At 40.2% G+C, this 116,918-nt stretch overlaps 9 protein-coding genes and 2 gene segments (V, D, J or C); 7 read left to right on the forward strand and 4 right to left on the reverse strand.

Annotated features, from left to right (window-relative positions):
* Nucleotides 1–19,882: 19,882 nt before the first annotated feature.
* LOC119890456 (dual specificity mitogen-activated protein kinase kinase 6-like) lies at nucleotides 19,883–36,294 on the reverse strand. The gene is made up of 12 exons (XM_038701749.1): nucleotides 35,978–36,294; nucleotides 31,478–31,547; nucleotides 30,750–30,798; nucleotides 30,534–30,647; nucleotides 29,343–29,462; nucleotides 29,122–29,238; nucleotides 24,527–24,578; nucleotides 24,288–24,415; nucleotides 23,844–23,921; nucleotides 22,691–22,830; nucleotides 22,378–22,423; nucleotides 19,883–22,123 (listed from the first exon to the last, which is right to left on the reverse strand). The coding sequence occupies exons 1-12, from the start codon at nucleotides 35,994–35,996 to the stop codon at nucleotides 22,046–22,048; spliced, it is 1,011 nt and encodes a 336-aa protein (XP_038557677.1). The 5' UTR covers nucleotides 35,997–36,294; the 3' UTR covers nucleotides 19,883–22,045.
* Nucleotides 36,295–36,476: 182 nt separating this feature from the next.
* btbd17b (BTB (POZ) domain containing 17b) lies at nucleotides 36,477–40,565 on the reverse strand. Its single transcript, XM_038701760.1, has 3 exons — nucleotides 40,293–40,565; nucleotides 38,567–38,852; nucleotides 36,477–38,203 (listed from the first exon to the last, which is right to left on the reverse strand). Exons 1-3 carry the CDS (start codon nucleotides 40,378–40,380, stop codon nucleotides 37,129–37,131), a joined length of 1,449 nt encoding a protein of 482 aa, XP_038557688.1. The 5' UTR covers nucleotides 40,381–40,565; the 3' UTR covers nucleotides 36,477–37,128.
* Nucleotides 40,566–44,413: 3,848 nt separating this feature from the next.
* LOC119890473 (G-protein coupled receptor family C group 5 member C-like) lies at nucleotides 44,414–49,737 on the forward strand. The gene is made up of 4 exons (XM_038701772.1): nucleotides 44,414–45,113; nucleotides 45,987–46,993; nucleotides 48,705–48,808; nucleotides 48,889–49,737. The coding sequence occupies exons 2-4, from the start codon at nucleotides 46,015–46,017 to the stop codon at nucleotides 48,985–48,987; spliced, it is 1,182 nt and encodes a 393-aa protein (XP_038557700.1). The 5' UTR covers nucleotides 44,414–45,113; nucleotides 45,987–46,014; the 3' UTR covers nucleotides 48,988–49,737.
* Nucleotides 49,738–52,584: 2,847 nt separating this feature from the next.
* On the reverse strand, nucleotides 52,585–55,507 carry ccdc137 (coiled-coil domain containing 137). Its single transcript, XM_038701783.1, has 6 exons — nucleotides 55,326–55,507; nucleotides 54,977–55,119; nucleotides 54,665–54,890; nucleotides 54,126–54,208; nucleotides 53,361–53,440; nucleotides 52,585–53,254 (listed from the first exon to the last, which is right to left on the reverse strand). The coding sequence occupies exons 1-6, from the start codon at nucleotides 55,394–55,396 to the stop codon at nucleotides 53,054–53,056; spliced, it is 804 nt and encodes a 267-aa protein (XP_038557711.1). The 5' UTR covers nucleotides 55,397–55,507; the 3' UTR covers nucleotides 52,585–53,053.
* A 1,378-nt stretch (nucleotides 55,508–56,885) lies between these two features.
* LOC119890499 (retinal cone rhodopsin-sensitive cGMP 3',5'-cyclic phosphodiesterase subunit gamma-like) lies at nucleotides 56,886–59,021 on the forward strand. The gene is made up of 5 exons (XM_038701802.1): nucleotides 56,886–57,117; nucleotides 57,259–57,395; nucleotides 58,536–58,697; nucleotides 58,803–58,843; nucleotides 58,945–59,021. The coding sequence occupies exons 2-5, from the start codon at nucleotides 57,367–57,369 to the stop codon at nucleotides 59,019–59,021; spliced, it is 309 nt and encodes a 102-aa protein (XP_038557730.1). The 5' UTR covers nucleotides 56,886–57,117; nucleotides 57,259–57,366.
* A 963-nt stretch (nucleotides 59,022–59,984) lies between these two features.
* LOC119890492 (tetraspanin-10) lies at nucleotides 59,985–61,711 on the reverse strand. The gene is made up of 3 exons (XM_038701794.1): nucleotides 61,615–61,711; nucleotides 60,888–61,471; nucleotides 59,985–60,792 (listed from the first exon to the last, which is right to left on the reverse strand). Exons 1-3 carry the CDS (start codon nucleotides 61,702–61,704, stop codon nucleotides 60,486–60,488), a joined length of 981 nt encoding a protein of 326 aa, XP_038557722.1. The 5' UTR covers nucleotides 61,705–61,711; the 3' UTR covers nucleotides 59,985–60,485.
* A 5,411-nt stretch (nucleotides 61,712–67,122) lies between these two features.
* si:dkey-282h22.5 (uncharacterized protein LOC107988040 homolog) lies at nucleotides 67,123–69,405 on the forward strand. Of its 4 annotated transcripts, none has more exons than XM_038737557.1 (4): nucleotides 67,123–67,367; nucleotides 67,542–67,639; nucleotides 67,788–67,917; nucleotides 68,678–69,405. In XM_038737557.1, exons 2-4 carry the CDS (start codon nucleotides 67,546–67,548, stop codon nucleotides 68,955–68,957), a joined length of 504 nt encoding a protein of 167 aa, XP_038593485.1. In that variant the 5' UTR covers nucleotides 67,123–67,367; nucleotides 67,542–67,545; the 3' UTR covers nucleotides 68,958–69,405. The 4 variants fall into 4 exon arrangements, with proteins under 4 accessions (XP_038593485.1, XP_038593502.1, XP_038593475.1 ...); XM_038737574.1 differs by having other exon boundaries at nucleotides 67,124–67,367; nucleotides 67,791–67,917; XM_038737547.1 differs by having other exon boundaries at nucleotides 67,127–67,367; nucleotides 67,538–67,639.
* A 710-nt stretch (nucleotides 69,406–70,115) lies between these two features.
* Nucleotides 70,116–102,448, forward strand: LOC119890508 (immunoglobulin lambda-1 light chain-like). Of its 3 annotated transcripts, none has more exons than XM_038701822.1 (4): nucleotides 70,116–70,219; nucleotides 70,312–70,637; nucleotides 101,131–101,164; nucleotides 101,925–102,448. In XM_038701822.1, exons 1-4 carry the CDS (start codon nucleotides 70,180–70,182, stop codon nucleotides 102,248–102,250), a joined length of 726 nt encoding a protein of 241 aa, XP_038557750.1. In that variant the 5' UTR covers nucleotides 70,116–70,179; the 3' UTR covers nucleotides 102,251–102,448. The 3 variants fall into 3 exon arrangements, with proteins under 3 accessions (XP_038557750.1, XP_038557759.1, XP_038557742.1); XM_038701831.1 differs by lacking the exons at nucleotides 70,116–70,219; nucleotides 70,312–70,637 and adding exons at nucleotides 78,184–78,300; nucleotides 78,387–78,712; XM_038701814.1 differs by lacking the exons at nucleotides 70,116–70,219; nucleotides 70,312–70,637 and adding exons at nucleotides 80,217–80,361; nucleotides 80,454–80,779.
* LOC119890536 lies at nucleotides 72,818–73,363 on the forward strand. The segment is given in 2 exon segments: nucleotides 72,818–72,962; nucleotides 73,055–73,363. Coding segments are annotated over 2 exon segments (288 nt in total).
* LOC119890525 lies at nucleotides 75,592–77,233 on the forward strand. The segment is given in 2 exon segments: nucleotides 75,592–75,714; nucleotides 75,805–77,233. Coding segments are annotated over 2 exon segments (378 nt in total).
* A 3,727-nt stretch (nucleotides 102,449–106,175) lies between the features above and the next one.
* LOC119890540 (immunoglobulin lambda-1 light chain-like) lies at nucleotides 106,176–116,698 on the forward strand. 2 transcript variants are annotated; one of them, XM_038701864.1, is made up of 4 exons: nucleotides 106,176–106,319; nucleotides 106,412–106,739; nucleotides 115,346–115,377; nucleotides 116,176–116,698. In XM_038701864.1, exons 1-4 carry the CDS (start codon nucleotides 106,280–106,282, stop codon nucleotides 116,499–116,501), a joined length of 726 nt encoding a protein of 241 aa, XP_038557792.1. In that variant the 5' UTR covers nucleotides 106,176–106,279; the 3' UTR covers nucleotides 116,502–116,698. The 2 variants fall into 2 exon arrangements, with proteins under 2 accessions (XP_038557792.1, XP_038557785.1); XM_038701857.1 differs by lacking the exons at nucleotides 106,176–106,319; nucleotides 106,412–106,739 and adding exons at nucleotides 114,456–114,599; nucleotides 114,692–115,017 and having other exon boundaries at nucleotides 115,344–115,377.
* Nucleotides 116,699–116,918: the final 220 nt, after the last annotated feature.

Consider the following 116,918-nt stretch of genomic DNA (forward strand, 5'->3'; position numbering starts at 1 on the left):
TATGGTGGAGAGAACAGAAATCTTGGCCAAAAATAAACTGTGTCAAGAAGTTGTTAAAGATACTTATTTGGTGCTGCTCGTTTTTGGGTCATTTTAAACCTTGTTGTTTTTTTTTTTAGCTTATGTTATGTTTTTGGACAATGCAGATTTGTTTCTTCTATATTTTAATTGCACTGCATGTTGTCTTAATGTATAAATAAACCTTTCTGAAAGCATTTTCATTTGTTATTTTGACGGCAAGCTATATTTCACACTGTTTTAAACAAATTATGCTTTTAAAAAGTGGTGGGGACAAAATCAGCCATTTCAAAAAGTGGTGGGGACATGTCCCCAGCGTCCCCAATGTAAATGACACCTATGGTTCTGTGCTACATATGGTTTCAGCATTTTGGACGGATGAACACCTGTAGTGGAATGGACATATTCCACACCCCAGACCTCAGTATGAACCTATAAAACATAAACATATGATCAGTGGAAATGAAGCATTTGTCTTCTTGGTACCCCTTGTGAAAGCTCACTGCTGGCTTATCTCAGTGACTGTCACTTAGAGACAGTTTATACGCATAATTTTAGAGAGTGTTAAAATCACAGGCATATCTACCGCTCAAGAGGAAGTGTGTGTAGTCTGGACAAAGTCTTTCCTGAACATATTTAGAAAAGCTATTATTTTCAAAAAATGATCTGACTCTGATCTTGTATGGGGTACATCCACAGCCTACTGCTTTATAAATAGCTGTAGCTGCATGTGTTTGGCCTAAATTCATGTCTTATGAGTGCCGCTGAGGTCAAAGAAAGCTGGACTTGGGTTGCTGTCTTGATAACATGATATATATGATTATAAGGGAGGTGTTCAGTGTTGACGATGCTCTGTCTGCAGTGCCAAACATCAAAAGACATAATCGCAGTTCAGTGCTTGACTGAACTGAAGCATACACAGTTTCCATACATCTGATAGATGTGTGAAAGATGTGACGTCTCTGTTACACTCAGCTACTCCATTTTGGGACGTACAATAATCTTGACAGTGTGACAAAGTAAAGCTGTAGTAGAGGTGACACTCACAAATTGTGACCATTTATTTGAAAATGGCTCATTGCCTCAACAACTCTGGAAGTGGGACAGAACATGCACAGGACGAACTCTTCTCTGAGGACGAAAGTAAATACAAGTCGAAGGGATGCGCATGAAGGGAGCTTTGACCTTGTTTTTGACAAGCATAATAACTAATGGAAGATGTTGTCTTCATAGCGAGTAATTAACGGCCTGCTGAAGCCTGTGATCTGATACAGTCAGGTCACTTAGACTGGGACTATAAGAGCTTATAATGCAATTATAAGTCATATTTTGATTTTCAGCATTGAAATCTGTAGCCTCTTTTTAAACCGTCTAGGCCAGGCCTAGAATACTGCAAAATAAATCATTTTAACTTTTCATACAATGTTTCATACTGATGGGTCCGAACCACTGAGTTTTGCCATATGTATAGCTTGAAGTCTGGCCAGAAGGATTCTTGTGTGATCTCGCAAATCCAACCGCCTCGCAAGGAAAAGTTGCGTAAGGCCTCTGGTGGGTCTAACAGCGTAGAATAGACCTGCTGCCTCTTGCAGCCAGCTAGTCAGTCTATGCTTAACTGATGGGGAGTGGTGGGATAAGAGGCAATACTGATACGCAACTGTTGTCTTCAAACTGCAACTTGGAGGGTGATTATGTTACCATTTATCCTATGTGACTGTCTGCTGCAGAGAATGCTAACCTAATCAGCAAAGAAACGCAATCTGAATTCAGCAGTGGTGTGTCAGCTAACATGCTCCAAGAAGTGGTAGTGGTCGTGGATGTAAGCACACAAAGGTGTAGGGGTTAATGTGGTCAGGGTACATTCAAATTTTATGTTTTTGATGAGAATTTGTAAAAAAATTAAATAAAAAAAGACACATCCAACTGCCTTCAGCTGTAAACCTATATCATTCTGGCCATTTCCTACATTCAGCAAATTAAAATGACCTGATGGAGCATGATTTGAGTGTGTGAGATATTAGCATACGCCAACACAGTAGACCCGTAAGGTTTTACTGTTAACTTTAAACAGGACTGGAGTGTCAGATCACAGATAAATGTGTGTCACCCAACAGCCAACAGCTGACACACTTGCCAGAACCTTCTATTGCTGTGTGTTAGTGTGTGTGAAGAGGTTTCCGGGCTAGTGATAGTGAAACTGCTGTTGTTTTGCATGCTTGCTTTCCCCACTTACATTTAATTATAGTTTAATTTTGGATTTTTGAACTACAATAACCTCAAACATGTACACAAACACACACCTGTTGACACTCATTTTGTCTCTATTTTTGACAGCTGAGTGTCTCATGACAGGGGGTAGTGAGGAGGGTGGGGGGAGGAGAATCCAGCAGGTACAATATGTTGGACAAGATTCAGGCTTTTTGCATTCCCTGAGCCTGCTGAAAGATAATATGTATATTTGTTCACATGGTTGTGTCTGGTCACACAAGCAGCAACAAAAAGGCACTCGGCACACAGCAGCTTACAATGCAAACGTGTGCTTGGTCATCTGTGAGTTGTTTAAATTGTTTTACTTTTCATGTAATATATATTCTACATTTGTGTCATTGTTTGAGATTATGTTTTTCACATACAGTCGTCGGGGAAGAATAAATTTACAACAATCACATTGCTGTACCTCTGTCAGTAACTGCTTTTCTATTCATGCCGCTGACCTTTATCCTTCTGGCACAGGCTCCTCTGACCTTGACCAATACATCCACAGCCAGGAAACAAAAGTGATATCTACTTAATGCTCATTGTTGGCTCTTGACCAACATCACCTTGTACTGAGAGGACTTGGCTCGGTGTGGTTTTGCACTTTGTTGCCTATAATGGAGGCATATCATTGAGTAAACCTCCCTGACCTCCATCATAACAAGTCGTGCTGGCGGTGTGGGAGTTAAAAGCGACGTATGTAAGCAGCAACACACTCTCTCTGAGTGTGAAAACTTTTATGTTTCTCTCTTCCATTTCCTTCTGAGATTTGTTATTTTATTCTTGTCCTGTCTGTGGTTATCCTGCCAGGGTCTCTGCCAAGTCTCCCCTCAAAATAAAAAACTCAGTGAGAAACTTAGTGAGTGAAGCCTGGAAAGTAACAATGAATGGAAATAAAATAAAAAGTATTACAAAAACATGGTTGATTTCTAGAAAGGAGAATTTAAAGGACAAGAGATACTTGAGACAGGCTTGTTTACGAGGACAGCTGAGGAGAGATGCATACCTCTGAACTGTGTCCAGCCTTTCAGTGACAAAAGTTACCACCAAACCGGTAATGTCAGCCAGCTACCATGTCCATACACACGGACCACCAAATACATTGCATATTTATATCTGTTGATGTCTGCCAAACAACCATCTGTTGGCTGTAGCATAATCAAAGAATATTGTCTTATTTACCACAAAGGTTACCTTCTTTAAATGTATGTATACTCAGGTAAAGTCAACTTGAATATACATGCTCTTCTCCAGGAATACCATGCTTTCATTCATACAGTTACACACATTCACACTGATGGGATAATTGGCAGGCGAGAGGAGGGATACTCATTGACTCTTCCTACCCACATATTCCCAGCATTCCCTGGGGATTCACTTTGACCACAAGCCTGTTTCCGTAACTTACGCCGCTACTGGCTCCATGTTCAAAGAACCAAACTGTTCACTCGCTATTGTAAAGCTGTTTTTGTAAATGGAGCTGATGTCTTTCCAGGGAATGAGTGGCGCACCGGCCCCCTCAGGACGAAGCAGCTTCCGCACCTAAAAGAGCCAAGAAAGGCCTATAGCCATGTTTACTATATTGATATCTGGGCAACCATTAACATCAGCTCCAAATGAAATGAAATGATGATCGCATGACATGTTTGAATAATTTTACGGCTTAAGATTGAAATGCACAACCTTCATGATTAAATATTTGCCCCTTAATATAAGTCTGTTAGTCCCTTTATGTAACTGTGACTGGGAAAGGGTTCCAGCTAAACTCTAAGTACACTTTTTTATTTTAGCCATGCTAGCGGCTCTAAGAATAGCGATGTTGATCAGTCAGTTGGTTGGTCCACCACTTTAGTCCAGACTGAAATATTTCAACAACGATTAAATGGCTTGCCATTAAATTTCACTCAAGTCCACGGTCCCCAAAGGATAACAATGACTCCCTCACATTTTATCTCGGGCCATCATAACTCAAAAATGTACTTATGACCAAAGACCTGCAAAATTACATTCTGTAGCCCTCGGCTGCACGTTTTGTGCTCGCTAGCGAATGTTTGCACGCTAAAACACTAAACTAAGATGGAATATGCATTGTATCTGCTAAAGATGCTAGAATTTTCATCGTGAGCATGTTAGCATAGTCATGCTAGCATGTAGTAATAAACACAGCTGTTCCACGGTACAGCCTCAGAAGAACCATTAGCATGGCTGCAGTGTCACAAATCCACCAACTTATATAAGAAGTGCCTGCACAGACCATCTACGTGACCATCACTTTCCATTAACATTCATTTTGAATTTGTTTGAAGATACCCACCTATGTTTGAGTTAACCTTGAATTGATACATTTCTTTTCTTGTAAAAACATAGGTTACTGCTAGACCGTAAAACTGACATTAAAACTCCTATGTAATTTGTTCTATATCCAGGGTCTTCAGTGTCAATTTATGCACGTTCTGCCTTGATACATACTATAATGTTATAAAAGTTGGATCTTTGATGCTGCTTGGGAGTTGCATTTCCAAATTAGACCACTCTGGACACCTGTTTGTCAGGTAGAAACAATGTCAGACATACAGATCCCTGTGCAGAGCGAGCTGTCTCATACTGTAGTTGTTAATCATGGGAGAGAGGAAGTATGAGTTACAGCAACACACACACGCACTCACACACGCAAAGGGAATCGGGGCACAAGGCAAAGTGAATGCGATCTTCGTCCTCACCACTTTAGATTTAATTCACACAGAACAAGATTAGAGGATCCAATCAGTGGTGACATTGAGCCGGGCACCAGTGGAATGAGACACCAGGGAGGCCTAATCATCCTCACTACTCCACTCTGCTGCGGCAAGCCAATAAAATCCGCTCCAGACGAAGCAGATGGTCAATATCATCTTCTCTCTTTTCTAAGTGAGATTATCTCCTCAGCTTCAGAACTCACTGGTGGATGTTTACTGAGACAGTAGCCTTTCTGCCAATCGGCTACGTGACGCTGATGCTGAGTTTCCCATGGTGAAGCTACCTGAGACCCAAAATGTACAGGCAGGGATGGGGTCCATGATGTTCCCCGGTGTGTTGCAGTGAACGTCACATCCTGTGCTGTATATATGACCTTCAAAACCATGACATCATGACAAGGGGCAAGGACTTTTTATTTCAAAATGTAATATCACGAGTTGAAAAAGTGTTATTTTGGCAACAAAAAAAAACACATAAAAAGTGGGACGTCTGATACATTGTCCTGTATTTTCGGTATTTTTCTGTATCATTGTAATAAGCAAACAGCTACTCCATTCTAAAAATAACAAGTGGTTTCTTCATTCTGCCCCCAAATGCAATTTCTCCCAACAAGAAGATTATTCCTTACGTCACACAATTTTCTCTCCTGTCCTGAGATTACAGAGGTGGCTTATGCTTGGTTTAAGCAGGTCTGTCATAAGAAAACTCTGCAGCAGAAGCTTTGCAGGAGATGACACGTGACCTCTGATTAGAAACTCCTCATGGGAAAGAGAGAGAGAGAGAGAGAGAGAGAGAGAGAGAGAGAACAGGCAAAGGTTGACATGATGGACAATTTTCCTCCATGGGCAATGATCAAAATCAAACATCGGTTATATCACAAATGTTTTATTATCAGCCATATCAGCTTAAAGACAAAGTGATGGATCAGCAATATACAACTAAATATGTACCTAGAATAGCTACTATTGTAAAACAAGTGTAGTATACAAGACTGGCACATGTTTGTGTACTTTGGGAACAGCAAACACATGCAGCTTATACCTGGCATGGTGCAAAAGAGAGGGCCAATTCTCCAATGGGGTCTAATTAATGCAATGCACACGAACCACAAGTGTAATGGAAGCCTTTTCTACTTTAGTAGAGCGCTGAAAAAAGGGCAAGTTTTCCGTGTCCACTGAAAGGAACAGGTAACAGGAGAAGAGTGGCACGCCACTTAAGGACATCCTCGCACCAGAGAAAGGGCTCATTGTTACACCTGTGGGTAATCAATGTCGTGCACTGATCTCTTGACTTCCCTCGTTGCTTACAACACCAGATGAGCCGGACGAGGACCCGGTGATTAAAAGTCAAGCTGCTGATATCAAGACAGGAAGAATTACAAAAGTGACGTTGCAATTAAAATCATGCTCTTGTCACACCGTGGCTCTGTGTGCGTGTGCATGCATGTGATCCTCTGCGCTGTTTTGCCAACTTGAAAGATTACTTTGAAAAGGAGACGCAGCATTCGACAACATCATCCCTTTCCCAGAAGCCAGGATTATTTGTGTCATTTAAATATTGGCAGACTTGGAAATAATCTGGACAAAAGTCAAACACTTTGCCAAGTCTATTTCAGGAATAATACATCATCTCATTCATGAGGGACGATTACTTTCCATCGCTAATAAAAAAAAAGTGAATGGGGCATGTTTGGGGATATGGACTCTAATTACTCCCTAGGGGATCATATAAGGCCTCGGGAGCAAGACCGGCTGGCTGGCTTTGTTCCTGCATGTGAATCATATGATTAGAAAGATAGACCTTTCACTTTTCCAGCGTGGAACTTAATCCTCAACATACTGTATTCGTATACAGTATACAGCCCCCGTCACTGCAGCAATCTATAGTCCACCTTAGAAACAAGCGTTCTTTTTATTTTTTTAATTGTGGTTCCTCACTCTAGTGCTGACGTCTGTATCCCACCTGGTCAATTGAAAATGTCTAAAAGCTTTACAACAGAAACTTTCCTCTATCAATGGATTTTGTCATTGAATACAAAGTAGCTGAACCATCTAACCTGACTGCACTTTTTCAGCATCTCTTGCTAAAGTAATGATGCAATGGTAAGTATGGTAAGAGTGGCTGTATAAAAAGACAATCCTCTGCGTCATGATCAGATCAGGCTTAATCACATTCAGAAGATTAGAGGGGGTTTATATATAAAATAAAGTCTCAGTGGTCTGGTGCTTTTCTTGTCCTGGTTGTTTTGCATTAACAGGCACAGACTTGCAGCGAGGCCTTGATGAGAAGCATCTCTCTACGCTCACTCTCACTGGGGAGAAGGATTTTTCCATTAGACCAGCTGGGCTCTAAACGCATCGGCTCTCCTTCAGGAAAGCATCCCGGGTTAGGGAGAGTCCCGCTCTCTGCTTCTAGCTTCATTCCCCACCGTGAGATACCAGGAGCCGTGTGATGGCAACACAGAAAACACTCATTTGATGTTGACCTCACTCCAGTGTCAACTGTAACAGGTGTAAAGAGGCTGAAGAAATACTGTTTAGTCAGTAATCTCTCCTGGGGAGGGATCCTTTCATTTGAATTTGAAGTTAGCCAACTGCAGGCAATTAGAGCAGATCCATTACAGCATAATCTGTGGCTGAAACCAATTTCCAGAAATCTGAGCATCTGTATGTTTTGGCCTCTGCAGGATTGGTTTGATCCCAACATTAGTCTGGTTGATGGTTTGTTTTTTTGTACAAATATGGAAACTAAGCTTGAGGTTCAAAGTGTCTCAGTTGATGACAAACACTGAACAGGTCAGCAGGAGTCTCTTTTACTAGAGCAAAATGTCACTCATAACAAGTGATGCAAAGATAAAAAATTAAACAACAGTCTGTGGCTACTTAGGCACATTTAGCTTCGAGCCAAATGCTATGTGCTCGATGCTAAAACACTGATGTTTTTGTGATGGATATAATGTTGGTCATGGTTTGTTAGCCCCCCAAAAAATGCCAGCATGTTGATGTTTTGCAGGTATATTGTTTATCATCTGGTCACCATCTTAGTTTAAACACAAAGTACAGCTGAGGCTGATTGGAATGTCAGGTAGGTAAAGGTACTTGGTCTTATTGGACTAATTAAAAATTTGACTTACAATGGCATTAGGGGATCATAATTCATTAAAATGCAACGTAAGGTGGACACGTCTGCACCAAATTTCATGGGAATCTATCTAATAGTTGAAATCCTTCAATCTAAACTTAAGAGGACTGACTGACAGACTGACATTATTGTGTGTGTATGCGTGTGTGTGAGTGAGTGTGCAGGCCACACACATGGCACAGGCTCCAAAAACTTGAGTTGTTAGACAATATTGTAACAGTTTGAATACTAGTCTAAGTGGTTTGAGCAGTCTCTCTGCTTTGCATTTGCCGGGCTGCCTATACAACAAAACTGGTAGATCAATAGATGCTTGTCAGTAATGCTGGAGGTCATTTATGTAATCAGGCAAATGGGAGAGGTGAGGTCAAAAAAAAAAAAATTTTCTCCTTTGTTTGAACTGGCTGAAAACAAGACCCAGGAGCATAAAATAGGTGGGAATAAAAATCCAGCGGGTAAGCAACAAACTCAGAGACTTTTCCTGAGTTCAATTTTGTCAATGACAATATTTGACACAACTTGGATGGTGAGGACTCTCCCTTCAGCTGTGGACTGACAGGAGAGGGTGCCTTGCTGCAGCTGTTCCACTTGTTGACATCGGCCCACGGCTCTCTTTCTCCTGCAGTGAATGTGGAGATATTACATTTCACCTTCTTTGGCTGTCCCACGTTTTAAAATAGTCCAAATGTTCCGAATCATGCAGTAAACAACGCACACCCTCCTTGTTCAGCCTGGAGTATCTTCTGAATGTTGAAACTATAATCCTTCATAGCAGCAATCATCCTGGCCATTACAGACAGATATCTATTTATGGCCTCTATTAATGTTTCACACTGTATATGGTGGCTTATGTATGTATATTTCTTACGGGGAGTCATCCCTTGATCACTCGACTAAACACAACTAAAGTCAGGAGGGCAGACTGCTGCCACTCATTCACCTGCTTTGGATCTTGGGAGTCGGTTAATTCACTGTAGCCATAAACTGGCACAATAATCCAAATAGAGTTGAAATATGATTGTAGAAAGCCTGTCTTTTCAACAGTGTCCTCTGTGTCAGGAAAGAACACACACAACGTCTCTTACATTTGCCAGTTTGATTAAATATGCCCTCAACTGCCTTTTATGAGGAACGCTGATCACAAATATTTGTTTTAGTATGGTGACGTCCTCACACACACACACACTTAATCGGTCTGCACATGAAACAACACAGGGGCAGACGGATCTCCCCTGAGGCTTTGCTTCTGCATTGTGATTTGTGATGGATGCTTGCCACCGGTGCTTTGGGGTTATGACACAGTTTGATCCAGGCTCGACTACCAAATCTGGCCAGGTACATGGACGCTGTAAGTACCCCCTAAATCATATATAATTAAAATGATCAAGTAACTTTTAATGACTTTCTCATTTTTTTACTGGGATTTATTTGCCTAGTAGACTAGTATTTGTGGTAGGAAAGAGGTTGGACTTTGTTTTAGTTTGCATTAGTTTATAAGACAGGAAGAAAAAAAATTATTTTCCAGCCCCTTGCCTTAAAGTAAGACAAGGCAGATCAGATCTATCAAATGCAAACACAATGAGGTGTTTGTGAGTTTAAAGTGTCCCACTGAATCAAAGGAACAAAGACGTCAGGGCACATGGACAGACCCAGAGAGAGCCAGCTAAAGCTAGTATACATAAGGTAACTGCAATGATTACCACTGTACATTGACACATAAAGGCCATTAGTACAACAGGATGCGTGATTTGGTTATAGATCTAGATTACGAAATATGTCTGGTAACTAGAGCTTGCTCTAATGTTATGTTAGTCAGAGTACTAATTTAATAATGTTTAAACATACTGTACTGGCCCAGGGGGAGGGAGGGAGAGAAAGGGAGAAAGAGAGAGAGAGAGAGAGAAAGAGAGCTGATCATTTGATCATGAACAGGGACATGCAGACATTTTGGTACTCTAATGAAAGGGCGCTTCTCATAATTATTTATGAGAATTATTTATTAAAAAAACATTAAATATATTAACACAACTCTGACTTCCTTACCAATTTATTTTAATTTCCTCACACTCACGCAATTGTTTAATACATACAACATTTTTAATTTTCTACAAAATAATCAGTTCATACAGAGACCTTCTTTAGTATTCACTAGGTTTATCACAGGAGCAGGCAACAGCAAAAGAAACTATGCCACAATGTGTGTGCAATGAGTATATATTTAGAATAAATGATGACCAAGGAGAAGGACATAGTTTCACTAATGATTTGTTCATTTTTCACAAAGCAATAAATCATTTTAATTCTTTTGGTGTTATTGGAATACACATCACTTCAAACTCAACAAAATTCTCCACACTAAACTTTGGCATTGTGCTTCAGGCATGATTAAAAGAAATTTTATTGATATACTTTTTGTTTCACAAGCAAGATAACCTTCAGCTTCACTGAATTGCCTGAATACAATAATGTATTGATCAAATACATTATTATTGTTGCTATTATGTTACACTTACCACACACACACACACACACACACACACACACACACACACACACACACACACACACACACACACACACACACACAGACACACACGATAACTAATGTTGACAAGGACTTCACATTTGAGGAAGGGCTGTCTGTATCATGTAAATATCTTTCAGCATACAACAAACTCATAGAATGCTATACTTGAGAGATGAGGAGCCAATGAAGTTGCTGTTTAAGAGGTAAATTTTGAGATTTTGGTCTATTTTGCTTGTGTGTCTTCTTTTACTCTAATGGAAAGAAAACTTCAAGAATGCAACTTCAGATGGAGTTTGTTTTAAGCCTACTACCCTCTGTCTGTTTGCATTTGTAGATTTCTTCAAAATTAACCACAACAAAGCTTATCTGCATATTTAAACAACATTTCAGGGGAAAAGACACTTGATGTAAGTCAATAACTGGGGAAGTTCTGTGGTGATATGCTTTAGTTATTTTGTTTATCCTATTTACCTGCATCAATTTATTAATTTACCTATCAATGTAGCGATTGTGCACTGGTAGTTTAGTCTTTGGTTCATCACCACTCACCTCCACACAAGCCAAGAAAAACACTGCTGGGCGAGGAGCTGGGTGGGGCTGCTGCCTGCCTGTCTGTGTGTGTGCTGCCCTGCTGCAGGGAGAGGCGGAGCGAGAGAGAGAGAGAGAGAGAGAGAGAGAGAGGGCATCAGAGATCATCTGCCGACCTGATATTTAGATTTTAAATATTAAATATTTGTTTGACTGTCAATTGAAAATTATCTATAAAAATAAAAAAAAATTTAAAAAGCAAAAAAGGGCATTTTCTCTTGTGGAAGACAAAGGTCAGGTACTGAAGCACCTTTAGATGTCTGTGTGCACGTGCCTGATCCAGGCTCGCCTGATCATGAAGCCTGATGTTACTGTATTGCTGTTTTGCTGCAAAGTAAGAATGCTTTCAAAAATAGACATTAATAGATAATATTTTTCAGTTAACAAAATGTATAGTGCATGAACAGTAGGGTTGGGCTGATAGACGACAGACATCACAATGTTGAGCAGGCACTGTGACTCTCTGTCTCTCCCTGCCCACTCCCCTGACTTTCTACATTAGCAGGATGGTTTTATAAAGTTGGCCAAAAGGCACTTGAAGTAGTCTTTTTCCGGAGTTTTCCAACCACAATCTGTTATCACAGCAGCAGGTGAACGACCTGCAGATTGTTAATGACGTAGCCTATCAAACAACCAGACCAACATCTGCACTCTGTGTCTTCACTGTTGCGTGAAAAATATCCACCGTGTCCGTGATTTGTAATGTAACCGTTTCTTTGTGCTTCTTCAAAAGAGCTTGGACAGCACATCTGGCAACCCATGTCTGAATTGAAGTGGTTGCCTAGGAGAGATGATGCAGTATAACTACACCAAGTCTTGTTGCTGTGCATGCTGTATGACTTTTGACAATAAACTTCCTTCAGCAACCTCACCTTGTTAGTTGAGTTTGGCTGTTCCTCACCGAGTGGTATTCCTCCTACAAAGCTATTAATTATGTTTCAACCTATATATTGAATTGGTGATCATTAGCTCCTTTTTGGTACACCTGATGATTTGCCTACAAAATCCCTGACTTTGTGCAAGTGTACCTAGAAGAATTTATGATGTTTTTAAGGCAAAGTGACCACACCCAATATTGATTTAATTTACATGTCTCTTCTGTTCACTCATTTTGCATTTTGTTAATTGAGAAATGTAATCTATTAACATTCAAAGCATTCTTACTTTACAGTATTTTTTTCCACACCAAAACTCTTGCGTAGCACTGCATATATAAAGATATAAATGATGAGGAATGTTGCACATCATATCGTCATTAAACCCCCAACTCTGAATGATTTCCATTGTCCCTGTGCAGGTATCACCTTTAACACAAGACTAGAGAGTTTACAAAAAGCAGACTTTTGAGATGTCATCATCATCTCAAGTTCCCAAGGTGAAGAAATATTTCTCAAGCAGGTGCTACTCATGATCCAAGATGCTCTTTACTATTTCTGTTCAATGCTTAATCCAGCTTTGGCCTTATTTTTGAAACGCTGAGCTGTGACTTCATATCTGACGCTATGTAAGAGCTGTATCATATCTGTAGTCCTCACTGCCAACTGGGTTAAGAAGTCTGAAAGAAATACAGCATCTGACATTCCCAAGCCACTGGCCCTTTTTATTCTCAAAGGTCTCACCAGAATGTAATTATGTAATTGCAAATCCTGTGAGTCCCTCAGACATTTTCTTTCTGCAGATTTATTCATGGACTAGCATCTGCTTTGTCACCCAATCCTTTGAATCCAGAGAGCACAGCACTGTCCTGAAGGCTTTTGATAGAAAGAGGGAAGTGTACATCCAACACTGCAGAAGTGCACTTTAAATTTAGCAATAGCATTGTAGCCCTAGTATTGTATTTAAACATGTTTATATTAAAACCTGTTATGTTAACTGGCTGCAGCAGACATAGGGAATCACTTATACGCTGAGGGGACTGATAAACTTATGTGCCCCTTTATTTAAGACTGATGCTACTTTATTATTTTCAGTTTCATTTTATGTCAAGTTCAGCCAAATGTTTCATATCAGATCAGGAGAATCTACTAAGTACAGTACAGTATTCAAAAATGTACTTAATAGCAAAACGGTAGTGCTATAATGACTTTTAAACTTCTTGTAATAGAAACAAAACTAACTTTTCTCTAGATTCCCTTACAAACATGTTGCCAATGTCATGATGTAACGTAATCTCAGGATGCTCTCTCAAGTGACAAAAATGTAATCAAAACTTTTGGTGATCGTTGAGCCACGTTAGGCAAACTCATTTTGGGGTGCACTATATAACCTAGTAGGCCTATAATGTCATGGCAACTCACAAATTCCTACATTTTCTGAGATATTTTCTCTTGTGCAGATAGAATATGTGCATGTTTGCGTGTATGTGTATGTGTGTAAGAGATCAGAAATTTGACTGTATAAGGCTACTCAACCTGTCATGTCTCTCCAAGTCCATGTCAACAACTCACTACCCCTCCCTCTATCCCTCTCAGACCTAGACTCAAGGTGCAATAGGAGCCCATCTACAGTACAGCATGTTGCATAAGGTTGTGCAGTGTCAGCCCAGGGCCTAAGAAGATCTTGTTCCATAAATGCTTTTTTACACTCCTAAGAAAAGGGACCCAATTCCAACTTTCCACCACAGGCCACTCTATGTCTTGACTGCTAAAGAGAAACTTATACAACGTGGTCTGACACTTGTAGGTCTGCCATCGAAAGGCACGATGATGGCCACGTTTTCTTTGGCAATGAATAGAGAGAGAGACAGAGGCAGGGATGCAGATTCATGGAGGGTTGCTGAGGATTGATGCTCCCCCAACTCCCATTTGTCTTTTTAAAAATCACAATGCATAATAACTATAAATGGCACATCGCAGTCATCAGCAGGATGACTGTATGGAAAATTGTGTGTGCATGTGTGGCACAGGTGGTGTGCCCACGCTGCAACTGGATTTCCATCTGCAGGGCAGGTCAGGAGATCGTGAGATCTGGCATAAGATTAGGGAAATAATTCCAAAATGGAGTGCACATACATACCATGTCTTGTCTCGCAGTCCTCTCTCCATCTGTATGTCCCTTGGGGGCAACAGCAGAGTTCCCAAACTTAACTTCAACAAGTAAAAAATAGGCACAAATTTAATCACTTGTTCCCATTTGTTCGATCAGACATGCCTGAGAAAAAAAATAGCACAGAGGCATGCTTTACTAGCTACTTAAATCATGGGAGCTGCTAAAAGTCAAAAGTGTGTGATAACTAGCCACAGTATCATCTCTCGGTCACTCATGCACCTGTTTAACAATGGAAAAAGAGTAGAAACAGCTGTCATGCTGGTTTTGCACTGCACTTAATAAACTTAATAAATGATTGTCTGCTGGGATTCAAGCGAAATTTTTTATTTATTATTTATTTTTAAATAGTATTTTGAGTGTTGAAAAGATGAAATACATAACTGTAACACCAATCAATAAAATGACAGCTTTACTCAAAAATGTATTAGCACAGCACTTCTAATATCTACCATAAAATTACATAAGTTTCAGTGGGGGTAAGGTTTTGAGGAAACTAGTTCTCATTGCTCTGTAGCACATTATATTACTATGTACATTGTATTACACTGAATTTGAATACAGATACAATGTCTTAATATTAAACGTCACACTTTTCAACTCTGTTGACGATTTACATTATTTAATTTTACTTGCTGAACCTAATTGAGCTGTTAGCAGTCAGTACTTAGGCTACTGTTGCAGCAGTTCAGCAGCAGTGAGTCCTTTAAAGAGACACCAGCATGCTACAAAAGCTATACACTTTATGGCCATTTCTTTTTAATGGTAGTATATTTAAAATAAATAATAGACCAATTATATGGCTGTTGCAGCAGGTCTGTGGAGCAAATTTTAACTATATTGACACTGTTGGGGAGTTTAACCTGTAATAGTGCATCACATTTTGTAAGCTCATTATGTTTTATATGTACACTCTTAAAGGCGCAGTGTGATTAAGAGATTAATGAGTTCACAGTTAACAGAGTTAACATTAATTATCACAATGCGAAAACGTAATAGTTCAGATTTTATGTAGCTGCAGTACCAGAGGCTGCAGTTTCAGGACCGCACTCCTGGGACCGGAACTGCATTTCTAGGACCCTTGTTTACTTTGATACTGCCAGCTAGCTAGCTATGCTACTCTCGACAGCCCCCCGAAAACTTAAGTTATTTATTATATGCATGTAGACCTGTTAACCCTACAGCTGCGCACGTGCTAGCAGACAGGGTTAACCTCCTCCGTGTTGTTGTGCATTACCACCACAACTCCACTAGGTGGCGCTGTCTTAATACTGCGGTGCCAGGATTGGAGGGGTCCTGAAACTGCAGCCTCCGGTGCTGCAGCTACATAATATTGGATTTTATTGCAAAAACCTCTATGTATTGAGTTGCAGAGATCAACTGAAGTTAGCATGCTGACCAGCTAACCCTGGCCCATCCTGTGTTGTAATGCACAGTTGTGCCTCTATATGTTCCAATAGCTCAGGTCTCACCAAACCATAGTGGTTAGTCTTTCCACTGTTCCGACAATTACCATCTGTCATTTAATCGAAACATACCCTTAATTATTATTATTATTATGAGTTATACGTGATCATATTCTGGCTCTACATGCTGTGGCTGCCTCTCTGATACCCGACCTGCTTCTCGCTCCTCCCGCTGAGCCCAGTTGCTGCTTGCCGGCTCCAGTTCGGGTGCCTATTCCAGACTCAGTCAGCTAATAGGACCGCTAAGTTAGGCGAACGGCTCACTGAGCTAACTAGCCAGTTAGCAGCAGTGATGATATGTGATAATGCTGCCCCCTATCTACTGTATAGGAATTCGACAGGTCGGGCATTAACTAATAAATACAGCTATTGAAATAGCTGTTTTGTATTTTGAAAAAAAAAAATCAAGAAAAGTAGCTGTACGTTTGATTACTTTATATTCATGTAATAAATATACAAATCTCAATTAGATGACAATTACTCAGCCATTCACTGCCACTGTTACCCTGCAGAGTTCCTTAAATGCCCATTAGAGATGTTGTTATGCACTTCTGCATCACAGTCCACATTGAATCGAGCTCGGACAGTAATTGAACTGGATGTTGCCTATTTTCCTCTCACATGACAGTCTTTTGAGTGGCGTTATGTAAGTCCTCATCAAAGGCCTTCTTTCCTAAAAAGAGTGTCTTCGGTTTAGCTGGCAAACCACTCTCTGCACAACGCTGGGCCACTGCCTGCAGTCTACTGGCATTGAGTTTTCTCATCCTGGCATGAAGTCATCAGTCTTTGACACTCAGAGCAAAGTAGTCTGCTCAAAGTGAGCTTTTGTCAACCTCCGTTAACATTCACAGCAAAAAAGCACTAAGCCATCAAAATGAGATTCTTCTTTCTATTCATCACGCATCCTGAAGAGTCACGACTTGCCAAGAAGTGTGTGTTCACTTCTGTGCACTTACATAAGGATGTTTACACAAATAAAAACTATGATATCACTGGCAACAGGCATTTTGTCACAGAACAAGTTAATTAATTGGATTTGAAAACTGACTGCACTGTAAACTGTTAGACCTTTAACCCATGTTGATTATAATTTGCAGACCATAGTCTCAAACGGAATTGGAGGTAATGGGATTACTCATGTTCAGGCTTATAACTGCAGAAGTTGTGGTTAAGTTTCTGTGCTGAGGTGTACAATTTCCATCTCTTGCTTCAATCATGCTTTGATCACATTATACATTCTCTACAGTATCACATGGGTGATACTGTAGAGAAGGATGAAAAACACAGTCTCTCAGGTGTGCAAGGAGAACAGTGAGAGTTGGAAACCGCTGCGGGTGGAAACCCAAAGACTTTGGCTTCCTTTTATCAGCTGGATCAGTCAGCTCCAGTATCTCTCGTCTTGATTAGAGTGCGCGGTTGCAGGAATAAGAGTCTTAAGTGGAACTGTTAGTGACATGGAAGTAGGAATTAAGTGGGTTGAGAAGCAGCCTGAAATGCAATTTGACCATATGTAGTTAAGGCGCATGTAGAAACTGACTAATTACAGTCCCCTCAACGGTAAGGCAAATTCCTTTGTTGTGCACTGAAGACATTTGGGTTTAAGATCAAAAGATGAGTATGAGACAAGAGTTCAGAATTTAAACTTAGGACATATCACCGTTTGTAGTAGACCACAGCATTCCTAGGTGAGCAAAAGTAATGGAACAAATAATCTTAAAGTAAATAACATTTAATATTTAGTGGCATAACCCTTGCTTGCAATAACTGCATCAAGCCTGCAACCCATCGACATCACCAAACTGTTGCATTCTTAATTTGTAATGCTATTACAGGCTTTTACCACAGCTTCTTTCAGTTCTTGTTTGTTTCGGGGTGTATCTCCCTTCAGTCCTCTCTTAAGGAGGTGAAATACATGCTCTATAGGGTTAAGGTCAGGTGACTGACTTGGCAAGTCTAAAACCTTCCACTTTTTCCCCTGATGAAGTCCTTTGTTTTGTTGGCAGTGTGCTTTGGCTCATTGTCCTTCGATGCATTTCTCTGTAAATTGGCAGACAAAATGTTTCTGTACACTTCTGAATTCATTCTGCTGCTACCATCATCAGTTACATCATCAATAAATATTAATGAGCCTGTTCCAGGAGCAGCCATGCACGCCCAAGCCATAACATCACCTCCACCATGCTTCACAGAGGAGCTTGTATGCTTCGGATCATAAGCAGTTCCTTTCTTTCTCCACACTTTGGCCTTTCCTTCACCTTGGTAGAGATTCATCTTGGTCTCATCAGTCCATAAGATTGTGTTTCAGAACTTTTGCGGCTCATCTCTGTACTTTGCAAATTTCAATCTGGCCTTCTGATTCTTCCTGCTGATGAATGGTTTGCATCTTGTGGTGTGGCCTCATATTTCTGCTCTAAGTCTTCTTCCAACAGTGGATTGTGATATCTTCACCCCTGCACTGTGGAGGTCGTTGGTGATGTCACTGATGTTTTGGGTGGTTTTCTTCAATGCACCATCAAATTTAAGTGAAAACTTTTTACATAGGAGGACAATTTATTTTGCTTGAAACAAGCAAATTTGGCAGACATGTTTATTACCATTGAACCACCATGGTAACGGACTACTGGTGCTGTGGCTCTAGCCTTGGCGATGTCGATCAGTGGGTCCACCACTTTGGTCTATTGGATTGCAACCAATGTTTGTAAATAAAGTCATGTTCCCCAGATGATGTGATTCCCAGGTGGAGTTTCCCCTAGTCCCACCATAAGGTTGACCTTCTTTTGGTTTATGCCCTCCTCAAATTTTGCACCCTTTGGACACCTTTGTGGCAAAAATGCACACCCACAAATAAACTGCTATAAAATCATTATACATCAACATTTTTGTGCTCCCCCCCCCCCATAATTCACTTAAACAACTTCTACCCTGCTAAAAACTACCAAACATTTAGTAATTTAGGATTTTAACGCTTTAAATGCCAATTTATTTATCTGAATTATTTCATTATTTATTGCAACAACAAAAAAAAATATTATTTTGCATAGAATAAATAGTAGTGGAATGGGGCTTTGGTGGTAATTATATTAGTATTGGATGTGTCAAAGATAACCAGCAAAATTTATTTGATTGCATTAGTATTTTTTGTCTTTTCACCTATGAAATGATCAGTGCGTGCTTACAGATTCACACACACACACACACACACACACACACACACAGCCCCGTGGTGGTCACATTGCTCCATAATATATCTGGCAAAAATAAAAGAATTTCATGCATTGGCCTACAATGGGAAAAAGGTTGAATCTGGTAGAACACAGTAAAAAATGTCAAATATAACTATTTTCCTTCTAAATGAAATGCTTACATTATAGAATGCATGGTTTTATAATGTAATCACAGTGAGATTAAAGTGTGGTTACAATGGAAGTCAAGGAGGCATTTTTTTGCCATGAAGGTGTCAAGAGTATTTTGCTATTCTTTCAAATAATTCAACTGGCATTTAAAGGGTTAAAACCTTATAAATGTTAATATTTGGTATATTTAAGCTGGAAATAAGTTTAAGTGATTCATGAAAAAAGGCAAAAAAAAAAAAAAGTATTTTATGTATGATGATTTAACAGCAGTTTTTTTGTTCATGTACATTTTTGCCACAAAAGGTGTCCAGAGGGTACAAAATGCATAGAGTATAAATGACATTTGAGAGTAAAAGACACTGTAATTCAAAAACAATTGCTAAAAAGAAGCATTCCTGCAAAAATTCATGCCACAAGCTGCAAAACAGCCAAAATGACCACCAAATCAACAACAACAGAAAAAAGGTTTAAATGTTTTGCAAACTATTAGATAAATTGCCATGACATTTGATAAACATATTAATTGTTTTCACTTATCCACTGAAAAGTGTCAACATCTACTGTATAGATTGTGACAAAATTTGGTACAGATATTCAGTAGCAGAATGATGTATATGGGATTGAAACTAAGTGTGTGCCAATGTTTGATTAATTGTACAATTAATTGTTGGTTGTGGTCATGGCAGCTATATGCTTTAAACTTGAACAGTGTTGTTCTAAACCTGCAGCAGCCATGAGAGGAAATAAAACGGACATACTGAACAATAAAGCCTTTATTTTTTTGTCTTTCCATAGTTCAAGTTTGTCAGTTCCACCCAAAAGGTGGCAAATAGAGTGAAGGAGTAAGAGGTAGAGAAAGTGTTCCGTTCTCATTGTGATCAGCGTAAATACTTCCTTTTACACACCAAGGGAATGGCCATCCAAAGAAGGCAGACTAAAAAAATGTAAGGAAAAAAAATATATATATCAGCAGCTTCTTTGTGGTGTTGCTAGCTTTCCCTTATTTTTCACAATCATAAATACTCCTAACCCGCTGACTTTTGATAAAGGTTGCACTACAGTGTTAACCAGAGGGGCGATGAGCCACAAACACAGCATGGCAGTCATCATCACTATCATCATCGCCATCAACACCACCACCACCACCACCATTATCGTCACAGTCTCTGAACACTTGGAGTGGGGAAACTGCCACATGGCAAGGGCCTCCTGCTGTGTGTCCAAGGCAAAGGGGCTCTGCATAGTATGGTCAGACAGAAGAATTGATGGCTGCCCACCATGGACTGAAAAAGAGGCTCTCTGCCCAGCACTCAAGTAGAGTACGACCTAGGGAAAAATAAATGGGGCCGTCTCCGCATGAAGGACAGCACAGAAACCTGAGCGGTGGAGCCTGACAGCACATCACTTCAAAGTAGGTGAATGATAGTCAGCTGGCACTGTGAGTACGAGTGTCTGTTTGTGTGTCACACTGCAATAAAACTAACTATTGCCAACCACTCTACCACTCATCAGCATTGCCAGGTTAGGACAGTGCCATGTTACATTAAAAAAGGAGGAGATAGTATTTACATCTTCAACACATAAATTATTTCTGTAACATACTGTCTGTGTAATGCATAATAAAGGTCTCTGGGGGGGAAAAAAATAAACACAAGTGCCTCGTATGAAAAGACTATGCTGACTCCAAAATTGAGAAAAGTAGACCAAGGGAGAAAAAAAATACATTTAAATGCAGCCAAAAGAAAATCATAATGTAGAAGACAGAGAGAGAGAGAGAGAGAGAGAGAGAGAGAGAGAGAGAGAGAGAGAGAGAGAGAGAGAGAGAGAGAGAGAGAGAGAGAGAGAGAGAGAGAGAGAGAGAGAGAGAGAGAGAGAGAGAGAGAGAGAGAGAGAGAGAGAGAGAGAGAGAGAGAGAGAGAAACACAATTAATGCAGGAGTTTATGAGAACAACTTGCAACATGGCACACAGAAAGATAAAGCTGTGAGCTTGATGAGGCAACCCCTGAAAACTTTTAAGGTAGTAACAATGGCAGCACTGAAACCAGCTCGTTAATACCCGAGAAAGAAGAGTACGGAGGGGTCACTTCATGAAGGGCTACAGCTCGGATCAATTTCGGTTCAGATGAAACTGGACACTTTCCATTCTTGCCTCACACCACCACAAGATCTAGGAATGACTTGCATCTCCTTCCATCCAAAATGTGTCCTTTTGATATTTCTTGCATGTTTTGTCTTAGCTCTGGAGCCTCCCATGGCCTGCAACAACAGCAGCAGCCCTGCACTGACCACTTGCCTCAGGACAGAACCAGGTCAAACTGTTCACCTGATGTGATCTGACAAATAAGGCCCTAGTCCGGTAAAATTCACACTTGTCGACAATACACAGTATCAAAACTCTGTATAATGAGTAAACTAACACATATGCAAATATAGCTTTCAATACACAACAACATACACATTAACTGTTGGTTTTGCAGATGAAATTCAAAGTAATCATACAATATATGTCACAAAGAAATAATGGCTGGCTCTGTCCGCTCTCTGAAGAGAGAGATAAAAGGGGCAGTGGGGCAACAACATTTTTTTTTAAAAGAACAAGACAAAAAACAGCAAATCCGGTTCAGTTCATATTTTGCCATGTTGAATAACTGCGCACACACAGGAAGCATGGAGTGAATTAAACCTCTCCAGTTGGTTTTTGACCCCACAAGTTCATATTACAACCACTCTCCCACTCCAGTGCTGCTGGGCTGTTGTCAGTCTTTGGGTCACCCCCCTGTTGTGTGTGGGGGTGCATGAGAGTCTGTCATTCCAGTGAACTTATAAAAAAAAAAAAAGAAAAAAAAAGGTAGGCCATTGGTTTGTTTTGCGGAGAGGTCCCGCCTACCCTGACGGGGTGGTGCCCAGAGGGAGGCCATCAGTCATCCAGGATGACCTTGACAAAACTGGCCACGTCTGTCTCTTTGGAGTCATGCAGGGTGAAAAACGGATGTTGCTGCGGCAAAAAGAAGGAGAGAAAAAAAAAAAACAGGGTTAGAAATACGTTATTTAATGACAAACTACTATTTATAAAAGGATGCCGATCTGTTTTTTTTTACTGTGAAATACACATAATCATCAGTCTTGATGGGTTAAGGCTGGCCAGAGCACACTGATATTACAGCAGGGATTGTTGATAGTGGCAAAGTAGATAAAGTAGCACAAAAATATTTGTTAGTGTTTCTTGGAAAGAGAATACAAACTACTAACCATTAATTCTGTATAAGCTGGTCTCTCATTTGGCTTCTTTCTTAAGCTGTAAAATAAAAGATAAATGCAAAAGTGAGAAAAAAAAGCACATACCAACATTTTATTGAGTTATTAAATAATATAAGACCACATCTATAAATAGTCACGCAACATAAACATCATCTCAAGTCAAGTTGGAGCTCCACAGATACTGCGCTTGTGCCACCTCTCTCAGTAAACAAAGATCAAACACTGACCCCTGCTGGCCCTTTCTTTTACAGGACGGGGAATGTTGAGCAAAGTCTACACATTTGTCATTGAATGCGAGACTCACCACTGGGAGATGAAGTCTACAAACTCTGAGGAGAAACGGTCGGCCGGCAACTGTGGAGACGGCTCGTCCACCACCTGCTTGAGCTGCTGGAACGGGGTGCCCCATGACTCGTAGGGGAATTTCAAAATGGCCAGCTCGATCTAGGACACAGAGAAAGGTTGATGTTTGAGCTTACGTCCATGACGGCATGTTACGATACAATCTGCAAACTATTCCCACAATTCAGAAATCCTTTTCTCTTCTCTAAAAAAGGTCTACAATGAGCTTGAATTCTGTACTATTGAACATTTCATGCCAAATTGTATTTGAATTTTTGGGGAATTCAGAGCTTTCGCAGTTTTCTCTAGATTCAAAAGTGTCAAAGCAAATAGAAGCAAAGACATCGAATCAGATTCTTTAACACATCCTGGTTGAATCATTTGATTTCAGAAGACTCACTTTCCAGAACACCATAAAGGTAAAATTAATAAATATACATTCTGTCAATCTCAGCCTTGTTGTATAATAACTAATGGCAGCACGGACTACTAATTATCTGCCATCCACATGGCGCAGGTATCACACAGTGTCTAAGGCCACCATAACTCAGCATTAGTACTGGGTTGTGCTTGGAAATTACCTTTAATGGCATCTCCTTTGACACTGTTTAGTAAATGCCAAGTGTACCATCAGACAAAATATACTTTTTTAAGGAGAGCAGACTGACAGAGAGTCGTATATTACTGGAGTATTATGAATGTCAAACAAAACAAGGTGCTCATCACAGTTGAAGCTGAGATCGACAGAATGGAGGAAGCTCAAGTTTCACTGATTCTTATTCCTTGTAACGCACTTTGAAGCCTTGTCAAGAAACTTCAATAAAAATTTGAGTTCATTATTTTATTATCATAATAATAACAATATATAGTAGAAAAAGTGATTACATCAGACAAAGCTAACTATTAGCCATTTACATTTTCATGTTTGCCATCAGTGTTAATAATATCTGAAATGAGCTCACAGTAGACAGTAGGACAGTGAATACACAATGAGTCATTTCTTATCTAGAAGGAAAACTTAGTTGTGAGCCACATTTAATCTCAATAAAAGAACAGTAGCATTATCCCAACTGTGTAGAACAAAGAGCCACATTTTAATATCCAACCCAACTCACCATCGTGATACCAAGACTCCATATGTCTGACTTGACACTGTAGCCTTTCTGGCTGAGGTCAGGGTTGATCCGCTCAGGCTGGAATGGAAATTATTAGAAACCGATTAAGTACCACCACTATCTGAAAACATAATAACTTGAACAATAATTTGAAACTATACTAGTAATGTATATTTTAGAATGAATGTTGGCTTTACTGTTCACAAACAGACATAATAATTAATGCAAACTGATAAAAAGCTGTTTCAGTCAGACATGAGAATAAATCTGTTGGCGAGAGAGGATATAAAATAATGTGAGGGGTTCCTGGCCTGGGGATTTCTAGCTTTAAACTGATGAGGGCCTGGTGGACCTCAGACACAGGCAATCCTTCAGTGAATCTCAAAAAGAATCTTAAATCTCAGCTAGCCGGTACCAGGATTCTCTTCTCCGGTCCCAACTCACCGCCATGTAGGGCTTGCAGCCTGCATCTATTGTTTTGGCCACGGAGTCCACCAGGTGGCCACTGATGCCAAAGTCACACATTTTCACTTGGCCCTCGGTGTTGATCAGAACATTGGAGGGCTTCACATCTGTAGAGGGACATTGTTGAGGAAAATGAAGCAAAGAGGACAAAGCAAACCAACAATGAGGAAACAAACAGGCAGGAAACTGAAAACAGTATACACAGATCTTTTGATTACCTCTGTGTATCACTGACAGGTTACTGTGCAGATGCTCTAATGCCTTGACAATCTGTGGAGTGAAGAGATAAAATAAAAGGGTAAATTCAGCAGATGAGAATTATATTTGAGAAATATTACAACCAAACCAGAGATGGTCTTTGTTGGAACAGTGGAAAGACTAACCACAACAGTTTGGTTTGTTTCTGTTGAGTATGAATGAAGTGTGTTTTACGATCAACAAGTCAATTAGTTTAGTGACAAAAGAGAAACTTAAATTCAGAGAGTGTAGGTACGGTTGTATTTTCTGTTTGTAACAATATTACCTCTCTTGACAATTTGTGAGTTTATTTATTATATAAATGCTAAGAGAACCAACTGTAACGAAGCAAACTCGCCGCTTGCACACATCTTCCAGCAGGGTTGGAAGGATTACTTTAAAAATGCAAACCAGTACAATTACTAATTACTTGTTAAAAAACGTGATCAGTAACGTAATCCAAGTACTACAAAATAAACGTAATGCAACCTGATTACTTTTATTTACATTTGGATTACTTCAATACCAAATATGTAAATAAGACAACAGTGTATTAAAGATGCGTTGTCTGCTCGGTGGGTTTTTTCAGGAACATACAATTATATACAGCGGGTGATTAAAACTGCTCAGAATCCACAGCCTGTTCACCCTGCTGCATTCCGGGAAGAAACATAAAAGTTTCAGCTCCTGCACCACCAGGCTGCAGAGCAGCTTTTTCCCCCCAAGCTATCAGACTTTTAAACTATAATTCATCTTCAGCATGCTGTAGCAGAGGGGAGTTACAAACTCAATTTCACTCCATAACCTATTGTATTGTGACATAATAAATCTACCTAGGCCTACCTACATATAAAATATCCCATTCCCATGAAATCAAAATCGATGTTTAAATGTTTTTATATGTTAGGCTATACCTTGCACTGGGCCTGTCATATGGCAGGATCTGTCCAATCAATGACAAACTATGTTGTTTTGTATGTATTCTTGATGATATTTTAGAGCGCGTCATTTCCTGAAAAACTATTTTAAAATGTTGATGAATCCTCCTGCACTGAGGGGCCTGCAATGATTTAGTGACCAATGAAAAGCTTTCTTAATTTTTATGAAGCTGCTGAAAAATAGTGTTTCTGGGGACGGGCACTGCTGTAACTGGATCACATTGGATGGAAAATATTATCTGGTATTCTCTCTGATGTTCCCAGGCTGCTCTGCGGAGTTCTCTGATGGACGGGACCGCGTTACTTGTTGCTGTAACAAGTCAGCTAACTGCTGCTAACTAGCTGCCATTACCGAATTAGCTCAGTTAGCCTGCAGCTACTGGTCAAATTGGCTCACTCTGCCCATACTGGGAAGTCGGAGCACCGGAGTGCGTGTTTAGGTTTACACCTTTACTTAAGCACTGCAGGTTCTCCGGCCAGGAATTGTATGAATGATTGCAGGGAGTGGCACCGGGCTAGCGGGCGAGGAAACCGCACTCAGCAGCTTACCATGAGCAGGACAGAACACAGTCACATTAACGTTCGTTGACTCAGCACTGGGGCGACAACAGCCAAACCGGCAAGAAAATCCCCTTCATACTGTATTCCCAGTGGTCAGACTGGCCTCTGTCGGTCTCCAAGGCTGTGCCGGGTCCGGCAGCAGGAGTCTGCATGAATGGGCGGGGGTGTAACCACATTCAACTACTGGCTACACGCCAATCAATATCTGTGACAAATTCCTCCCTAGCTTTGTGTTTTTACAGAAAACACAAATAGCACACCGCTTTCCGTTTCATGGGAAATAAATTGTGCTTAAAGTAATCCCTATGTGTAATTCCCGTTTTTACAAAATGTACCTGAAATCTGATTATGTCTTTTTTCTGTAACGGAATACGGTTACATTATTTTGTATCCTGATTACGAAACGCCGTTACATGTAATCGTTACTCCCCAAACCTGTGTCCTAGCCACAAAGTGGTTGAGACAGTACAGGCCGTGGCTTGCTCATTAGCATGCTAACTTTAGTAGATATCTCTGCAACTCAATGTACGTATAAACATGCACACATTGCAACTTTAATCCATGCACAAACAGAAGTTAAGAATGTCAAGTTTTGGTTTTGGGAGAAGTTAAAAAATAAGGCATCCATCTGAATCTAGAAAGTCACTAGCCATTTTTATACAGCCATCCGCAATAAACGCGGAAATGAGGCAAAACTGCGGCATAATCCCACAACAGGCATGCGGGCTATGGCTTTCACACAGACATTGCTCTCGCTCTGTTACCACCAACATTGCGGGCTCAGAGGTGGATCAATGTCAGCAGATTGGCACTACCCTCCTGGAAAATAAGGCAGGATGAAAGCGCCTACTGACGCCAAGAAATAATTGCAACATGTTAACCGGGCAATAAAACAATAATGACAATTATCGAATATAATTTTCCTCAATAACAACATAACAAATTGTCAATAAATGTTTCATTTAATTCATTTGAATCAGAAACGAATAAGTACTTATTTTTTCCTATTTATATATTTTGTTGAGGTAAAGGAACTGAAAAAAATATTTTACTTAATTTTACTCATGCATATTTGTTGAAAAAAAGATTTTATCATAATTGTTATGAATGTTCTACCTCAGATTTGTTAAGTGATCCACTGTTTGGCATCAAGTGTTTGTCATGTTCTGTCCGTAAAGAAAAGTTTAAAACCACAATTAACCATCTGGGTTCTTCAACATTTACTCAGGAGCAAAAATCTGAATTTAAACTTAAAAGAACTAATGATTTGACATTCATTGTGATAATTATCAATATCAAATTTTTCAATGTGATAACATTGCAAGTTAACCCCCCCACAAATTGAGGTTCTTCTCATCCTGCTCTTGGACACAAAGTGATTAAGTGCATTTTTCCTAAATGTTGAAGTGTTCCTTTAATGTACAGTCCCCTCCAAAAGTATTGAAACAGGCAAATTCCTTTGTTTTTGTTGTTCACTGAAGACATTTGGGTTTAAGATCAAAAGATGAGTATGAGACAAGAGTTCAGAATTTCAGCTTTCATTTCCTGGTATTCACATCTAGATGTGTCAAACATCTCAGGACATACCACCCTTTGTTTGAACCCACCCATTCTTCAAGTGAGCAAAACTATTGGAACGTGTGACTGACAGATGTTTCTTGTTGCCCAGGTGTTGCCTTTTAGGTTGATAGTCCAAACACTAAATAGCTCTGCAGGACTAGACTAAGTTTTCATCCTTGGTTCGCACCTATAAAGACTGCATTTCCTGTTAAAGAGGATAAACCAACATGAAGACCAGAGAGCTGTCTATGGGAGAAAAGCAAGCCACTGTCAAGCTGCGAAAAGAAGGAAAATCGACCAGAGCCATTGGACAAACATTGGGCAAAGCAAGCATAACAATTTGGAAAGTCCTGAAAAAGAAAGAAACTACTGGTGTACTGAGCAACAGATGTCGAACAGGTCGGCCAAGGAAAACAACAGTAGTTGATGACAGAAATATCATGAGAGCTGTGAATAAAACCACCAAAACATCAGTAAGTGACATCACCAACGACCTCTACAGTGCAGGGTGAAGGTATCACAATCCACTGTTGGAAGAAGACTCAGAGAGCAGAAATATGAGGCCACACCACAAGATGCAAACCACTCATCAGCAGGAAGAATCGGAAGGCCAGATTGAAATTTGCAAAAAAGAGAGCTGCAAAAGTTCTGAAACACGATCTTATGGACTGATGAGACCAAGATGAATCTCAACCAAAGTGAAGGAAAGGCCAAAGTGTGGAGAAAGAAAGGAACTGCTTATGATCCGAAGCATACAAGCTCCTCTGTGAAGCCTGGTGGAGGTGATGTTATGGCTTGGGCGTGCATGGCTGCTCCTGGAACAGGCTCATTAATATTTATTGATGATGTAACTGATGATGGTAGCAGCAGAATGAATTCAGAAGTGTACAGAAACATTTTGTCTGCCAATTTACAGAGAAATGCATCGAAGGACAATGAGCCAAAGCACACTGCCAACAAAACAAAGGACTTCATCAGGGGAAAAAGTGGAAGGTTTTAGACTTGCCAAGTCAATCACCTGACCTTAACCCTATAGAGCATGTATTTCACCTCCTTAAGAGAGGACTGAAGGGAGAAACACCCCGAAACATACAACTGAAAGAAGCTGTGGTAAAAGCCTGGAATAGCATCACAAATTAAGAATGCAACAGTTTGGTGATGTCGATGGGTTGCAGGCTTGATGCAGTTATTGCAAGCAAGGGTTATGCCACCAAATATTAAATGTTATTTACTATGTTATTTATTTGTTCCATTACTTTTGCTCACTTGAAGAATGCTGTGGTCTAATGCAGGGTGGTATGTCCTGAGTTGTTTAACACATCTAGATGTGAATACCAGGAGATGAGAGCTGAAATTCTGAACTCTTGTCTCATACTCATCTTTTGATCTAAAACCCAAATGTCTTCAGTGAACAACAAAAACAAAGGAATTTGCCTTACCGTTCCAATACTTTGAAGGGACTGTACATGTAAGCACACTGATAACTCAGTATAATAGTGTAATGGGACAGGACGTACCGCTACTGTGATCTTGCCCAAGATGTCTTCGGGGATTTCTTTGCCTTTCTCAATAACCTTCTTATAGAACTTATCCAGAGACGTGTCCATCAGCTCCATACAGATCCAAACATCTCCCTGAAAAAAAGATGTCACCCAAAAATATGAAATGACATGATCACACACTCAACACCAACTCAGGCCCGAGATCATGCCAGTCATTAATGTCGTATTTTATTCACCTCTCTGAAGAGGGCGCCATAGAAGGTCACAGTGAAGAAGCAATCCACCGTCCTCATGGAAATGTCCAGGTCCATCAGAAGCCTCTTCTGCTCCAGAGTGTTGACTGTGGCACGAATCCTCTGGGGACACAAACATCACAGATTGGGCTGCCAGTAGAGATGGATTTTCAGCTTGATCGGCTATGACCGCTTACCGGCCGATCAGTCTCACATGTCCAATTCTATCCAGGTAAATTTACACACATGCGGCGCTGCACGATGATTTACGTCATGCGCATTGACTTTACTTGGGCGGAAAAATTCAAAAGACGAGTTCTGTGTCTTTTTTTGAAGCGACTTTCTAAAAACGTACTGCTGAGGGAGGACGTCAGCAGAGCAGACGCATGAAGGGAAGAGAAACAAAGAGAGGTGGAGCAAGCCGGTGCAGTAAGAGACCAGAGCTGCAGGTGCGTGAGTGTGGGGGGCAAAAAAGAGAACTAAAGGGAGTGGAGTAGTAAAAAAATAAATACAAAAACGCAGAAATAAAATTGTGAAATGAAAAATAACATAGTAGAAATTGACAGCACCCTGTCATTCTGTGGGAAACACAGATAGGGTAATGTATTCTGTGGGAAACTGTAAGCCGTATTGTACTGCAATTTAATTTCAGTATCAGTAATTATTTGTGCAAAAAAGCTCTAGCCAGCAGCCTAACCTGGAGAACTTTTTTATTCTGAGTGATGTGTTTGACCCATGTGAGAGAAGATCCTGTAACCTGGTGCAGTTAATGAGAAAATTTTAAAGTTATTAAATAGTCAATGTTGTATTACAAACATACTATTGAATAGACCGTAGGAAGACTAAACAACACTGACTGGTGTAAATGGGGTTCTAATAAAGAAAGAATTCTCATCATCTAAAAGTTACAAAAATGTTTGTGAAAGCTGTCCAATAAAGAAGAAAAATCAGAATCGGCAGGTCAGAAAATTGCCATCAGTGCACGTCTGGCTGTCGGTGTAATCAGCAGGCAGATATAGCTTAAATGGTGTCCTATTACCCACCTCTATATAACATGTCATATATCCGATAGATCCCGTGCAAATGTTTACAAGCTGAGCTCATCTGCTGAATACATCTATGAGTAATGGTTCTATTTTAAAAGCACGGTGCATTTACAGAGATGCCAAAAATGTAACCCGAGTAGCTGCCTACCTTGACAGCCATAATAACACCACTGGGCACATGTTTCATCTTGTCCACCACGCCATACGCTCCCCTCCCCAGCTCTTCAATCTGCTCCAAGTCATCTGCCTTCACCACAAAGTTCTGGACAGAGAAAGCAGACATTAAAAGTAATGCATTTATTCAGCTCAGCAAAAAAAACAAAACAAAACAGCATGTTTCAGAGGAATACAGAGCCAACTTTACCTGATCTCCAATTGTGACGCAAGCCTTCGAGTCAAGATCTCGAGGTGGCCTGTGGTGAGAGTTTTAATCAGTTTTAATGCCACAATGCTCAGTAATGGAATTTTCATAAAGAGAAGTTGGGAATGTTTATTAGAGCAATTTATAAGATTCATCTGAAGCAAACATTGATTAAAGTCAGCGCTAAAACCAATTATGAATTCAAGTGATCCATTCGAGGACTCACTCTCTTAAACCATATAACTCTGGTGCATGTAATTAACAATTGCAGCAAGCAGTGGAGCTCTAAATGGAGTGCAGAGGCTGTGCCCCAGAATTATATCTTCTAAAAATCTGTGTGCCTCCAGATCTTTGGTCACTTCGTCACAAGAAAACATTTCTGATTAGGATCCCATCATTTCTCCCCCCCTTATAAGCGTTTGTGGCCAAGATAAGTACAGTGCAGAACATTTTACAGTTGAAAACAATAAACTTGTCAGTGCTCTTTGTTAGACTCAGCTTCTAAAACGCCTCAAACACATCTGTGGCATTTCTGTGTTACTTACTGGCCAACATATACACCCGATACAGATAATTCTGCAACAAGCCAATAATGGGACAATGTATTGGCCCAGTATTGGCTTTTTGCAGAGCCATTTTAGCAGCCTGGCTCTAATTTGGAGACCCTCTTAGGGTGCAATGGCTTCCGTCACTACCCCATGAAGTATACCCCAGTTTAAAAGGAGCCTTACGCTGCTGCTGCTGGTTGTGGCGGCAGAAACACTTCTTTGGCCAGCTTCAGCCCAGGGTTCTTCTTCTTCCCTTAGAGACAAGAAATAAGACAACCATTACCATCTCAGCCCAGTGATAGATATGCAGTGATCAATAAAGGTGGCTTTAGAAACAATAACACGCTAGTAGGATTACAGACCATTAAGTGCAAACTAAATGGACTTTGCTTTGTTTTCATATATTTGCATCGGGCCTATAGATAGGGGGATTTTATTCTATTCTGGTAGTAAGGGATGTTTTCAAGGTTGCGTCTAACACAAGCTATAAAAAATGATCTGTTATCTAAGTGGAGATTAGGTGTAGGCCTACTTAAAACAGTGGTCCCGCAATACAGAGTAGGTGGACTACATGACTAATCGACACTGGTATGATGACTCAAATAGAGAAAAGGGGGTGGGAGTGGAAGAGGGGGGTGTTTTTACAATCAGTGCTATCAAATCAAAGCTATCAGTGTGTGTTTTTTTCTGTTTGACCCCCCCCAACCTCATGTCTAGGATCCTTTACAAGTTTTTTTTTATATCTGGAGCATGGTGCGGTAAACTTTGCAGCTCTGGGACCTTTTCTGTGTTAAATCACTGACAGTCCATTCATAAACATAGTTTACCAGCAGCCTCTGGGACTTCCCACAAGGGGCTGCGAGTCCCTGCCAGAATGACACAGCCTGCGAGCAACAACACAGGAAAAACAACTCAACATTTCTCGGCATGGACACTCATGTTCAGCGTGTTCGCTCTTGTTGCAAGGCCGACAGGAAAAACAGAACACTTTTCTTGACCTTAATCTCTGTGTGTGCTAGGCCTTGGCCAACAATTTCACCCACTGGGATATGATGAGAAACAGTTAAGAACTGGCTGGTTATTTCCGGTTCTTGTCCTGCTGCACACATGCTCGGGGTCAGGCTGTGTAATTATTCTACCACAGTTCAGAGAAACTGTCTTAATGCATAAGGAAGTCACCTTAACTTCCAACAAATGCAACAGCTGTTAATAAAAAGGTAGCAAAAGTTGGCAGTGTGACAATTTATTGGTATGATTTTAACCAGAAATGGGAATTACAGCTCACTGAATGGAGCCGGATCTTAGGCTCTGTTCCTTTCCGATAGCTGTTCTTTTGAATGGTTCACTAGAGTTTACGCCCGACACTCACTTTAACTGTGATTAAAACTGTGGGCTTGTATTTGCCATTGAGTGACTCACACCACTCCAGTGTAGCGGAAGTATGATTGTGTAAACCCCTCCTTGCTACAGTAGATCAGGCTGGAGGGGAAGTGAAGTTTTACCAAGGGTTTAGATTCTATGGTCTACCACTGTAACGTCAGACAGGTCCATTTTGTGCTGCAGCCCTAAAATAGGCCCACAGTGGCTGGACAGACTACAGCAGTCTCATGTGGTGTGAGACTGAAGTGTGATTTACTCACACATGCTCAGTCAAAAATAGATTTTGTGTTTCCTCTGTGTGGGATAAAATACTTAAAGCCTTCCGATAACCTGACAAATAAGACAGCCGTTTTGTTTGTGCAACAAAAAATTGGGTAGCACACGAATATGATGGTGTAATACAAAACCATCCGAACCGCCAAAGCTGTTTTTAAGCGGAGATGTCTAATAATACTGCTGCCTCATGAAAACTACCAATATGATGCTATACTCTGCAGTTTATAACACTGCACATTATAGTTTTAATCAAGTCTGAGTTACATATTTACTAGGGCAGCAGCTAATGATTATTATTATTTCATAATGATTAGTCGACTAGTCACGATTATTTTTGTCACACCCAAACCCTAATTAAACCATTTAAGCCTAACTAGCTAACATTACCATTAAGTGAACGAGGTTTACTATTCAGAATGAACACCAGTATCAATGCCAGGGGGGACCAGGGAAGAAGACAAGACAGCGTAGGCTACTCTTATAAGTCACTGATTTATACAAAGTTTAAAACTTTTAACTGTTTAACAAAGATTTTTGCTTTGGAACTATATAAAATAAAAGCAAATTAAAAGCAAGTACTACAACAACAATTGTACACTAACAATGTTATGTAAAGCAACAGCCCCCTTTCACACTACGTCTGTAGTTTATTGTTCAAAAGTGCTTGTAATTTTTAGGCTATAACTTAGTGGAGAATGTTCTGTAGGCTACATCACGAGCCAAATGTTCCTTGATTTACTTTAAACCATTACTCATTACTAATAACTTATTTAAAGCTGGGTCTTTAACGTTGACAGCATTGTTTTGGACAGATTTGTGCAGCGGTGTTCATGAGAGCGAGAGGAAGTGCTGCATTGTGGAGCTTCTCAACCCCTAAAACTTTGTTCTTAATGAGAAGATTATTGCTATCTTTCCCTTAATCGGCATCTTTGTAACGATGCGTCGACATTGAAATTTCACATTGACAAATTTTTATAGTCGAGGTTGCCAATTATGTCGAGTAATCGTTGAAGCCCTAATATTTACTGTGAAGTATTATTGGACTTTAACTACCATCCCCTCTCAGGTAGCAGTGTGTGGTGTGTATCCCTGTAGCTGGGACCATGGGACATGATTCACAGTCAGCCAGACTGGACACATCCGCTTAAACCACAACAACTGTCAGGGACCATTTGGAAATATGATTCAATTCCCTCCACTAGCTGCTCGCTGTCCCGTTAGGGCCAACTGAGGCCAGCTTCACAGCAGCTTGCTGCTGCAGGACCGGCCTGCCTGGTCCTCAAACTGAGCCTGATAGGACACAATAGTGCCATGACATCAGCCTCAGCTGCACAGGAAAAATACATCTGCACAGATACCATTTTCTCAGAAAGGATCTGAGTAAGTAAGTGAGAGAAGTGGGTGGTGCAGAGTAGAAATCCCAGAGCTTCCTGTACTTCAAATCATGCCACTGCGAGTGGTTTATCATGAAATTAAACATTTCTATGAATGTGTGCACTGAAATCTTGTTTTATGTCCAAAAGATGGCACAAACTGCATTCTGCAATCTCTAGACTGCAGACAGTCCCTCATACAGAGAAAGGTTTATTAACCTAAAGCATAAAGTACTGATCATGGTCCCTTAATTAAAGTATTACTACTACAGGCAGTAGCAGTGAATTGGTGCACTTCTACAGGAAACGCAGCAAATTCTTCGAAAAACCAAAGGTGCTCAGTGGAAAATAGTCAGTGTTTGCAGTAATACATACGTAGTGTGTACAAAAATTTCTGGATTGTGCATGGGATCAAAGTGTCAATAGCTATGTGGCGAGTCACCATCAGGAAGATCCAGCCTCTGAGTGGGTCCATATACAGAAAAAAGGATGACTCATGCACAGATAATCTTCCACACCACCCTATCTTGCAGAGAGGGAGAACCCTATCTCCAAACATGCCTCAGCAATACCATGAGCAGCACTGCAAGGCCCACTCCACCCTTTGAAAGGAGGCACAACTCCTTATGGTGGCCAGAAAAACAAACCCTCTCACAAAAGACATCTCATGCCTGCTCCGTTGCGCACAATAATTACAGCACAGAACCTGTGTAGCAGCTATAGAGTATCTGTTTGCAGCCAGTGAACTGTCAACAAAGGGAGGCTGCACTAGGTATTGGTGCTGCAAGTCAAAACATGCCATGGTAGGCCAAAAGCTGTGATTGCCTGAGCAGCACCCAGCCAATCTACACAGCCCTCTGACACACTGTGTACTCCCGACCATGGTAACGCTAGTATGATTGTGTAACAACACAAGCGGTGAACTTGAAATGTAAATTGACATCATCATCATGTTGTGTGTGACGCAGAGGAAGGACCTTGATTTTTCCAAGCTGTGTGTGTTTTATTCAACAGTGTGCAGTAATTACATAGCAGACTGACTGGCGGAAGCTTAGCGCCCTGGTTCCTTGGCATCGCCGCCTTGTTTTAAAAATAAGGAATTTCCAGAACGGAAAAAAAAAAAACAAGATTTTTCACAGACGCGGGCTAAAAATATGTTTGCGCTAACACACTGGCCAATCCAAAAGGACCCAACACAATCGATCAGTCATGAGGCCGAAAAACACTTGAACACCTGTGGTGTTACCGAAACTAATCCCAGCGCGCTGATATGCAGTTGGTTCACAATTACAGCTCGGCAAAAGTCCTTTATTGTCGTGGAAAATAATGTTAGCTAACCACAAGACGGGAACTAAAACGAAGCCGTGCGAGTGTACCATTTAGCTGAAATATTAACTATAAAAACTATTTAGCACACTATCAGCAGGTCTGTGATGAATACCTTCAGACACCAGGGTGTCTGCAGACTTAATGATAGAACGCAGCAAAGACATGCTGGCTAGCTTTTTTAACTCCTCTCATACATGCAGCTTTCCACCTGGCAAGGTTTCTCAAACGTAGCAAGCAAAATTACCTCAGCAAACTGCACCTCGTTTTTTAACACATATGCAAGACTGTTTTAAAAAATGAGTGGAATAAAAAAAAAATCACTTACCTCCTTTAGACAGAGACATTTCCCCTTTACTTTGATGAGGGGGAAGGGAAGCACAAAGACTTTTTTTACTCCCTCCCTCCCTGCATCAAGCCTTAACGTTACACCCGCTCAGGCTTGTGCAAAAACTAGCTGCGGTTAAAACTAAATGGTTCGTCTTCATGCAATTATAGCGCTTCAATCACCAGCTCACACGTTCAAAGATCGATCAGTAGATGAATGCACAACTTTTAATAAAGTCGACGCGGGTTGTGGAGTTCGCGTTACTTTGCTAACAAAACCTGCACTTTTAGATGGCAATGGCCAAAGTCTGACAGCTGAAGATCCAACGACGTATTGACGTATTTCCTGCCTCGTGCTAAGCGTCATGGGATGTGTAGTTTGCATTTTTTTTTCTGTAAAGATTCTTTTCCAACAAAAACTGAAACGAATAAATAACACGAAACTACACTACGATCATACAGTAATTTCGCCACCACAGACATGTTTTGTTATCATCTTTTATTATTATTTCAGGATGAAAATTACACACTGGTGTAGTTTCTATAAACGCTTTATAAAAAGCGTGTCTAACAATAAATAAGAAACTAAAACAAAATACCAAAAGTCTTGCAATTCAACTACAGTATACAGAGGAACACAGACAATGGGATTGCACTTTAATTCACACATTTTGGTATGCAAACAACAAGGATACAAGTGTATGGATACCATGAGCTAAAAATCTATATTTTACTGCTGAATAGCCAAATGCATAAAATGAATAATATTTTATTTCAAAGCAAAACATATATAATAGGCTACCTATGCAAACAACTTTAACCATAGATTTAATAAAGTCAAAGAACAAACTGCTAAAACTATAAAATACCCAAACAAATACAGTACAGTGAAGTGTTTTTTCTCTTAGTATGAGTGAAATACTGAAAGACTGTTATAATCAACGCTGAGCCGTTAAATTGTCTGTCCTTTATTGTACCAAACGCCTCCTTACTAAATAGTTGGAAGACAACAAAATGCTCAAACTACTCAACAATGGAGATGTCACAGACCTGACGCATGTACATGTGCTGCGATATGAGTTTACTTTGGAATATGTGCATGTGATTGTGTGGGTGGATGACCAATGGTGAGGCCACACCTAATTCCTGTATTTACTTCCTGGCAACAAGGAGGGTATGGTAGAGAGGTTTTATTATAATGTGCAGATAGAGGGAGCTTTCAATAAGGTACTCAGATGCACGGCGCTGCAGGTCGGCATCTGTAAGGAAATCCCCGGCCTCCTCCGTGCTTTGGTGGAAGTTGTAGACGTGGCGAACCACCACCTTTCCTTGCTGTCTTGCCATCACAATCACCGTCTTCTGGAAACTCACACCGGCAAAGTCCGGGCTTGAAGTGGCCGGTGTGACAATGATGCGGGGTCGACCTCCATCTGTACGCGTAGGCTGCATGGCACCCAGCTCAGCGTAGGTCGACCTGGCAGTGAGAGGGAACCAGCGAGGGGAGAACAGGGCGTTCCAGGTCACTCTCTTACTAGAGTCGTGGCCGCTGGGCCCGAGCTGGGTCTGAAAGCTGAAACTGCGGTCATCACGGGTGGGGTTGTTGATGACCCAAGGGGAACCCCAGGAGGAGGACAGGTAGTTACGGGGAGTGAAAATACTGCAGTTGACATCAAAGTACTTGGCCAGTTGGATAGGTGAGGCAGAGTGAAATTGGAAAGCTAGATAGAGTAGATCACGGATAGACTCGTAATACTTCTGCATGAGGGGCGATTGCTTCTGAAGACGAAAGAGGTGCTGAGGGGGGATCATGCCGTATCGAACAGCCTTTAGGGCGCTTTCCACTGTGGCACTGACAGGCTGGTTCTGGTTAATCCAGGCCTCCAGGGCCTCGAAGAGCTCCAGCTCACTCTGCAGAATGAGATCAGAGCGCTGGAGCAAGGAGAGGAGCAGGTCTTCACTGATGGAGACCCATTCTCCACTCTGCAGCACAGAAGACAAGTTCCAGGACAGGTACTGCAGGCAGCTGTCCCGCAGGGCCATGTCCCCATTTTGTAGTGCATAGTTGTACCAGCCAACTACATGGCCTGTGGGCGAATCACTAGACAGATGTTGGGTCATATATTGGGTCAGACCCTGTTGCAAGCCCCACACATGGTACTTGCTGGCAAGCTTATGAAGGGAAATGGCCTGATCGAGCCGTACGGAGATGTCACCGCAGTACAGATACCTGCAAGAGAAAAAAAGGGCAGAATAGTCATCTAAAGAAATTAACATACATATTGTTGAAGCAATGTTTCAGTAAAGCTTACTACACTGTACTTTGAAGCTTGTTTTCCCTCCTAACATCTGAGTCACTGAATAAACCCACACTGTTTGATTTTTCTACTGTGAGCCTCAAACAGCAAATGTAATTTTAGAATATTTCACAAGATGGAGCATCTCACCTCTCCAAAGGAGAGAAGCAAAATGGTGAGTGAAGCTCTTTAATTTTACGCTTGTGAAAAATAGCATCTACAAATAGCTCCACAGTTTCTTGAATGACTGAACCTGATTAACTCTAAATAAAAAATTACCCCGCAGTCAGCCTCACCTGACAAACTTGTCAAAGACAGCCGCGCAGTCGGGCGTCTCCCTCAAAACCACAGCACTGTTATTGCGGCTGAGTAGCAGTTCCTCAAACACGTCGCTCTGCATTGTGAGAACAAGGCTGTGGGCCTGGATCACCTTCACCTCGTCCGTGTTGATGGTCTGCACCCGGAGAGTGACATCACTGCCGTTCCCCAAGGCCAGCAGGGTCTCCATACGGTGCACCAAACTCATGGAGTGATTCAGCACCGTGGCCCCATTGTCCAATGCTGCCTCCTGCTTCAGGGCAGCTGTGGATGACATAGTGCAACGTGGCAGCACTTCACAGAAACTCAACCATCAATATTTTAATGCCAAAGAAATTTGCCTTGGAATTGCACATGACCACAGTATCAGCTTCTGAATTCAGACAGTAGCTAACATTCTTTCTTATTTTCTACTCCTGACTGTGCTTTCCAAGAAGAAGAGAAGGAGCAGAATTCATGTGCAACAACTTAAATAATATTTGATACAGCAAGAACTGGAAACACACTCCTTAGCTCTTTCGGCTAAAACCACAACTGATTATATGTGTCAGGGGGAAAAGCAGACTTGCACACTTTCTTCTATTCTTCCAGTTTCAATTAAACAAGAAAGAGAGCAACAAGCCAGGTGGCTGACTAAGAAAACCCCCGTTACCAGATGCACACAAAAGAATCCTGAGTTTGCAGCGCCATTGCAGATGGCTGCTTCTATGGGCCCTCTTGTGCGTAAGTACAAGAGGCACATACTGGAGAATTGCACATGAAAGACTCAGCGTGACAAGCTACTGCTCTGCCACAGCCATCAGCAGCCTTGTTGGCCTATTACTGGGTGTTTAATGAGACACAGGGGGAGCACACTTGGCTCCCTGGAATGTCTCACAGTCTTCATATCGCTACCACAATCAAGCGCCCCCCACTTCAAAGTAACCTTTTTCCAATTAGCCAGCCAGCACCCTGAGCCAGCTGAGCATGGTGGCATGCGTGTTTGTGTGTAGGGGGTGTTTTGTCAAATGATTCTGGCACAGTGTAGCAAATTGAAAAATCACCTAATTCATTATAACTGAGGAAACAGTACTATTTGTTACATAATTTACTTTTTTTCTGATTCTGTAAGAAAAATAAACATCCAAGAGATTCAATTCAAAGTAGGCAAAAAAGTAAGGAATAAAGAATGTTTCAGTGTCTCTCCCATTTAAGCTGAGAAGAGCTGAAGACATTAAATAAAACATTTTATACACAGTCACTAAATATAGGATTAGATGAGTCTGCACTCAGGAGGAATTTCAGATGAAATTTAATCTGACAGCACAGGAATGTGGCCTTCAATAGCTTTGGTCAAAATCAGTCAAAGTCAGATCTTCTTTAAGGAGTAAGAAAATCTTTTCCTCGGCGCTTGTACTGTATTACTGAGCCGGCACAAAGCCAGTCAGCAAATGGACTTGCCTGTCTTTCTCTGCATCCAGCAGACAGATAGATGAGGACAGGATGAGTAGAATAGATAAATAGCCATCCCCTGCCCTGAGGCTGAGCGTGAGCCACGGATTCATGCTGTGCCCTACTACCCACCGACAGTATGGGGGAAGCTGGACTGAAATAGAACAATACAGCTTCTCTTCCAATGTAGGGTATTAAAAAAAAAAGAAGCACAAGTGATATAAGTCTTTAGAAGCAAACAATTTAAAGTACTGATGCCATTTGTCATCTTACCTCCTCTAATTGAGTGGAAGTGGATTAAGAGGAGCAGGGTGCCCACACAGACCCAGGCAGGGCTCCCTTGTTCACATGAGCGTGCCATATCTTCTCAGTTATTCCCTGCCTCTCTTCCTTTGTCCTTTCCCCCCTCTCTTCCTTACTCTGTGCCACTCTTCTCCTGACTCTTCTTCTTGCTGCTGTGCCTTTGGCCGCGTGTGTGTGCGGAAAGGTGTGTTGCCCCGTGTGTGCCGCCCGGCTCCCTGTCCCGCACTCTTTATGTAGGACGCTGGCCTTTCCCTGGCGCATCTTGCAACCCCACGGACTCCATTGATTGGTGGAATCTGGCAGGGGCGTTGCTATAGCGACAGCTTTGATTTTGAATTTCTCCCTTTTGGATGTAACATGGCATTGATCAGTAGCACCGGGCCAGCCAAGGACTCTGCTTAATGGTTTTTGGGGGGTGGGTCAGGGGGGGTTAGGCACTATTAACAATCAATATTAGCACACTTTCATGTTTTAATGGTACTCAGCATGCAACCAATCTCTGGACTGCAACATTTTTTTAGGATATCTGAGTTAAGTAGAATCAGTGGCATATAATTAGTCAATTAATTACAGGAGGTTGCCACTGAGACTATCTGCCAGTAGTAATTGTGGTTCTAAAATGTGTGACCAACTGCAGTCAATCAAATTTCATAATCCATTTTGTAAGACCGCTTTTTCATCTGAGAGCAATTATTTCTCTTATGGCAAGTTAATCTCACTAATGGGAGGATAATTTCATTTCTAATTTCATTGTTACTGGGTCTGCTCATCAATTTAGGGCAAGCTCTATTAATCAAATTTAACTGCCAATCAGGATTTTATTATATTGTCACATTACTGATTCTGAAATAAATAGATTTTTTTCTGTTAATGTCACTGTGAATGATCAAGTAGGCTACATGTCCCTGCAACTATTTTCCAGGTGCATCTGTTGCATCACAGACCATACAGAGGGCAGCGGGTTCAATTAATGTGTGTGATACAAATGCCAGCTGGATTTGGAGTTAATAGTCATGCCACATTCAGGGAACATACTAACCTCCAGGCTCTATACGACACTTCAACAAACGACTCATCAGCCACATGACATAACATGAGACAATCACACATCCTAGAATAAGATACAGGAACTGAGGTCCAAGACAACAGTGTTTCAGTGTAAAATGGCAGCAGTGACAACTGATATATAGCGCCTCTGGTCATGACCTCAGGGCTCAAAGAGATGTTTACAGTGCCATTTATATGAGCTTTTATTCAGCCCACACTGAGCACTGATCTGACAGAGTTGGGTTAGTCAATATTGAGATCCCAGTTAAAAACTCAAAAAAGATAAGCTCAGTATGAATCTCAATTTAGTTTTTTTATTTAATAGTCCAATAACAGTATTTACACTAACATGGTGCAACGTGAAAAATGTGTTTAAAATAGCTCCAAATGTACCATGCCCACTCCCGAGAGACAGTCTAGGAGAGACATCATTTCACAGGGAATTGGGTTGTGGTGAAGCCCTGAGAGCTGCCAGGCTGCAGTAAAAATGCAGGTGAAGAGAGACATCCTGCGAGACCCCAACCCGAGCCACTGCTATGAATAACCTGACAGGTTCTCAGAGGAAAGCGCTGCTGCTCAGGTGGCCTAATGAAGCCTGCTGCAACAAACTGGACTCGACAACACAGATGAGGCACAGGATCATACTGTATGTGGTAGCATCTTTTTGTTTTACTTCCTGGAGGTGGATACAAATGCACCCAAATAAGATTCATGAGCGCTATTTGATGCAATGAACGTATATGGATGCAAATAATGAAGCTAGTTTTAATGTACTGGTCTACCTTGTATTATAAAAGTGTATTGTTTATATAGTATAGCTGCGTAGTCAAACACAGTTCAGGAAACTGTTGCAATGAAAACAGAATAACCCAAAAGCCCTCTTTAGGTGTGCATTGAAAAGGACATGCCCTTCATTAAGGTCACGTTACTTTCTCCTTTGAGATCAGCAGTTATTAAGAGTCTGCTAACAGGACCACTAAGCACTGGGATGGATTGGCGAGCTGCTGGGTTTGTGAGAGCAGCCCTCGGGACGAGATCCATTGAGGGATCGATGCACCACAGGGGGCTCCATCACGCAGTATAAACAGTACGTTTAGTACAGGCTGAATGCCAGAGTAAGCTTCAGCAAGCGGTCCTGCGTGACCTTTCTCTTGCGCTGAACCCGGAGCGGATGCACAAGCTTATCAGGTCGCCAAAACATGACACAAATGGCCTTTTGATATAAACACACATTTTACACCTTGAATTCACCAAGTGTCTAGTGAATAAAAAGAGCAAATAAGGAACTAAATTAATAATCTATAAATGTGCAGAATAACTGCATTTGGTTGTCTCACACTGATATTTCCAAACATCTCAAACTGAACAAGTTAGCCAGCAAATTCAGTTTAGTATTTGTTTGATTTCTGTGTGTGTCGTTTCTTTTAGTTGTGAAAGACTTTGAGAGAAATTTTGTGACTTTTAATAATCACACAGTGAGCAGACAGATTAAAGAAATCAGTGTAAAGAAATATCTCAAAAATACTCATACTAGTATATCTAGAAGACTAAATTCTGCTCTTATACGATAGTCTAATATTCTCTGATCTTACAGCAAACTGCCATCATAATTTTCCACGGCTTCAAGCAGTTAGCTGTGCAAAAAAACAACAATTTAATGCATCTTTTTTTTAGAAAGGTTTTGATGGACTGATATCCTTTTGTTTATCACTGTATTTCTGCAAATTTCAGATGTGTATTATTTAAAAGAAAAACACTGTTCGGGAATATTTACTGAGACTATTTGAAAGCTTTAAAATCAATATTATCTGTCAATATTGCTATTTATCAAATGCTTGTTAAGTGGCATGGTCTACAACAGATCAATAACAAGATCTGTTATGCTGTGTGCTCTCATTAAATTATATAACACACAGGAGTCCATCTCTCCTGTAACAACATTTTCCACCAGGTGGCTCTGCAAACTCGATGCACAGTCTCCCCTCTGATGAGGAGAGGAAGTAGACTCAACTATGATTCCATTTCTCAGATGCCCATTGTTTATGTATAAACAAGTATTCATCTAATTATTGAGCAGTGCACTAAATAGCTTACATTAGAGTTTAATTATTCTTAAATTGAACAACTGTGTGTGGACCACTTTCCTCTTTAAAATTGAAAGTAGGTCATCTCAAAATGTAAGCTGATCCTTTAATAAGAAATTATATTTAAAGACTAATTACAAAACTAGTGGTGTAATGTAATGTAATGTACATTTACTCAAGTACTATTTAACTATATTAGAGGCACTTGTACTTTATTTGAGTATTTTCATTAAAGGCAACTTTATTCTTCCTCTCTTCAACATCTCAGAGGTAAATATTGTACTTTTCATATTTGTTTGTATATAAATGTAGCCTAGTTAAAATGAGTACAACCTTAAACAATTTACAGCAGTAAAATGCAACATATCAATGCAGCAGTAATATCAATCCAAAAACATCATAGGGTAACATGGGGTAAGACATTATTTTTTATTTGTGTTCATTTTTATATATGTAGCCTATGTATATTTACATTAAGGAGAGCCTTAAGATAAGTTATGCAACTATTTAGAGTTTCCTGTGGGGTAAGACCCACACACACCTTGCACCTTTATGGTTGATCATTTGTAAGTTCGCTGTTATTTATACACTATTTAAAGGTCTGACAAATAAATTATAGGAAACTAATAACATAAAGCAAGGTCAGTTTATTACTAAACATAGGTCGTTAATCCCCTTGCTAACCAGCTATTTGTAGTTTATATTATCTGTAATTTGCACCTATTGGAGTGATTTCACATCTTACTCCCTAAAAAAATACATTTGATTAAATACAAATTAATTTGTCAACTGTAGCTATTTATTTTACTTTATGTTATGTTACCTTAATCATGTCCATCTCCAAGATCCAAAAAAAGCGTCTTACCTCAAGGACACAACCTTGATTTTTGATATATTAAGGACATCCAGCTGTCAATATTTAGATACTTTTTATTAAGTAGCCTACGGTTTTGAATGCAGGGCACTTTCTTGCTACTTTTAAAGGATGTGAATATTTTATCCACCCCTGCGCAAAACTACATCATCTAATCACTAAACATGTGAAAGCCATTCATCATCAATCAAAAGTGTGTTTGAAATCAAAGCCTCTGCATGGTCAAACAGGTCACAGCTCAGACCATGTTGCATAGCCGGTAGGCCTATATACAGGCGTAAACATCCCACTTGAGAGGTGAGTGGCCCCTTTGTTTGGGTGTAAGCCGCACGAAATAAATAAGGCTGCATGCTAATCTCGCTGAATATGCAAAGCTGCAAACACCACAGGGGGTGGACGGAGAGACCGTGGTTTGAGCTGAGTTGTCTGCGAAAGTAGGCTGTTACATTCGCAGAATAATAATAATCGCAGGACAACTTGAAGCAACTGCCGGTGAGTCCATTATAACATGGTTAGAGAGCGGAGAGGGAGTGGGCAAATGGAGGACTCTCCGTGATCCCGCCCGGTTAAACGCATGGATCCATCACGTAGCCTAAATATTTGAACGCAAAGAAATCGGTCGAATTATCTGTCAGGAGCCTCATAGGTATCGGCTTTAAGAGACAACAATAAAGGTTCGGGCAAGGCAACGTTTCTGTTTTTCTGAGGTGGGTTATCCTTACCGGAGTAAATCTACCTGAGTCACCTGTTGGAGCAGTGGCCACAACTGCTCAGTCCACTATCCAGGTAGGAAGTTCCTGATGGAAACAATCTACAGCCTCGTAATATTAGACTCTAAAACTCCTATAATTTAATTAATTGTTTTGCAGTAGACTTTATGGTGTGCTTATGTATAACCTGGGACCTTTTAACATGTCATTCTAAAATTTGATTTTCATTCCCCAAAATGTTAACCTTCATTAGCTTTTTTTTTTTTTTTAATGGCTGGTTTTAGCTTTGACACTCCAATTTTTATGTGGTTTATTTATCTGAGCAATGTATTTATTTTCTCAACCAATACAGGGCCATTGAATAGATTAAGATTGAATTAGATTGTAGATTTGGGGATTTTGCAAGAGGAACAAGTTGTTAAATGGACACTGGGGGATGAGTGGAATTAAAGCTGAATACAGAACAATCTTATGTTTAAGTCAAATTGTACTGGACAACAAAATAAGATACGGGTGAGGCATAGCTACTTATTTAGTTTCCTGTTAAAAGGTAAAATGATGACACTGCAGATTAGACAGAGTAGCCAGGTTACTAAACTGCTATTACAGCAAATTGCTGTAGATTGGACTTTTCATCCAGACTGTCTGGAATGAATGTATTTCAGTGGGTAGCTGCGTTGTACTAAAATTGTGTGGATAAAGAGTGCGGGACAGGGAGACTCCACGCTGAGATCAGCTACTCCACTGGGTTGGTGCAGTATGTGGATGGGACAGTTCATTTACAGTGCTGTGACACCATGTGTCTACGGATAGGCTGCATCTTTTTTAAGATACTTGTAAAGTCTGTAGTTTGTTTGTCATTGCATTCCTGTTTTAATAATCACAGATGCTAATGAGAGTTTGTAATCTAGGGATTTGCCTCCATGTAACCAGGGTATCTCTGTTGCAGCATTTTTTTTCAACCTTGCAGTGAAACCATGGGATCGACCAGTGCTCCAAACGGATGTGGTTCCAGTATCAGCACCATATACTATAACCTGTGTGACCTGACCACAGTGTGGGGGGTCGTGGTGGAGGCTGTTGCTGCTGCTGGTGTGGTGACTTCCTTCATTCTCTTCATCATCCTCATGTCCTCCTTACCGTTTGTGACAGACAAGAAAAGAAAGGGTATGGTGGCCCTGCAGGCCGGGATTCTAGTCTTCACTCTGGGACTTTTTGGACTCACTTTTGCCTTCATCGTGGGTCGGTACTCCACCAGCTGTGCTGCACGGAGGTTCCTCTTTGGAGTACTGTTCTCAGGCTGTCTAGCCTGTCTGGCGATGCATGGTTTGTGGCTCGCCCTGCTTCAGCGGCGAGGCCGGGGGCCCAGGAGCTGGATGTTATGCCTGGGAGCCCTGGGGCTGTGGCTGGTCGAGGTGATCATCAACACTGAGTGGCTCATCATCACTGTGGTCAGTAGCCCACCCGCGGGTGTAATTGTCCCTGACCTGTCCTGCAGCATTGCTAACCAGGACTTTGTAATGGCTCTGATCTATGTGATGGTCTTGCTGCTAGCTGTGGTGGTGATGCCTGTGCCCTCACTGACACACAAGCACAAGCAGTGGCGCCGGGATGGAGCTTTCATCCTGGTCACGGGGCTCTTCACCATGGCTATCTGGGTAGCTTGGATTGTCATGTACATCCATGGGAACAGAGTGGCCGGGGATCCCAGCTGGGACGATCCTACTCTGGCTGTAGCGGTGGTGTCAAATGCCTGGGTGTTCCTCTTCTTTTACACCATCCCAGAAATCAGCTTACTGACCCAGGAGGACCCAGACCAGGAGCAGCCACTCGATGGAGATCATGTATATCCTGCCAGGAGCCTGGTTTATGACAACATCCTGAAGGAGCAGGAGCGGTTCCAACAGAACGTGTACATGGAGAATAAAGCCTTCTCTATGGACGAGCCTCCAACAGGTACAGCTTGACACATAATGGTTTAACATTAATCTTGTGGCGCCCCAACTGATAATGTCTCAAATTTATTTATTTACTTAAAGATTTATTCGTGCACACATGCTTTCTGAAGACGCACTTTTTCAGTGTGCAAACTGGCAACAGCGTGTCACAAAAAGCACAGGTGAGCCACTTTATATAATGGCACACAGTAATGTAGCAAATGAAAGCGCAATAGGATAGCTTTGTGAAATAATTGTCAGATTACTATTTCAGTGTTTGACAAAACAGCAAAAAGTAGCAACAATTTCGATATTTTTCCAAGCACAGTATATTCTATTCAGGAAATACACAAATAACAACTTGCAGGCAGGTCAAAAGGTTAACAGTAATGATTTGTCAGTATAATTATTGCTCACATCCCCTCACATACATAAAGAGTGGGGGCAGTGGCCTATTTGTTTTTTTTTTAACTGGGGATTATTTTGAAGTCTGCATTATAGCCTTTCTTGGTCACTTTTAGCTTCAGTTATGATTATTCCAGGTGCACTGACAAAAAGTCCCCAAGAAATCCGCTATGTTTCATGTTTGGCCAAAATCATGTCAGCCATGCAACATTGATCAACAGAAAAAAAACAATGATGCCACTGATGTGAAAAACAAATGTTTTTTTGTTTGGACTTCCTCCTATTCAAAACTGCTCAATCTCTGTGAAGCTGAGCGGGGGAACTGTGATTGAACATAAGTTTAAACAGCATCCACTGTTAAGCATCTAAGGAGAGTGAGAGGGAATACTTTTTGCTCTGTGTACTACTACTACCTGCTCAATGTGTTGGCGCCTGCCATGCAAAAATGTTCTGCAGGATGCCCATTCCCCTCTGGAAACAATTAAGCACACAAGATAAGCTGTACTGTGACACACACATTCTCTTTCATGCTTACCTGCCTGAGACATTAAGCCCGCCTACAATGAATTGCCTTTTGGTCCACAAGTATTAATGTCTGGCTGCACCCATAGGAATCTACTTATAGGATTAAGTTAGATGTGTGCCATTCAGGGGTCATACCTTTTATTTTTTTAGGTCACAAATCTGATCTACTTACTGAAGGTTGTGTCCTTGGCCAATATTATGAGGCAGTTACAGCAGGCACTTACTTGGAAACAACACATCACAGTTACACATATTTTAAATAATGTAATTTATTTACTTGTAAACAGCATTCGTAGAGTTGTGTCTGACATCAGCCAACTAATAGTACTATCATCAGTGGATGCTGGACAACGCTTAGGCGAGTATCTGGTTTATACACTATGTTTGCAGTGCGTGACCCTGGTGACAAACAGAAACTAATTGGGAAGAGAAAAACAGTGAAATGTTTGGTTGTCATGTTGGTAAAAAATATATATGGACAATGCAGTGCCCGAGTATGACACTGACACATATTTAAAATAGGATGTACTGCAGTGTGCTTTTAAAGTCCAACTCATGCGAAGGTTTCTCATTTATCCTGACAGATGCAGCAAATATTGATTCACTTAACTGTTCAGTTTGAGTAAATGTCTGTTGCTACAGAGACTGCTGTCCACTTGTCCTCTTTAAACAATGGCAGATGTCTTAAAGGTGCTTCCTTTCTGTTTTTTTATAGCTGTTTTAAGGTTGAACTTGTGTGAAGTCTAATACTAAAACAAAAAAAGTGATGGACCTGGACCTCTGCCTTTCTTTTTTTCCAGTACCCAAAAAGCCAGTGTCTCCATACGGTGCTTATAATGGTCAGCTACGAAGTTGTGTGTACCAGCCCACCGAATTAGCCCTGATTGCCAAGGGTATGACTAAGGTGAGTGTCTACACAATATCTGACACAAAAAAACCTTCTCTCCTGTCACATCTTAATCAGTCCTCTGATTGTTTCTACAGATGGATCAAGATGCGATGATCCCTCGAGCCACACCCCCATCTTTGAATCCAGGAAGTTGCAGCTCCCTGCCTCGTTCGGTGGAGTCTTTTCCTTCTTAAGGACTGTCACGCGCAGGCACCACGAGGCGAGTGTCGCCTACACCTTCCTCGGGAAGATGCTTTAACTAATAACACACTGTGGTAATTCCTAGCTCCTCTCTCACACACACACACATATTCATTTTGTCTTATATTTTATTTCCTCTGATGTTTGTATACTGCTTGTATGTTCTGTATGCACAGGGGCTGAGTGTGATATATCAAAAGTTATAAAACCGCTAACAATATTGGAGATAGACAGCTTATAAAAGGCCAGTGCTTTTCATATGGAAAGGTTGTGCCTCGGCTCCTCCATTTATGGCAACTAGTGCTGTAAACCTTTTATGGTCAACTATAAACCAGCTTTGCTCACTGGTAGCTTGTACTCACTGGACTCCCGAAAAAGTCAGTCAATCTCTCTCTCAATCTCTATGTCTATCTCTCTCTATATAGATATTTACTTTACCTTCTTGCTAAGAGAAAGACCAAATACTGTTCTGCCTCTAGTTTTTATATTTCTAAGGATTAGGTACAGAGAGTTTAAAGCAAAGACAAGGTCTGTAATTGAACTGTTACATCTTAGTTTTTATTCACAATAATCAAAGTTGCGTTCTCACCAGTATCATTTCTTGTCATGCGTCTGGTGACTGTTAATCTGTTGGCTGTTGTAAAACATACTTAATCATGTTGTGGTTCAGACCCCTGAAAGTATAACAAATGTCATTTTAAGGTGTAAATTCTAACTTATTAAACTTGTAAAGGTTACTTACATCCTGTGTGGCTGTTGGATTTTTGGACTATAACAGCTCAACACTTCACAAGACATATATGGGATACCAAAGAGGAAGTGTCACAAGGATTACCATTTACACTTCGCATTTACATAATGTTGGCAAGATAAGATTTTACAACAGACTCTCAGACTGTGGTATATGAGCTCACACTGCTAAACAAGGCTGTAACATATTTTACACGGCACTGAGTGTGAAACTGTGGAAGTGTTATACCCAAATGGTAAAATCTGACAAATAAATCCATGTAAAACTCTTTTCTAGTTTGGATTTAGCACTGTGACATTCTTATAGCCACTGAGTGGATGCACTTACATTTTGAGTTTGGGGCATTACAATGAGATTTGATGGAGTATCTGAGAAGAACTGCATTGTCTGGCAGCGGCAGCAGCAAAACGCTGCCAGGAGCCTTCTCTGCATATGTGTTTGTTACATAGGAAGCTGAGTGGGATGCAAATAATCACACTGAGACCATCACACAGTGACAGAAAATTATTTAATTATTGAAACAGTTTTAAAATGCTACTCAGGGTATATGTTTTGAAATAAACAAACATTCTGTATATTCAAAATTATTGTGAAGGGACAAATTATCTTTAGGCAAATTAGCATGGACAACTGCCTTGACTTACGATGATTCTCCCTTTTCTCTACAGGAAGAGCAACGATTATTAACATAATTTGTCATACACAGACATGCTCACACACGTACACACTTTAGAGTGATGGTGGCTGCCTAGCAGCAGGCCGAGTAGGCTCTCTCCCAATTACTCCCACCACCCTGTACTGTCAGCAGCCATGAGTACTTACTCAGCAGGAAATTGCTCACAAACTGGAAATCAGACAGATCTGAAATGTACAACAGAACACGTGTGCAAATGTGGAGATTCTGCAATGCCCCGTGTCTGCACCCTTTGATCCTCTGCAGACAGACAGACAGACGGATGCAAAGAGCTGCAAAGAAACATGCAGATAGGCAGCACAGTCTTTACAACCAGATGGTAAACGCACAAATTTACAAATTGAAACAAAAAGAGTATTCAGGCATTTGTTTTTGTTACATTCCCAACATTTGCCCGTTTACTGGCAGGTTAGCTCTAGATTTACGGGCAACACTACAGGCTGTCCCAAAGGAGCCATAGCTGGATTTTACCCACACATCTCATTAAGGGGTAACTGGTAAAGTATCACTCTGCAGAAGAGTCCACAATATAAACACATGAAACCTTGCCACTGCCTTTATTTAAAGTGTGTTAGACATTAACTCCTGATCAGTGACTTGAGCTGAAACCAAAAGCAGCATCTTTCTCTGACAGGCAGCAACTGTAAATCCCTTGATAATACGAATAGCTGTCTCGTGCACATGGGCACGGGTGGTTACATGACTAATGGAGGTTGAGCTCAGCTCAAGGGAGTCAGCACTACCAATCACAAGCAGCTGTCCCCACTTGATGCATATCCATGTCTCTGTGACAACCCTCAGTGGACAAACACAGATACAAAACAACTTCTGTGAACCTACAGACCAGACAACAGGGATTCAGTATTAAATGGGTAATGCCATCTGGTGATATTATTCAGGAGATCACTCTTGCAAAAAAAATTATCAATTTAATATTTGCTTTTAGATCTAAGGTGCTTTGAAAGAGGAAGCTGTCAAACAAAACATGCCTGAATTTGTACAGTTTGTCCCAGAGGCCAATATTTAAACAAAGGCCTTGTTCATGAGGGTAAACCTTTCCAGGATTACAAAAGAAATAAATAGCTGTGCCAGGTTCTTATAAGAGCTCTGCATTTAAAAAGGCTAATGTGATTTATTTATACCAGGATTCAGGCTCTGAGAGGTACAAAGGAAAAGTATGAACAGCTTTTTTATTTTTTTTATATTATGAGTTCACTCTTAACTTTGGCAAATGTACCTGAGAAAAACATGACCACTTTTTTTTTTTTTTTCCCAACCTGATGATCTCACTGAGATTTAAAACCTCTTTTTCAAGAGAGACCTGGCCAATGTGGTCATTTCATACTGTTGAACGCTGGCGGTAAGATTGTTTTCAAAGTCAGGAATGAACATTGAAGATCATCTTTAAAGCCAAAATAGACATGAAGACCTGAAAGCCATGTAACTTTGAAGATGTACAATTCTATGACAACTGGGCAAACGTTGTCTGCTGATGAAGCTCATGTGATATGATCAAACGCTCATAATTGTTTCATTCCTTACAATTCTTTTACACATTCTGCTCATTTCCACTCCTTGAATTCAGTCTGAAATGTGGTAAAAGACGACAACCATAATCTCACAGATATATTAGGGCAAGGTGTGCCACCACGAAAAAGTCCAAAATCATTCAGTCTACATGTTAGCTCTCCCTGCAAACAACATGAACACAGCTTTCTACAGGGGGACTGCCATCTAGTGGAACCGCAGCACATAATCAGAGGTTTGTATCCAACACCCTCCCTACATTTACTCATTTTATCCAAAGCGACTTAAGTGTTTTGCTCAGGGACACATTGGTGAGCGTGTCGCCGTGGGAATTAAACCTGGGGCTGTCACACTAAAGGCATGTCTCTTTTCACACACCCTTCAGGCCTCCCTTCAAAGCCACACATTTTCATGCGCAGTGAGTTCACAGGCATAGTGCGTGCAGATAGGCAGGCCAGTCAGTCAAATTAAATGATTGGCCATGCTTTTTATAGTCCTGATAAAGCCACAGATACCTTTTTTTTTTTTCCATTTCCTTGTCAGAGCATTTGATTTATTGATTACTGTCAGTATGTAAAAGAGAATTTCAACAAATATACCAAAAATGCTTCTGAAATAAATTGCCTACTCCAGCTTTAATGATTTTATTGTCTACCATATCATATCACAAATGATATCAGTATCTAAAAGATACAAAAAGTGTAAATACAATGATCACTTACCAGTGAACATCTAACAGTTATAAGGGAGAGAAAAACAAAAGTCACCTGTCTGAATGTATTTACATTGTTTGTAATACATCTAAACAGGCATTAACAATATGAATGTCCTGTTCTTTTTTTGAGCAAAACATGATACTGAGTGACAGGTGGATGTTGATTAATACTTACCTCATACTGTGGCCTGTGGATGCAAATGTTTGCTCCTTTCCCTGACAGTTATCTACAGTATGATGAGCTCCCCCGCTGGCAAATCAGTTCCAGAGTTACATAATACAGTCTGCTGAGGGTTAGCTTACGATCTGTGTCCATTTCTGGACTTCACTGTGGACTGAAGCCTGGTACTTATAATTCTTTGACATGAAACATCACTGAAGGTTCTTGAGTTTTTCCAGACTGGCAGTCCTGGCCTCATGCTGCAGCTGTTTCTGTTTCTTAAGATGGCGGTAGGCCTCCACTGCTCGCTCCCTCTCCTCCTCCATGATTCTCTTTCTGGCCATGGAGGGCTTGGTTGTGGAGGCCACGTTGTGGCCCAGGAGAGAGTTGAGAAGCAGGTCTCTTGATGCCTTCTGGATGGTGGAGGGAGAAAAGAAAAAAACAAAAAAAACACAGTTAACCTCCTCCTCAACCATTAAGCTCACCAACATCACATGTGATAACTGCATGGCAGGTTACCTGAGATTTGACCGGAGCTTTCTTGGGTTTGGCGCTCAGGGACGGCGGGGCCATTGAAACTTCACCAAAGGGAACATTGTCTACAAAACAAAACCTCATCACATCAGTTTACAGGCACGTTTCATACCCTTGAATTGATTCAAGCAGCATTATTGGGTTGGCTGTTTTAGGAGGCACCTATATCACCTCATTAGGATGTGAAGCAAATGTGTTAGCAAACAGTTGCCTTTCTACAAATACAGCAGACACAAAGCAACATTAGCATTCATCAGGAGTAGTGTTTGTGTCCTGTATTCACTCCCCTTTTATAGTATGATATCTCAGCTTTAAATAAACATGTCCCAGAAATAATCAGCTAGTTACTTAGTTTGATTTTAGAGGATATACACTAAAAAGGAACACATTAAGCTACATTAAGGGAAAAGGAGCTGCTGTAGCATTTTGTCACCTAAAACCAAAAGCAAGAATAACAGGTCCTTTTCAGCAAAGTGTACGATCTCTTGTACACTTTGCTGGAAAATCCATGACAGAAGAACTTGAGTAAATTAAATTAAAGAATATTTACACTCACTTCTAAATAGTTATGGAATATATCCTACTTGTACCTGCTGTAATCACGTAAAGGCTTTGGAACTACATTTCTGATAAACTTGAATAATACAAAATAATTGTGAATAGTGAAACTACAGAGATGGAACCTACCCCCCGATGATCTTAAACACTCCTGAAATGTGAAAAGTGTTTGAGAAAAGATGCTTTCATTACCTATAAACATCTCTTTTTCCATCTTGGCCTCTTGTCTGTCCAACTTTTTCTGCTGCAGCCTCTGCAGTCTGACTTTATCGTACCTGCAGCAAGACAGCAAAGATCAAATAAATCAGACATGTATCACCCAGGAAAGACAATCAGTTTAACATTTCTGTATTAATGTGGTCTATTTAAATTATAAGTTACAAATATTTAAATCCATGTTGGGTTTTACTATTCTACATGTAAGCAGTTTTGTATTATGGTTTCACTTACCTGTTGTTGCCTTCCTGCAACCTTTTGTTACATTTAAGCTTAGACTGTAACCAAAAATGATAAATTGCTACAGCACATTAAAACCTCAACAGATGACATTTGTCTTGTCCCTGTATGGCATTTTTGTTGCACATCAAACATTAGCCAAAAAGCAACAAAGATGATATTTTAAGACATGTCATAGTACCCTGACCGACTCAGTTGTCCCCACCCTTCATTGACGTCTCATATCAGCAGACACACAGATCAGTTAAGGTGATTGCCAGTGACAGTGTACTCACTCCTTCTTCTTCTCAGACTTGCCCTTGTCTGCGGGCCTCTCTTGTTCGTCTGCATCCAGCTCAGGCTTTCTCTCTACTTGGTTCTTGGTGAGGAAGAGGACGTGTTTGGTCTCATTCTCCATGCGTCGCACGTATGCTTTCTCACTCTCCTCCTTTCCCCTCCTGAAATGTGGGACAGCTATGTCTCCACCCTGGGAATCCCACGGTTTACCTTTAGGGACGATGGCTAAAGAGACACAAACAAATACATGACTGTTAAAGAAAGTATCAGTATGTATTTCAACAGAAATATAAAGAAGGTTTCCCACTCACACTCTTTTATCTTTTTGGCCTTCAAGGGTCCCGTTTTCATTCTCTCCTTGCTTTTCATTATCTCTCGGAGCCTGAAGGGGATATCTTGAAGGTGATCTGGTTTGGTTTTCTTGGGTTTCCCATCTCGTTTGAGCTTCTTATCCCTGTTTAGACACATTACAGTCCACACAGCATGTAGGAGGAATTCACTTTTGAAAGACGTGTATAATGCAGGTACGTGTCCTCACTTTCATACAAGGATGATTTTAACAACTTGAATGTTATTATGATAACTTAGCTTACGCCTAATGTAGAGAGCTAATAGCTGCTGGAGCTAGCTAGCAGTTTTCTGTCAGATTCATTACGTTACCTTGGACGTTGTCCAGCCTCATCAGCTTGTTGTCCTGGCTGTTTAGTTTTGTTCTTCTTATTCTTCCCCATGTTACTGTAGGTTATTTCAATGCACTACAGAGTATCTTAACAAAACAAAAACACATGTGGGGCAGCGTGTAAGTTAACCTTTAACCTACGAACCTGAAGCGACAGCGCGGGCGGAAGTGAAGACCTCTCCCTCTGTGGCTTTTTCAGGTGCCGTTGACGTTTCCACTCCTCGTGGGACACCGAGACGTTTTGTAGAGGAGACACCACTTCTCCTCGAGCTCACAGAGAAAAGAGAGGAAGAGGAAATTTATCAAATTATTAATAACAATTATCCAGTTCACCTTAAGAAATTCAGAGTTTTTAAATACACCACTAAGAGCCAACATGTGGAGAGTCTTGGTCCTTGCTACTACTGATTTACCTGATTTGGCAAAACTGGAATTTTATGTGGGACATCTAAAAACAAAACGTACAAACACATTTCACTACCAGATAAAACAGAAATCTGTTTGATGGAAACATTTTAGCCCAGAGTGATACACCGATATGACTGACGATCTTTGCTTCTTTCTGACACCACTAGATGGCATCGTTAGTTCAGTTTGTTTGTACAATCCTACAGAATTGTTAAGTACAGATACATTTGACCATCCAGACTGTTGTAAGATTGATTTTGACTCTCAGAAGCAGACATAACTTAAATTATGGCTGCTTAAGATGGTCACACATTGGAGTTTCACATAGGCTACAAATAAATACAATTTAATAAACTATTTACCACAATCAGCTACACAAACAAAAAAAATGAAATTGTATAGTAAATTTACTATGTTAATAAAGCCAGATGTAAACAACATGTGTTATTGTTAGTCTACTATTGAATTGCTCCTCGTATCTATTAAGATTAATGTAGTGGGGTAGGAAGTATAATATTTTATCCAAAATGGTGTGGTGAGTGTAATGTAGCATAAAATGGACACTGATTTAAAATATAAGTAGGCCTACCTCAAAATTGTACCTAAGCACTGTAGGTTACTTGAGTAAAGTAGTACTGTTGTTACTATTATTTTGACAAGTCATAGATTAAATGATTAATCAAAAAGAAAGCCTACCGATTAGCCAACAACGAACACCATCATTAGTTGTAGCTCATTCGGCATTTTATCCCAGAGTATGTATCAGACATGTGACATACAGTGTACCATATATGTTTCCAGCAGCATAAGCACTCCAGAGCCTGCAGGATTTTCAGTGTGCGTGGACTGGATCATTACTCAGAGAATAAAAACGTTCTCATAAAAAGGTCACCAATATCTCATAAAAGTATATTGGTATTCAATGCATCCTCTGATGCTGACACATGTGTGTGTGATTGTGTGCAGATAATTAGTGTGAGTTTGTGAGTCTATAAGAGAGACAGTAAGAGTAAATAAGCCACAGGAAGTGAAAGTCTATGTCCATGCACGTGTCCTGTCCTGCATGTGCATGAATGGTATAGATTACAGGGAGAAGCTGTAGTAAACCATCAGATGAATGGATCAGGCTTGTGTTTATGTGTGTGGGAGGTGTGTGTAGGGGGGGGGGATTACCAGTGGGGCCTAATACAACTCAATCTGAGAGATTGCTGATTAAAGGGCTAGTATGTTCTCGTCTGCAGGTGGTGGTACCACACTGCATATTGTTGCACATACAAAGATTGCTGAACTATGCAGATGACTCCTGGTGGACACCCAGGCACACTTCTTCATTGTGATTCTAAAAACATTTGCCTGCACTGTCAGGTCAGTCTGATGTCCCCAAAACTGCCTGCCTGTCAATCTCTAATGAATGAACTGGTCCATATGCAATGTGAAAAACCTCTGTGTGTGTGTGTGTGTGTGTGTGTGTGTGTGTGTGTGTGTGTGTGTGTGTGTGTATACAAGGATCCTGCAGTTCATTGGCTGCTAGTGTCATAATCTTCTCAGGGGTCTGAGGTGTATAAGAGCGCTTCACTAAACACATCATGCAACAGCAGCCCTGATCTGTATAACATGACCAACAAAGATACACAACACAAGTGGTGAGTATGAGCAACCACTTAGACGATGTTTTGGAGTTTCAGTTTATGTGCTTTACGAGAAACATGCTTTTTTTTTTTTTCAGTATTTTGTTGGTATTTATTTAAGTTTAATGGATCGCAATATTTAATTTAAAGGTCAATTTTGGGGGCAAATTGGGAAACCTGTATGTGTCCAAGAAGACACATATACTCAGTGGTCACGTTATTAGGTTTATAAGAACAACTGTGCTGCCGTAAAATCTATTTTTTATGATGCTATACTGTTCAGTTTTATTTTGATGTGTCAATGAAATATGTTTTAGCATTAAGGTCATATTTAGTGGTGGCGCTGTAGTAGACTGCACTGTATTCAAGGATGTTTCTAAAATTCTGCGCCCCTCATGTATGTAAATAGCAAGTAGTGTAAGAGAACAGTTTGAAACACCTCTCAGTACAAACCAATTCAACACCACTTTTATCTATGACCTCAATAATGAACACATTTATGATAATATCAAGAACATTATGTGTAAAAGTCAAATTTATGGAGCTGTTGTATTGATTGCAGTAGATTGTATATGTAGATTGTAACAGTGAGTTCTTCTTAGCAATATTTAGAATAAACATAACAAAATGTATTGTTTACTTGGAGTGAAATTATGGACACAGATGTATTTACTCAAATCTATCTGCTTTGAATTTATTTAATAGTTACTGTATATATATCGTCACCTGGGTTTTTACCACTTTTGTAAAAAAGTTTCCTTTCAAAACTCCCTTTAATCTGATTGAGTAATCAATGAGCTATATTCAGGTTAGGATCACAAATTCAACATGTCCACAGTAATCTGATTATGAAGGTGCTGTGAAGCTCAAAGGCATAATGAAGGGTTAATTAATGTGAGCGTGGGAGCGTAGGAGCCTTTATTATCTGCCACATGTTTGTATTTCTTCAGATATTAAGTTATTTAGACACATTTGTAATCACAGAAGGACAATTACTTTCATGAGTTTGTTTAGTGTAGTAGCAAAATACAGAGTAGTGGAAACGGATACATGTCCTGATTGCAACGTATTTAGATCTGGGCACATTAAACAACATTTCTTAATATTTATTTGTATTACATCCCTTTTTATGACACACTGACTGTCCCATTACAGTTCAAACAACAGAAATATGAATGTGGATGTGGCCAAACCTGAAGCGAAGACTCGAAACAAAGCTCCTCTCAGAGCCACCGGCCCTGGATCTGGCCCGCCCAAGTTCAAACAGAGGAACGGCCGCCAATTCAAGAGCAAACCACCAAAGAGGGGCGTCATTGGGTAAGCCTTGCTCTTTCTTGAGTAAATTTTCCCGAGTGTCTTCTTGAAAGTTTGTCTTTTAAAAATGTCCCCACAATAAAGCTTGTGATTTCCTTTCTTCCTCAGCTTTGGAGAGGAGATCCCAGGAATGGAAGGGCTTGGCATTGGTAGGCAGAAGTACTACCATTTAGGCACAACAAACAACTACACACAAACCATACAACTGTAATTTATTTTTGTTACTCACTATTTGTTCTTTCTTTTTCAGACATCACAATAATCTGCCCATGGGAAGCATATAGCCATCTAGAGCTACATGAACTCGCTCAGTATGGCATCATCTGAGGCTCTTTGCTAAGAACTTATTTTTATATTTAAGAAAGGGAAATGGATCATCAATATTTTTTATAATAGTTAACCAGAAACTAAAGAACTAACATGTAAAAAAAATCTGCATAATATGGATTCTGTTCTTTAAGTTGTTTTATACATTAAATCTTTCTTCTACATTACATTAAATATTTCAAATTTTCGTAAGACTCTCAAGCTGCCATTTTAATTGCCACCACCCACTGATGCTGAATGTGTCACTGCCTGAGGTTGCAGTGGAAGCTGTAAGTGGATGCTTGGTTACTGACTTCAAAGATGGAGTTTCTGCACAATTGACAGCATCATGTTTAATAAAATTCAGAATCAAGCTTGTAATTTTTTTTCAACAATTTTGACTTGAATTTCAAACATTTCTTGCTTTTGCCAAACTTTGTGTTATTAAACTGTGATACTGTGTTTGAAACATTACATTATAAGGATTTATCTGTCCCTTTTCAAAAAGAGTAGCGTAAGAACCACAAAATAATCCGAACAGTAAAGGGTCAAAAAAACATACATCCTGTGCATTTTCCTAATACTTAATAATGATAAGCAATAGTTTGACATTTGGGAAGTATGCTTCTTTGCTGTCATGCTGAGTGTTAGATGAGAAGAATGACACCACTCGCGTCTATATGGTAAAAGCGAAGCTACAGCTAGCAGTCACTTGGCTCTGTCCAAAAGTAACTTTCTTTTCTGATTGCCTGGTAACCTTATGGTGACAACAAGACTCCAAGCAAAGAGGAGTCATTTGTATATTCATCTATATTTACACTACAGCCATGGAGTGATATCATTATTTTCATCTAGCTCGTGTTAGAGCGTGTTTCCCAAAATGTCGACCTCTTTGCATTAATTCAATTCAAATTTTATTTATATAGCACCTGTTCATAACAGAAGTTATCTCATTGCACTTTTCACATAGAGCAGGTAGACCGTACTCTTTGTAATATTATTTACAGAGACCCAATAATTCCCACCATGAGCTAGCACTTGACAGCAATCTGGCACGGTGGCCTTTTTCTAGGGTAAAAAAGAAAGAAAACCACAAATTGTCAAGGAGAAGTGATGGTTTTTACAGTACAACAGATGTATAGGGCTCACACTGTAGATTTAGAGTTAGGCAAGATACCGCTGTCTTTGTAACAAAATGTTAAATAGGTCTTCTTGGCCTTTAAAACTTTAAAGGTCTTTTGATTCTGTTGATGGAATTTCTTTCTGAATCAAAACACGGCTTGTTGCCAGTTGAATAATGCACTTTGGTCTGTCACCATAACATTTAATGTTGAAATTTTCTTTGTCAAAATAAGTAGTTATTTATCATTTCCACGGGCAAACAGGCGCAGTCATCTGAGTCGGGTATACATTATGTTTACTACAGATGACAAAGGCAGTTAGCGCTCATTAAATATCAGCACACAATATATTCTTCACCCCATGTTATCTGTAAACTTTATGCCACTGGATGCTTTCTAACAGCCGCATAGTGATGAACACAGTCAGAACCTGGACCCCCAGTACGACGATTCCAACTGTCCCGATCAGGCCTTCATGTTGCTTGATCCAACGAGAGATTCCCCCCAGGCAACCGCCCAGGAAGATCACACTCTGAGCTGTGAACTCATCCAGCAGCTGGGCTCCTAAACCACACTGAGAGTTCCACACTGTGCCGTTCTCCAAAGGGTCCACACAGCATGTCGCAGGGACCCCACAGGCCAGCACTCCTGGAGCTGAGCAGTTGTAATATCTGAGGAAAGGAAAATATATACAATAACACTCTTAGCAGCACATTTACTTCAGTTTTTTTTGGAAATATATCCAAGTTAGTCACCCTCTACTCACATGTTGATCTCCCAGTCACGGTAGTTATCTGCCCCACAGCACTGCATATTTGTCTGAATCTCGTCCATGATGAACCTCAGATCCAGATCGTCCTGGTAGCGCACCATGGCAGCTAACATCCCTGAATGCAGGTAGCTTTCAATCAGACCTTGTAGACTGTAGGCCATAATGGCGGTCAGCACCTGGGCTGTGATGAGCACCAGCACGGCGGCAGAGAACAGCTTCAGTAAGGAGCAGTTTTCTCTTAAGGCGCCCACGCAGCCTGACAGGCAGAGCAACATCAGCACAAAGCCTAAAGTCACAAGTATGAGCATTGGGTCGGTGCCGATACTGCCGATCTTCTCCTGAGCAAACGACTCTTTGCTGATGAGGCCCCATGTCCCCAGACCAAGAACCACCATGCCCAGAATTGTGAACACCAGATTGAATAGGAACAGGATGTACTTTAGGAAATAGTCCATCAAAGAATATCTGTAGGGTTGGATACTTGCATGAATAGGTCTGTTGTCTTCCTGTCCATTGTCTTGGCCTGATTGGTGAAATTCACGACCAAGCTCTGCAGAATCCTCTTTTGCAGAGTCTGCCTGTGGACACACAGGAATGCAACTAAATACCATAGTTTTAGATAACTTAACCTACCTCAAACATTTTACTACACAGAAAGGTAGCAAATTTTCAGAAAAGAACCTCACATAACAAAAACAGAGATTCAAAAGGGACTCCTTACCTTTGGTATGAGCGGACTGGACTCATTCTGCGTAGTGTCCCTCCTCGACCACATTAAAAGAATCCTTTTTATAAACAAATATCTCTTCATGTTGTCAACCACCGGGAGATGATTCTCCCTGTGCTTCTACCAGGTCAGAATGAACATAGGGGCGGCATTGGCTACAGTATGAACAAAGGAGCATGTGAGCTGAGGTGGAGACACCATGCAGTGTTTAGCCTCTAGCTGCTGCGAGGCGTGGGATTTCGTCATCATGTGAGAGTCACACTGAGGGGATTATGCTTATCATAGCATGTATGAGAGACTCAAGAGCAGGAGTCTGACTAGAACAAGAGAATTTTGATGTGAGGTTTACACACATGAACATCTGAGATGTGAAGGTGTTACATAACAATTTGATTGCACTTGGAAAATAAGTGGGTAGTTAAAGAGAAAACGTGTGTTTGGAAACAAAAACACTGTACAAAACTAAAAATTACTTATTGTTTAGTTAAAAACAATGTATAAGTTGATATGTGCATTTTTTTTGTTCATGATTGAGTGGCGACCTGGTCAGCTGCCTTGGTTTCCTAATTGTTTATTGCAGTGGTTCCCAACCTGGGGGTCCCCGCCCCCACAAGGTCAGTCAGGCTGTGCTTCAAGGTAAATTCTAATGTCTATATGCTAACAAGCTCACAATGAAACAGATATAATGTTGATCATGATAATTTTTGGTTTAGTTTGTTAGCATGCTAACATTTGCTAGTTAGCTACAAACACAAAGTACAACTGAGGCTGATAGGAATGTTCAATTACATTGTGAGGAAATATCAAGGTATTCAAATACTGTTTAATGTGCCAAATTCCACGGCAGCCTATCTAAATGTTGTCGAGACATGCCAGTCCAAACCATAAATGTGAACCTCATGGTGGTGGTAGATGAAAAGTCAATGGCCAATTTTTCATGTAAATATTGGATAAGGGAAAACTTTGAGTTGCAGTTGGTGCCAGATGAAGTCAGGGGATCACAAAGTCATTAGGATTCAACATGAATGCCTATAATTTCATGGCAATCCATCCAGTAGCTGCTGGGATATTTATTAGAATTAACAGAGTATTAACATTATCATTATCTACTTAAAAGATCAAAGGCCCTCAATGCAGATCAGATCTAACCTCAGAAAAATATATTCCTAATTGTTATCATGTGAGCTATCATTTCATTGCATGGTTATGGCTGTTTGGCTAAGAAGGACCAATCTGCTGGCTCTGGTATTATTGACTGGAATTTATTTTGCCAGTTGGAAAAAAAGAGCAATCAACGTGTAAGGTTTCCACCCACCATCTCAACACAGTTAAGAAAAAAAAAGGCTCTCGTAGTACATCGAGAGGAAATAATCCGTCAGATACAGCAGGGAAACTGATAATATGTTATGATAATATACATAAAACGTAAATATGCTATAATGAGTGAGATGTATACAGAAACCTAAAGTGATTTAACATTTCTCAGCACATTGCGCTAATCTTCTCGGTCCATCCATTTCATGGCTGCAGCTATGATCATGAACAGTGTTATGGCACTCAATTATTTGCTTAATCCCTCCACAGCACTATACAATTTCCACGACAAACAGCAGCTTTCTTTTATGGATGAGTGAGAAGTAGTTCCAGGCTTGGTAATGCTGCATATTACAGGCTCCTGCTTGGCTATCACTGTGTTTTAGCAGAAACACAAATCACCATGCAACACTCTCCCACTCTGTTTTTTCTACTATCCTGGGTTTTCTTGTTCCACTAGCATGTGGATCCACAACTCTGAACAAAATAATTCCATGATCATTTCTGTTAGTTCATTTATAATTTCTTGTTTGGTGAAAGGGATGCATAATCATTTATACAGTCTAGATTTCTATGTTTTGGGGAACAGAGATCCTCTCCTCTCCTTGAAAACACTAAAACAATCTCACAGCTCTGACCTAAACCCCAGTAAATGTGGACAAACGAACATAAGAAGTATAGAAGAAAGAAAGGTTAAGGATAGAAACAATATATACCTATAAGACATAAAAACAACAACAACAACCAATACTACTACTAATAATAATAATAAAAGAACATGCATAAAAGATTAAATGTAAGAGGAAAACATTTTCTGCCATAACAAAAAGCAGCTATTTATTATATTGCCAATACTGACTTACTGCCTTAGTATGGTTAGTTGTAATAATAATTCGTTTTACATAATGATTTTATTAACATTTATACTGATGATGACGCGGTAACCTATTAGCCAATTCAAAGTAGAGTTGCAGTTCCTCTCTGTGACCACTAGATGGAAGTGAACACTCCTGATTCTAAAAGACGCAGGCCAAGTGTCATCTACACAAGGTCTTGTGGCAGATTCATATTCATATAGCACGTAAAATAATAATACAAATACATGAAAGTGTTTCTAATAATCCATCTAATGCTTAGAATGTAAATGGAGGTGGACCAAACATTCCCAAAGGGAGTTTTTATTGTAAAAGTAGCAGCAATACAGTATCCACACAGAAATACAGATAAAGGTAAAGGTAATAGTGGTACAGACTAAAAATGAAAAATGGTATAGATAATAGCACTTTTATTGATAACTCTCTATAAATACAATCATGTGTAGGCTACTTATCAGGTTTATTCCCTCTGATAAAGGTGTTTGTAGACTACCCACAGAGAATAAATGTGATCATTTCATGAACATTTCTGAAGTGAATTTCAACTGTGTTGATTAGAGAAGTTGCTCCGGGATGTGTTTAGCCAAGCTTAGCTCAAACACTGGAGGCAACAGAAACTGGCAGCCAGCAACATAAGAGAAAACAGGACTTGCTGCCTTGTAAACATGTCAACCTCATCATATGATGCACATACATTTTGGTCCAGTCAGTTGGAAGATCCATATTCTCTTTAAGTGTCATCAAAACCAGATCAGGATTGTAGCAGCTCCTTTCAAGTGTGAAACTAAGTCTAATTGGTTACATCCCTCGTGTCACGCTTTTTGGGATAATTGTTAAAAGTCATATGAGGTAAGATAATCACCAAGACACCATCCTCTTGGTCATCTGTCTCTTTCTAAAAACACTGACAGTCAAGTGGCTCAGCAGGAAACTCGAGAATCCTCATGGCGCACCTTCTGTTTGGCTGATATATTTCAATTTTAATCCATAATATTGCTCTGATAAAGTCATCATGAAAGGGGGTGCTGCTGTGAGTCAATAACAAGCAGCACGTGATAGAGAGCAAATGTGACGGTGAGTTAAAAAACAGACAGAGAGAGACCTGGTTCTCTCACTCTCTGGCTCTGCTGGTCCGCTGCTGTCATTCTTTCCTCTGGCTCTGCTGGACTTAGCTGCAGGGAGCTGGAAGGCAGTCGGTCTACTGCTGCAGGCTGGGCCTGAGACTGACTGGTGGCTGACTCCAGATGGGGCTATAACACTCATTAGCGCTGCCATAAATCTGTTTCCATATTAATGTGCATTAACAGAATAACAAATTATGATTTGTCACACTTGTTGCGGACCTTACAGATAAATGAGGAAGTCAGAGTTTTGCCTTCTTGACATAGCAGATTAATGTGTGAGGCGGGGCGCCTGTAGCTGGATACAATCTTAGCAAGTACCTTTAACCATTCGCTGTTCTATAAAGATACATAGTGACCAGTGGCGGTAGGCAATTTTAGATGTTTATTCGAGGTGCTTCACTAGAATATCGGCATTTTATGATATTTTATGCTTCTACATTATTGCATTTCATACGCAAATATAATACTCTACTACATTTTTCTGCAATCTTTACTGTTTACCGTGAAGGATTTACATTCAAAACATATGATCAGCTCATAAACTATGATGCATTGTTACAGATAAAACATAAAAAGTGAAGTATTTACTTTGACCAGCCACAATTTAAAATGCTGTAAAAATAATCAGCAGCAATAATCCAACGTTAACTGTAACAGCGGCCATTCTGCTGCATAATAGGTACTTTTACTTTTGGTACCTTTTTATGCGGATCCTTTGGTAGTCACGCTTTGGTAAGGTTTAGAATGCATGACTTGTACTCATAGTGGAGTATTTGTGCCCCGAGGTGTTGCTCAGTAATTCATCCACTGCACATAAGTGACATACCTTCTCTCACTGCGCTGCTGCTACTGCACATTTCCACTGATGTAGTGGAAAATAATAAGCTGAGGATGTACAATGAACTTTAGTCTGTCATGATCAAAAGATAAACCATCAAAAAAAGTTACACTTAAATGTCAATTTTGAATCTACATAAATTGGGGTTAACATCTAGTAAGATCATTCCAGATTTACAAATCAACTAATTTACTGTGACTGTTTGCTGACAGACTAGATTATCAGCTGGGTGTCAGGTGAAATCTCATAAATCCCACAGTTTCCTTGTTTATAAATCATTTCCTTCACGGACTATTAAGTTCCTACTGTTTGAATGAAATCCAATTCAGTCATGTCAGCACTGAAGATGTATGGTACAGATGGCATGATGTTCATTACAGCATGCAGTACAGAAGGTTGCCTGTATTGGTTTAAAGTTGGTGCAGATGGCAGGGACTTTTACTCAGTCAGATTCTTTTCCAGCAGTGATGGAAAACCTCGTGCCATATATCAATACTGTCTGCAGACATCAGCACAGGATGCAGCAGCATGAATAGCCTTTCAAATGGAATAAGGAGCTCTGATCTGGAATAGATCAGAGCTGGAATTTCTTGCCACAAAAGGTATTTCATTTCAGAGCCGACAAAGGAAAGGCTCTCCTTTTGCCCGGTATTTAAAAATGAATGAAAATGTGCTTTGGTGAAATATATTTTTCTACTTCCTTTGGGTCCAGCTGCACTTGTCTGCCCAAAACTGTCCAGATTATAGATAAAAGGAATTACTCTTAGCAGTGAAACTACGTGACACAAATGTGTTGCATCATCCTCCATCAGCAGTGATGTTATTGCCACATAAATTATTTAGACTAATTATTTTTATCATTTGAGTTCAAGATGTTGGCAGTTTAGGGGCGAGTGGACTTTTCAGGGTTGTAAGTTTTTTAACAGCTGTTTTAAAATTGATAATAAGAACTTGTCTTCTGCAGCCCCAGAGTGAGGAAAACTACTAAATATTCTCTAAAATAGACTATTTTATTAATGAGTGACTCTAAACAAAGTGTGTTTTCATCCCCTTATTTTCAGCTTCATCACCCCTGACCGTTAAAGGGACCATTGCTGGCTTGGTCTGTCGTAGCCCAGATGTTGAGCAGATTGTATTACAGTAGGCAGTAAGAATGCTATGCTGAAGCCATCCAGCTACATCAAACACCTCCTCTGGATTAGAGCCCATAAGGAGTGCAGTAGATAGGGGATTATCGGGACCTCCCATTCAGGTTCTGTGGGTTATTTATCATTGTAGTAGATGCACAGTCTGCAAGACACATTGGAGACTGAAATGGAAAGCGTGTGTGTGCACACGTTGGGGAGCTTTGCCTTTGGCTGCCATGTTATGTGTCTGTGTATGCATGCTCTAAAGGAACAGAGTGTGTCACAGCCCTGCATCACTGAAGTGGGTGGGAGCAGGTGGGGGAATGGCTCTGGGAGATTAGGGAGGCAGTTATAAGGAGAGCGCTGCCCTGGTCATGTTTTCTTAGTGTGTCACGGTTGAAGGATCGTACTCCAGAGCGTGTTCTGCTGCTGTGACCTGGAAAGACCCCCTTCACTACTTCAAAGAAAGGTGTAGTAAAACCCAAAGCCAATCTATATGCTATCATCCAGATTTCCTAGTATCTTCAATAAAAATAATTAAACGTCAAGTAAAAGTGTGTCTTACTAAGCTTGCCGAGCATCACTTTTATATACATTTGTTTCTGTTTCTCTGTATTCCTCTACTTCTGTTTTCGTTAGTCAGCAAGATGAGGACAAAGGGGGTTCTGGTCCTGCTCTGCGTGATCTTAACATGTGGAGCTCAGAAATGGAAACAGGAAACCTCATTACGGGACCCTAAAGGTCAGGACCTATGTGTTGTCACTCTTGATGTTCCTGTTGTCTGTTGATGATTAGCAAACAGGTTTCTTTTCAAAGGCATCAGTGTTTTAGGTTAAATTTACAGGAATGGTAATACATCATACTACATCTTTTAAATGTCTGTCTTCAGCAGAACACACCAGCCGCAACACTTGCTCCAACCTGACCCAGGTACTGGACAACTGGAAATATGCCATCGTAACCCAACTGAAAGACCTCCTGATCAATGACCACGCCTCTGTCCTGCCTGAATACAACAGGTGGGTCACACTGGCTTTTGACAGGACCGATTGTAAATTGCAGTGATGGGAGAAGCAAGAACAAGAAGAGAAAACAGAAAGTTGAAATGTTGAGTAAGAGAGGTTTGAAATGTGCAAGAATAACAACATTCAATGACATCAGTGAACATTTTAGTGTTCCTTGCAGTGGTACGAAATTAGGAATTATGTAACTTCTGTTCTGCTTTGCGCATGACCACTGACCTGTCAGAGCCAGTAATGTGATCAGTGATTGCTCTGGACCACACGAGGCCGACTCTGCTTTAAAAATGACCTCACAAGGTAGACTGTGCCAAAATAGTACGGGAAATGTTTCAGCCTTGTGTTCTGATGATATTACTGCAAGTCACTGAACCTTTACTTTTTTGGAGTTCACGCTCAGGACCATGATACTAACAGTTAAGTCTGAGTAACCATTTCAGCTGAACTGCAGGATCAGTGTCCTTTCTTCAATTTGGTGCAAAGATCTGCTATTTCTTTTTTTTAAGGGACTTCCTTTTAGTCTGTTATCCTGATGTTTCCTGCAGATGATGGGGCTGTTCCTGCTTAACAGCATGCCGTGACTTTCATGTTCATGGTGCCAATTTGACTCGGTTCTCCTCTTGGTTATGACAATAAACAATGTTCCTGTTTGATGTGAGCTTGTGGAACATTACGGGGCCAAAGCTCTTTGACTGGTCATTCGAACGCTGACATGATTTACTTCATTTGTACTTTCCCAAATGTCTCTTTGTGTGCCCAGGATCCAGCCTCTGTCAGACGCTCTGACAGACCTCTACAGGCAGTTTAACACTCTAAAAGACGAGCTGGGGAGGCTCACCACAAAGTTTGACAGTGTGGAGGGTTTTGTGGATGACCTCAAGGACGGCAGATTCACTCGGCCTCAGCGTCCCGTGCAGAGGATTCCCCCCAGCGTCGGTCTGAGGTCTCCACTGCGAGCACAGATGAGGGGTCCCGGCAGGGGGATTATCAAGGAGCCAACACATATCAGAGCGAGGAGGAGAGGGCCACAGAGACCTTAGTCATATGCTGTTTTTATTCACTAATGCTGATGTATCAAACAAGAGCTGATATGTTTATATATTTTTCAGAAGACAATGATTAGTTTTTTATTGATGAGTGTGATGTGAGAAGAGGTCACATAATAAAGACTGGTTTAGTGATGCATGGTGTAGAAAAGATGATGGAACTTTTTTTTTTATCTCTGAAAATGTATTTATCTTTGCTTCTTTGTACAAAGTCACTTTCAACCACAAGATGGCAGCATGTGTCAAATTATCTCCCTGTCATCCTGCTGCTCTGTGTGTATTAATAGCTGGCTACAAAGTGACATAAGGCCGAAAAGATAATCTATAATTCTGATATAATACAATATATAAATACTTGTTTTAACATTAATTAACATTGTATGACCATTGTTTGTATTTGAGTTGTTTTACCCAAGAAAATAAAAAATATAGATTAATAATAAAAAAAAAAGGTAAAGTTATATTAATCTACATTGTACATTGTAAATGGAGTGCACTTTGAGCATTTGTCAACTTTAGAAGGACAAAGTACTTCACATTGTGCTACTCACCAACCCTCTGATTAATGATATATGAACCTGATATATTTATTAGAATCTTTAATCACACTATTTTTTATCTTCTTTTACTATGCATCTATAAGAAATCGGTATGAGAAAGTACAGCTTTGTGCTTAAAATGGTTTTCCTGTCTGTAATATCCTGATTGGCCTCCCTATTTAAGTAGAATTTCAAACTGAATCATAAGCAAGACTGAAAGAAACCCTGTTTCTGACATCTTGATGAATTTTGGAGAGCAAAAACAATTCACCTGTTCATTGTTTCCTCTCCGTCACAACCAAAATAAATAAATAATTAAGCCATCTTAACAATACTATACTACAAAAGGTATCACGATGGGTTGATGAAATGAAAACCCTGTGGTTTAACACAGGAGGTTATTATTTAGTAACAAATGCAACAAACCAGATATTGTTGCACTGTACAAATAAAAGGTTTTCATCTACTTTGACAATAATAAAGACAGAAAAGACTTTCCCCTTTACAGAAGCAAGCAAAGTAAGCAAAGCTCCTCCTCCTGTCAGTCACTCTCAGTTTCAGTGTTGTATTAAATTGCTCCTCCAGCACCTCCTCTCCTCATCCTCCAAACCCTCAAATCTGTCAGCAGTAAGCTCACTTTCCAAGTTACAAGGCCATTCTCAGCACACACTGACACCATGCTGGGGACCCTCTGCACTCTCATCACTGCTCTAACATGTAAGGAGGCTGACTTACTGCAGCTTTGATCTCATGTTGGATTCATCAGTCTGTGTGTTTCTCTTGACTCCATGTCATCTTGTTGTTTCCAGGTGTGAGTGGTGTGACGGTGGTGACACAGAAGCCTCCTGTTGTGACGCTGAGGAAAGGAGAGACAGCCACCATGGACTGTAACCTGGGGACTGTTACTGACGATGCTGCTCGCTGGTATAAACAGATTCCTGGAGGAGTTCCTCAGTATGTACTGAGGTTTTATCACAGCTCAAGCTCTCCAACCTATGGCTCTGGTTTCTCATCTCCCAAGTTCACATCTACTCATCAGTCTCAATCAGATTATCGTTCGATCATCAACAATGTGGAAGAGGGAGACTCAGCAGTCTATTACTGTCAAACATGGGACAGCTCTGTTAATGAGTGGGTATCACAGTGAATTACACTGTGACAAAAACCTCCTCACAAACACTTCTTCTCAACAAAGAATGAAGCAACTGAGCATCGATTTCTAACTTCCTCATATACATTCAACATAAACATCCAAATCTACTTACAAATAATCTAAATACAAATGTGTTGACTCAGCTTACTAATATCAGTATGTTTGATTAAGTATATTTTCACACACACACACACACACACACACACACACACACACACACACACACACATATATTGGTGCACTGGTGACAGCAGTCTCTTCATGTTGGTTGTGCATTTGAAATGCAAAACTACTCACTGGGACATGAACTGAAAAAGCAGCTGGTGACACCATATGTCTATCAGAGGAGGAACGTTGCTGGCTTCACCTCCGCACAGATCAACTGTGTAGTCAGCAGTAACCAAAACAGCTTTAAGAGGAAAAGAGATTTCTGGTAGAAAGAAAATGAGGAAATATCAGTGTAATGAGAATAATTTGCTTACATTCCATGTGGTGCAAATTGATGATTGTGGCACAAACTGTTGTGTCTTGTGATGTAAGGAGGAGGTTTAAGTCATTGAGGGTGGGACGTATATACTGAATTTATGGCCTATGATTAGAATATTTTCTATAAGTTAACAAAATACCGTTCTCCACCGTCACTGAACTAGAACTGAGTGAGACTCATTCAGCAAAAAACATTGTGAATTAAACAAGTTTGTGCTTATTTGTACTTACGACAGTTTAAACAGTGTTTTAACTGCAATATCTTTACACCAAATTCTATGGCGATTTTAATGTTCCTCACAGCTGAGTCAGAGAAACACAGATGGTAGACATATTTCTATATTATTGTGCTTCAAATTTTTTATCTTGTTACTGAGCTCTGCGTGTACAATTTAGGAAAAGGAATTACTGCAAATGAAGAAACAACATTGTTAATACATGCTTTTGTTATTAAACTTGATTAATATTTCTTATTATCTGGTTACTTGCAGTGGTTTGAGACATTAGAAAAATCTGAAAAAATGAGCAAATGAAACTGAGTTTTCATCCTCCGTCAGTGAAGCATCACCTCTCTACTCCTCCCTCTCTTCCTTCCCCGGATGCACCTGCAGGCCTCCTCTCCTTATTTATAGCTCCATGTAAATGAAGAGGTCAAGTGTCAGCAGAGTTTACTTCTAATGTGTGTGAATTATGTTCAAGTGTGCAGAGCCAAAGCTTATATCCTGCATTAGATGTCTCCTGTTAAAACATTAAACACATGTAAATCATATAAGCAAATAGACGATATGAGATTAAGAAATGTGACAAACCATGCAGATGTTGCCCCCATTCATCACGACTAGCTCATGATGAATGGGGGCAAAAACAAAAGTGTTGCATTTATAATTTTGTTTAGTGTAGGACAATACTGTAGCTCCATAAACCTGAACACACCGTAAGAGCTATAAAAGTAAATAAAAATAAAAGGATTACTCTCCTTTTATATTCTAAGGAAGCCCTAAGCAGCCAACAATTCAAACATTTTTTTACTCCGTTTTCCTGTGATAACGGAATAATTATCTTGAGATAATGAATGTTGTTTTCCTGTGAACTTGAGATAAGAATTTTTTTTCTTTTCTTTTTTTCATTTCCCCGTCAATCCCAGGCAGAGGAAATTTTGGTGCTTCTCATTCAGGAGAATCCATTTAACGTTAACCTAACCTGCAGGCCTCCTCTCCTTATTTATAGCTCCATGTAAATGAAGAGATCAAGTGTCAGCTCTCTGTACAATCAGAGGGAACCGTCTCTGACTGGAAACACACTGATGGTTTCATTATTAACTTTTGGTTTATCTCTAATGGGTATGAATTATGCTCATGTGTGCAGAGTCAAAGAATATATCCTGCAGTAGATGTTTCTTGTGAAAATATGAAAACATGTGTGTAATTACAACAACAACAAAAAATACTTTCTCAAAACCAATCACATTTATGAATCATTTTTTAGGAAAGAAACAAACTCTCGATGTTGTAATATGTTGGGTTCGGGAGAGACATGGCCTACATTGACAATTAATGAGACAGAAAGTTTACTTTTCCCTTTACAGAAGATAAGAGACCAACAAGTGTGACAAACCATGCAGATGTGAGCAAAGCTCCTCCTCCTGTCAGTCACTCTCAGTTTCAGTGTTGTATTAAATTGCTCCTCCAGCACCTCCTCTCCTCATCCTCCAAACCCTCTAATCTGTCAGCAGTAAGCTCACTTTCCAAGTTACAAGGCCATTCTCAGCACACACTGACACCATGCTGGGGACCCTCTGCACTCTCATCACTGCTCTAACATGTAAGGAGGCTGACTTACTGCAGCTTTGACCTCATGTTGGATTCATCAGTCTGTGTGTTTCTCCTGACTCCATGTCATCTTGTTGTTTCCAGGTGTGAGTGGTGTGACGGTGGTGACACAGAAGCCTCCTGTTGTGACGCTGAGGAAAGGAGAGACAGTCACCATGGACTGTAACCTGGGGACTGTTACTAACGATGCTGCTCGCTGGTATAAACAGATTCCTGGAGGAGTTCCTCAGTATGTACTGAGGTTTTATCACAGCTGGAGCTCTCCAGAATATGGCTCTGGTTTCTCATCTCCCAAGTTCACATCTACTCATCAGTCTCAATCAGATTATTGACTAATGATCAACAATGTGGAGGAGGGAGACTCAGCAGTCTATTACTGTCAAACATGGGACAGCTCTGCTAAGGAGTATCACAGTGATTTACACTGTGACAAAAACCATGCACCATCATTGTCTTTGGCAGGCTGAACTTCTTCAGCTGCCGCAGGAAGTACATCCTCTGCTGGGCCTTCTTGGTGATGGAGGTGATGTTCAGCTCCCACTTGAGGTCCTGGGAGATGATGGTGCCCAGGAAGCGGAAGGAGTCCACAGTGGTGACTGGGGAGTCACACAGGATGATGGGGGAGGGTGGGGCTGTGCTCTTTCTGAAGTCCATGACCATCTCCACGGTCTTCAGAGCGTTGAGCTCCAGACTGTCCTGGCTGCACCAGGTCACCAGATGGTCGATCTCCCACCTGTAGGCGGACTCATCCCCCCCTGAGATGAGCCCTGTGAGGGTGGTGTCAACCGCAAACTTCAGGAGCTTGACAGACTGGTGACTGGAGGTGCAGCTGTTGGTGTACAGGGAGAAGATAGAGAGAGAGAGAGAGAGAGAGAGAGAGAGAATGTAATGATGGTATTATAATGTAATGAAATGTATGGGGTTGATTGTTCTTATGTTGTACGTATGATGCTTTGGCAATGCTGTTGTTACACATTCATGCCAATAAAGCTCATTTGAATTGAAGAGAAAGAGAGATAGAGAGAGAGAGATCATCAATCATTTACTGTTAAGAAACAATTGTATATACTAAATATTAATGTAACAACATGTAGTGATGATTGTTACACACACACAAACTTTTATCATAAATCCAGTTTCATTTTTCCTTCTTTATGAAGAGGACCAAAATCATGATGACCAAATCATCTGGCAACCAAAAGACTGAAAGTTAAGTCTTCTACAACAGAAACACAACCAAATGAAAACGCATTTACCTGACAACATGTCATATAGATTTAGTGATTCATGTTGTGTTTCCAATGAATGAAAAGCTGGAGTTTTCATTAATATGGAGCATGCTACTTCAGTGAGAGCAAGTTAATGGAAAGGTGATAAAACTGAGATGAGAGATAAACAGTTACATAAACTCTACACGCTGTTTATTATAGAACACTGTTTACACTTACTGTAATGTACAGCTGAAAGAAAACATGAACCCAAAAACAGATGAAATTATATTTAGTGTTTGATCATTTCTAATTGTTTTCTTGCTAACATTTGTTATTAGAAATATTGTGAGCCAGGTTCAGCTGTGATGAAGGGAGACTGATGAAGACTTACTTAACATAACATGGTTTATTGATCCCAACAATGGAGATACAGTGTCAGCATCCAGCGTGTAATCACATGCAATGCCCACACCAAATCTGAAGTATGCTTCCTGTCTGGGGAAATTTATCCTTCCTGGACCTACAGAGATTCACTGTCAAAATAAGGTAATTGTTCATCGCGCTAAACATGTTTGAGTCTTTTGGTTATTAGTTCAAATGAAGACACGTTGTGTGTCCTTCAAGCCACATGCAACACTTTCTACATAGTGCCAGTCAGTCTTCTGATGTTTAGATTCCAATACTATGTCACATAGAAATCTATTACTACCCGTGAGTTGAACTCTAATCTGTGGAGCCAGTAAGGTCTTGGAAACATTCTTGTAAGATTCAACCTTGTAAGATTCCCAGAGAACACTGATATCTGCAAGCCTGACATCTGTCTCCCTGTCAAGGACAGTTACATGGGAGAAAGAACTAGAGCTGGAAGGTCAGTGAACACACAGTTGTGGTGTCAGCTAATGACCTTAATCCTTATATTAAGGCTAATATTGATGAAAAGGACAGCAACAGCACAACTTCATTTATTTACACAAATATTGTAAAAACAGTCTGAAGCTGAAATATGATCAAATACTAAACTCACCAGACAGATCATCTAGATTCTGAGATTTATGTTTCCAAAAGATTCATCAGAATAAACTGGATGAACATTAAACATAATAACCTAGATTTTATTGGAACAGAATTTAAAAAGTGGAAACCTGAATCCTGAAGTAAATATCTGCATTCACACCAGGTTTCCTCATGATTCACTCCTGTTTACTGGACTTATTTAAAGCAAGATGAGTCCAATTTAAAATTAAACTATAAACAAATGAAGGAGTATTTTTAGTGTGATCAGTTCTTTATAGAAAAATCCAACAAAGAGAAAATTAATGTGAAAACACAACTGGATTTGTGAATGAAATCAGTTTTGGGTGTGGAAACTCCTCCTCCTCCACTTCTCCTCTCCTCAGTGTCTTTATAAGCTTCAGTCTCTCTTCTCCTCACACTCCAACCCTGCTCACCTCTCAGCTGGACAGTAAGGGACGTTTACACCACACACTGACACCATGCTGGGGATCCTCTGCACTCTCATCACTGCTCTAACATGTAAGGAGGCTGACTTACTGCAGCTTTGACCTCATGTTGGATTCATCAGTCTGTGTTTCTCTTGACTCCATGTCATCTTGTTGTTTCCAGGTGTGAGTGGTGTGACGGTGGTGACACAGAAGCCTCCTGTTGTGATGCTAAGGAAAGGAGAGACAGCCACCATGGACTGTAACCTGGGGACTGTTACTGAAAGTGGAGCTCGTTGGTATAAACAGATTCCTGGAGGAGTTCCACAGTTTGTCTTATTTTTTTATCGAAGTTTGAGCTCTCCAGAATATGGCTCTGGTTTCTCATCTCCCAAGTTCACATCTACTCATCAGTCTCAATCAGATTATCGTTTGATCATCAACAACGTGGAGGAGGGAGACTCAGCAATCTATTACTGTAAAACATGGGACAGCTCTGTGAAAGAGTACGCATCACAGTGATTTACACTGTGACAAAAACCTCCTCACAAACACTTCTGCTTTTTGACCTGCTGATACACATTGACTGGGAGTGAAGATAACTTCTTTTATCCGATTCTCAAATAAATTCTCAGATCTTTCCTAGTGGCAGTATAGGCCTACTGTGTTTACCAGTTTTCCAAGTGGCAAATACATCGTCTCATGTGTACATGCTTTAATACAAAAACAGCCTATATGCTTACTAGTAAATATAAACCACTAATACACAAGTTGTCATCTATGAAACTCATTGTTTTTACTAAATTTTGTGTCTCTTGCCACTCATCATACAGCGTTTAAAAAGTTTGCAGCAGATGCCCTTTTGTTGATCTAAATTCAGATGTAATAAATACAGTATGTCTTCATACAAGCTGTCAAGTGCACATGTAGTGATGATTGTTACACAAACACTTGTAAAAAAATATAAATCCTGTTGCATTTTTCCTTCTTCATGAACAGGACCAAAGATCATCTGGCAACCAAAAGTTATGAACACTGAAAGTTAAGTCTTCTACAGCAGAAACACAACTGAATGAAAATGCTACACCTCCAATGAGAACATGTCATATAGATTTAGTGATTCATGTTGTGTTTCCAGTGAATGAAACGCTGGAGTTTTCATTAATATGGAGCATGTTACTTCAGTGAGAGCAAGTTAATGGGAAGGCGATAAAGCTGAGATGAGAGATAAACAGTTAGAAAAACTCTACACACTGTTTATTACAGAACACTGTTTACACTTGGTGTAATATACAACTGAAAGAAAAAATTAACCTGAAAACAGATTAAATTATGTTTAGTATGTGATCATCCCTAATTGATTTCTTGCTAACATTTGTTGAAGAAATATAATGAGCCAGGTTCAGGTGTGATGAAGAAGACTGATGATGACTTAACATACTGTAGCATTTTTTATTGAGCCCGACAGAGGAGATACAGTGTCAGCATCCAACGTGTTAAAACATGCATTGCCCACACCAAATCTGAAGTATGCTTCCTGTCTGAGGATATTCATCCTTCCTAGACCTCCAGAGATTCATTAGGTGTCCAAATAAAGTTACTGTTCATCCCTCGAGAGACTATTGTTTATTGGTTCAAATGAAGACACATTGTGTGTCCTTCAAACCACATCCAACACTGTCTACATAGTGCCAGTCAGTCTGTCTGATGTTTAGATTCCAATGCTACGTCATATTGAAATATTTTACTATCCATGAGTTGAACTCTAATCTGTGGAGCCAGTAAGGTCTTGGAAACATTCTTGTAAGATCCAACCTTCTAAGATTCCCAGAGAACACTGGTATCTGCTAGCCTGACGCCTGAGCTACTGTCTCTACCTTACCAGTCTAACTGTGTCCTTAACAAGGACAGTTATATGAGAGAAATAATTAGAGCTGGAAGGTCAGTGAACACTTGTGGGGTCAGCTAATGACTCCAAGCTAGACCTGTCTTACCTTTCCCTGTAACATCAATTTAGCCCCCTAAGAAATATCTTTAACAAACATAATAACCTAGCATGTTTAAGGCTATTGATGAAAAGGACACCAACAGGGCTCAAAAGGCAACAGTAACAACAAAAAGATCACTTACTTACACAAATATTATAAAAACAGCCTGCTCTCTTGCACACAGCTGAAATCTGATCAAATAAAATGTGACAGATCATCTAGATTCTGAGATTTATGTTTCCAAAAGATTCTTCAGAATAAACTGGATAAACGTTAAACATGATAACTTTAAAAAGTGTAAAACTGAAGAATGAAATAAATATCTGCATTCACACCATGTTTCCTCATGATTCACTCCCGTTTACTGAACTCATTTACAACCAGATGAGTCCAATGTAACATTTAACTATAAACAAATGAAGGAGCAGTGTGATCAGTTCTTTTTTAGAAAAATCCAACAAAGAAATAATTAACGTGAAGACACATCTGGATTCATGAATGAAAACAGTGTTGGGTGTAGAAACTCCTCCTCTTCCTCCACTTCTCCTCTCCTCAGTGTCTTTATAAGCTTCAGTCTCTCTTCTCCTCACACTCCAACCCTGCTCACCTCTCAGCTGGACAGTAAGGGACGTTTACACCACACACTGACACCATGCTGGGGATCCTCTGCACTCTCATCACTGCTCTAACATGTAAGAGATTCTTCTCATTCCTTTTTATAGCCCATATTTTCACACAGAAACCTTTCACTCATGTATTTTTCTGTGTATGTTGACAGATGTTGATGCAGTGAAGGTGCTGACCCAGACGCCTGCTGTCCACACAGTTTCTACAGGACAAGAGGTTGTTCTCAACTGCAACATTCGGAGAGATGATGGATATTATGTCAATTGGTATAAACAGGTTCCTGGTGAAGCTCCTCAGTATGTCCTGAGATTTTACCATAGTCACAGTTCACCCAGCTTTGGATCAGGATTCTCCTCAGACCGATTCAACTCTAAATCCTCATCAAACATAGATTACCAGTTCATCATTAAGCGGTCAGAGGCAGGAGACTCTGCTGTCTATTACTGTGATACATGGGACAACTCTGCTAAGGAGCGTGTATCACAGTGATTTACACTGTGACAAAAACCTCCTCACTAACTACTTCTGCTTTTTGAGTCTTTGACACATGAAATATTGCTCTCTAATACCCAACATGAGCAATAACAGTAGAAGAATAAGTCCTTTTTTGTTTTCAGGTTTGTATTGTGTTCTTTTCATTTGCACTGGATCAGTACAGTAAAAAAGCACCAATGAGTGATAAACAAAGATAATCATAGAGACTCATTCTTGTCCATGGGGACAAATATACGTGTTAAATATTCATGTTGATCATTAGGTTCATAAACACGTCATCTCATCATTTTATACTTCAAAATTAACATTGATTAAATCAAAAACAAGTAAGTAACAAATGATAAACATTTCACATGTTGCCTGTCTTATAGTTTAACACTAATGTTGGAGACTCAGGGCCTCTTCAACAGCTCGTAAACAGATTTAACAATTAATTATCAGCTTGTAGTCATGAAGTATCACAAGTACTTCATAACTTTTACTAATTTTATAAAAATTGATGAACATGATTTTGAACTGATGACATGTTTCACAGGTTTTACACAGAAAATGACTCATTACTTCTTTTTGGGGTCTCAGTAAAACATGACAAAATACAATTGATTTAAACCAGCTAAATATGTGTTATTGGTGCTGTCAGCACTGTCTTTTAAAATGCATCTATAAGAAATTGGTTCAAGACAGTACAGCTTTATGTTTAAAACATTTTCCTCTGTAATATCCTGATTGGCCTACCTATTAAAGTAGAATGTCAAACTGAACCATAAGCAAGACTGAAGGAAACCCGTTTCTGACATCTTGATGAATTTTGGAAAACAAAACTTGTTCCTCTCAGCCACAACCAAAATAAAAAAAAAATTAAGCCATTTTAACAACACTGTACGACACAATGGTATCACAATGGGTTGATGAAATGAAAACCTGCTGTTTTACACTGGAGGTTATAATTTAGAAACAAATGCAATAAACCAGATATTGTTCCACTGTACTAATAAAAGGTTTTCATCTACTTTGACAATAATAAAGAAAAGACTTTTCCCTTTGCAGACGTAAGCAAAGCTCCTCCTCCTGTCAGTCACTCTCAGTTTCAGTGTTGTATTAAATTGCTCCTCCAGCACCTCCTCTCTTCATCTTCCAAACCCTTGGGTACCCAGTTTATCTCTAATGTGTGTGAATTATGCTCATGTGTGCAGAGCCAAAGAATATATCCTGCAGTATAGATGTTTCTTGTGAAAATAATATATGTGTAATTCCAACAAAACCCCCCCCAAATATACCCATTCAAATACTATCTCATTTCACATTTATGAATCATTTTTTAGGAAAGAAACAAATTCTCGATGTTGTAATATGTTGGGTTCGGGAGAGACATGGCCTACATTGACAATTAATGAGAAAGAAAATACACAAGAAATGTGACAAATCATGCAGATGTGAGCAAAGCTCCTCCTCCTGTCAGTCACTCTCAGTTTCAGTGTTGTATTAAATTGCTCCTCCAGCACCTCCTCTCCTCATCCTCCAAACCCTCTAATCTGTCAGCAGTAAGCTCACTTTCCAAGTTACAAGGCCATTCTCAGCACACACTGACACCATGCTGGGGACCCTCTGCACTCTCATCACTGCTCTAACATGTAAGGAGGCTGACTTACTGCAGCTTTGACCTCATGTTGGATTCATCAGTCTGTGTGTTTCTCTTGACTCCATGTCATCTTGTTGTTTCCAGGTGTGAGTGGTGTGACGGTGGTGACACAGAAGCCTCCTGTTGTGACGCTGAGGAAAGGAGAGACAGCCACCATGGACTGTAACCTGGGGACTGTTACTAACAGTGGAGCTCGCTGGTATAAACAGATTCCTGGAGGAGTTCCTCAGTATGTACTGAGGTTTTATCACAGCTCAAGCTCTCCAACCTATGGCTCTGGTTTCTCATCTCCCAAGTTCACATCTACTCATCAGTCTCAATCAGATTATCGTTTGATCATCAACAACGTGGAAGAGGGAGACTCAGCAGTCTATTACTGTCAAACATGGGACAGCTCTGCTAAGGAGGAAGTATCACAGTGATTTACTCTGTGACAAAAACCTCCTCACAAATACTTCTGCTTTTTGAGTCTTTCACACATCAACTAATGCTCTCCTACTAGCCCACTGGAGACATTAAAATTAGTACAAGCCAGTTTCCTCAATCTTTTTTTGAAATACCAATTTCATATAAATATTTTTTCCACCACTGAACAGTATAAGTAATTAAATTACATATTAGATGTTGTTTGCTTTTTGTTTTGTTATTCTCATTTGGACTGGAAAGCACAGTGACAAAACACCAATATGTAACAGACAAAGTTAATCATAGAGATTCATTCTTGACCTTGGGTACAAATATATCGGGCAAATATTCATATCAATCAGTAGGACCAGAGAGGACCTTGAGTCGAGAACATTAAACACATATAAACAAAGATGAGTCCAAAAACACATCATCTGGGTTTGGTAAATCGATATTAACTAAACCCACAAAATCAAGGTTATAAAATATAACCTTCTAAAAATTTAAATTCACTGTGCTGCCTATGTCAGTGGATAGTTTACAGATAATCTTTAGGGATAATAAAATGCAGCAATAAACATTTGTGTTTACACTCTCTTTTAACTTAACACTAATGCTGGAGACTCAGGGCCTTTTTAACCGCTCATAAAACAGACTCAGCAACATTTTTATATCTTGGTACTTCATGAATTTTCAAATTTTCATGAAAATTGCTGGTAATCATGATTCTGAACTGATGACATGTTTCAGAAGTTCACCACAGAACATACCATTTTAATAGCTTTAATGAAGTCTTGAAACCAGAAAAAAAAATGTTTTGCACTTAATGTTATTATTAGGGGTTTATTTACATAATCTGAGGAAAGGAGAAAGGACAGCCACCATGGACTGGAACCTGGAGACTGTTACTGATGTTGGAGCTCGCTGGTTTAAACAGATTCCTGGAGAATTTCAGTTTGTCTTCAAAGCTCTCCAAACTATGACTCTGGTTTCTCCTCTGCAAATTCACATCTTGGGAGCATCTAAAGTGCCAGAACAATCAATAAATTAATAAAAGAATAAATAAATACATGTGGAAATATAAAAAAGAAATAATGAATGAATAAAATAATAAATAAATAAATGTGGAAAGATATGCAAGAATTAATGAATTAATAAAACAAGAAAATAAGAATGAAAGAATAAATGAATTAAATAATAAATATACAAATTTGCTTTTGCTTTTCCCTTATGAGACTCATTGTCATTGCCTTTCCTTTGGGAGCCCAACCTGTCAATCAATGTGTTTTGGCCCGCCCACTAAGTCAAGTCTGAGCCGATGACTGATACCTTTGTGTCAATATGCTGCGCACATTACTGCATGTATTATGATGATTGACTGTATAACAACGACAGTGTCTATGACGTCACTCATTGATTTCTGAACAGCTGTTTTGAAGTAGCTGAGGTTCCTGATTTCTGAAACCATGCACCTATAGCTACCAAGCTAATATGCGACTCTGCGTTGCTAGCATGGAGGTAGCTAATTGGCTAAAACCCCCCAGAGGCAAGTCGAAGTTAGTGGTTGGTAGCCAGTCTGTATCATTACCAGCTTACATAATGTCCACAACGCAAACAATTTTTGTGGCAGTAACACAGGAGCAGCTCGTTGTTGAAGCAGGGTAAGCCTACATATAGAGGAAGCTGTGCGTCATGCCTAAAATCCAACAGGACTATTTTATCCACTCATATTTTCTCTCTCTCTGTGCATCTCAGAAATGATTATTTGCTGAATAAATAACAGCTGGTAGCTGCTGAGTCAAAGCAAAGATTGTTTTTACCAGCGACATTCAGTTTATGGACTCACCGTCGACATTGCTATAAAACAAACAGGAACCAATGTGAAAGAAACAGGCTAATATTGATCAAAAGAAAGCGATGCTCTTTTCAATAATACTGTTAATATATCAGAATCAATCCAGTGATCATCTGATGTTACATTGATGTACACATAGATGTTACAGTGTGTAGTCATTTGCTCTGCAGAGACTAAAAATGCTTAAATGCGATGTTAATGGAAAGTTAAAGTATTTATTTGCCAACTTCTGAAAAAATTATGCAGGTTGCTTTCCAGCAGGTCACCAGTGCCATGGTGTGCGCTCACTAGATTTCAGTTGTATTAGTAGAACAATAAAGCCTTGAACTGCAAAGACCTTTGCCTGATTTTCTAAATGTTTACATCTGCCCAGCTCTGTGACTGTGACAAGCACCCGACACTAGGGCTGATCTGCGTAACTGCGCACAGAGACTGGATAACAGCTCACTTCGATTAATGAAGCCTAATGCAGATTACAGACTGGTTAAGTTATGAAGGTATGAATGGAAAATGTAGCAAAATAATAGGCAGGCATCCTCACTACTGTCTTCATGTAAGTAACAGCAGTACAAAAGAAAAGTTTGTTGCCTAATATTGAGACACTTTGCTGCACCTGCCTCCAGCGAATCATTTTTTTCTCCCTTAACTGTTCAGCAGCACCTCTGCATCGTGTCACATGTTTTCTATAGGCCTACATATTTTTTTGTCCGGATTTCAAACATTTGTTTACACTGTAAGAAACCAACTGTGAAATTCACAGTAAATAACTGGCAGAAACTGATAAGCAACTTATTGTAAAAACAAATCACAATAAATAACTAGCAACAATTGACAAGTAACTTACTGTGAAATCAAAGATCACAATAAACAACTGGCAGCAACTGACAAGTAACTTACTGTGAAAACAAAGATCACAATAAATAACTGGATGCAATTGAGAAGTAACTTGCTGTGAAAACAAAGACCACAATAAACAACTGGCAGCAACTGACATATAACTTGCTGTGAAAACAAAGATCACAATAAACAACTGGATGCAATTGACAAGTAACTTACTGTCAAAACAAGTCACAATAAACAACTGGCAGCAATTGACAAGTAATTTAATGTGAAAACAAAGATCACAATAAATAACTGGCAACAACTGAAAAGCAACTTATTGTGAAAACAAAGATCACAATAAATAACTGGATGCAATTGAGAAGTAACTTACTGTGAAAACAAGTCACAATAAACAACTGGCAGCAATTGACAAGTAACTTACTGTCAAAACAAAGATCACAATAAGCAACTGGCAGCAATTGACAAGTAACTTACTGTCAAAACAAAGATCACAATAAATAACTGGCAGCAATTGACAACCAACTTACTGTCAAAACAAAGATCACAATAAATAACTGGCAGCAATTGACAAGTAACTTACTCTAAAAACAAAGATCACAATAAATAACTGGATGCAATTGACAAGTAACTTACTGTGAAAAGAAAGATCACAATAAATAACTGGCAGCAATTGACAAGTAACTTACTCTGAAAACAAAGATCACAATAAATAACTGGATGCAATTGACAAGTAACTTACTGTGAAAAGAAAGATCACAATAAATAACTGGATGCAATTGACAAGTAACTTGCTGTGAAAACAAAGATCACAATAAACAACTGGCAGCAACTGACATATAACTTACTGTGAAAACAAAGATCACAATAAATAACTGGATGCAACTGACAAGTAACTTGCTGTGAAAACAAAGATCACAATAAACAACTGGATGCAATTGACAAGTAACTTACTGTCAAAACAAAGATCACAATAAACAACTGGCAGCAACTGACATATAACTTACTGTGAAAACAAAGATCACAATAAATAACTGGATGCAACTGACAAGTAACTTGCTGTGAAAACAAAGATCACAATAAACAACTGGATGCAATTGACAAGTAACTTACTGTCAAAACAAGTCACAATAAACAACTGGCAGCAATTGACAAGTAATTTAATGTGAAAACAAAGATCACAATAAATAACTGGCAACAACTGAAAAGCAACTTATTGTGAAAACAAAGATCACAATAAATAACTGGATGCAATTGAGAAGTAACTTACTGTGAAAACAAGTCACAATAAACAACTGGCAGCAATTGACAAGTAACTTACTGTCAAAACAAAGATCACAATAAGCAACTGGCAGCAATTGACAAGTAACTTACTGTGAAAACAAAGATCACAATAAATAACTGGATGCAATTGAGAAGTAACTTACTGTGAAAACAAGTCACAATAAACAACTGGCAGCAATTGACAAGTAACTTACTGTCAAAACAAAGATCACAATAAACAACTGGCAGCAATTGACAAGTAACTTACTGTCAAAACAAAGATCACAATAAATAACTGGCAGCAATTGACAAGTAACTTACTCTAAAAACAAAGATCACAATAAATAACTGGATGCAACTGAGAAGTAACTTGCTGTGAAAAGAAAGATCACAATAAATAACTGGTAGCAATTGACAACCAACTTACTGTGAAAACAAAGATCACAATAAATAACTGGCAGCAACTGACAAGTAACTTACTGTGAAAACAAGTCACAATAAACAACTGGCAGCAATTGACAAGTAACTTACTGTGAAAACAAAGATCACAATAAACAACTGGCAGCAATTGACAAGTAACTTATCGTGACAACAAAGATCACAATAAATAACTGTCAGCAACTGACAAGTAACTTACTGTCAAAACAAAGATCACAATAAATAACTGGCAGCAACTGACAAGCAACTTACTGTGAAAACAAATCACAATAAATAACTGGCAGCAATTGATAAGCAACTTACTGTGAAAACAAGTCACAGTAAATAACTGGCAACAATTGACAAGTAACTTACTGTGAAAACAAATCAAAATAAATTCAATTCAATTTTATTTATACAGTGCCAAATCACAACAACAGTTATCTCACAGTGCTTTCCATAAAAGAGCAGGTCTCGACCGTACTCTGTGATGTTATTTACAGAAACCCAACAATTCCCACCAAGAGCAAGCACTAGGCGACAGAGGCAGAGGCACTTCCTTTTAACAGGCAGAAACCGCGAGCAGAACCATGGCTCAGGGTGGGCGGCCATCTGCCTCGACCGGTTGGGGGTGAAGGAGAGTGAGAGAAAGAGAGAGAGCGAGAGAGAGAGAGAGAGAGAGAGAGAGAGGGATGGAAGGAGAGAGAGAGGGGAGGGAGGCAGCCTACACAATATCCACACAGAGATACAGACAGTAAAGGTGATGTTGCTATAGACTAAATGAAAAATGGTACAGATATATAGTAATGTTTATGATAATAATCGTAATGTTAATGATTATAATAACAATAGGACTAGTAATAATTGTAGCAGAGGGTGTCCAGCAGCAACACGGGGGCCGCAGGTGACTTGCAACCACAGATCCAGACTCCACAGCTCCAGAGCCAGAAACACTTGCAGGAAGTGATAGGAGGAGGAGAGAGGAGAGGGACGAGAAAGCACAAGACTACGGGAGAGAAAATAGAGGAGAGAGGAGCTCAGTGCATCCTGGGAAGTCCCCCGGCAGTCTAGGCCTATAGCAGCATAACTAAGGAATGGTTCAGGACTCACCTGAGCCAGCCCTAACTATAAGCTTTATCAAAGAGGAAAACTTAAACCTAGTCTTAAATGTGGAGATGGTGTCTGTCTCCTGAACCCAAACTGGAACCTGGTTCCACAGGAGAGGAGCTTGATAGCTGAACGCTCTGGCTCCCATTCTACTCGGAGACTCTAGGAACCACAAGTAACTCTGCATTCTGGGAGTGCAGTGCTCTGGTGGGGTAGTAACGTACTATAAGCTCTTTAAGATAGGATGGTGCCTGACCATTAAGAGCTTTGTAAGTAAGAAGAATGATTTTAAATTATATACTGGATTTTACTGGAAGCCAGTGCAGAGAAGCTAAAACAGGAGAAATATGATCTCTTTTCCTGGTTCCTGTCAGAGCATGTGCTGCAGCATTCTGGATCAGCTGAAGAGTCTTAATGGACTTTTTTGAGCAGCCTGATAATAAGGAATTGCAGTAATCCAGCCTAGAAGTAACAAATGCATGGACTAGTTTTTCTGCATCATTTTTAGACAGGATATTCCTAATTTTTGCAATATTACGTAGGAGAAAAAAGGCTTAATGTGAGACTTAAACGACATGTCCTGATCAAAGATAACTCCAAGATTCCTCACAGTGGTGCTGGAGGCCAGGGCGATGCCATCAAGGGAAACTATATCTTTAGATAATGTGTCATGGAGGTGCCTGGGCCTGAGTTTAACATTGCCTGGGCCTGAGTTTAACATTACAGGTCATCCAGGTTTTAACATCCTGAAGGCACATTTGAAGTTTAGCTAACTGATTAGTTTCATGTGGCTTGATTGATAGATATATAACTGAGTATCATCTGCATAACAATGAAAGCTTATTATTATTATAAAGAATATTGTATATAACATAGTATATAAAGAGAACAGGATTGGTCCAAAGACAGATCCTTGTGGAACTCCATGACTAACTTTGGCGTGCATGGAGGACTCATCGTTAACATGTACAAACTGAAATCTATCTGATAAATAGGACTTAAACCAGCTTAGAGTGGTTCATTTAATGCCAATGAAATGTTCCAGTCTCTGTAATAGGATCTGATGGTCAATGGTATCAAATGCAGCACTAAGATCTAGTAAAACCAGTACAGATACAAGTCCTTTGTCTGATGCAGTTAGGAGGTCATTAGTAATTTTCACCAGTGCTGTCTCTGTGCTATGATGAACTCTAAATCCTGACTGAAAATCCTCAAATAAACTATTGCTATGTAGAAAGTCACACAGCTTTTTAGCAACTGCTTTCTCCAGGACCTTAGAGAGAAATGGAAGGTTAGATATAGGTCTATAGTTGGCTAAAACATCTGGATCAAGTTTGGCCTTTTTCAGAAGAGGTTTAATTACAGCTACTTTAAAGTACTGTGGTACATAGCCTGTTGATAAAGATAGATTTATCATATCTAGTATAGAGGTGCTGACTAGGGGTAAAACTTCTTTAAGCAGCCAAGTCAGGATGGGGTCTAAGAGGCAGGTTGATGGTTTAGATGAAGAAATTATTGAAGTTAGTTGGTAAAGATTGAGGGAAGCAAAGCAGTCTAAACATATATCTGGTTTTACAGCTGTTTTTAAGGTTCCTGGGTTTAGAGATAAGTCGGTGCCAGTTGAGGGCAGGTCTTGGTGAATTTTGTTTCTAATAGTTAGAATTTTATCATTAAAGAAGCTCATGAAGTCATAACTACTGAGAGCTATGGGAATACTTGGCTCAATAGAGCTGTGACTCTGTCAGCCTGGCTATAGTGCTGAAAAGAAACCTGGGGTTGTTCCTATTTTCTTCTATTAATTACAAGTAGTACGCTGCTCTTCCTATAAGTTTTAAGACCATCTTGCCAGATTAAACGAGAATTTTCCAGTTTGGTTGAACACCAATTCCTCTCAAGTTTCCGCGATATTTGCTTTCATTTGTGAGTTTCAGTATTCAGTACCATGGAGCTAACCGTCTTTGTTTAAGTATTTTCTTTTTTAGAGGGGCTACAGAGTCAATTGTCATTCGCAGCGAGTCTGCAGCACTATCAACAAGATGATCGATTTGGGCGGGACTGAAATTAGCATAGGAGTCTTCCGTTACTTTGTGATCTAATAATGAATTTAGAGCTGATGGAATCGCATCCTCAAATTTAGCTTTAGACAGATATCTTGTTTAAAAATCTTTGCCCAATGGCGTGTAGTTCAGCAATACAAACTCAAAAGTTATCAAACAGTGGTCAGATAAAATAATAACTTTGTCCGTTTTAAGGACTAAAGTTGACAAAAACTCTGCAAATTCAGATAAGAATTCAGAGTACGGACCCGGTGCTCAGTACACTATAACAAAAATCACTGGTTGCAGTGATTTCCAACTTGGGTATGAACAAGGCTTTCAAATGAGTTATAATTTAGTTTAGGTTTAGAGCTGATTAGTAGGCTAAAGTCGAAGATAGCTGCAACTCCACCTCCTCGGCCTGTGCCACGAGGAATGTGAGTATTAATATGACTGGGACGGTTGGATTAATTTAGGCTAACATATTCTCCATCACCCAGCCACGTTTCTGTAAGAAAAAATAAATCAATATCATAATCTGATATTAGTTAATTTACTAGTACACTTTTAGAAGAGAGAGATCTTTTGTTTAAGAGTCTATATTTAACTCTCCTATTCATTTGCACTATTGCTCTTGTGGTTTTAATTTTTATGACGTTTTTATGCACAGCTCCCCTTCTGTTTACCTTTGATTTAAATAATTTCAATGCTCGGGGGATAGACACGATTTTCACTAAGTAACTCCTGAAATGGAGGAGCAGAGAAGTGTGCAGCAGTTTCAAATAAGACTCAGTGTCGCCCGTTCTGGCCCCAGGGATGCACTTAATTATGGCTGCTGGCTTCGCTAACTTCACGTTTCTCAAAATGGAGCTGCCAGTGATAAGAGTTGGTTTCTCAGCGGGTGTGTCGCTGAGTGGAGAAAATCTGTTAGAAATGTGAACAGGCTGGTGATGACCCGTGGGATTTGAATGCTTACGACTATTCCTCCTTCGGCCAGTCACCCAGCCACCCCTTCCTGGCTGCTCAGGAGATGCCGGGGGACGGCAGTTCCTGAGGCTAACTCAGGCCGTTCCGCACTGACTACCGGGGACTGGCTAGCTACAGTAGCTAAAGACTGATCTACCAAGGTGCGGAGCCGGACTTCTAAATCACTGAGCCTCACCTTCATGTCTACATATAAACTACACTTATTAAACGTACCATTACCGCTAAAGGAGGCAGAGGAGTAAGAGAAGCCATCGCTAGCTGCTAAGCTAAAGTCGCTAACGGCTAAACTAATGTACTGTAGCGTTGGCTACCAAAACTTTTGAAAACTATGATTGAACAGCAGTCACTAAAAAGATGGAAAGAAGTGTGAGTGCGTAGGCAAAATTACTGTAAGAATAAGTTTTTAGCGGACGGCTATAATGACAAATCTAACAAATTTAACTGGTATTTAGCGAGAGCAGCACAACACGCTACCAACACACAAGCACCGGAAATGGAAATGAGTCAACACACTGTGATGGAAATTTGATATTTTACTGTGTTTACTGTTTCACCCTGCATGCTTCATCAGCATAGACCAGTGTTTCACTGTGTGGTTATTTGATTATTTTATGATGTTACAGCTAGGTGAAGTTTCCCATGGGCAAGATGCTCGTTAGAGAGTTTTCTTATCTGACTGTCCTTGATAGGCCTTCATCTCAGGACAGCTGGTCCCTACTCCCTTCCTCCCTTGGATAGCTGCGTAATACCCTTACAGTCTTTGTCGTACACTCTGCAGACTGTTTGCACTCTGTATGTTTGTCTGACCCTTTGCAAAGAATAAAACCCTTAAAAGACGTCTGGATTGGACTCTTTATTTCAGAAGGACATATTTCCATTTCAACGCGGAACTTGGTTTCCAGCACTGCAATTTCCTGTAGAAGTTTGTAGAAGTCGTCCATGGAGAAGGGGGGCATCTTGTTGCTAATTAGCATTAGCTATAACTCCAGTCACTGCAGTACAGGCTAGTGCTATTGATAGGCCGTACTCGCATAGCACTAAGATCATAAAAGTGTTTAAAGTATGGCAATAGCCTACTTTATCTGACAGTCCCAGTGATTTAAAAGTATCCAAGAGCCGCCGCTCAGGAAAAAAAAAGAGAGTTTCAGCAAAAGAATACAAGCAGAGGTAAGAGCAAGCATCAAAGTGTCTGCACTGTAAGAAAGCAGGAAGCAAGTAAGATAATTTGTCCCCATGGTCCATTTAATACCAGGTTTTAGTACCCATCGCTAGAGTTTATTCAACCATTTTATCCTGGTCTGCTGAATCTCTCAGCTCCTCTTCCGATTGGCGGTATAGGGCCACTGATAAACAACTCAGCATTCAGAGAGCTCACTGTGTTAAACAGATTATTAAAGTCCTCTTTCAACACTTCAGACTGTTGCTTTACAACATCATTGGTCCCGATGTGCAGTATGATGTTTTTCACAGTAGGATGTTCAGCCACGATATGCAGGATTCTTTCTGCCAAGTCAGCCACCGTATCCTTCAGAAAGCAGAGTATTTTGGTGTTCTTACTGCACATGCTTCTTACATCGTTTACAGCAGAGTCACTCACAATCAGAGTTTGAGGCCCAGTCGTTAGCTTTCCCTGCAGCCTTTTACTTTCTGATTTACTCTCAGTCATTACCCTTCTGTGTGAGGACGGGATGTTATCCAGGTCATCAGACAGAGATCCAGGGTCCTGCAATAGTGGTGAAAATCTGTTCTGCTGTTGCACACTTGGTTGTTGGGGAGGTTTGTTGCTAACTCTCCCTTTTGCAGCTGTCCACAGCTGTGTCCTACCAAGAACAGGGGTTGAAGAGGCGCTCTGCCTGGATGATAATGCAGGCCAGCCAGTCGCATCACAAATCTCAGGGCGCTGGGTTCTGCCTGTTACTCGTCCTCCCATTTCCCAAGGAAATGATTTACTCTTGGGCTTTGCACCAAGAGCGTTCCAGGGAGGACTCCCACTTTCAGATTTATTATCCAGTACACAGGCCTCCTGGTTCTTGGTAGTCTTGTTGGTACTAATTAGCCCTGTGTTAGCATGCTCTTGTCCACTGTTTTGGGTCCATGGTAAAGTGGTGTCATTCCCACATAATCCATTCACTTCCACATTCACTTCTAACCTGTAGATCTTGGTTTCCAGCACAGCAATTTTCTGTAGAAGTTTGTAGAAGTCGTCCGTGGAGAAGGGGGGCATCTTGTTGCTAATTAGCATTGGCTATAACTCCAGTCACTGCAGTACAGGCTAGTGCTATTGATAGGCCGCACTCACGTAGCACTAAGATCATAAAAGTGTTTAAAGTATGACAAGAGCCTACTTTGACAGTCCCAGTGATTTAAAAGTTTCCAAGAGCTGCTGATTTCTAGCAGGGTAAAAAAAGAGAGTTTAAGCAAAAGAATGCAAGCAGAGGCAAGAGCAAGCAGCAAAGCGTCTGCACTGTAAGAAAGCAGGAAATAAGTAGCAGAAACTACAACACAAACTAATTTTGTTTTTGGACAGATTTTGTCACCATGATAGCATCACAACCATGAAAGATGCAGCTATAAAACCTAGTATATAGTAAACAAGTGTATAGTTGAGATCAAAATGCCCCATCCATATTAATAATAACTTAAATTTATATAGCACCTTTCAAGGTACCCAAGGCAGCTTATCAAAGGGTTGTTTTCATACTGACTATTTATTTCATAATGTAATATTGAATACAAACTATTCGTGTAACAAGAGACAATACTGTAGAATAGAATAATAGAATAAAGTTTATTGCCATTTGCACAGATACGTTGCAGTACAGGTACATTGGAATTCTTTGTGCGTCACTCAGAGTCATCTATAAAAAATAAAATTAATTTAAAAAATAATAATAATTAGGTATATACATGTGTACACATACTTGTAAATACTTATTTCATGTTATATATTGCACATATTAGAGTTGAGTTTGTAGTATTGCACTTGTAGCACTTGAGAAATACATTATAAGTTCTTGACTTTTAGGTAACTTGTGAGAAATTAGCATTGGTCACAGGGTTTTTATTCCTAAACAAAGGGTTGTCTGATTTACAATAAACGTCTGCTGGCATGTAGGTGAGAGTTTTAACATAAACCAATCAAGAGACAGAGAAACATCTGATGCCACATACATTTGCATTTCCTTTCTTAGTTCAGGAAGAGTTTTTGAGTGTATGATAATACTCTGCCATTTGTTTTCTTTCATCTACCATTTGTTGGCTGTTGTTTGCTTTGTACTTGTTCTGTACTTAAGGAGAGGAAATGCTGAGTTCGGGAGAGTAACTGCGTTCTCTCCGTGGCCACGTTACATAAAGAAATGATTCAACACATCTATTTGACTCCGTATTCTTTGGTTAGGAATTATTTTCCCTGACATTTTGGTGATAAAGATGGGATTGGACGTTCCAGCTGATCAACGCCCGAGTCAAACCGCATGTGTTGGAGATGTTCGTGGTAGCCAGGTGTTCTGTCGGGTCAGACACCTATTCAGAATTCGGCGTAAAACCTTCGTGCTAGCCAGGTGTTCTGTTGAGTCAGACACCTATTCCGGAAAAAGTTCGCCCAGTTGGGGTTTATAGAACTATAAATATAGTTAATCATTGGGGGTGGTGATAACGGGTCTATTCGGGGGAGTTTAGAATTAAAATGGAACTTTAAAAAATACATAAACAGAGAAAAAACAACAGGCCAGGAGTGATAAGTGCATAATCCCATTATGGTAGCATCTCTAGTGATAAACTACCTAGGAGTTTATGTAGACTAGCAGGTGATGCCATTTAATGGTGGCATTTTGAGTGATTTAAGGAACGGCCTATTTTCCAAAAATCAAAAAGATTGATTTTGGGGAAAAAAAAAAAAGAATTCTATCCTTGCTGTGTCACACTCTGCCTGTCTGCCATGCGGTGTTTTGCACTTTTGTGTTTAGTTAGCGTTATTTTGGTCTGTTGGGTTTTGGGGGTCTGTCTTGTCTTTCGTCTAGTGTTCGGTAACCCTTGTCATGTCTGTTACCCAAGTGATCCCTCTGCATGTCTGTCTCTGTTTTCCCCTGCTCTCTCTCCCTGCCTGTGCCTCATTAGTCTCATGTCTTTCACCTGTGTTGCTCCCGCCCTGCTCGTTAGTCCCTGTGTATATATACCTGGTGTTTCTGTCTTGTCTTTGTCGGGTCATTGTTTATTGTCACCCAGTGTTGCAGTTTGTGCTCGTGTCTCCAGACTTACTCACCGTGTCTCCCTGTTACCCTGCTCAGTTTTGGATTCTGGTTTTCACCCTTTTGGATTGTTTTTGGACTCTGTCATCAGCCACTCATTTTGTAAGTGTGCTCGCCTTTGTTTATTAAAACCCCTTGAACTGTACCTCCTATGCCTTGCGTCCTGCATTTGGGTCCTCCAACCTGCTCAACCCTGCCTTCACCACCAAACCGTGACATGCTGTGTTTGCATGATCATAATTGCCGTAGTTTTGTTATACTATAAATAACACATCGTAGAAAAACATTCCAGATGTTTCCCATTTAGAGTTTTAAAGAGTTTATGTAATGTGATAAGTGTTTGTTTCAAACATTATGTTTCACTAAGGAGGGAAAATATCTGCGTGTGTATGAGATGATAAATATAGAAAACATCTCGGGTTACGTATGTAACCCTTGTTCCCCGAGAAGGGGAATGAGACACTGCGTCGGTGACAACACTATGGGTACGCCTCTGGGCGTGGCAGTGCTGAACTATGAATGAAACTACTCCAATCCTAGTGGTGTTACTAGAACAGTAGAACAAGGGTTACATACGTAACCCGAGACGTTCCCCTTCGAGGGAACTCGAACTGCGTCGGTGATGACACTATGGGAACGAGATACCCACTTAGGCCGCGCCAAAACCCCGCCTTCCCCCGAGTGTGCAGAACCTGACGGCACGACTAGGAGGAGAGCGCACGGGTGCCGGGTGCAGAAGGAAGGTCCAGACTGTAAAACCGGATAAAAGTGTGAGGGGTGGCCCAGCCAGCCGCGTCACACAAATCCTGGAGTGACGCCCTTGCAAGGAGGGCCCTAGAAGCCGCCATGCCTCGAGTAGAGTGCGCCCTTACGGCCATAGGCAAGGCAAACCGCGCACCTGATAGGCCAGGGAGATAGTCTGAATGATCCAGTTACTGATGGTGTGTGTAGAAGGGAGAAACCGAAAGTGCCTGGAGATCCCCCTCCCTCCTCAGAGAGGTGATAGCGAGGAGAAAGGCCATCTTAAGGGTCAGGTGCTTGGCCTCAGCCGACTCCAGGGGTTCGAAGGCGGCCTCAGCCAGCGCTTCGAGAACCACTGCCAGGTCCCAGGTGGGAACCCTGGAACGAGTCACGGGTCTCATCCTCCGGGCTCCACGGAGGAAGCGCACGACCAGTGGAAGCACGGAGTGTTAAGTCCGTAGCTCTACGGCGCTCAGTCAGGTCCTCCTCAGAGTGACCTCCCCCTAGGTCAAAGTCTTTGAGAAGATCGGCCTGGTACGCCTGCAAAGTGGCCATAGTGTGCAGGCTTGCACCAGCTCGACCCGCTGCCATGTAGGCCTTGCCCACCAAAGCGGATGTCGTCCGACACGGCTTGGTGGGGAGCGCCGGCGTCTGAAGGAATGAAGCGAGGGTGGGAGAAAGATAGCTCGCGAGCGCTTCCTCCACCCAAGGCATCGTTCCAAAGCCGTGCTGCTTAGTTTCTGTCACGCTGCTGTAGTCCAGCAGAGGGGACGCAGTCAGCCGTGCAGAGCAGCTCTTTTGTTTTTTTGTTTTTTTTCTTGGTCTGTTCCATGATTTACACAACTCATAGTGTAAATCAGGAAAGACTGGCAAGGATCGACGCGGGGGTGGCGCTCGGGCTGCAGAACAGCTCATTGAGGTTACTGCCGGCCCGCGGCTCCTGCCCCGCCTCTCATAGCTGGGCGCGGACTGATGACGTCGGCCCGGCTTCCGGAAGTCATCCTCCATGATGCTAAGCACGTCTAGCTCCTCAGAATACGATTGTGCAAGCCTCTCCAAACTCATACCTCGGACGGGAGAAGCCGAGAACGGGCTCCAGATCGGGGAAGAGAGGATGAGGAGTCAGCAGACGAGGACCGGAAAAAGGCCTCAGCCGTCCCAACGCCCTCGGAGATATCACGCTGCGATCCCCATGACTGTAGCCGCCTCAGCAACCGCAGGGCCACGGGGAGAGCGCATCCGACTGTCTTCCGAAAGAGAGCCGCAGCCCTCTAAGGCTATCGCTATTGGGTTTAACCCTTCCGTGCGCCTGCGCGGCACTGAGAATTTTAGTCTACGGCCACCCAAAGCGTGGGCCTTTCCTACGTCCGCACCTCGTATATATACAACGGTGAGACCCAGCCTTTGGCTCCCAAATGCCTTTTCTTCAGCACTGAGAACCAAGGTCCATTGAGGCCTTCAACTTAGAGGGCTGCACCTATACTACCTGTTCTATTTCGTATAGGCTTCGCATTCTAAGGCTATCGCTATTGACCATGACCGACAGAGCTGCCACCGCCGCTCGAGAGACAACACGGCGGAGCAGCTCCACCAGACCATCCACAATCTCCTGAGAGAGCCGCGCTCTCCGGAGAGAGGAGTCCAGTACCACGCCAAGGTAGGTGAGTCTCTGGGAGGGGAGAGGAGCACTCTTCTTCCAGTTCACCGTGAAGCCCAGGTAAGACAGGTGTGTAACTAGCTGGGCTGTCTGCACCACCACTTCGTCCCGGGGTGGCGCCAGCAGCAGCAGGTTGTCCAGATAAAACAGGACCCTGATGCCCGACCGCCAGAGCGGCTCCAGGGCCGTATCAAAATACTTGGCAAAAGTGTGCAGGTCAGGCGGTTGTATTGGTACTGGTCGCCCTGGAATGAAAACATGAAAACCACAGAAACTTCCTGTGTCCGGGAATGATGGACACTCACTTGAAAGTACGTGTCCTTCAGGTCGATGGAGGAGAGCCAGTTTCCCTGGCGCACACACTGCATCACCGGTTTCATTGTTAATATGTGAAAAGGTCTCACCATAATCGCCCTGTTGAACAGTGACAGGTCCAGGATGGGCCTCTCGCCGCCCAGCCACGACCCATGGGGGAGGGGCCACCTCAAAGGCAAGGCAAGGCAAGTTTATTTGTATAGCACATTTCAACAACAAGGTAATTCAAAGTGCCTTACATAAAACATAAAAGCAACAGGGAAATGTAAAAAAAATTGAAAAGCAACATTTGTAATTGAAAAAATACACATTAAAAAATAATAACAGTTACAGTGTAATGTAATCAGGGTTAAAAGAGTTAAACGGAAAATAAAAACAGGCTGAGGCGTTGAGCAAATAACAGTTACAACCATTCTGAAAAGAGAACAAACACAGACACTTAATCTACTCTCTCTAGCTAGTCTGTACTTGGGTCCATAGCAATCTTTGGGTCCACTGAAACTCCAGAAACCCTCGGACACTACAGAGAAACCAGGACATGTCTGTCCGCAGGCCACTTTGATCCAGTTATACTCTGGACCCACCTGCGCATTTACAGGTGGACAGAGGTTCCTGGAAATCACTCAGGCGCGAGATTTAAGACCACTTCCTTCACTCTGTTCAATCTCACTCTCATTATCTTTTCACTCAATTACCTACTCATTTCTCACCGTGTAAATATTTAATTAAAAGCAATGGTAAAAAGCTAAAAACAAAGAAAAAGAAAACAGGGCAGTAAAAGTTACAGTGCAGTGTAAGTTATCAATCTACTAGTTAAAGGCAGTGGTAAAAAGAAAAATCTTATATATTTAATTAAAAGCAATGGTAAAAATAAAAGTCTTCAGTCTTAATTTAAAAGAACTGACAGTTTCAGCAGAAAAGGGCGGGGATGCCAGCCATTCCTTTTGAACTGTGTAGGTTACTCACTGGCAACAGGTCCGCTAGCCTAGCATGGCAGTGTAAAGCTAAAAATCTGTATTTCAACACTGCAAAACTACTACAGAGCTACGCAAGGATTCACAACACTAAATCCTTTATACTGGTGTACATGCATGTGCTTTTGAGGAACATTAAATCACCTGTATGTAGAAACAAAGTGGCCAAATACTTCAGTTTGATTGCACGATTTATTTGGCAACGCTTGCTTCAACAGGGTTTTAAGTTCCTCCCGAGTGCTATGCCTGTTTAAGTACAGTAACAGGTAGAGTACAATTAAAATAACGTTTAGTCAGTATTTAAGACCATAGACTGTTTGAGACACAGTATAGTTTGAGACACAGTATGATAAAAAATGACATGGGTGTCTATGTTAGGAATGTGGTTTTGTGTTCATGTCTTTCCTGTTTAAGTCCGTTTTTGGTTCTGTGTTTCTCTGTGTAGTCTTGTTTAGTTAGTCCTGTGCTTTAGTTCATGTTTAAGTGTTTTCCTGATCTGTGTACTTCTGTGCTTTATCATTATGTCTGTATCCTAGTCCTTAGTCTTATATTTCCATGTTTTTGTTTGGTCCTGTCCATGTCCTGATTTTGCAGTCGTTCCATGTTTTACTTTGGTAGATCTGTCCATGAGTGTTCCGTGAACTTCACTTCCTGTTTTATTTTGTAGTCTCTGTACCTGGTGTCCCTGTGGTTGATTCCCTGATGTGTTTCAGCTGTGTCTCCCTCCCTCCCTGCTCATTTACAAGTGTGTGTTTTAGAGCACTTCATGCTTCCTGCTGCTGACCAACTTTATGGAGATGCAGATTTCATTTTCCAACAGGACTTGGCACCTGCACACAGTGGCAAAGCTACCAGTACCTGGTTTAAGGACCGTGGTATCCCTGTTCTTAATTGGCCAGCAAACCCGCCTGACCTTAACCCTATAGAAAATCTATGAGGTATTGTGAAGAGGAAGATGCGATACGCCAGACCCAACAATGCAGAAGAGCTGAATGCCACTATCAGAGCAACCTGGGCTCTCATAACACCTGAGCAGTGCCACAGACTGATCGACTCCATGCCACTGTAATGCAGGCAAAAGGAGCCCCAACTAAGTATTGAGTGCTGTACATGCTCATACTTTTCATGTTTATACTTTTCAGTTGGCCAATATTTCTAAAAATCTTTTTTTGTATTGGTCTTAATATTCTAATTTTCTGAGATATTGAATTTGGGATTTTCATTAGTTGTCAGTTTTAATAATCACAATTAAATGATATAAACATTTGAAATATATCAGCGTGTGTGTAATGAATGAATATAATATCCAAGTTTCACTTTTTGAATGGAATTACTGAAATAAATCAACTTTTTGATGATATTCAAATTATATGACCAGCACCTGTATAATGTTTGCAGCAGATTCTCATTTGCTGATCTAAATCAGATATGTCTTGATATAAATACTCACGTGCACATGTAGTGATGATTGTTAGACACTTTAAATATTCATCTAGTTGCAATTATCCTTCTCCTTCTACACTAAAAGTTATGTCTTGTACAGCTGAAACACAACCAACCAAATGAAAACTCTATTCATCTGTCAACAAGTCATATCTTTTTAGTGATTCATGAAGTGTTTCCAATAAATAAAACGCTGGAGTCTTCATTAATATGTTGTATGCTACTTAAGTGAGAGCAAGTTAATGGAAACGTGATAAAACTGAGATAAGAGATAAACCATTACATCAACTCTACACACTGCTTATTGTAGAACACTGTTTATACAACTCGAAGAAAACATGAACGTGAAAACAGATGAATTTAGATTTAGTATGTGATCATCTCTGCTTGTTTCTTGCTAACATAATAACAAACCATGTTTAACAGAAAATTAAGTTGTAAAACTTATTGTGTTACTAATTGTGAATTATGAAAAAGACACCAACAGACAACAGTGACAACAAAAATATCACTTATACAAATATTACAGATCTCACACACAGCTGAACACTGATGAAATCAAAATAAGACTAGATTAAGAGGATTATTCTATTGGTAGAAAACTTAGAAAAGTATAAAACTGAAACATGAAGTAAATATTTGCATTTATACCATGTCTGGCTCGCAATTTTAAGCTGTTTACTGGATTTGTTTACAATCTGAGGTTTCAAATTTAATAGTAAACTCTAAACTCATAAAAGGAGTATTTGAAGTTTGATCAGTCCTTTATAGAAAACTGCAACAAATACAACTAGATTCAACACTCAGATGACATCAGCAGACCAAAATCAATGTGATCAATGTTGTTTGTGAACATAATTTATGAGAACAATTTGGGAAATGTTTATAATGGGAAACTCACAATGAAAACCGTGTTGGGTGTTGAAACTCCGCCTCTTCTCCTCTCCTCAGTGTCTTTATAAGCTTCAGTCTCTCTTCTCCTCACACTCCAACCCTGCTCACCTCTCAGCTGGACAGTAAGGGACGTTTACACCACACACTGACACCATGCTGGGGATCCTCTGCACTCTCATCACTGCTCTAACATGTAAGAGATTCTTCTCATTCCTTTTATAGCCCATGTTTTCACACAGAAACCTTTCACTCATGTATTTCTCTGTGTTGACAGAAGTTGATGCAGTGATAGTGCTGACCCAGATGCCTGCTGTCCACACAGTTTCTACAGGACAAGAGGTTGTTCTCAACTGCAACATTGAGAGATATGATGGATATTATTTAGTTGGTATAAACAGGTTCCTGGTGAAGGTTTTCAGTATGTTCTGAGATTTCTTTATATGGACGATTCACTCGACTTTGGATCAGGATTCTGCTCAGATTGATTCAACTCTAAAGCCTCATCAAACATAGATTACCAGTTCATCATTAAGCAGTCAGAGGCAGGAGACTCTGCTGTCTATTCCGGTCAGACATGGGACGACTCTGCTGCTGCAGCTGTATCACAGTGATTCACACTGACAAAAACCTCAATGAGAGACTCATTACAGGTTTTATGAACTCTGACCAAATTCAAGAAATTTTAATCAAGAAACCTGGAACAACAAGAAAAGATACTCAGCCAATTCATTTGAAGTCACACATGTTTGAAAAATTCCCTTCCACAAAAACTTGACCAAAGTTTGGTCAATTGGCTGAATTTTGCACTTATCAAGAAAACATTTTGATCATCACTCTAAATTCACTGATGAAATCTGGACTTTTAACATCTCCACCACGAAAACAACAGGATGCAGTAGAAGACTCAGAATCAGTCCTGAAGTCCAGCAGTGTTTTGGAATATAAGCAGTCTGTGAAACACTGAACAAAACACGACAGGTAACACAGACAAAGACTGAAGAGAAACACCAAACATATATACACCAGGGACAAACAAGCAGGGCGGGAGTAACACAGGTGACAGACATGAGACTAACGAGACACAGGCAGGCAGAGAGAGAGCAGGGGAAAACAGAGAGACTGACATGCAGAGGGATACTGGAGGTGAGCAGACATAACACAAGTACTGAACACTAAACATATCAAAGTAAGAAGTAACAGATCAGAACAACAAGAATAACAAACTACTCCAGACACCATAAGACATATCACCACTAAACTAACACCAACAAGGAACACAGACTGAAGCTGGGATTAAAAAGAACACAGAGCAGAACAAGGGCAAAATAACACAGAAGTACCAAAAGTAAACACTAAACATGAATTAAACGAGAGAAACAGAGGCAAACAGAAGGACACACAAAACAATGGCAAAACCCAGAAACCTACAGGGGAAAAAATACAACTCATAACAGACTGATGAAGGGAATGAGACGCTGACAGTGAAAGTTGGTCTCAACAGGATGTTTCAGTTCCTCTCCCATCATTAGTGAGAGTCAAGAGGTTTTTGTACAGCCATGTGTACAAACTGAATCACTGTGGTATTCGGACAAGGCACCAAGCTGATTGTGACAAGTAAGTACTTTTTAACTGATCATAAAACGAGTTTTTTTGTGTCTGATACATATTGACAGAAAAACTTAAATGTTTGTGTTAAGTCTTCATTGAACATGTCATAAAACATTTTTTAAATAAATGTTTTTGTACACCTGCATTGGTATCAGGCTATCTTTGAAAAGAACATCTGCAATAAATCACAATATGTGAAGAGTTTTCCACAAATGCTCCACAGATGATCTATTTAATATTTTTTTATTTTTTATAATTGATATATGAATATGAGTAGATGTTAGATTATCTGTCAAAGTTATCCAAATTACAAAATCAGTCCTTAATTGCTGCAACTGTGGGGTTTTTTTTATTGACTAATCTTATAAAGTTTAAGGATTATTCTGAATGTATTGTAATTATATAGGCTGTTGACTGAATTTTATTTTCTTTGGTTGATAGGTGAAGCAAAGTGGCTACTGATATACTGTAATTTGTCAGTGACAAAAGATTATATCATCATTTTGTCAGACACAAAAGGCGACTTTATAATTTCGTTTTTAATTTAAAATCTGTACTGAAGTCATCAGGTTTGTGACTGATGAATTTAGTTTTAAAGAAGAACACCTCATGTTTTAGGTGATGATTTCTAAATGTGTTGCTGATTTAAAATGCTTTAAAGTGTTTTTTATATTGTGAACAAAACTAATGAATCAATCTGTTAATCTCATGCTTTGTATTAACGATTCATTACCTAGTTTGATGAATGTCCTTCATGTGTTTTCAGGCTCCAGCCTCCCTCCTCCTGTCCTGACAGTCTTCCCTCCGTCCAGTGCTGAGCTCCAGTCCAGCAAAGCCACTCTGGTCTGTCTGTCCAGTCAGTCTGGTCCTTTTGCAGATGTGAGCTGGTTGGCTGCTGGGAGTCCAGTGAGCAGTGGGATCTCTACCAGCACCGCTGTTCAGCAACCAGACAAGACTTTCCAAATCAGCAGCTATCTGGCCATCCAGACGTCAGACTGGAACATGGATAAGATTTACACATGTAAAGTGTCTTTGGGCTCCCAGACTTCAGAGAAAAACATCAACAAGTCAGACTGTCCCACTGAAGAATAGTAGAGGAGCAGAATGACCATTTCAAACCTGCTTCTTTACTGTTTGTGCTGTTTGCTCATTACAAGGTTTACATGTTAGAAAAGATGTGTCTGCATGCTTGTAATAAATGTTGTGACAGTTAGGTGGAGGTGTTGTATCAGCTTTGCTACTGCTGCTTTTTAAAACTCATTCAATAAAAAAACTCTGACTTAAAAAGTGTTTTATTTGTATTATTGAAAACATCATTTAAAATAATAATGTGCTACAAAATGTTCCTTTTCATTAGATTTTATTTTTCTCAAGATGTTCTTCTCACTGATAATTACATTTAATCCAGAAACATAGATAACAGACACATTTCTGTTTGATTCTTATAAATAAAAGCACAATAGAGATTAATATAACTTTGTCTGGTTTTAGTTGCTTGCAGAAGTTAAGACCTTAGAAAAATCCAATAAAATGCACAAATGAAACTGAGTTTTCATCCTCCGTCAGTGAAGCATCACCTCTCTACTCCTCCCTCTCTTCCTTCCTTAAGTAATGCACCTGCAGGCCTCCTCTACTTATTTATAGCTCCATGTAAATGAAGAGGTGAATGTAAATGTAAATGCTCCGTACTTGTATAGCGCCTTTCTAGTCTTTTCGACCACTCAAAGCGCTTTTACACAGCGCAGTCACACACATTCATACACTGAGCCTAAGTGCTCAAACGGAAACTAACATTCATACACTGGCGGAATAGCCACCAGGGGCAATTCGGGGTTCAGTACACTTCTACAGCCAGGGATTGAACCGCCGACCTTCCGATTAACAGCCAACCCGCTCTACCTCCTGAGCCACAGCCGCCCACTACGGAGGTCAAGTGTCTCTCTCTCTCTGTACAATCAGAGGGAACTGTCTGACTGGAAACACACTGATGGTTTCATTATTAACATTTGGTCAGTCAGACAGTTTACCTCTAATGTGTGTGAATCATGTTCATGTGTGCAGAGACAAAGTATATCCATATATGCTACAGTAGATGTTTCTTGTTAAGATATGAAAACATATTCCAACGAAAATTAACAATTATAACAATTCAAAAACATTCACAAAACCAACCAGTTGGGGGAATCGTTTATTAGGAAAGAAACAAATCTGTGATTGTCATATAAAGGTGATATGTGCCGGCTCATTTCAATGGGTTTTACGGTAATAAACATAGCTCTGGCTAAAGAGTATTAAGCTTCCAGTATGATCATTTTACATTGTGTCAGAAGTGAACGTGGGGAGCTATGGCTAAGTTTAACCCTCTGACGAACTTCTCCTTTGACCAATTGGGTGAGTGGCCGGATTGGAAGCAGCGCTTCGTGAGATTTAGGAACGCCACTAAACTCTACAAGGAAGATGGAAGCGAGTAGCCTGATATATACCATGGGAAACGAGTTGGAAAATATCTACAGATCGTTTGCTGAGGAGGATCACGGAAATGACCTTAACCATGTGCTAACAAAGTTTGAGTATTTCGTACCACGAAGAAATATGATTCATGAACGCACACTGTTCCACCAGCGTGGACCACCAGTGGCCTGGACTCTCTGCAGAGATAAATACACTTATGACGTTGTGTCAACAGTGCAGTGAACTGAAGAGAACACAACAGAAGGAACCCCTCGTCTCCACACCACTCCCGGAGCGCCCTTGGAAGAGAGTTGCCATGGACTTGTGTGAGCATGAACACCAAAACTACCTAGTAATCTCAGATTACTACTCCAGATTAATCGAAATTTTGCACATGCCATCAACAACAACTGGACAAGTTATCCAAAAGCTAAAAGCAGTCTTCGCGAGGTTCGGCATCCCAGATGTAGTGGTGAGTGATAACGGTCCCCAGTTTTCGAGTGCAGAGTTCCGGGAACTAGCCAGGAAGCTCGTCTTCAAACACTGCACTTCTAGCCCTCACCACCCACAAAGTAATGGGCACCCAGAGAGAGCTGTGCAAATAGTGAAGAAAATCCTTAAACAGGACCCGGTGATGGCTCTGATGAGCTATAGCTCCACTCCCTGCTTTAGCCCAGCTGAGTTGCTAATGGGGAGGAGAATCAGGACAACACTCCCTTTCTTGGAGGGAACCTTCATCCCAAAATGGCCGAGCTTGTCATCTGTGAAAGAAAAGGACAGGATGGAAAAGGCTAAACAGGCCCACTACTTCAACCGTCGTCATGGCGCCAGACCCTTACCTGCCCTGCGACCAGGAGATGTTATACTCTCCAAGCTGGACAATGAGAAGTCGTGGTCTGAGCCTGCAGTGATCCTAAGTGAGAGCACTAAGCCAAGATCATTTGTCATCAGGACGCAACAAGGAGCTGAGCTGCAGCGAAACTGCCGTCACCTTCAACCAAGACCAGTTCCAGACGCCCACTCTGGAAGTGATACCTCATTAGAGACTATTTCTGCTGGCCAGAGTGAGGCTGCACCCCTGACTCCTTTGCCCAATCGGACTGTAACCAGATCAGGACGAGTTTGCAGACCAGTCTCCAGGCTAAACCTGTAGATTGGTGACCCTCTGGGGGTCATATAGGTGAAATGTGCCTGCTCATTTCAATGGGTTTTACGGTAATACAGTATAAGGCAAAATCCTGCATGTTATCGTGTGTGTTGTGTTGTTGTTATGCATACAGGCTACATGTGTTGGCTAATAAACATAGCTCCGGTAATGTCTTGTAAAAATTCAAGACTTGGACCAGATAAGAAAGCTTGAACTCTTACCAACATTTTTATTATCAACAAAAACAGACACCAATTAGAATACAAAACTTCCACCGGAGTGTGTCAGAGATCGGTGCAAAATAGAGTCCCATTCTGTTACCAGAAAAGAGACCCAAGTCGACATGAAAACCACGTAACGACTGACTTACACCTCCTTTTGGACCTCCTTTTATAGCTTTGTTTCTTGGCTTCACATCATCTCTTGGCTCTCTTTCCTGCTGCACCTGAATCTGGGAAAGTCCCTGACTGCTGCTCCTCTCTGTGTTCTTTGCATGCCCTCCACTTGATCATGCCATTTCATCCATAACCTGACTTGTGGAATAAACTGGTGTTGTTTGTGCTCCGTGTTAGAAACAGGAGATTCTTACTGTGATGGACTATATTGATGTATGTTTTGTAATACAATTTTCACAAAATCTGCTTCTGCATTTTCCTTTGCAAGTGTTTTTGATGCTATCTTACTGTGCTCCCCCCTCTGCTCCCAAAGCACACGTGCCTGCTCACACACACACACACACACACACACACACACACACACACACACACACACACAAACACACACACACACGTGTGCTACTGCTGGGCTTGGGCAGTTAGATACAGAAAGGAGCACATACACTCAGAGCTATAGAGTTTTAACACTGTGATCCTAACTTTACACTATAAAATAACACTTTAAATGATGAAAATGTAGACCACCATTGCTCTAGTAATTAATGATAACAATTTAGGCTATAATGCTCTAAAATAATTCAAAACACCAGCTAAAGAGTATTAAGCCTCCAGTACGATAATTTTACAGTGATGTAATATTTTTGGGTTGGGTGGAAGACATTGCCAATAAAATTAATACAATTGACAATAAATGAGACTGAAAAGACTGTGTCAAACTGTCTCTGACTGAAAACACGCTGATGGTTTCATTATCATTGTTTGACAGTTTACCTCTAAGTGTGTGAATCATGTTCATGTGTGCAGAGACAAAGATTACATATCTTACATATCACAGATATATAAAATATTTAAATTTGTTTTTTTTAAATCCCATTTATTAGGAAGTGAGCAAATAGGAACGAACATGATAATAAAACTGCTGGAAATCTTTTTCAGGTCATGATGTTGTAATGTGACAAATCATGCAGATGTGAGCAAAGCTCCTCCTCCTGTCAGTCAAACTCAGTTTCAGTGTTGTATTAAATTGCTCCTCCAGCACCTCCTCTCCTCATCCTCCAAACCCTCTAATCTGTCAGCAGTAAGCTCACTTTCCAAGTTACAAGGCCATTCTCAGCACACACTGACACCATGCTGGGGACCCTCTGCACTCTCATCACTGCTCTAACATGTAAGGAGGCTGACTTACTGCAGCTTTGACCTCATGCTGGATTCATCAGTCTGTGTGTTTCTCTTGACTCCATGTCATCTTGTTGTTTCCAGGTGTGAGTGGTGTGACGGTGGTGACACAGAAGCCTCCTGTTGTGACGCTGAGGAAAGGAGAGACAGCCACCATGGACTGTAACCTGGGGACTGTTACTACCAGTGCTGCTCGCTGGTATAAACAGATTCCTGGAGGAGTTCCTCAGTTTGTCTTATATTTTCATCACAGCTGGAGCTCTCCAACCTATGGCTCTGGTTTCTCTTCACCCAAGTTCACATCTACTCATCAGTCTCAATCAGATTATCGTTTGATCATCAACAACGTGGAGGAGGGAGACTCAGCAGTCTATTACTGTCAAACATGGGACAGCTCTGTGAATGAGTACGCATCACAGTGATTTACACTGTGACAAAAACCTCCTCACAAACACTTCTGCTTTTTGACCTCACCTCACATTGACTGGGAGTGAAGCTATCAGCCAATGTTTCTGTAACTTCCCCATATAAATATTAAAAATACATTGTCAAACTCCTTCTTTCTAATTCTCAAATAAATGCTCAGATCTTTGCTAGTGGTAGTATACTGTATTTAACAATTTTCCAAGTGGCAAACACGGTATGCCATGTGTACAAGCTTTAACAGAAAAACAGCAAATATGCTCACAAGTAAATATAAACCACCAATACACAAGTTATCATCTGTAAAACTGTTATCATGGTTTTTACAAAATTTTGTGTCTCTTGCCACTCATCATACAAACTGAAACGTTTGCAGCAGATGCCCTTTTGCTGATCTAAATTCAGATGTAATAAATACATTATGTCTATACAAATTGTCAAGTGCACATGTAGTGAGGATTGTTACACAAAAACTTGTATTAAATATAAATCCAGTTGCATTTTTCTTTCTTTATGAACAGGACCAAAGATCATCTGGAAACCAAAATTACAAACACTGAAAGTTATGATTTGTACATCTGAAACACAACTGAATGAAAATGCTACACCTCCCCTGAAAACATGTCATATATATTTAGTGATTCATGTTGTGTTTCCAATGAATGAAACACTGGAGTCTTCATTAATATGGAGCAAGTTACTGGGAAGGTGATAAAACTGAGATGAGAGAAAAACAGTTACATAAACTCTACACACTGTTTATTACAGAACACTGTTCACACTTGATGTAATATACAACTGGAAGAAATCGTGAACCTGAATACATTTGAAGTTATGTTTAGTTTATGATCATCTCAACTTGATTTCTTGCTAATATTTGTTGAAGAAATATTATGAGTCAGGTTCAGGTTTATTGAGCCCGACAGAGGAGATATAGTGTCAGCATCCAACTTATAAACACATGCAGTGCACACACCAAATCTGAAGTATGCTTCCTGTCTGGGTGTGACGGACCACCGTCACTACGGTGTGATGTGTATGTGAGGGACCCCAGAGATGAAGCACTAGTGGGTGGGGGCACCCTGAGATGGGAGAAGTACAATTGGCGGGAGTTGTGACGGACGCCTGTGTGCGTGAAGCACAATGGGGCATCTCCCGAAGGGGAGGGCAGTGTGACGGACCACCGTCGGTTGAGAATGCACTGTGACTGCCATACCAACGAGCCTGGCTCTTTGGCGTTGCAGTCAAGTTGCATATTTGGTACCCTGTAGACCCAGGTTCGAATCCAGGTGGGTTGACTGCTCTTGCCTTTCCGTCACACTGGGGATGTTCATCCTTCCTAGACCTACAGACATGTCCAAATAAAGTTACTGTTTATCCTTCGAGAGACTATTGGTTATTGGTTCAAATGAAGACACGTTGTGTGTCCTTCAAGCCACATGCAACGCTTTCTACATAGTGCCAGTCAGTCTGTCTGATGTTTAGATTCCAATGCTATGTCATATTGTAATATTTTACTAACCATGAGTTGAACTCTAATCTGTGGAGCTAGTAAGGTTTAACACAGAAAATGACTCATTACTTCTTTTCAGGTTCTCAGTAAAACATGACTAAATACAATATGTGTTACTAGTGGAGTGAACATTGTCTTTCACAATGCATCTATAAGAAATTGGTTCAAGAAAGTACAGCTTTATGCTTGAAACAGTTTTTCTGTCTGTAACATTAAAGTAGAATGTCAAATTGAACCATAAGCAAGACAGAAGGAAACCCTGTTTCTGACATCTTGATGAATTTTGGAGAACAAAAACAATTCACAAATTCATTTATTGTTTCCTTGTTCCTCTTAGCCACAACCAAAATAAAAAAAATAATAATTAAGCCATTTTAACGACACTGTAGTACAAAAACGTATCTCGATGGTTTGATGAAATTAAAACCTGCAGTTTTACACAGGAGGTTATAATTTAGTAACAAATGCAATAAACCAGACATTCTTGCACTGTACAAATAAAAGGTTTTCATCTACTTTGACAATAATAAAGATAAAGACTTTTCCCTTTACAGAAGATAAGAGAACAAAACATATGACAAATGATGCAGATGTTAGCAAAGCTCCTCCTCCTGTCAGCCACTCTTAGGCTGTGTTCGAAAACTCTTTTTTGCTTAGGAAGGTTAACGAGTGAAGTGAACTGGAAGTATTTCAGTGGCAGCCATGATAATAGCTGTTCGAATTCTCTAAAAGCTAAGGAAAGGTGCCTCAATGCTTCCTTTCATATCTCCTTTAGCATAGGGTACACCCATAGACAGTATATTACTGGACGAAGCCACCCTGCTCATTTGAATGAAGAGCAGTGAAGCCAGTTTTGGACCAATGAAATACTACTACAGGGCTACTTCCTGTTGGCACCAGCGTCTACTGCGCATGATCGCGCAGCATCCGTGGTTTAATGACGTAGAACAACGGCAGAAACACCGTAATTCTGGTAGCTGCAGAGCTGCGTCAACAAAAACTTCCTTGGCTCAGAGTGTTTGTCTGACTCGGTTCGTCACTGATTAATCAACCCACCTACTAGGCTCACCTGTCAAACACCAAGGCAGCGTCACTGGTCAATCACATTTAGCAAGACCCTTGCAATACAGACGCACATTATGATACTTTAATAAGACTCACAATTACCTTCTTTCTTTGGGTTTGTTTTCTTTTGGGGTTTTTTGTAATCTAATCCTGTTTCAACATCGTTTTATGTTTCGGGTTGTTGAAATAAGTCATAAAGTGTTTTCTACAATAAAAAAAAATAAATCACCAACCATGATGGATAAAAGGAGGTTGATCACCATGTAAGTTACCATTGGCTATTAAGCCTTTTCTCTCTTATGCCATAACTTGCTAATATGCACAGGCCTATATCTTAAACTGTCAACAATAACTGAGACCCAGGCCAGCTGTCTTGTGACGTGATCAAAGTGAGGATAATGTTGCAGCATGTAGCCTCACGTTATGTACTGCAGCCTTCAGCAAATTAATTTTACTTCACTCACAGATGCTGACACCCTCGCCTCAATAAAGGCCAAGATCAAGCTGGATAACCTCTACAGTAGGCGTTTCCCACACACTGATTTATTTGTGGCGGCCTGCCACATTATCAACGCTGATTTTCGATTGATTTTGTTACTATTTAAAATGGGTAATCATATTTGATGACAGAGCTCCGCGCAGTGCATATTCTCTCCTCTCCCCCCGTGGCTCTCTCTCTCTCTCTCTCTCTCTCTCTCTCTCTCTCGGCACAGTTACGCTGTCATTCTGTGGGAAACACTGTCTGTACATACAATTGGGATTCATGGTGGTGAATGTGAGCAAGCATTCTCAATGTGACAACCCTGTCCATTATTTAGTGACTAGTAGGCTACCTTATCTGCCTTTTTGCTATCTTGGTTATTAAGTAATATATTCCACCGTGTTGTCCACCTTTAGATGGCCTGCATTACAACAACAAGGGGGGCAGTGTCAAAGATGCGCTTTTTGTAGTCCATCTTCGGAAATTGTAGTTTTATCACGGCAAGCCACGTCAGTAACGTCTGCCGTCGCATAATTACGTCGCTTAGAAAAGAGCAGTCGGATTCTCTGAGCCCTGCGGTCCTCGTTTCCTAAGTCCTTATGGATTCTCCTTTACATCTTTCCTTGACCTCATGACGTTTTCCATCGAGGTCAAGGAAAGGAGGTTAGGAAAGGATATTTTTTTGACTTTTCGACCGCAGCCTCAGTGTTGTATTAAATTGCTCCTCCAGCACCTCCTCTCCTCATGTTTTTTATACTATAATCCCTTGACACACATCAGCTGGATTCAGGTGATCTCCATTTCACTAATTTTGATACTGCTGGCATCAACTACTTCTGTTGAATTAGGTCAGTCACTTTAAAGGGGATGAATATTTATTCATTTTTTGCAAATTCTTGTCAAAAAAGCCAAATTATATTGACCTTGATTTCATGTCTAAAAGAAAAAAAAGGGTAAAACATCCAAGGGGGGTGAATACTTTTTATAGGCATTGTAAAATTACCACAAACCAATTTCCTCAATCTATTCTTGAAATACCGTTTTCATGTAAAAGATGATTTACTAATCTCTTTTACCACTTAACAGTATAAGAAATAGTAATTAAATTCATTTTCTTACAGTATATGCAGTAAATCTTCATCGATGAAGTGGACCTTGAGTTTAGAATATTAAACACATATAAACAAAGATGAGTCCTAAAACATGTCATCTCATGATTTTATACTTTAAAATTAATGCTGAATAAACCCACAAAATCCCAAAGTAAAGTAGTTACAAAATAAAAAAAATCATTTGGATCAAAATTCACTATGCTATGTGTCAGTGGAACATTTTCAGATAATTTATTTAACTATAATAAATATAACAGGAGATAAACATTTGGGTTCACACTATCCCTCGCATATAATTTAACACTAACGTTTTAGACCGGCCTCTAACAGCTCATAAAATTAATTTAACATTTTCTTATCCGCTTGATACATAATGACTTTTCCTAATTTTATGAAAATTGCTGATAAACATGATTTTGAACTAATTACATGTTTCAGAAGTTTACCATAGAAAAAGACTCATTGGGGTCTCAGTAAAACATAAAAGACAATGGATTTAAAACACCTCTACATGGGTGATTTGTGCAGTCAGTAGTGGGTGTGAGTTGTAATGGTTCCTGTTTTACTTTGTAGTTTTGTCTTTGTCATTGTCTTGTTTCACTTCCTGTCCTTGTGTTTCTGGCTAATGTGCATTACCTGTACCTCGTTGTCTTCACCTCACTTGTGTATTTAAGTGGTTTGCTCCTTTTACTCCATGCCAGTTCATTGTCTCTACCAGTGCCTCTTGTCAGGACTTGTGGTTCCCAGACTTGTTTGGATTCATGCTCATTTCATGTGGATTTATACTGGATTTATGGACTTTCTCCTGCTTATCTCTGGCTGTATGTCATTTTGGTTTTGGACTGCTTCATTGTCACTGTACATTTTCACCGTTTTCTTTGAGCAAAATTCAAATTCCCTGATCCGCTTGAGTGTCTGCATCTGTGCTCAAAACCCTTTGTTTCCCATGTCTGTACATAGCAGACCATAACAGTTTGTGCAGCACTACCCCTTCCAAATACAAAAAAGTCTAGATAAGTTTGTTATTGTAATTGACCACAAACATAAAAAAGTTACGTGGCAGAAGAAGAAGAAAATGAAGCTGTCCATGTACAGCCCATCACATAAAACATGAAATATTCATTTTAATGGTGTGATAATAATGCATTATTGTCCATTCTGTATTTTATCACAGTCAATAAATGTTAAAGTCTAGTTTGTGGCAAAGGGAGAGGGAGGATGCTATCATCTTCTTGGCACACAAGGCCATTTCACACCTTGGGAAGCAGGGAAGCACTGCAAGAGTTGTAATCTTTGACTCCTCCAGTGGTTTCCACTCCACCCACCAATGCTTTCTGAGGGAAAAGCTACTTGAGATGCAACTGCACCCTGACACAGCATACTGGATCATACACTACCTCATGGCCACAGCATGTCAGAGTGGATGGCAGTGACTCTGAGGTTGTAATAAGCAACACCGGTGCACCTCAAGGAACTGTACTTGTGCTTCAGTCACATGTGAGGCGGCTCATTCCTGAGTGTCAAGTCCAAATAAATGACAATAAAACATAAACAAGTAGGTGAATTGCACTAAAGACTCAAGCAAAGGAAAAGAGAGCCTGCACATCCAGCTGATCTCACCTACTGAATCTGATTAAAGCAACACCATGAGTAAAATCCACAGATGAAATGTATGAAGAAAAAAAAAGCTTTGGATTGATATGATGGAACGCAGTGTTTGATCTGTGACAAGTGATGTGACTTGTAAATTAAATGTATGGAGTAGTGTTAAAGGATATCAGAAGATTAAAGGTTCAGTGTGTAAGTTTTAGTGGCATCTAGTTGTGAGGGTTGCGGAATTTCCCCCTACTCCCCCGTCCAAGCGAGTAGTATAGCTATGGTGCCTGAGACATGACAAAAGATGTCATCTATGAGATAGCAGAGAGTCAAGAAATTAGGTTTCTTTAGATAGATATATTTAAAAAATTATATTTACTTAATTATTCAGTTGTTATGGCCCTAGAGCCGTGTTCTGTGTTTTGTCTTGTGTGCTTCTCCTTCCCCTGTAGTTCTCCTGGTATTGCCCTTCCCCCTCCTGCCTCACAACTGCAACTAGTGATTAGAAGCAGTTGACCCTGATTCCCCAATCAGTACCTGGAGGGTAAGGGAACAAGGAGAGAGCAGCAACCGGCTATGAGGCTGGTCTTGAGAGGCCAGTGTGTGAGGATGGTCTTGTGGGGCCAGTCTGTGTGGCAGCTGACCAGTGGGTCAGATGGCTTTGTTTGGGAGTGCAGCAGGAGTGGAGCTGTGTGCTTGAGACTAGCAGAGCTGTGGGCTCACATACTCCCTCAGAAGAGAGATGGTGTGTTTTTTTTAAGTGTGTTTTTATTTAAGTTGCTAGTTCTGTCTTTTTTACCTTTTTTTGTTAGTAGCCTAGTTCTTTGTGAAGACTTTGTGTTTCTGTGTCTCTTCTGTTTCCGTTTGAGTTTGTTTGTGTGTTACTAAATATCATTTGTTTGCACATAATCTGTTTGCTGTTTCTTTTGGCCCAGTTTTCATTTCTATTCGTTACTCTTCTCTTCCCCTCTGGGCTTGAGAGCTACCTGAGGACTTAACATCAATAAAACCATACGTTATCGTGAATATTATTGTTACTTGTTCATTAAACAACTGCCACATCAAGAAATGTGATGTCTCATACTCCTGTTATATATTAATATTTTGCTGTACTGTAATCATACTTTTTGTTGCATCTTGGGAGGGTTGGCTCATCTGGACTAACATACCAAAGTAAATGAAGAACATCTCAAAAACTATTTTGTTAACACTTTCTATGAAGGTCATGGCTATAATGACTTATGCATATATTTATAAAATGATATAATGCTTCCATAACACATTATAACAATTGTTATAATCACTTACAAACATGCATTAGGTGCTATAGCAAGTCATATGATCTTTTGATTTAATGTTTTATGACTGATAGTAATACCAGTTTATACCACTCTGCGCCAAGAATCTCAGACTATGTTCCATAGCACATAATAACCATCGACTCTGTCTCGTTATAAATACACTTTAGTCACAATTTAGAATTAGTGATATAAAATGGAAGAATAGCTTATAGTAATGTTTGTTATATAGCATGTATTTGTTTATTTTAAGTTAAGTGTTAAAATGTCCATCCCTGTACAATATATTTCAGGTGGACATAATACCACATGAACTAATTATAAGAACTTATAACACGTATTTGTTTGCTTTCAGTAAAGTGACATTTTGACACATTTTGCACTGGAATTTTTTTTATTTATGTTTCCTCACTTTATGAACAATCTGTATGAATTTTGAACATTTTGCAGTTTAGCACAAAAACACAACATAATTACATCAAGGACACTCAGTCTCAGGGTGCTGAGAGATCACTAAAGAGAAGACCTGTTGCCATGTAAGTATCATGTAAGAAGAGGCTCAGCAAATGTGACAAACCATGCAGACGTAAGCAAAGCTCCTCCTCCTGTCAGTCACTCTCAGTTTCAGTGTTGTATTAAATTGCTCCTCCAGCATCTCCTCTCCTCATCCTCCAAACCCTCTAATCTGTCAGCAGTAAGCTCACTTTCCAAGTTACAAGGCCATTCTCAGCACACACTGACACCATGCTGGGGACCCTCTGCACTCTCATCACTGCTCTAACATGTAAGGAGGCTGACTTACTGCAGCTTTGACCTCATGTTGGATTCATCACTCTGTGTGTTTCTCCTGACTCCATGTCATCTTGTTGTTTCCAGGTGTGAGTGGTGTGACGGTGGTGACACAGAAGCCTCCTGTTGTGACGCTGAGGAAGGGAGAGACAGCCACCATGGACTGTAACCTGGGGACTGTTACTGACAGAGGAGCTCGTTGGTATAAACAGAATCCTGGAGAAGCTCCTCAGTTTGTCTTATCTTTCCATCATCTTCAGAGCTCTCCATCCTATGGCTCTGGTTTCTCCTCTCCAAAGTTCACATCTACTCATCAGTCACAAACAGATTATCGACTAATGATCAACAATGTGGAGGAGGGAGACTCAGTGGTCTATCACTGTATGGCATGGGATGGCTCTGCTGCTGCAGCTGTATCACAGCGATTCACACCGTGACAAAAACCTCAATAAAAGACTCACTACAGCTTTCAAGAATTCTGAGAACATTTTCATTATTTTTATTCTCAGTTTGATGTTGACATTTGGACTTTTAACAAAACCATGAAAAAAAAGATACAGCAGAAGATTCACAATCAGTCCTGAAGTCCAGCAGTGTTTTGAAATATAAGCAGACTGATGAAGGGAATGAGACACTGACAGTGAAAGTTGGTCTCAACAGGATGTTTCAGTTCCTCTCCCCTCATTAGTGAGAGTCAGGAGGTTTTTGTACAGCCATGTGTACAAACTGAATCACTGTGGTATTCGGACAAGGCACCAAGCTGATTGTGACAAGTAAGTACTTTTTAACTGATCATAAAACAAGAGAGTTTTTTTGTGTCTGATACGTATTGACAGAAAAACTTTAATTTATGTGTTAAGTCTTCATTGAATATGTTGAATTTTTAAAACCTTATTTAAATAAATGTTTTTGTACATCAGCTTTAGTATCAAGCTGTCTTTGAACATAACATCTGCAATAAATCACAATATGTGAAATGTTTTCTTCAAATGATCCACTGATGATGGTTCAGGCGGTTTTATTAGATGGGCAACATCAACAAGAGTATTTCATAACGTGAGAAGATGTTAGATTATCTGTCAAAAGTAATTTAATTTACAATATCAGTCCCGAATTGCTGCATCTCTGTTTTTTATTTACTAATCATCTTAAGTTTAAGGATAATTCTGAATTATCATATAAATACATATTTGCTGAATTTTCATTTCCTTGGTGGTTAGATAGAAACCAATGAAGCAAAGTGGCTACTGATATACTGTAATTTCTCAAAGTGACAAATGTTTATATCAGAATTTCAATACATATTTGTTAGACACAAAAGGTGACTTTATGATTTTGTTTCCAACATAAAATCTATACTGAAGTCATCAGGTCTGTGACTGATGAATTTAGTTTTAAAGAGGCACACTGCTCATGTTTTAGGTGATTATTTCTAAATATTTTTGCTGATTTAAAATGCTTTCAAGTGTTTGTGACATTGTGAACAAAACTAATGAATGCAACTGTTACTGTAATGCTTTGTATTAACGATTCATTACCTAGTTTGATGAATGTCCTTCATGTGTTTTCAGGCTCCAGCCTCCCTCCTCCTGTCCTGACAGTCTTCCCTCCGTCCAGTGCTGAGCTCCAGTCCAGCAAAGCCACTCTGGTCTGTCTGTCCAGTCAGTCTGGTCCTTTTGCAGATGTGAGCTGGTTGGCTGCTGGGAGTCCAGTGAGCAGTGGGATCTCTACCAGCACCGCTGTTCAGCAACCAGACAAGACTTTCCAAATCAGCAGCTATCTGGCCATCCAGACGTCAGACTGGAACATGGATAAGGTTTACACATGTAAAGTGTCTTTGGGCTCCCAGACTTCAGAGAAAAACATCAACAAGTCAGACTGTCCCACTAAAGAATAGTAGAGGAGCAGAATGATCATTTCAAACCTGCTTCTTTACTGTTTGTGCTGTTTGCTCATTACAAGGTTTACATGTTAGAAAAGATGTGTCTGCATGCTTGTAATAAATGTTGTGACAGTTAGGTGGAGACATTGTATCAGCTTTGCAATTGCTGCTTTTTCAAAACTCATTCAATAAAACAAAAACTGAACTAAAAAGTGTTTGTATTTGTATTCTTGAGAACATTATTTAAATGATAATGTTTTACAAAATATTGAAGCCTTAACTAGATTTTATTTTTCTCCTGATGTTCACCACACTGAAAATTACAGTTAATCCAGGAAACACAGATATCATTCAATCAGACACATTTGAGACACATTACAGACACGTTTATTTATTATTATTATTATTATTATTATTGTTATTTTAAATTCA

This window comes from Micropterus salmoides, unplaced genomic scaffold, assembly GCF_014851395.1.
Source record: "Micropterus salmoides isolate LMB-PRFRI ecotype aquatic unplaced genomic scaffold, ASM1485139v1 Ms_hic_scaffold_10, whole genome shotgun sequence".
NCBI classification, from domain to species: domain Eukaryota; kingdom Metazoa; phylum Chordata; class Actinopteri; order Centrarchiformes; family Centrarchidae; genus Micropterus; species Micropterus salmoides.

Coding starts and splice junctions, on each gene's coding strand:
- LOC119890456 (XM_038701749.1), bottom strand. Junction 24,416..24,526: donor CCTGTCAGTGATACACAGAG/GTAATCAAAAGA, acceptor GTCCCTCTACAG/ATGTGAAGCCCTCCAATGTT. Junction 22,124..22,377: donor CAGCTTATACAGAATTAATG/GTTAGTAGTTTG, acceptor TTTTTGCCGCAG/CAACATCCGTTTTTCACCCT.
- btbd17b (XM_038701760.1), bottom strand. CDS start 40,380: ATGGCACGCTCATGTGAACAAGGGAGCCCTGCCTGGGTCTGTGTGGGC. Junction 38,853..40,292: donor CTTCCACTCAATTAGAGGAG/GTAAGATGACAA, acceptor TGTCATCCACAG/CTGCCCTGAAGCAGGAGGCA. Junction 38,204..38,566: donor GTCTTTGACAAGTTTGTCAG/GTGAGGCTGACT, acceptor TTTCTCTTGCAG/GTATCTGTACTGCGGTGACA.
- LOC119890473 (XM_038701772.1), top strand. CDS start 46,015: ATGGGATCGACCAGTGCTCCAAACGGATGTGGTTCCAGTATCAGCACC. Junction 46,994..48,704: donor TATGGACGAGCCTCCAACAG/GTACAGCTTGAC, acceptor CTTTTTTTCCAG/TACCCAAAAAGCCAGTGTCT. Junction 48,809..48,888: donor TTGCCAAGGGTATGACTAAG/GTGAGTGTCTAC, acceptor TTGTTTCTACAG/ATGGATCAAGATGCGATGAT.
- ccdc137 (XM_038701783.1), bottom strand. CDS start 55,396: ATGGGGAAGAATAAGAAGAACAAAACTAAACAGCCAGGACAACAAGCT. Junction 54,891..54,976: donor GGCCAAAAAGATAAAAGAGT/GTGAGTGGGAAA, acceptor GTGTCTCTTTAG/CCATCGTCCCTAAAGGTAAA. Junction 54,209..54,664: donor AAGTCTGAGAAGAAGAAGGA/GTGAGTACACTG, acceptor GTCTTGCTGCAG/GTACGATAAAGTCAGACTGC.
- LOC119890499 (XM_038701802.1), top strand. CDS start 57,367: ATGACCAACAAAGATACACAACACAAGTG. Junction 57,396..58,535: donor AAAGATACACAACACAAGTG/GTGAGTATGAGC, acceptor GTCCCATTACAG/TTCAAACAACAGAAATATGA. Junction 58,844..58,944: donor AATGGAAGGGCTTGGCATTG/GTAGGCAGAAGT, acceptor TTTCTTTTTCAG/ACATCACAATAATCTGCCCA.
- LOC119890492 (XM_038701794.1), bottom strand. CDS start 61,704: ATGAAGAGATATTTGTTTATAAAAAGGATTCTTTTAATGTGGTCGAGG. Junction 61,472..61,614: donor CCAGTCCGCTCATACCAAAG/GTAAGGAGTCCC, acceptor GTGTGTCCACAG/GCAGACTCTGCAAAAGAGGA. Junction 60,793..60,887: donor CGTGACTGGGAGATCAACAT/GTGAGTAGAGGG, acceptor TCCTTTCCTCAG/ATATTACAACTGCTCAGCTC.
- si:dkey-282h22.5 (XM_038737557.1), top strand. CDS start 67,546: ATGAGGACAAAGGGGGTTCTGGTCCTGCTCTGCGTGATCTTAACATGT. Junction 67,640..67,787: donor CTCATTACGGGACCCTAAAG/GTCAGGACCTAT, acceptor GTCTGTCTTCAG/CAGAACACACCAGCCGCAAC. Junction 67,918..68,677: donor GTCCTGCCTGAATACAACAG/GTGGGTCACACT, acceptor TTGTGTGCCCAG/GATCCAGCCTCTGTCAGACG.
- LOC119890508 (XM_038701822.1), top strand. CDS start 70,180: ATGCTGGGGACCCTCTGCACTCTCATCACTGCTCTAACAT. Junction 70,220..70,311: donor TCTCATCACTGCTCTAACAT/GTAAGGAGGCTG, acceptor TGTTGTTTCCAG/GTGTGAGTGGTGTGACGGTG. Junction 101,165..101,924: donor CACCAAGCTGATTGTGACAA/GTAAGTACTTTT, acceptor ATGTGTTTTCAG/GCTCCAGCCTCCCTCCTCCT.
- LOC119890540 (XM_038701864.1), top strand. CDS start 106,280: ATGCTGGGGACCCTCTGCACTCTCATCACTGCTCTAACAT. Junction 106,740..115,345: donor AGCTCTGTGAATGAGTACGC/ATCACAGTGATT, acceptor AATCACTGTGGT/ATTCGGACAAGGCACCAAGC. Junction 115,378..116,175: donor CACCAAGCTGATTGTGACAA/GTAAGTACTTTT, acceptor ATGTGTTTTCAG/GCTCCAGCCTCCCTCCTCCT.